The 104266-nt window shown below is 40.8% G+C and overlaps 2 protein-coding genes across 2 annotated transcripts; both read left to right on the top strand.

Annotated features, from left to right (window-relative positions):
* The first annotated feature begins 10857 nt into the window (after nucleotides 1-10857).
* On the top strand, nucleotides 10858-22521 carry LOC139309441 (probable peptidyl-tRNA hydrolase 2). Its single transcript, XM_070933507.1, has 6 exons — nucleotides 10858-10971; nucleotides 11076-11150; nucleotides 13603-13704; nucleotides 15571-15668; nucleotides 17924-18038; nucleotides 20800-22521. Exons 1-6 carry the CDS (start codon nucleotides 10876-10878, stop codon nucleotides 20887-20889), a joined length of 576 nt encoding a protein of 191 aa, XP_070789608.1. The 5' UTR covers nucleotides 10858-10875; the 3' UTR covers nucleotides 20890-22521.
* A 7784-nt stretch (nucleotides 22522-30305) lies between these two features.
* On the top strand, nucleotides 30306-93525 carry SETD5 (SET domain containing 5). The gene is made up of 24 exons (XM_070936757.1): nucleotides 30306-30436; nucleotides 54053-54227; nucleotides 56449-56554; nucleotides 57361-57572; nucleotides 58361-58419; nucleotides 58643-58830; nucleotides 65272-65310; nucleotides 65754-65996; nucleotides 66263-66411; nucleotides 66728-66845; nucleotides 67303-67412; nucleotides 67745-67985; nucleotides 68263-68337; nucleotides 70006-70272; nucleotides 70858-71184; nucleotides 72692-72934; nucleotides 74712-74841; nucleotides 77617-77870; nucleotides 82243-82299; nucleotides 84778-85218; nucleotides 85676-85950; nucleotides 89325-89458; nucleotides 91326-91411; nucleotides 92534-93525. The coding sequence occupies exons 2-24, from the start codon at nucleotides 54157-54159 to the stop codon at nucleotides 93113-93115; spliced, it is 4407 nt and encodes a 1468-aa protein (XP_070792858.1). The 5' UTR covers nucleotides 30306-30436; nucleotides 54053-54156; the 3' UTR covers nucleotides 93116-93525.
* Nucleotides 93526-104266: the final 10741 nt, after the last annotated feature.

Consider the following 104266-nt stretch of genomic DNA (forward strand, 5'->3'; position numbering starts at 1 on the left):
TCCACTTCACTCTCTTCACTTGAAGGAGCCTCTGGAGGTTCTGAAGGCCCTGGCTGAGTCTCTGCCTCTGGCACCACATCCTCTTCAGCCTCCTCATTGTCCGACTCGAGCGCCGGCTGCACAGGCTGCTGGCGCGACACCACACCAGCCTCCTCCTCATCGGGATCAGCCACAATCCGCGCAGGCCGCTGGCAGGCCACAACAGGCTCTAAGGTTGAGCCAAAGACTGGGTTTGCGCTTTGCAATAAATCACATCTTAACCAAGGTTTACTGGATAACTGCAAATTGTGAACTCATTCATTTGAGGCAACGCACCCTGGATTATGAAATTTGTCTTTGACATTAAGCCAAAAGCAAGCAAATTTCACATGGCTTAGCATGATGCCAAACCCTGCATCCACTGGTTGTGTTCCTAACGACATGTTGGTAGCCAAACAAAATAAATTATAATAGGACAAGATTCATTGAGGATTAGAGCGGGAGAAATTTCCTGACAGTGAGAACAATTAATCAATGGAACGACTTTTCTCCAGAAGTTGTGTGTGCTCCAATACTGGAAGTTTTTAACAAGAGTTTGGACAACCAGTTATTTTGAAATGGTATAGGGCTGTGATGGTGAACCTATGGCATGCGTGTCCAAAGTGGCATGCAAAGCCATTTCGCCCGGCACGCCCGGCCTTGCCTGTTTGTCTTTTGGGTTTCTGGTGTCCATACACGCGCGCTGATCAGCTGTCCTTCACGTGTGCAGCAGTGCCAAAAATGGGTGTGCCCATGTGCGCCCATCAGCTGATTGTCGGGTGCGCATGCGTGCCAGAACCCAGAAGTTCGGCTTTTCCGGAGTGCGATCCCTTTGCGCACTGCAGTGCCAAAAACTGGCCTCCACGCCGGCCAGCTGATTGTTGGGCAGGCATGCGCACTAGAACCCGGAAATTTGGGTTTTCTGGAGGGCGATCTCTTTGCGCGCAGCAGTGCTGGAAATCAGCCTGCACATGTGCGCCTGCCAGCTGATCATCGGGTGCACATGTGCACTAGAACTTGGAAGTTCGGCTTTTCTGGAGGATGGCCCCAATAAGCGTGCACGCACATGACGTTTCTGCATGACGTTTCTGTGTGACCTTTTGAAAAGGTTCGCCATCACTGGTATAGGGATTCCTGCCTGAGTAGGGAATTGGAGTAGAACAGGAGTCACCAACCTTTCGGACCTCAGGGACCACTAAATTCATAATTTTAAATCCCATGGACCACTAATATGATTTGCCTAATGACCGGCTGGGTGGGTGTGGCAAGGTGGTCATGTGACTGGGTGGGTGTGGCCAATTCAATGTCACTCACGTCGAGGGGCACCTTGCCAGTCTCTACTTGCTACTCTTTGCCTGCCCGCCCGGGCTCCTTAGGGCCCCAACAGGAAGCAGTTGCTGGAGCTAAGCAACCACTATGAGAAAGAGTTGGCAAAACAGCTCAGTTCAAATTGGATCTGACCGAGAAGGAGGCTCAGCAGAAGCACCTCACTGAGGACTACGAACATAGGCTTTCCAAGCAGAGGGAAGACCTGTGGGAGTGCAAGGCCAGGTACAGGCACCTGGAGGCTCAGCAGGCTGAGATGGTCAGCCAGTTCCAGGCCATGATACAGTCCCACTGGAACAAGGCCCTCCAGCTCTTCGCCACCAGTGACACTTCCCTCCAGCCTTCGCCCAAAGCCCCACATTAGGAGGCCGAAACAGACCCCAAGTTGGAATTTCTGCCCCCTTCCAACCCACACAAAAAGACCTCAAAGGGGGAGATTCTCTGCAGCAATATAAACATTCATTGTACATATCCAGCCCAGGGGCCATAGTTTGAGGACCCCCGATGTAGTGCAATATAAAAAATGCAAATAATTTTTCTGCGGACCACCAACATTTTCTCGTGGATCACCAGTGGTCCACGGACCACCAGTTGGTGACCGCTGGACTAGAAGACCTCCAAGGTCCGTTCCAACTCTGTTATTCTGTTATCTTTCATATAACGACAGATTGAATTATCTGGAGTTTCTTAATTTAGAAGAAAATTTGAAAAAGGCTGCAATCGCACAAGAGTTCCCACCACAGACTAAACCTGGGTTACAGAAATACAATTACTATGTTCCCCATCACATTATGAGTTATCTCAACCGTCTAATTCACATAAAGGTTTAATTCAACGACAAGATTCCCGTAAGAGGCTGAACTTCAAATTACCCAACCCCATTTTAGCTTAGGTTATTGTGTTACCCACCCATGTGCCTCTCCTGGAATTACTACAGAACAATCTTGGCCTGTTCATGCCTTTAAGTGAGGTTGTGTATACCGAAGAACATAGTTTCAACAATGAACCCATTGTAAATCTACTTTCAGCCCCCATTTTAGCCTAGCTTCACCCCAGGGAACCGAGGGCTGGTGCAACCAGTTTTTCCTATTTTCAGCAGCAGCCAGGTGTGCAAGTTAATTGTCTGGCCATGTGATAACCACACTCCCCTGTCTGTGCAGTGTTTCCCATTCAAAGGCAGACGAACAAAGCAAAAGGAAACCACACAAAATAAAAACAGCCAAAGTGCTAATAATGAACCAGAACATGTTTAATTATTGCTATTTTAGACTTTCTTGAACTTAAGAGGAAAAATTATTAGGATTAACCTAGAAAACCACAAAATACTTACATTGATGTCATTTTTCTTAATCAAACATAAATAAAAATCCTGGTTGATAATACAGGTAGTCCTCAACTGACGGCCATGACTGAACCCAAATTATGACTAAGTGACACATTTGTTAAGTACGTTTTGCCCCATTTTATGACCTTTCTTCCCACAGTTGTTAAGTGAATCACTGCAGGTGTTAAGTTAGTGACACGGTTGTTAAGTGAATCTGGCTTCCCCCTTGACTTTGCTTGCCAGAAGGACCCCCAGGACACTGCAACTGTCATAAATATGAGTCAGTTGCCAAGCATCTGAATTTTGATCACGTGGCCCTGGGGACACTGCAACGGTCGTAAGGGTGGAAAAACGGTCATAAGTCACTTTTTTCAGTGCTCTTGCAACTTTGAACAGTCGCTAAAAGAATGGTTGTAAGTCAAAGACTACCTGCACTCAGTAGTGGGATTTGTGCTCCACCCTACTGTCAACGGATGGCATACACATATATGGCTTAAATACAGGTAGTCCTCGACTTACAACAGTTCATTTAGTGACTGTTCAAAGTGACAATGGCACTGAAAAAAAATGACTTATGACCGTTTTTCACACTTACGACCGCTGCAGCATCCCCATGGGCACGTGATTTACATTCGGATGCTTGACAACTGGTTCATATTTATGACGGTTGCAGTGTCTTCGAGTGATGCGATCCCTTTTCCCGACACTAATTGACAAGCAAAGTCAATGGGGAAGCCAGGGAAGGGAAACAATAATAAGGATATAATAAATAATACTAGAATATGATATACTGGTATACTAGATTCTGTAACCATTAGGTTCCTGTAATATATATATGCCTTTATATTTGTATCTCCTGTAACAAACATTCTGTTATTAGGCCTCTGTAATGTATCTGGTATTTGTCAAACGTATGTCCCTGCCATTTGACCTGAACTCATATCAATCTCTTTCTGTGCCATCTAAAAGCATGGTACGTATCTCAGTTGAAACTAGCCATCAACAAAGGGATAATTTACACCTCAGTCCTAATTTATGTTTGATCTGGATAAGATCTTGTCTTCCAGAGCCAGGGGCCAAAGTGGCCAATTGAGTAAACAAAGAAATGCTCAAGATGACTAATTGGGAAGTTTTTATTTCCCCTTGCAGAGCAACAAGGAATACACAAACCTAAATTAGGAGGCCAGAATTGGGTACTAAGCTGACGTCTCTGAGGATATAAAAGGACGCCATACCTTCCCCAAGGTGTGGCTATCTCCTCGCATGCATTGTATCTGTATGTTCTGGATATAGTTCCACCCAGTATTTTGTTTTTGGCCATAAATAAAATCTGTTTTTTTTTTTGCAAGCCTCGTCTTGAGTCTCTCTCTTTGGCATTCTGGTGACTCAAGTGTATTTTGGGACCTTACACCAGGTTCACTTAACAACCATGATATACTAACTTACCAACTGCAGTGATTCACTTAACAAAGATGGCAAGCAAAGTCGTAAAATGGGGGCAAAGCTCCCTTAACAAATTTCTCACTTAGCAACATAAATTCTGGGCTCAATTGGGATCGTACATCGAGGACTACCCGTATATTCAATTAATGGTTTAAACCAGGGGTCTCCAACCTTGGCAACTTTCAGACTTGTGGACTTCTATTCTGGGAGTTGAAGTCCACAAGTCTTAAAGTTGCCAAGGTTGGAGACCCCTGGTTGAAACAATGCCATTAAATACAGTGTCGCAAACCCAATTCAAAGCACATTAGCAACACAGCCTTTCAAATGAAACACTTGGCTTCCTCAAAACATTTAAAGATAATCCTCACTTTACGACACCTTTGTTTAGCAATCATTTGAAGTTATAATTGCAATGAAAAAAATTATTTACAACCGGCTCTCGCACTTAAGACCCTGGCAACTTCACCAAAGACACCTGATGAAAATGCGGGCACTTAGCACCAGCTTTCATTTACAAGAGTTTCATTTACAACAGTTGCAGCCTCTTGAGATCATATGATCTCCATCTGCAACTGGGAAGCCAGCCTCAGACAAACAAAGTCGGGGGGCGGGGGAAGAGAGAGCTGAATTTGCTTAACCACATAATTCACCTAACAACTGCAACGCTTTGCTTAACCGCTATGGCAAAAAAAAGGTCATAAAATCGGGCACGACTTATTTCATAACCGCCTTGCTTAACAACAGAAATTCGGACCCTAGAATTCTGGTTCCGTGTTTGTAAATCAAGGACTATCAAGGTAGTCCTCGACTTACAGCAGTCCATTTAGCGACTGTTCAAAGTTACCACGGCCCTGAAAAAAGTGACTTATGACCATTTGTGGTGTAGGGTTTCTTGCCTAAGCAGGGGGTTGGACTAGAAGACCTCCAAGGTCCCTTCCAACTCTGTTATTCTATTCTATTCTATTTTTCACACTTATGACCGTTTGCAGCATCCCCTATGGTCACGTGATCAAAATCCAGACGCTCGGCAACTGGTTCCTATTTATGATGTTTGCAGTGTCCGGGGGGGGGGGGTGTCATGTGATCCCCCTTTTGCGACCTTCTGACAAGCAAAGTCAGTGAGGAAGCCAGATTCACTCAACAACCATGCAACTAACTTAAGAACGGCAGTGCTTCATTTAACAACTGGGGCAAGAAAGGTTTTAAATGGGGCAAAATTCACTGAACAAATGTTTCACTTAGCAACAGAAATTTTGGGCTCAGTTGTGGTCATAGGTCAAGGACTACCTGTAGAGCCAAAACCTGTTTGCGCATCCTAAGAGTGCTCAGATTAGCCAGTTATACAGTGGGAGCAGGGGTGAAATGTAAAATGTGTTACTACCGGTTCTGTGGGCGTGGCTTGGTGGGAGGGGGGGTAATGTGACTGGGTGGGCGTGGCCAACTTTTTAAATTTTTTTATTTTAACTTTTCAAAGCATTTTTTCTGCAAATGCAAAAAAATGCTTTGAAAAGTCTCTGCCAATCAGGAACACAGCTGGGATCGTCAGAGCCTTTTCAAAGCATTTTTTAAACCACCTCTTCCGCTGAAGAGGTTGCAGAAAAAAATGCTTTAAAAGTCTCTCTTATGATCCCAGCTGAGTTGCCTGATCGTTTTAAAAAATGCTTTGAAAAGTCTCTGACGATCCCAGCTGAGCCGCGCGATCATCAGAGGCTTTTTTTTTACTTTTAAAAGCATTTTTTCTACAACTTCCGCCGAAAAAAATGCTTTTAAAAGTAAAAAAAAAAGCCTCTGATGATCGTGCGGCTCTGCTGGGCATGGGGGGGTGGGGCGCAGGGATTTTTGCTACCGGTTCTCCGAACCACCCGCTACCAGATCGGGAGATCCGGTCCGAACCGGGAGCATTTCACCCGAGTAGGAGTTAGCATGGCCTTTGTAGACAGTTCTAAAGTTTGGGAATAGCAGATTCTATCTTACATCTATCCGCCTTTTAAGCTGAAAGAAGGATTTCTCTTCCAAATATTGATACCTGGACTACTGTATTTCAAATAGACTGGCTTTTAAGTCAATTTCCCCCAAACTCAGCCTTTCATGGATCAATACAGTATTTCTGTTTTCTATCCATTTACCTGGAAATTGTAGGTATGTGTCTGATTCAAAACAAGGCACACACCATCAATGTAATTCAACATCCAGAGACCAAATTGAGCAACTTAGAAGGTGATATTGACATACCAGCTTGAGATTTATTTTTAGAAACTACTCTTAAAGTGTAACCGAGATGTCAAATTAGATAGTCTTGGTTAATTACGGAAAGATATACTCTCCTCACCCTGGTCTCACCTTTGGCAACAGAAACTAACCTGCCTTGATTTTTAAACAATGCTAACATAGTTACTACCTGGCTGGCAATTGTCCAAGTATTTTCACAAGATACAAAACTAAGATACCATTTCCAGTTGTAATGAACCATAGATGGCGGGAGGGGAGCTTGGAGGAGACACCAGAGCCTACTGGACAAATGATTATCTATTCTAAATCTTTTATAGTACTCAACAAGGAAAGTAAAGAGGACTAGTGACCTTGCTTACCTGCTTGCTTTCTTCAGATGCACCTTGAGTACAGATAGTCCTCAACCTACAACACATTTCTTTTGCTAAGTGAAACATTTGTTAAGTGAATTTTGGTCCATTTTATGACTTTTCTTGCCATAGTTGTTAAGTGAATCACCGCAGTTGTTGTTGGTATCATGGTTGTTAAGTGAAGCTGGTTTCCCCATTGACTTTGCTTGTAAGAAGGTCGCAGAATAGAATAGAATAGAATAGAATAGAATAGAATAGAATAGAATAGAATAGAATAGAATAGAATAGAATAGAATTCTTTATTGGCCAAGTGTGATTGGACACACAAGGAATTTGTCTTGGTGCATACGCTCTCAGTGTACATAAAATAAAAGATACATTCATCAAGAATCATAAGGTACAACACTTAAGATGATCATAGGGTACAAATAAGCAATCAGGAAACAAGATCAATATAAATCATAAGGATCCAAGCAACAAAATTACAGTCATACAGTCCTAAGTGGAAGGAGATGGGTGGTGGGAATGATGAGAAGATTAATAGTTGTGCAGAATTAGTAACTAGTTTGACAGTGTTGAGGGAATTATTTGTTTAGCAGAGTGATGGGGGAATCACATCACCCCAGGACACTGCAATGGTCATAAATATGAATCAGTTACCAAGACGGCCGAATTTTGATCACATGACCATGGGGATGCAACGGTTGTAAGTGTAAAAAATGGTCATGTCACTTTTTTCAGTGCTGCTGTAACTCTGAATGGTCACTAAATGAACTGTTGTAAGTCACGGACCACCTGTACAATTCCACCATTTGTCCAAATTCCTATCCAGAAAAAGCAGGATGCAAAAGCGGGTACGCCATTCTAAGAGAAAGTGGGTGAGCAATGAGAAGAAGAAGAAAAAAAACCCTACCAATAATTGTCTAGTGTTTGAGGGAAGAAAATGTTGAGTGATTGTGAGAGGGCAGCAGCTCTATACATTCAGCCCAGTGGTGAAATCCAATTTTTTTTACTACCGGTTCTATGGGCATGGCTTGGTAGGCATGGAAGGGGAAGGATATCGCAAAATCTCCATTCCCACCCCACTCTGGGGCCAGCCAGAGGTGGCATTTGCCAGTTCTCTGAACTACTCAAAATTTCCGCTACCGGTTCTCCAGAACCTGTCAGAACCTGCTGGATTTCACCCCTGATTCAGCCACTTCTGCTCACTCAACCCCCATCTCCCTGGAATGTGGTAAGCATCCGATTTACTGTAGTCATTAAAGACACGGCCACTTCATCTTCTGCCCTGATCACTTGAATTCTCCCTCTGGGCCAAGTAACAATCTGGTTAGTACCTAAGTAATGGTTTGTTCCTTTCGTGCCATCCAGAAAGAACATATTTCTCAGCAAGAAGGACTGATAAGTGATAGTTACTTCTTAGCTGCTCTCTCCTTCTGTGGTACTTCATCGTATGCTCATCCTCTCCCTTTGGCAATGCAGCAGAATTGGGATTTAGCACGGATATCCAAAGGAAATGAAAAATCTCCTTGCCTTCTGCCTGCTCATTCAGCTTCTCAGTTTGAAATGGGAGAGGAAATGAACAACATGCAGAAGCTAACAGAATAACAGAGTTGGAAGGGAACTTGGAGGTCTCCTAGTCCAACCTCCTGCTCACGCAGGAAACCTTATACCATTTCAGACAAATGGCTGTCCAATCTCTTCTTCAGAACTTCCAGTGTTGGAGCACACACAGCTTCTGGAGGCAAGTTGTTCCACTGATTAATTGCTCTAAATGTCAGGAAATTTCTCCTTAGTTCTAGGTTGCTTCTCTTCTCAATTAGTTTCCATACATTGCTTCTTATCCTGCCTTCAGTTGCTTTGGAGAACAGGTTCACCCACTTTACTTTGTGGCAGTCCCTTATATATTGGAACACTGCTGTCATGTCTTCCCTAGTCCTTCTTTTCATTAAACTAGACATACCCAGTTCCTGCAACAGTTCTTCATACGTTTTAGCCTCCAGTCCCCTAATCATCTTTGTTGCTCTTCTCTGCATTCTTTCTAGAGTCTCAACATCTTTTTTATATCGTGGTGGCCAAAGCTAGATGCAGTATTCCAAGTGTGGCCTTACCAAGGCATTATAAAGTGGTATTAACACTTCATGTGATCTTGATTCTATCCCTGTTTATGCTGCCTAGAACTGTGTTGGCTTTTTTGGCAGCTGCTGCACACTGCTGGCTCATATTTAAATGATTGTCCACTAGGACTCCAAGATCTCTCTCACAGAGCGTCTCTCTCACCTCTTGCTATAAAGTACAGGCTGGGTGCAGTAGTGAAATCCAATTTTTTTACTACCGTTTAAGGCGTGGCTTGGTGGGTGTGGCAGAAGGATACTGTAAAATCTCCATTCCCACACTATTCCAGGGGAAGGATACTGCAAAATCCCCATTCTCTTCCCACTCTGGGGCCAGCCAGAGGTGGTATTTGCCGGTTCTCCAAACTACTCAAAATTTCCGCTACCGGTTCTCCAGGACCTGTCAGAACCTGCTGGATTTCACCCCTGGCTGAGTGGTTGCAATCGTCACTACCAATATTACCAAGAATGGCAGCTCTGGTGGGAGGGAGTGAAGAAACTGGCTGTCCATTCTTCATTTCAGAAAGTCCATAACAAATCACTCTGGCCATCCATTGTTCAAGGATCATCATTTGCTCAGTTGAAACATTTTTCAGGGTTTGCACAGCACATGAAACAATAGGCTGACCACAAGGGATATACTGGCAGAGCATGCTAAATAAAACGCGGAAGGTTAAGTTCATACCGCCTGTTGGAAGAAACATCCTTCTAGGTTCTGCTCCAAGTGGGGAAAACAGACACTGGAAACATGGAGACTGCTTGGAAAGATGGTTTAATGGTGGACAGGATCACATGGCTTGAGTTCCTGAACAGAAAAAAAGGGCAGATACAGTAAATCCTCGGGTTTTTATGCTCTCTCTGGCTTTACATTTCCTGGGCCCCCGAAAGAGTATCCTGATTGGTTGTCAGACTCCCAGGGGGTGGGGGCCTTGCTGGCTGATGGTCACATGTGCTTCCCAGGTCACATGTGGTGAGTTTCTGCTGCTATTGTGTAGAGGGCTAATCCTATTTTTGGCAATTCCTACTATGGCTCTGCCTGAAGGAGGCAGATCTTTGTTATGTAGAATAGACTGGCCCAGGCCTTAATGGCCCATTGACAAAGGGTGGGGGGCAGGAAGGTGGGAGCTGCTTTGTCTGTAAAATATGCTTCTCATATTTCTCATCCAGGGAAATATAATATTCTGCCTTTTTCATATTTCCTAAAATATTTCACTCTTCCAGGAAAGGGGTGGGTGCTAACTTCCTACACCGCCTATACAGTCTCTTGTGCAAATTCAGCTTCTCTATACAGCTATGTTATTACTATTACTATTATTGTTATTATTTAATCTTTAGTGAGATTCACAACCTTTGAGGCTGGTTAATAGCTCAGCAGCTCGAGTCCTAACCAAGGATGATGATGATGATGATGATTATTATTATTAATTCAATTTATATGCTGTCCCTCTCCGAAGACCCAGGGCGGCTCACAATACACTCAAAAAATCACTATAAAAAACACTTAAAAACATTAAAGACATTAAAACCCATTCACACCAATCATGGCTGGATCTCGTCAGATCGCAAAGCGGTCATTATTACTAATAGCCACCTTGATGTAATGGTTAAGGCTACCTTAACCTTTATAGCAGAGGCCTTCAAACTTGGCAGCTTTAAGACTTGTGGACTTCAATTCCCAGAATTCTCCAGCCAGCATAGCATAGCTAAAGAATTCTGGGAGTTGAAGTCCACAAGTCTTAAAGCTGCCAAGTTTGGGGACCCCTGGTTTATAGGATAGCAGCCGCACTTCAGAGAGCCCTTCTCTTTCAGATACGTTGGACTACAGCCCCCACAATTCCCAGCAGTAAGTATTTCTAGGAGCAGTAAGTCCTGCTCCTAGAAAACCACGTGGAATCCGAAACCATGAAAAGCCAGCCCGCGCTCCGCCACGGGCGCAGGCAATAGTTGTCATCCAAGGAACAGGCAGGGCTATTGGTCACAGAGCGATGACGAAAGGAGCAGTCGCCGTCTCATTGGCCGAGAAACGAGAGAAGTGGCCAATAGGTGGGCAGAGCGCCGGCAGCTGTAAGGAATGGAGTCGCAATCGCCCGATTCGGATGCGAGCGTCGATGAGTCTCTCTTTGCTCTCTTGCTGGACCTGGGGATTCCCGAGGCTGCAGCGCGGAGGGTGGGTCGCCTTTGTCAGTGGATCGGGATCCGGTGCGGTTTGGGATCCATTCCGTCTGGTTTATTTCTAACACCCCTCCCCACCTCCTCTTTTCTTGCCTCCAGGCTCTAGCGCTCACCGGAGGTCATTCTGCTGAAGCGGCGGCGCAGCTTTACTTCAGTAGCGGTCTCGATTCCCAGGTATTATCTGCTTTTGCGATCTTGATTTCCGTTTCTGATCCAGTTAAAGATCGGTTTCTGGCCTAGCTCCCTCCTTTTTATTATCATCATCATCATCATCATCATCATCATCATCATCATCATCATCATCATTATTATTATTATTATTATTATTATTATTATTATGTATGCACCATCAGGCTGGGGCTTGAGACGCGATCATCAGCAAGTCTGGACAGTGTTTTGGATAATGATCAAAATGCTTTTTTATTTACGCCCTGATTTGCTAACCCAGGGGCAGAAATATTTTTTTCCTTCAGGAGATGATAGATCTTAAAAGGATCCACGTATTTGTAGTGTATATTAAAAGCTCCGAATTGCAAACCTTTAATGGAATGGAGGAACGGGGTGGGGGGGGAGCCTATGTATTGGTGCGTGTCCAGAATTCTTATGGGTGTTAATTTGTAGTAGCAAAGCAGCAAAAGTCTAGTGGCACCTGAAAGATAAAATATATTTATTATAGTATCAGATTTTCTGGCAGATAAAGGTCACTTTAAAAAAAGCTATCACTGTCCCTGTGTTCTGAGTAGCTTTATTTGAAAAATAAATAAATAATAGAAAACCCTTTAATTTGCATCCAAGGTAGAGTTCATTTGCTTGGAGCAGCATGAAGCAAATAAAGTGTGCTGAAGCATGTGTCCACTAGTCTATCCTACACTTTAAATTCTTATAATTTAAAGAAATTATAATTTAATTAAATTCTTATAATTTAATTATCTAAATTTCTTCAAAGAATTATGAATCACCCAAGTGGTTATGATGTATATTGAAGAATATACGGATGATGCTGTTCGCTAGGGAAGAAAATGTGTTTCTTACATGCTAGAAGTGAATGATTTGAAATGTAGTTCAAGGCTTGAATTGTATACCTATTCTGATTAAAGGGCTATATCATTGTACATGCATATTTACATAACAACGCACTCACACAGACTTAAACTTAGCTTAAATGCCAAAATTCAGTCTTGCTTCTACCAGGAAACCTGTAGCTGAATTTTTCAGCATGTAACCTCCTAGTTTTTTACAGAAGCAAAGCTATCTATGTGCAATTATTCCAAAACCAAATCAGGATTCAGCAATACCAAGGCCTTTTTTAAAAAGGACTTATGAATTACACATTCCTTGAGAATCATCCTGAAGTGGCAGAAAATACTTCTCCCTGACCTCAGGAAATATTTATGATTTGGAATAATTATACTGATGAACTGTAATCATACAGGCTGCAAGAGTGCAGCAAATATGATATTCGCATTAACTGCTTGAAACTCATATATAGTACCATTTAATGTAATGTCTGTAATATATGTTTCAAGCAGTTAATGCACATATCATATTTGCTGCACTCTTGCAACCTGTATGATTACAGTCCATCAATATAATTGTATGATTTTATGTGTGAATGTATGTATTTTTGTTGATATGAACAAATCTGTCCACAACTGCAACCTAGAAGTTGGAAGAAAGCATACTAACTCTTTCCCACCATCCCTCAACTTCCGCTTGCATATTGTTCACTGTTTAGTTGTGTAGTGACTGTGTAGGGTATATACTGTAGTGACTGTGAATGTCTGGAGTTAAGCACAAGAGTGATCATAAACCATTAATGGATTAGAGGGGGAGACCATCTTGGAACATAACCTGTTCATAAGTAGAGGAATTTTTCTTCTGTGGTGTATGAGATTAATAACACTGTAGTAGTGCCATCTGTTTTGCTGATGGGTAGGGCGGAATACAGGTAGTCCTTGATTTACAACAGTTCATTTAGTAACCATTCAAAAGTACAACGGCACTGAAAAATCATTTTTCACACATACAACTGTTGCAGCAGCCTGATGATCACATGTTCAAAATTCAGATGCTAGGTAACTGACTCATCTTTATGATGGCTGCAGTTTCCCAGGGTCAGGTGATCACATTTTGCAACTTTCTGACAAACAAGGTCAATGGGGAAGCCAGATTCACTTAAGAACAGTGATGTTAACTTAAGAGCTGCAGTGATTCACTTAACAACCATGGCAAGAAAGAAAAAAAAAAAGAAAGGTTATAAAAAAAAGAAAAGTCATAAAATGGGGCAAAACTCACTTAACCACTGTCTTGCTTAGTAACAGAAATGTTGGGCTTAATTGTGGTCATAAGTCAAGGACTACCTGTACTTCCAATTGTTCTTTTAAGGAACTCAAAGTAGTGTCCGTAGTTATTTTTGTTCCTCTGCACATTATTCCACTGATCTATGAGTAAGATAGACATAGAGCTGTTGATTGGCCAAGGATTATCCTGTGAACTTCATGGATGACCAAAGATTTAAACTTGGTTGTCCTGTCGTAGTCTGACACTTTAATATCCATCCGGTGTGATTTCATATCTACTTTATTGCAAACAGAAAACTTTTTTACGGTCAAACTCTCTTTTCCAGGATGAAGATGAGGCACAGGGCAGTGATGTCAATCTTCTCCCAAGCAGACACCACAAGATGGTCTTTGTGGTAAACATGGAACTCTCCATGGGAACTGGAAAGGTAAACTCTCTTCAGGGTATTATTGTCTTCTAGCCATTTAAACTGACCTTAAGTTTTTTTTATCTAATTTCATATATGAGGGGCAGATCCAAGGCTGAAACTAATAGTCAGCTGGAGAATCGTTCAATAACTTGAAAAGCTTTTGAAAAGCTTAGTTCATTTTCTTCTAAGATGATAAATGTAAAAACTATGGCTCAGTAACAAGTGTGAATAATTGATTACTTAAGTCCTCCAAGTACAGGCAATCCCCAGTATTCAAAACTGCCTAAATTCCACATTAAGATTGTCCAACTTAAAAACAACCTTAGTTACAAACAGGCTGCTTATTACTAAAAATGGCAGCCCTCATTGTCTTTTTTCTAGCACTGAAGCCATGTAGCGCTTTCAGGAACTGCTGAAGTCACACATTTTTAATATACAGGTTGGGGTGAAATCCAGCAGGTTCTGACAGGTTCTGGAGAACCGGTGGCAGAAATTTTGAGTAGTTTGTAGAACCGGCAAATACCACCTCTGGCTGGCCCCAGAGTGGGGTGGGAATGGAGACTTTGCAATATCCTTCCCCCAGGAGTGGGGAGGGAATGGAGATTTTGCAGTATCCTTCCTCTGCCACGCCCACCAAGCCACACCAACCAGGCCACACCATACCTACCAAGCCACCCCCACAGAACCGGTAGTAAAAAAATTTGGATTTCACCACTGGTTTCAGCCGTTTCTGAAAACAATGCATAGCTTCAGTGGCTCATCAGCTAAAGAAAGGACAATAATGACGACCATTTTCGGTAATAACCCAGTCCATTTGTAAATTCAGGTTGTCCTCGACTTACAACCACAACTGACTCCAACGTTTCCATTGCTAAGCGAGACAGTTGTTAAGTGAATTTTGCCCCATTATATGGTCTTTCTTGCCACAGTTGTTAAGTGAATCACAATTATAGATAAACCTCCCAAGCGCTTCAACGACCCTCTAAAAGGATGCAAATGGCCAGTTGTCTGCAAGGAATATGGATGAGAAGTGAAACATCTTCAAAGAAAAAACAAGTAAGTCCAGTTGCCTCCTGAAAAAGCATCTTAGGGACAATCATGACCTAGATGACTGAAAATCTCTACAGACTTTTAGCTATACAATTTGGGATGAACATCCTTGGGATGATGTGGGAATAGGAATGGATTTCCAGAGGAAAAAAAATTACAGGAACCAGGAGCTTTACTCAGGTGACCTTAAGGACACAGATAAACCTCCAAAGCTTCAGTGACCCTCTAAAAGGATGCAAATGACCAGCTGTCTGCAAGGAATAGAAATCCTTCCATTCCCCACTATCCAGTCAGAGCTGAAGAAGCTTCTTGGATGAGAAGAGAAACATCTTCAAAGAAAAAAACAAAGTCCAGTTGCCTCCTGAAAAAAAGCACCTTTGGGACAAATTCAGGTTAATGACACACTTAGGGAATGGAACATCTTCTTAATCCAGAACTGCCTGCATTGTTGATCCATGTTTACAAGATGAATTTTGTCAGGATTTCTAACTAGACTCCTACATATAACTTGCAGGTAATGAATGAACCCTTCCCTAGAGATATCGCAATAACACTTAGACTTATATACTGCCCCATAGTGCTTTATAGCACACTCTGCGCGGTTTACAATGTAAGCATTATTTGCATATTGCCCCCAACAATCTGGATCCTCATTTTACCAACCTTGGAAGGATGGCAGGCTGAATCAACCTTGAGCCGTGTCAGGATCGAACTGCAGACCGTGGGCTGAGTTTGCCTGCAATATTGCAGTCTAACCACTGCGCCACTAGGGGCAGCAGAATTATTTCAGCAGAAGCAAGACCAACCCCTAATTTTGAATGTTTTCCTCCACAGATCGCTGCTCAGGTGGGGCATGCAGCAATTGGCTTGTTCCAGCTGGTGCATGAAAAGCCAAGTCAGAGGGGCTTGATCAACCAATGGGATGAGCATGGGTAAGGAAATAAGATTTGGCCATCTTTTTCAGGAGTCTGAAACTTAGTTACTTAAATATATATATATATATATACATACATACATACATACATACATACACACATACACACATACACATATATATATATATATATATATATAATATATAATTTAGGTATGTCTTATATACCGAATGTAGCCCCGCCCACCCACTGGCCCCCACCTTTCGCCTCTACCGCCCAGCAGTTTACCTCCTTGCAGCAAACAGCAAGAAGAAACAGCCCATTTCAGCTTCACCACAGCCTAATTAGCACAAATTGATTGGATTGAACTCCTGACTCTCAGCTGTTTTGCTCTCAGCTGTTTTGAGCAGGCCTCTGCTGCTTGCTGCAAGGAGGAAAATTGCTGGAGCAGATTTTTTTTTCTCTTGTGCTAATCAAGCTATTTTGAAAACGAAAATGAAAGTAAAGCAGGCTGTTTGCTATAAGGAGGCAAAATTGCTCAGAGGCAGAGGGAGATTTCTTTTTCTTCTTTTCCTCACCAAAAGAGGTAGGAAAGCTTTTGTTTTCCAAACTACAACAGCTGGCTTCCCGTAAGATGCAGCTAAACCAAAAGCAAATAAACCACTTAGTGGCTTAGTGTGTTGCGGTAAACCACTAAACTGAATGAGCACAGTTTAGGATTAAGCAGCTTAAATTTCCAAGTGGATAGGTACACGTGATGTGCTAAAGCTGATACCAAGGTAATAAAATAGAGTGTATTCAATTTAATATAATAGGCTACCTGGCTGGGGAATTCTGGGAATTGAAGTCCACACGTCTTAAAATTGCTAAGGTTGGGAAACACTGCTGTAGGCTATAAAGAATCTTGAAAGTCTGTCCAAAATTTTCTGTCTCATTTATGCTAAACAAAAATCAAGGAAGTGTTATTTTGAGTTTCTTTTGTTTGCTTCAATTCCTGGTCCATATATCATCTTTTCTACAATGAATGGTTCATACCTTCCCCAAGATCATTCTTTTATATTACACAAATTAGGGTGCAAACAAACCATAACTTTAGGCAATATGGTATTGTTTTAGCTTCAAGGTCTAGGCCAGAAACCCAAATGGGATTCTTCTGTGTTCAGTCTCAGTTCTGTTCATAAATGATGCTTGGTTCGGAGGAATCCTCTGTCACCTTTCTGATTTCATTCATAAGACATACAGTAATGCTGCTTGGTTGGCCATGGCTTAGTATGTTGTATAAGTCCAGCCACTTTAGTTTGTAAGCCATGATTTACAGCAGACAAGAGTTTGTGAACTAACGTCCGTTGTGTTCATTGATAAAATTTGGCTCAGTGGGTCACAAGAGTTTTCAGGGTGGCATTTTTAACTTCTGTGGTCTTTGTAGGGGCAAGGGCTGGTAAAGAGGGTAAGCCCCATTTGAGGGTCTCTCTTTTGGGGTCTAAGGACAAAAAAAACCTTTCAGTAGGTCCTTAAATCAGCTTGACTCTTGGGAAAGGTGGTTTAAGAGATAAAATGACTTCTAGATGGTTTATGCCCCATATATTAAAAAAGGGCCAGAGATTTGCCTCTCCTAAACCAGAGGTGATTTGACGAGAGACAGATGTGGTGTAGGGATGATCTTCTTGGTTTGTTTACTGTAGTGGCCAGGGTGGATTTGATTTAAATCACAATAAAAAGACTTGATTTAAATCAACTCGATTTAAATCATAATTTTTAAAGAGCAACTGTCATCTCTGCTACTCCTTTGACCCGCTGTTGACTCACCGATAGTCCCAGTGTTGCAGAATATACAGCCTTGTGCTACAGAATTAAGCTCCATTTCATGCTGAATAAACTAAATTATTTATGTATCTTAAATAGAAAACTATCTTATGATAGATTTTTACCCGAAAAGTTTTTTATTAAAATAAATTCAATAAAAATCAAAAAAAATCTGATTTAAATAAAAAAAATCCGATTTAAATCCAAAAAATTCCATTTTTTTTTATTTTTTTTAAAAAATCATTGATTTTTATCCACCCTCGTGGTGGCTGATTCACACATACATGATGCTCAGCCGTAAATTAACCTTTAAAACCCAGTTTACATAAAATACTCAAGTCCACTTTTCTGGAAAACTGGTTTGGCCAGTCAAAAGGTGTAGACTTCCACACATACAAGGTTTCGTCCAGCTGTTTTTATAATTTGTTTTAGTTAGACTCATAGCCAAGCGGACAACATGTAGGGTGGCATGATGGCCTTACAATGAAGTATGTGTTTTCCCTTCTTAGTGCAAAGAAAGTTGTACTTCAGGGAGCCAACACAGACCAGTTGCTGGAACTGCATGCACTCGCCCTGAGTCTAGAATTGCCAACGTACCTAGTGCAAGATGCTGGAAGGACACAGGTAAATCAGTTATTCGGGGGGGGAGGGGGGGAAATTGTATCTCCAAAAATGTCTCATCCTGAACCAAGCAAGCCAAGCTGGCTCTTGAGTTGTGAAGGGAGGGTTGGAATTCATGCCGTAGTTTATGAGTCATGTGGACTGAGAACATTTTCAGAACCTGAGAGAAAAAAGCTTGAAACTTTTTGCCTGTTTTATAAGAAAGTCTCTTTTGAGAAATAGAGCTAGTCCTCCACTTACGACCTGTCGCATAGCAACAGTTCCAAAATTATGACAGAACCCCCCCCTTCCTCCAAAAGCTTCTTACAACCCAGTTCTGAAGTTACAACATCACGTGACTGCATTTTGGTTGCCAAGCAACTAGCCTGCATTTATGGTATCCCGTAGTCATGGGACCATGGTTTACTTTTTCACAAAAACAGTGTTTACTTTTGATTTCCAGGAAAAAAAAATGCTCATTTCGAGCATTGAACTTGCTTAACAACCGTCGTAAAAAAAAAGTTGCAAAATTAGGCCGGGTCACATGACCCACTTTACAATCATCACATCTTACAACTGTAATTGCCAGATTCCATTGTGGTCATAAGTCGAGGACTACCTGTATGTACAGAATAATAGGTGTAGAGCAATTGAAGATTTCTTCTGATCAGAGATGTTTTGGCACTTACTTATCTAAAAGACGTATCTGGCCATCTATCTTTAAAAAAAACCACAACTCTGGCTTTAAACAAGTCTTGTGAACTGCCCAAATTTAGAAACAAAAACCTGGTGCTTGATTATTAGTTATATTTCAGTTAAAAATTATTTGTAGGTCTTTATATCGCTTTTTAATGTAATTGATGGGATGCCGTGGCTCAGTGGCTAAGATGTTGAGTTTATCGATCGAAAGGTTGGCAGTTCAGCAGTTTGAATCTCTAGTGCCACGTAACGGGGTGAGCTCCCATTACTTGTCCCAGTTTCTGCCAACCTAGCATTTCGAAAGCACATAAAAAATGCAAGTAGAAAAATAGAGACCACCTTTGGTGGGAAGGTAACAGCGTTCCGTGTGCCTTTGGTGTTTAGTCATGCCGGCCACATGACCACGGAGACTTCTTCGGACAGCGCTGGCACTTCGGCTTTGAAACGGAGATGAGCACTGCCCCCTAGAGTCGGGAACGACTAGCACATATGTGCGAGGGGAACCTTTGCCTTTACCTTTAATGTAATTACTTTAGACCACAGCATTTTATTGATTGTTGAACAAGAATGAAAACAATAGTTCAGCTCTTTATTTATGCATCTGAAAGCAACTTTCTACTACAGTTGATACTGAAAACCAAATGTGATGGAATACAGCAGACTGGATTCCCAGGAGAGAAGGAGAACATCCCAGAGGAATAAGAGACAGCTGCAGTCCAGATATTTTGCGTGAGAGAAAGAGGGTGAAGACAGTCCCTCCCTAATAGTTTTCAGAATAAATTATAGGTGCAGATAGTAGAATGCTTCAGTTTGGCGGGATTCTGTCTTGAGGCGTGGAACAATCATCTTGGAAGAATCATCACACGTCTTTCTTGGTTTTGGAGCCTGACATCTAACATCAGTTGTCTGTCTCCAGCCTTGACATCCTATGCCCCTGACAGAACAATAAACTGGTGAAACCATTTGCCTCCAGAAGTTGTGGGTGCTCCAACATTGGAGGTTTTTAAGAAGAGATTGGACAGTCACTTGTCTGAAATTGTTTGGTTTCCTGCCTGAGCAGGGGGTTGGATTAGAAGACCTCCAAGGTCCCTTCCAACTCTGTTATTCTGTTATTTTGCCTCCCTCAAAAGTAAAACAATACTTAAATGGAACTGGATTTTGAAACTTTTTTTAAAAAGTTTCTTTTCACCTTGAAATACTATTGACTTTTTTTTTTTTGCAAAAAGTTTTTTTATTTTTATTTTTCTCCACACACAAATTACATCTTTTTGGAACAGAGCCCTGATCCTACTGACTTGTTGAGGAGATATGAATAAGCAACCGTGCTGAAGAAACTGATTTGGGTGTTTTTCCATTCCTTTCCCTCCCCTAATTTATCCACATTCATCGGCGCTTGTAACGGAAGCACTGAATAACATTAAAATGGGTTTCCGCTATTGGCCTCCTCTATCCCCTTTTCCTGGGATATTTCAGTTAAGAATTGCATTACGTCCCCCAAATTCATTTACATACCTGTGTAAATCAGGCAAGTCGTATCCCAAAGATGTTTTTTTCCAAAAGGCAACTGGGCTTCCTTTGTTTGTTTGTTTTCTTTGAAAATATTTCGCTTCTCATCCAAGAAACTTGTTCAGTTCTTCAGAAAAAACTAAGAAAGTCCAGTTGCCTTTTGGAAAAAGCACCTTTAGGACAACCACGGCATGGATGACTGAGAAACTCCATAGATATTCAGCCAAGTCGTAGTTAAGGAGCACTGGAGAAACCAGAGTCCAAGTTCTCGCAGCATCTACAATGCTGAGCTAGAGCACAGTGTGCTAAGAAAAACCCATAAAGGAGAATGTAGGTTGAAATGAGGGATCCTTAGTGCTCTCCGAGCTTGGTTGTTTTCTTGCAGATGCTCCATTACCCAAACTAGATAACATTAATCAACATTCAGCACTGATGATGTTACCTAATTTGGGTAACGAAACGCCTGCAAGAAAACAACCAAGCTCAAGAGAAGCGCTAAAAGAGAAACTACAACTATTTTGAACTCTCATTCATATGGCATGTATCCCTAATGAAAAAATAAATACCCTTCTTTTCTTAGGTCCCAGCTGGGTCACAGACAGTCCTTGCCATCATAGGAGAAGAAGAGCTGGTGAATCAGGTGACTGGGCAGCTAAAACTGCTGAACTGAGATGTGAAAGTTTGGCTGTCTGTGGGATCCCAAGGGAGGAGAGCCTAAGCCATCTCCTCCGCCAACAACTCAAGAAACCACCCGAGCCGAACAGAAACCCCAAAAGGCAGCTGTCTTTTGCAAGAGGAGCGTTCTTCTAGACGACGGAAGTGATTAGTTCTCCTGATCCAGATTTCTAATGGACTCTCAAGTGGGGTCTGTGTGAAAGTCGGACCCCTTAATTCTTCACCATTTATAACCAAGCTGCTCTGTATTAAGTAATGCTTAGGCGTTTTCAGTTAAGGGGAAACTGCAAGGATCATCCAAGGTTGCCTTCCCTTCCTGATGCCCTTGAGATGTATTCACATAATCCATTAACCCCAGTCAAGTGTGGTCAAACCCCCCACCCCCATCTTCCCCAAATGAGAAAGTGCAGGTTACCCTAGTATATAAATTCTCACACCATTTGAATGTCTTGTGCCAAGAGTATATCACTCTTTGTTTTTTTTTTTCCTGTGATGTGAAAAGGAACAAGTGTTGCAATCTTTGGAGAGCTTTATCTGCTAGGACTTCTCTGGAGAGCCTCTGGAGAACCAAAGGATGGCTGCTCCTGTTTAGAAGGCTTGTAAACTTCTCTGTTTAGCTAGTGCATATTGTCATTGGTGCCGTCTTGTTTGTATCTTATTTTTAACTTCCACAAGTGGGCTGTGTCTTGCTTTATATGACGTCCTTTGTGTCAATTTCCAAATGGCTTTGAAAAAAAACTGGATTTTCAAAGCAACTGCTAGTCCTGTTCAGACAGTTCTCTTGTAACAAATAGCTGAATTAAATTGCAGTAGTCGTCATTGGGGGGAGGGATAAAAAAAAGTGCAGCAACATGAACGTCTAGATTTTCCCGTCTTAAAACAGCCCTTTTTAATGTTTGTGTCTTTGTTCTCAAAATATTAAGAACAAGAAAAAGCCAAGATTACGTAGCAGGTCTGTGACAGTATCTTTTGTTAAAGTGATAACGTTATTTTCTGGGCTTTTTCCAACGTTGGTCCAATAAGTCCTTTCTTTGCCAATATGTGCAGACCCCCCCCCAAAAGGGGAAATTCTAGATTTACTGTATGTGTTCTGATACTAGGAATGACTGGAGAATTTCAGGAAAACCTGAATTGCATAGTTTAGATTAGCTTTTTAAGGAACGGCTGATATTGATCAAGTAGCAGCTAACGTGGCATGTTCCGACATAGTTACAAAAATTTGCTCTCTGATAGAGTTCTTAAGCACCAGGCAATCTGAAATTTAATACTTGTCATTTCCCCCACCCCCACCCCCACCCCAGTTTGTAGAAAACCAAGGATTGGATTTTTGTGTCTGTTAACTCCTCCAGCTATTAACTGTCAATACATGCTATGCATTTTGTGATGCCTCGCACCTCTTAGTGCATGCTGATGAAATAGTTGTGCGCAGATGATGAAATCTGTGCAATTTGCTGTACAAGTGGTTCGGAAAATAAGAGGACAAAGCCTCTAAATCTAAGCTCCATTTGAATGACTTTTTAATGATAAAGCAGTATCAGTGGTTGGCGATGGATCGGCCAGAGAGAGCCCCAGGCATATTGGGGCATTGATGAGTTTGCCTCCGCTTGCAATCAGATCAATTGGAAGGCCAGACCATCTTATTTGCTTACAGGAATGGCATCATCTATAGATCAGTGTTTCTCAACCTTGGCAACTTGAAGATGAGTGGACTTCAACTCCCAGAATTCATAGCTGGTTGGGGAATTCTGGGAGTTGAAGTCCACTCATCTTCAAGTTGCCAAAGTTGAGAAACACTGATCTATAGAGCTGTACAGATATCCCATTTGTGCAGCTGATAAGGCTGATTTTCTTTTCTTTGGGGGGGGGGGGGGTTGCTGCCTTCAAAACACGCCATAGTACTGTGATTTGGCCCACTACCCTGACCTTTCTTGAGTCATGTGGGAGTCTGAAGCTCTTGGGTGGGGTGGGGGGGGCTCCCTTTTTCTTTCCTCCAATAGCAGTGTTAGTCTCTCTCTCTCCTCTCTCTCTCTCACACCGTGCCATTGAAATCAGGTATTTTGCCACACAATGACACATATTATTGGCAGGAGCCTACCTTGCAGACCAACAGGGAAAGACAAAAAAAAGCTGCAAGTACGTTAAGAGCCTCTTGAAATAAAGACAACGTGATGTTTATGGCTGAATCATAAACCCCCCAATGGTCTGGAATGACTTGTAAGAACAAGTCCTGGTAGTGAGGATGCAATTGACTTAAGTTTATGTAGCTACAAAGTAAAGAAACAAATTGCCTCGGCTATTTAGGGCCCGGTAAAGCCCGGAAAGGAGGTGGCATATTCTCTTTGCTTTGCCTTTTATGTTCCAAAGCTTTAAACTGGTTCAGGAGTGTACAAATAAACTGCCAATTAGAAGAATGTAAAGACTCTGCAAAGGAAGGTGAGGAAAAATTAATAACACTTACTCCAATCTAAAAAGATTTGGCCGGTGACCCATTCATCCTTTTCTTAGTAGCCAAGGTGACGAGAGTTTGTGGAATCTGATGTTTACGTGACAGGAAATCCCACTTAGATCAGTACAGCTTCCTTCCATACATACTCAAGTAGTAGAACTGTGACGATTGCCATTATAAACTATAAACTTCTCTCCCCATCGTTTCACCGCCTCTTCCTGTAAGACCGAGGCTGAACTTAATCCTTTCCGCTTAACACCAGGGTGGTGTGTAGGGACAGCACTACTACAGCCATCTCCCTTTATATTAGCAATATAAACATTAGCACTTTGGGAAATCAGTGTAGCTGTTACTATTTGAAGATTGCTAGCAGAGTTGACACTTCACCCAATGTATGGGGTTGCAGTAGTTATAGCTGAGCAGTAGGTACCATGTAGCCCAGTGGTGGGTTGCTACCGGTTCACACCGGATCGAGTAAACCGGTAGCGGCAGCAGGCTCCGCCCATCTGCCCAGACGCTTCTGTGCATGCGCAAAAGCACCACGCACGCGCAATCCGGTAGCAGTGGGATTTGGAACCCACCCCTGGTGTAGCCAAGGAAATTGGAAGGCTGCACTCCAGATTGATGGATAAATCGGGTCACAATGCGAATACATTTCTCAGTACACTTGCAGAATGCTTTTGCTGGGGCCTTCCATCTTTAGCCCTTAACCAAATTCAGCACAGCGCGGCATAAATAGTTTGAAATGGTGTGCGAGCTTCCAGAAGTTACTGTTACACAACTGCAAATATCAGAACTGTTTGGTTTTGACATGCCTGTCAAGACTCGATGGATGGCATAATGCATCTCTTTGGCATACCAAAGAGATGTGTGGTGCACTTAGCCAAAGTGATTAGTGGATTCTCAAGGCATAAACTTCATTCACTGCAGTAATAATTGCGTTTGCCATGTGTATTTAACCAGATCAATAGTGGTCTCAACTAATAATAATATAATCCTGCAAACCTAGGTCTTTCCTGGTTAAAAGGCCAAAATTCGACTCTGTACTCCAGGTTTAACATTCCTCGTCAGTTGGACCTGGAAGAGAGGATTCTTTGAAGTTACAGTATGGAAACGGGTGTCTTGAGGAGTCTGAAAAATAATGCTGATAGTGTTGTTTTGTCTTTTTCTATCTCCCCCCCCCCCCCCCCGCCATCGGCTTTGTTCATGCAGCACATTAGACTAAGATGGGGCTAAACTCAGCTTACCCCAGGGGTGTCAAACTGGTTGCCTACACGGGCCGGATGCGTCACACATAGGCCACGCCCACCGCAGCTCCACAAATTGGGAAAAACATTACATGACAGCAACGTGACGCTGCGAGCTTGACAGCCGTGGTTTAGCCGGATATATGAACCCGAACCACCATATTAAAACTACTATCTGCTCAGAGTTTACTGTTTGAACAAGGCATGTGAACACAGCAATTATATCTTGTTAACCAAGGTCTAGGATGTTATCTGAACCCAGCCTTGATTTCCTTGGATGTCTGCCACAAGATAAACAGGTTATTTACTGGTAGTGCTAGACAGGATAAGGTATGTGATGTGCACATACCCAAGAACCAGTTTTCCCTTTTAAGCTACTGAAAAGTTGCTTATTTTTGCTGTAGGAGGTTAAAATCTTTTTTTTTTTTTCTGCACCAAGGCCCAGATTGATTGATTTAGTAACGAAAAGATGCTCATATGGTCTTAAAACCATGCATCTAAGCCAATTAGCATTTAAAAAAATGGCATGCCACAGTGGAGATGTAGGCCTAACCACGGGCAATACTGCATGCATTTAAGTGGCATCTCCCCCCAGACCAAGGTAAGGGCATTCTGGGGAAAAACTGAGTGCCTTAAAAACTATTTTCAGTGCCCTGGGGTTGAATCCAATTAGCTTGGCATGCTGGTGCTAACCAGGAAAAGGATTCCATTTATTTTATTTACGGTAATCTTTGTATCGACTACTCGATATACACAAGACCGGTCAACATTAAAAAAAAAAACACCACCACACATCGTGCTTAATGTTAACAGTAGAAAGTGTTTGTCAAGTTTATTTCTCACACAAAGGGACTCCAGGCAATATAACATAATGCAAACCAATTGCAACAGTAAACATCACAAGTGGGAGAATATCATACATGATGCAGCCCCACGAGCTCTATCTCTAGATGTGTTTTTTTTTTTTAAAAAAAAATACATGTTTTTAAGGTGAGGATCCCCCAATCCCTGGGCTGCAGCTCACTGCTGGGCCATGGCATATTCAGAACTGGGACACACGAACGGCAGGCTGGCATATGTGTGCGTGTGTGTGTGCACAGCTCCACTCGCACAAGCTGTGGGCCGACAGTTGAGCTATGCATGCATGTGCATTGGTCTGCCACTCACGTGAGTGGAGCTGTGCGTGTTGGCCTGCCACTCATGTGGCCCAATTCCCCCCTTTCTTCCCCCCTCCAGCTGGGCCACCAAAGCTTCAAAGGTTCAGGACAGCCCGTTTAAAGGCCTTTACAGAAAGCCATAAGGCTAACGTCACCTCAAGAGGGATGATGTCGCAGAGGGTGGTGTGGAGAAAAGAAAAAGAAAAAAAATCCCCTCCTAGGTCCCATCCGTCGGAATTCTTTTGTAGACAGGATCCACAGCATGCCATCTCCTGATGGCCCCCTTTGGGATGGGCAGATATAATTGGGGAGAGGCAGTCTCTTAACCTGGCCCCATGCCAGGTCAAAATCAGTATCTTTATTTGGAAGCAAACTGGTCATGAAGTAGAGATGTAACACGTATTCCTCTTAGCAGCACACACTACTGCTGGTGCCGCCACATTTTGTACCAGTTTAATTAAAAATGGAGCTGCTGATAATCCACGGGTGGATTTCAAAAGGAAGATTTTTTTCCATCCCGTTCTGAATCGCAGAAGATCTACGTGCACAAGCAAGTCTTCGACTTACAGCCATTCATTTAGTAAACATTCATTTTGTGGCCATAAGTTACAGCAGCACTGAAAAAAAAGTGACACGTCCGATTTTCAAGCATCCCACATGATCAGAATTCGGGCGCTTGGCAACCGGCATGTATTTATGATGACTGCGTTGATTACCATCTGCAACTTTCTCAAGCTGGCGTTTGATAAGCAGTGACGACAGGGGAAGTCAGATTCACTTAATTGCCCTGATTTGCTTAAGAAATGTGGCCAAAAAAAGGTCATAAAATGAGATGCAACGCATTTAACTGCCTTGCTCAGCAACAGAAAGTTTGGGCTCAATTGTGGTTGTAAATAGAGGACTACCTGTACTCCAGAGCAGGGGTCTCCAACCCTGGCAACTTTAAGACTTCTGGACTTCATCCAGAATCCACAAGTCTTATAAGTTGCCAAGGTTGGAGACCCCTGCTCCAGAGGGCAGCACATTCCGTAAAATGGTAACATATATGCATAGGTAGTTAGACAAAATAAAGTTAAAGAACCTATTTAGTGTGACTTTTCTTGAAGGCAGACACTTTTTAAAAAGAGATTGGACAACCATTTGTCTGAAATGGTGTAGGGTTTCCTGCTTAAGCAAGGGGTTGGATTGGAAGACCTCCCAGGTCCCTTCCAACTCTTGTTATTCTTTCAAAATTATCTGGATCTGCTGCCCATAAAGACATTTCAGCCACCAGATGTCTCTCCTCTCTGCTGGGCCAGATACGGTCAACAGCTGTGCCAGTTTCCTGTTCACCACATCCTGGCGGCAGCAGAGGCTCTCTTGCATTGTGGGTCTGAAATGGGAGGGAGGAACACGGCTGATGTGGGATTTTTTTTAAAATATAAAAAAAGGGAGGGGGAGCACAGTATCTCAGCCCTGCAGAAGGCAGGCTTTTAAGCATTTCCTGTGCTGATCCTAAGGCCACTACAGCCACCCATTTGTATATTCAGACGCGTACCAAACAATACTGCTGCTTTAAGAGACATCAAGCTCCATAAGTCCTTAAATCAAGAATTGCCATACCTTCTTCTGATTTATAAGGGGGGGGGAATTAATGAAACATGATTGTGCAAGGCTTTTAGCAGATATCAGTTCCCCCTCCCAAGTATCTCATACCATATAAAAACAGAAAAAAATGTTCCGATTTTGTTTCTAGCTTTAAAAAGCAGTAGTCCTCAAAGACAAAAAAATGCCTTACACATATATTGCATCATATATATATATATATATATATCTCATCACCAGCAGACTACAAGGATTTGGTTTTCTAGCCACTATTTTTAAGACTGCCAACACAAAATAGATATAAGGAAAGGCATCTCTAGAGGAACCCCAATGCTTATAGAGTATTAAGATGTGTTGGTCTCTTTAAAGTTTTGATGCCTTAAGAATCAAGTACATTCAGTGTGCCTGTGGTAACACTGAGGACACAACTATAAAGGGGACAGCAAACACTAGAAAATGGCCGGCTGAGAAAATACAGCTTGCTATGCAGTAGCTTCCTTCCAGGCCTTGTTTTCCCATGCTTACATTCTGTATTTTGGGAGAAGCGACAACTTCGGCTTTTCTCCCGAAAAGCTTTAAAAATACAGAAAGCACATACAGTTTTCACTGTACAATGTTGGAATATTCTAGGGCTGGGATTTCAAAGTAACATCTGCCAAGTTTTTGCGATTGCCTGACGCACCCTAAAGATAATCCAATGAGTTTTAACCAGGAACCTCTTGAGTAAGCATTTAGGATGGCTACTCAGCCTTATGTGGATGCAAATTTTACTGGAATGCCACTCAGGCTAAATGATTGATCCAGAAGCACCTCATTCTCATCGGTAATCCAACAGGCTTCAGCTTTCAAGATTTCTTGGAAATAAAACAATCAAAAGAAGAGGAACACATTTCTACATACCGGTGTAACTATCCATTGTTAAAAGGCTTATTATTACTTCGAATGCTAAAAGCCTTTTTTTTTTTTTTGGCTCAGAGATACTCAACCAAAACAAGGCAAACTGCAACCAAAGACTAAAACGAAATAGTGTTTTCCGTGACTTTAAAACTAGTCTTGTGCACTGTACAGCAAACTGATCTAAATGGTATTTTTTTTTAAAAAAGAATTCAAGCATAACTGAGGGAGTTCCCACAATATGGCAATCCAAGCCATGTCTGTCTGCCTTATAAAGAAAAATTAGGCAAATGATGTCGCTTTTTCTTTGTAGCATATGCACCAAAGACAAATCCCTTGTGCGTCCAATCACACTTTGGCCAATAAAGAATTCTACGTGGAGTTAAGTCGCCGTAAATTTCAAGATCCATCCCAACGCACGACCCACTATAGCATTTCGTGTGGAATCTTCTTTTAACCACGACCTTATAAAAGCATTTCGTGTGAATCTAACCAACCACATTATCTTTACGAAGGTGCAGCCTCAGAAAGGGGCCCCCCGGGCCCTTGCAGGGCAAAATCCGTGGAGGGGAAAAAAAAAAAGGGGGGGGGGTGTTTTACAGTAGTTCAAATCCCGACACGCCCATGGAGGATTTTTCAGCTGCAGCGCACACAACACGCAACGCCAAGAACTGGATAGGAGGGGGGGGAATACTGCAAGTTAACCGGAAGGCTGCTCTCAAAGCTTCCCCCACTTTGTACCAAAGGACGGGAAGCCAAGCTGTGTTCGCACCCCCCCCACCCCCATATGAGGACAGGGATTTATTTTTTTAAAAAAAAATATGCGGCGTCCCCGACGCGCGTGGCACCTCGCCGAGGCCCGATCTCCGCCCAGCGGATCCAGAACGGGTGGATGTGGGGAGGGAGGGAGAGTAAGTGGGGGAGAAAGAGGGAGGGGAGCACCCGGGGAAAGCAGGCAATGCCACACGGGCTACCATCTTGGATGCAACAAGGCGAAGAAGCAAGAGCTGACCGGCGGGGGAAAAAAAAAAGCGTGTTTTGCTACCCAGCATTCGACTTGCAAAAGCTCCACGCACCCACGCGTGGGTGGGTGGGTGGGAAAAGGGCGCGTCGCCCGCAAAAAGCCACGGTGCGAATCGTCGGAAAGGACAAGCTCAGGGTCACTCGCGAGGCTTTGCAGAAGTCTTAACCTGCCTTCTTCCTAAGGCGCGTCCAGCATAACCTTATAATAGCCCACCCCCCCCCCTTCTTCCTTTTTTTTTTTTTCTTCCTTTCCTGGCGCGAATCTTCCCCGCAGTCCCCCTCCCCGTCCGCCCTCCAGCTCTTGCCACCCAGGCTCGCGCATGCGCCGTCCGCTCCTCTTATAACCTCCCAGGCGCAGCTTCTTCAGTGCGCATGCACGGAGGGCTTTCCAAAGCCAGGGCTGAAACCAAACCGCTCCCTCCCCTCCCCTCCCCGCCCGCTCTTTCCCCATGCCACGTGTCCCCAAGCAGCGCTCGGCCCCACGTGGGACTGGCCACGGCGAACCAATCAGAGGATCGCCTCGCCCTTGAGCACGTAGGACAGCAGCCCCACGTGCGCAAACGCGCGGAGACGAACCGGGCTCTCAGGCGTAGAGAGAGCGCGAGAGCCATTTCCATCCCTTTTTCCGCCTTTACTCCTATGTAACATATCAGGCGCTCACCTCGCTGGCTCGGTTGTGAAAGTGGGAAACGACCCGCACTTTATTTTTATAGTGCTGCTGAGGCGGACGCGGAAAGAGCGGCAGTTCTACGAACCAATGAAGTCATGGTTCTGTTAAGGCGGGGCGGAGGTTGCCCGAGACGCTCGGGTTACAGGGAGCCGAAGGGGAGGGGCCGTTTTTCTTCAGAGAAGGAGGACAAACGTGGCCAATAGGAGGCGGGGAAAAGTCAGGAGGTGTTGCTGAGAGAATGAAGTGGGTGGAGATCGTGCGGACAGGCCAGCCAATGAACCGACCCGGTGGGCGTGCCTGGGGCGCCCCTGGCGCCAGCGCTGGGAATCCCCGTGCGCTCAGTGCCGTTTCCGCCCGGCCTGCTGAGGAGGAGCTGTTGGCTGCTCACTGTTGCCGCGGAGGGGGAGGGGCCGTAGGCTGTTGCTCTGTGGAGCTGAGCTTTCGGTCCGGCCAGCTCTCTAGGAAACGCCGTGGCGCCGAGCAGGGCCTAACGCCGGGGGCCCGAGCAACGGGCCGGACAGGTCAGCCAAAGCAATTGAAGAAGAGGAAAGGTGCCTGTGGGCTGAAGGGGCCACTGTTTGGAGGAGGGGGATGTGGAGGGGGAGGGGCGGGAAACTTAGAGGGGGCTTTTTTTCCTTTTTTGCGGGTTCTTGCCTCTCTCTCTTCCAGCCCTCTTATATGCACCCTGCCTCTCGCCTTCCTTTTCCAGCTTGGCCCCAGGAATTCCCGCTTCAGGAAGCATAGGTTTTATACGTGTGGTAAAGGTGTGGGGGGGTGGGGGTGGCTAGGAAGGGGGTGGGGAGCCAAGTATTAAAAAGAGTGGCTTTTCCAGATGGAAATGGGGAGCCCCTTGCATTTTTGTGTGAGGAGGGAGGAGGAGGAGGAAAGCCGAGGGTCGTGCTCCTTTTCTCGTCTGCCTCCCGTATCCCTGCGTCTCCTTAGCCTGGGAGGCGTCTGAGTGCAAGGAGAGAGGGGTGTGAGGGGAGAAGGCGAAGGGGGTGTGAGGGGTGGGGGGGGGAGAAAGAGAGAGAGGAGAGGAAGGCTGGAGGGGGAATCCCCGCCGAGCCCCGCACGGAGGGAAGTCGGGGACGGGAGAGAGGGGGGAGGGGTGAGGGCGAAGGTAGGGTTGCTTTCCGTTTTGCTCCCACCCATCCCCCCACCTTCCTTGTGGGGCTGGGAATAAGAACACACACACACAGCCTTATGGCAGGCAGTCTTGCTCTCTTCCCCCCCCACCTCCACCTCCCACCTGTCTTGATTTTGGGGAGGGGGGAGGTCTGGTGGAGCCAGTGGTGGTGGTGGTGGAGGAAAGGGCGTGTGTGGATGTAGAGGGTGGTTGGTTGGAGGAAAGGAGATCGTGGGTGGTGGTAGGGGGGGCAGGGAGGGCGGGTGAAGGGACCCCAGTGCATGCACTTGTGTGTGCCTCTCGGTTCCCCCCCGACTTGGGTTGCAAGGAGGAGGAGGAGGTGGTGGTGCCGGTGGGAACTAGTCAGTCCGATCACACATTATGGGGAGATCTTGTGGAGGGAGGGGGAGGAAACGTGGGGAAATTCTTCGTTGGGACGATGGGAAGAGGGGGGGGGGCTCCAGCTTCCAAGCAGCTGGTGTGCCAGGAAAGTGTGTGTGTGTGTGTGCGGGTGCGCGTGTGTCGGTTACTCCTGGGCGACTTCACCACTGCCTCCCCTCGTTCCTTTCCTCCTCCTCCTCCTCCTCCATGTGCTGAAACAGCTTCCCCTGAGCTGCTCCTTCCTTCCCTCCCTCCCTCCCTCTCTCTCTCTCTCTCTCTCTCTCTCTCTCTCTCTCTCTCTCTCTCTCTCTCTCTCTCTCTCTCCCCTCGCTGTCTGCTTCTGACTTGCTGGCTCCTTCAGGCAATGGGGGAGGAGGTGTTTGACCTGCATTTTCTGCTTTCTCATGGTGCTCGTGTAAGCCATGGTGGAGCACTTTAATCGTCCCTTTCTCTCTCTTTTCTTTCTTTTTTTCCCTTCTGCTGTTCCAAGACGAATATGTGGCCTGATTTTCGTCGTTTGTCGTGTATGTGTGTGTGTGTGTGTGTGTGTCTTTTTTAAGGAAGCTGTGTTTTTTTGGTTGGCATGTCTGGATCCCAGCACTTTTAACTGGCAACTGTGGTTCCCTTGTAAACACGGCAATAGTGCTGAAGCAAGGTCGTAGGAGCCCCCCCCTAGTCTCCCAACAGTTGTCTTTCCTGCCAGCCAGCAGCTTAGGACTTGAAAGATAGCTGTCTTGTGCTTGTGAGGAGTCTTTTTGGAATTGGAGGAAGATGATTTGGTTTTGAGGGAAGGGGTTTGTGGAGGCAGAAGAAAGGCAAGAGATTTTCTTTAAGAAATGCATTGCTGTGAGACGTTTTGGTGCATACAATTAATTTGGGGGGGGGATTCCTGTACCAAAGAAGTAGCTCTCTCACACCCCCTGTTTAGTGAGATCTTTGCAATAAAGAACAAAATATACTACTGAGTTTCCTTCTGCTTTAGTTTCCTTCTTTAAGTAAATAATAGTCCTTGCAGGGAGGCCTCCTGCAAATTCTTTCCCTGGTAGTATTTCAGGTTCATAGGCAGAGGTGCAGAACAGTAAAATATATCGATTTTGTCATGGACGGGGGTGAGGCTGCAGCTCCCAATTTTTTCTTTTACAAATATCTATTTTGGTTTGCAGAAACGTTTTCTAATTGAGCCTTCTGTGGGGGACTGGATATGGGTCACGGCAAGACAAAGTTGTATTATTTCCTTAATGGTGTGTAGGATTATCCCTTTTCACCTATGAAGGTGACATCAGACACTGTCCCTCCCACACACGAACACAGCTCGCCTAGGAAGTAGGTTTTGCAGCTGTCTCTTACAGCACAGAGGTGACTGAGGGTGTTTTGCCTAGTGTCCTGTGGGTGTGTGTTCAAGGCAGTGACAAGCAGCTAATGTTGGCTCTGGAGCTTTGGTTGCTACGTGAGAAGCTTCAATAGTGTTGGCTGCTGTCTCTAGGGAAGGACAACAGCACAACCTCCATTAGTGCTGCACTTAGGAGATGGCTGGTTCACGTACTGAAAAGGGATTCTTCATTAGGATATGAAATTTGGAACCAGAAGATGCCTTTTCCTACTCCCTGCACAAATATTTTCCTGAATTTCATTTGGATGTCGTTTAGAAATCAAGACATGTCTTCTCTCTCATTTGCAAGATCCAAGATCGTGAGAATTGATCAGTTACTATATTTCTAAAGTGAGAGAGATGCAGTTCCTGTAGCTGCAGTCTCTGTCTCACTTTACCCTCCCTCCAGTAAACAGAGAGCCAGATGCTTTCCTTATTGTTTGTAGGTCTCTTTCCTCCCCTTGCTTTGCCTGGGCCTCACTTGCCTTATTGAGAGGAATTTCTGCTTTGTGTAATGGGTGTGTACAGCAGACACAAGTCTTGCACTGAGAAGATTTTCCATTCATGGCGTGTGCAGCCAAAATATGGCACATCTTGCCCTTCCAAATGTCATAAGAACATAGTCTCATGAATGTGAAGCGGAATTACACCTATCTACCTAGCTAGACAACAGTATATGCTGAATTGCTTAAGCCAGATTTTATGTCTGATATCCTCCTTACCTCATAAGTACAAAACAATGGTTATAGTATCTCTCTGGTGCTTAATGTTACTGTCCAGTGTCAAAATCTTGTAGACTTTTACTATACAAAAGTCTCAAAATCTTAATAGTTATTCTAATTTCATTCCAGAGACAAATCAGGTAGAGTGGACTTTCCTAAGAAAACTGATAATTGCTAAAGGAATTTTGATCCTTCTTTGATACTTGGTGGCCTGCTTGGTCTATCAGGAGGTATAGTGCAATTAAATGGTAAAACACAGGCCTGATTTTCATCATAGGAATGGTGAATAAGAACTACCGTACTTATACCATAACTTCACTGTAATCAGCATCTTGATTTTAGCATACTTAAAAAGATAAGGTACAATAAATGACAGCCAATAGAAATGAAGCCTTAACTTTTAGAGGTCTTCAGTTTAAAACTATTAACCATTCCAAAGAATCCATTCAGCTAATTTCAGGGCTACAATATTATATCATACTCTTCTTGCCTTATCTTCATGTCAACCTCCTCAACTAGCAGGTATCACTATATTCAGTAGAGAGTTTTGTCTCCTATGTTTATCGTTTTAGGGCTTTGCTTCGAGTTTATTTTTGTAATGGAAGATAGCTTAGTATATCTTCCAAGTAGATATTATACTTGGTCTTTAAAAATGTAAAAAACAAAAAGACATGCATGGAAGGAGCAATGACTCTGTGATTCAGGTGGATAAATACCTGGATGATACAGTTGTGGAATGGTTCCCTGGGATCTGTTGGGTGAGGAATTTAGTCCTTGAGTTTGATGTTATAAGTTATTGTTATTTTTAATCATAATGAACATTCTTGTTTTTTGTCAGCATGGCCACTAATTAGCAGTTTACTAAGAAAACTATACTGATTGAATTGCATATCTCTTGTCATTTATCTTTTAAATTGAATTACCTTTCTCTCCTGAAATCACAGGTACCACAATGAAAATATTAAATGAAACATGAGATTATAAATTTAGTTGATGAGGCTCCTAACGGAGGGAGGCAGCCTGATGCCCATTGATACCAAAGTGGCCACTGACTCATCCCTAGTTCTTGCCTGTTCCTCTGCTACAGCTTCTTTCTGCAAAGCAAAACATAAAATCTTTAACTTGGTATGTACTTCAAAGAATGGCTAAGGCTTTCTTAGAAATTTGAAATGGAGGATGGCTTAAAAAAACAATTTGCATCCTTGGGGATTAGGAAAAGTAGTTGACAGCAGTTTCACCAGTTTTCCTTCCCCCAAAATGTGAGCATTTGAGAGCCAGATACCTTCCTTGATTGTCACTTGTGAACTGGGAAACTCACATAGCAGCCATTTTGTAAGAACACTCTGCACTTCAAGTGTACCAACTTGTCCAAAAGGCTATGTATGTCCTTAATAAATCCTTAAACTCACCTTTTGAGGATACTGCGATTCTTGAAACTATAACAATACATTGTTTTGGCACTTCTAATCATGTTTACAAAAACTAAAATGTAGAAACCAGTAGAAATGATTTGATCATTACTTTCCTAATGTGAAGGAATGAGGAACTGAATGAAATGCACAGGATTTGGAAAATTGGAAAGATATTTATTTATCTAGCTAGCTTGTATAGCCAATTATCTCTCAAGAAAAGCTTCACCATGCTAACATATCTTATTTATACTAAAGACAATTCTAGAACACTACTCTGTTATACAGGGAGCACATTGCTGTAATGGAACTAGAAAATAGTAACAAGTATTATTTTGGGATATTTCTTAGAGCTGGAGAGTTGATTGCAACTCATCTGTATATCTAATGGGGAAAAAAACAAATCTAAAATATAAACTTGAACAAACTCAATGAAAATCTTAAGTAACTATTAAATACTTTAACTAAAAATGGGTGTTCAGAATTTATGATAGATTAGCTCTGAAGGTTAGCAATTTAAATTTGTTTGCCTTAAAAAACAGAAACATACTTTAACTACTATAGTTATCACATTTTTAGTTTCTTTACCAGGGCTGTCTACATTAAATAAATCATGTGGCCTAAACTTTTTTTAAACTTTTAACTTAAGAATGTAATTTTGAGTACTTGCAAGCGGAGCTACTGAAATTTTGGATTGCATTTTTGAGACTGTAATTTGCATCTTGATGTAAGTATACAAAGAACCTATATCTTGGTATATTGCTTGATACAGGATTCTTAATGGAGAACATTCCTGTCTGCTGCTGTGATATTTCTCTCTGCCAAAGGAATGGACATATTTTATATTTTCTAGCTGTTAGTTCCACTGCATAGATGAAAAGTTATTACTATAGCTTCCAAGATCTCATAGCAAAATTTGAAAATAATTAAATCTGATCTGACTACAGAGCTGGAATACATACTTCTATATGTACAGGTGGCTGAAAATAGAAGGCTTTCCCAAATTTAGAAATATATATAATTTGCCCTTTTCAACATTTTAAGCCTATTGGTAGTTAGATGACTGGCCTTCAGGTCACATAAATGAAGTTTGACATTTTTCTACTGTAGAGGATTCCCATTAACAGTATTCAGAAGTTATGTTTGTTCCACTGGACTCTGCCTAAGGGTAGGATTTGAATAAATTGCTAAGAATATTAGTCTACTTTTAAAACATGCCCAAATAATACAGAATATTCAAGTTAACTTTTTCATGATTTAAAATTTTCATAGATGCCCTTTTTTTTACAAATGCATTGTGCTGAAGGCTTGTACATTCATATTATTTCTCCAGAGATTAAATTTGTTCCAGTTTTCTGTTCCAATGATTCCTACTGAAAAAGTATTTTTTTAAAATGAAACTTGTAGCTTAAAAGTAAACCCCTGACTGATTGCTCTCACTGAAAACTCGCACTGTGAATAGAAAGACAGCTGAACTAAATAATTGAATATTTAAAGGGAAATATTTAGAAGTAATTAAAAAGTTTATCTCATGTTTAAATTCTAACTTATTTTATTTTATGCAAAAATAGCCAGTTTGGTCTAATGGTTAAGGCACCAGGCTAAAAACCAGGAGAATATTGAGTTTTAGTTCTGCCTTAGGCATGAAAGTCAACTGGGTGACCTTGGACCAGCCATTCTCTCTAAAGTCCAGTCCAATACAAAGTTTGTATATCAATATTATAACCTATATTATATAACTTGGTGTCTTACATACAAATCGAGCGTGATAACTTGAGACAAAAGTTCAAGAAACTTACCTTATTCTATCATTGTTTTTGAGAAGCAAGCTGTTAAGTGAATACCAGTCAGTTCCTTTGTTCTTTGTCAAAAATGGTCACAGGTTTGTTATTTCCTTCCGATCTCAAAATTCTAGCTATGTTTCCTGAATGACTTATGAAAATTTATGTTGCCTTTTCATCATTGTACTGTAGTGTAGCTTGTAATTCTCACTTTGAATTTGAGATAAAAACTAGGTATTTGTGAATGTTATCATGAGATTTGTAACTGAAATCAGATTTAGACAAAATGGATTAATTTTATACCTGTCATCACTGCAGTAGATTGCACTGTGTACTACACTGTCTGCATGTTTTTATGAAGTCAACTAAAGTGAAGAATTAGAGGAACCATCTGGAACCATCTAGAATCAAATGTTTGTTCCTTCATCGTTCTGCCATTTATATTTGCAAACAAGGATAGAATGGTATAGGTTGGAATCTGATATGTACATGGGCTTGCACATTTCTTTAAATACCTGTTGAAAAATCAGGAAAAAAATGAACAGTTTTATCAAGTTGGCAAGGAAGTCGTGTTAAAACAACTGTAAATTTTTTAGAAGATTGTTTTCAGAGCCAGAGCCACTAGTTTTGGAACTTGGTTCCTGACACAGAAGTTGCAGTAGTTTCTTAGTATCATGCTTTATTCTCATTTAGTGAATTATATTTAACTACAGGTAGTATTGCTGATGTTTTGGATAGCTTATTTTTTTATAAAAAATAATTTATTTCAAATTAGCTTAAACCTATTCCTAACTTATTTGTTATCATTTAAATAGGGTAGCTAAAACAGAAATGCCTTTTCAAACAAAGGTTCTACCAGTTGATTTGTTTAGTTGTTAGTCAACATTTCCTGTTTGCTGGAATGCTACAGGCTCTGGTCAAGCTATTCCAGTTTCTAGCTTGGTCAGCTTTAATATGCTGAGCAAACCCCCCTGTTTCTAAAAATGGTTGTTTTGTCTTAATTGCATTGTACGAGTTTTCTTTTGTGTTCAGTGCCAGTAAATGAAATTAAGATTTTGAACTCTGTTTGTTGTAAGTGAAACAAACCATTCGTTCTATTAACATGATGTGAAAACATTGTTTATGTGTCTTATTTTTTCAGTACGTATGAGAAAATTATTTATCATACATACAAGTGAAAGAATTTTAAGTATAACCTCATTTGTTCTGTAATAAAGATATTGAAATATGTCTATAGTTTATTAATCAACAACTTTCTGCTGTCCAGATGTTTTCGACTACAGTTTTTTTGTATTTTATCTCCATGAATGCTTCTGGTTAGTGGAGAATGATGCATAAGATATTAAATATTAGCCTCTGGTATAAATAGGTCAATTTCAACAAGATTAAGTGAAAATGATGGTTATAGAAGATCTGTAGTAGCTTGTTTTTCCCTCTGCATTTTTGGCTAATGTACACTACAAATCCAAGCATGTTGAACTCCACCTTAAAACTCATTGCATGCTGGGACATGTAGGCTCATATTTTCTCAAGTAAAACCCACCATTTGCTTTACAGTGGTGTTTCATATTCAAATCTTGTCTAGGTTTTAGTTGTAACTTGTAAGATATTAAATTAGTTCTTTATTTAAAATTAGTGTCAGATGTAACTTGCTTTTAAGAAAATTAGTCAGTAGAGTCATTATAAAAGATATAACAAATATTACCTAAAGTTTTTTGCACTAAGATCTATTTCACTACTTGCTTTATTCATTATTGAAGATACTTGACTGCACAAACATCCCAAAAAACAAATCCTTATTTTACACACAAATGGATACTTTATATCAATCATATTACAGTTATATATGGTTGGGAATTAAACAGAATTGTTATTGTAGAAGGAAATTCACGTTAGTTCCCAGAAATAAAAATCAGAATGAATACAGTACCATCTTTTCTGATTAACAGATTTTATTAGACTGCATAAGTTTCATCAGATGCACAGAATGGATAAAGAAATGGAGGATTTAAACTGGGATGAGAGAGAGTGAGGAAGACAGGTTGTTTGTACAGGTTTCTTTTCACCCTTTAATAGTTCTTATTGTTCAATAATGTACTGTTCACATTAAGAGCTGATGAAGATCTGGCCTAGTAAATTTTTCTCATAACTATACATTTCTCTCAAAAGTTACATTTTTAGCCTGCTATATATATTTAATTTGTTTATGGCCTATATGTTGGTTTAATTTTAATTTACAGCTTAGAAAGGCTGCAATTCTACTCGGTCAAAAAGCATTTTTCTATGAGGACTTGTAACTGAATATGAATTGATAATCTTAAGAAAAATGAACCAGATGGCTTTTACTGCTTGCTTATTGCATTGATAATTCAAACCATTAGAACAAAGAGCTACAAGTGGTATTGCAAGGAGTACTAACAAAATATCACAATTATCTAGAAGGTACAGATCAAGACCCATATAACTCTCCTAACAAATCTTTGATAAAAGTAAACATTAGATGTTCTGTATTTTTTTGGATATGCAATAATTAAGCTTGGTGAAGATAGTTATCTTCTGTGGAGGTTTTAAAAATGCATATTGGAGATTTATACCCCCTTGGGCATTTTGAGTAGATGTGGGCCCAATTAATGAGACCGTCTGAATAGGTAAGGAAGTAGACTAGGAAGTGCTGGGGAAAGGTTCATTGGCTGCCTTACAATCAGTACTTGTGCAGCAACTAAAGTACAAATGTGGCAGCTCTTCCTTCCCAGGGAAAAAAAGCATTCATTTCAGGGAACAGAATACTTCCATTTAGAAAACATGAAAGACATTTGTGTGATCAATCTTAGCTATGAATGCAGAAATTAGCTTTGTTTCTTAAAGTAAAATTCACCCTTTTGCTGTTACTATTGTATGTATTTGTATGGTATTACAAGTCTCAATTCTGTTGGCTATTATGTAAATGGACTGGTATATGAATAACAGTAGAAGAGACTGAATTATGATCATACTATTTACTAAAGTTTTAAAAAGGGAAAGAATCTGAGTAACAAATGCCCAAAAAGCCCTCAAGCTGGGTTCACTCATTTCATTAAGATTAAACATTATTTGCTTTAATGCAGTTTATAGCCTAGTGTATTTTTGTGAACTCAGCTACTTGTGACATACTCATCAAACCATTGTTAAACTAGAATGCCTTAATATGAAACTTGAACCCAGTTATTATTTAGAGATATGATTTGTTATATGATAGATATAAATATATGTACATGAAGGCAGTATATATTGTACTCTAGGGATGGTAGAAAGAAAGCAGTTTTAATATGACAGATGTAGTTTCCTAATACCAAATATAGTTAAGAAAGAACATCAGTCAGCTAAACTGTCTTTAGTAGAGGCAGATGCAGCCTCTTTCCTCTGGTTTAAGTTTCTACACTGTAAAATGAACAATTTATTTTGAAAGTGAGTGAAACAACGATTCAGTTATGAAATTGCCTTCCTTAAATTATATATTTTAAAATGTTGGTATAAGCAAGAAACTAGTTTTTAAAAATGTACAGTATTGCATTGCATTCAACATTTCAGAGTGATGTTAGGTTAATTTGAATAAGCATGATTGGAGACACAGCTTCGGGGTCAAAATATTAAATAATCAAATGATAGGTAACACTACATATTTATATATTTCAAAATGTGAACTTTGAGCTCTTTATTATTACATTGGAATCCAGAGTAAAGTGAAAGATTGAATGGCAACAGACAAATGAAAATACATCCATGAAATGTAGAAGACCTTTAGATGATTTTAAACTGGGATTAGACACAATTTTATGGAAAATAAAGTTGAATGAATAAAGTTAAACGTGTTTGAATATTATAGTAGTAGATATTTTGTAGAATATTAGAGAAAATAAAGTTGTTGAGGCTACTTATCATAAGGATACATACCAGTACTTCCTCTGGTGTTAGCATAGCCCTGAATGGTCTTTGTTGGAAAAGAAGCAACCTCAAAGGGCCTTTGCTGTCTTGTTTTTCCAGAATGATTTGATTTATCATAGTGGACGGAAAATGCTTGATGTGTTCAGTTTAATTCAGCAGAGCTTTTCTTTTTAAAGTTAAATATTTTGCTTAGACTACTGTTAATGGTGAGAAATTCTAGTAGTGCTATCAGTAGTTACTCCTTCAGCAGTTATCTATGTACTTGTCTGTATAAATTTGACAAATAAATAATCACATAGATTAGCCTAGGTCTGTCCATATTCCAAGAAAGCAACTGAGACACAGTTATGGTAAATGGATATATGACCTCCTTGAATTCTTTTGCTTCTGTCTCCTTTTGTGCCTTTGCTTGCATTTGGATTGGTGCCACCATATTGTTTAGTGGAATTTGACCCTTTGAAAATAAGGATGGTAGCTTAAACATTCCGAGCCTAAACTTGGCTCCTTTTCTATCTAGCAGCTGAAGATCTTGAGACTGCAATACTAAATTCTCAATAGGTTTAGGAAAGCATTTTGTCCAGCCATAGTTTCCTTAGAACCAGTTATCTCTCATGTTCCCTTTTATGGTGCTTTGATTATACTGTGTCAGTTCCTCCAGAGCTATAGCCATTCTTCACTCTTTAGCTCCAAATTCTGAGAATTAACTTTTCTTACATACATAAGATCTGCTAGCTGTTTAGCCACATACCACCTATTCTCTTTTTCATATAAACTTCAGCTATCAGTATCTTACAGTCCTTTTGTTTATTGTTTCATTAATTATCCCATTTTCTGTTTTCATTAATCATAAATTTTTCAAAGCAGATTGCATTTAGAAATTCTGTAAAGTACATGTCTTGAAACTAGGCCCATTCCACTTCATTTTTTATTGTAGATAAATTACTGCTGACTTTTGAGAGGACAAAGAAGCCACATCAAAACATGGCAGTTTTGCAGATGATCCAATTGCTGTTGCATATGATTAATCACTAAATATTTTAATGTTCTGTAGTGAAATATTTTCAAAGCATTACTCTAATAACTAATACAAACATAATTCAGTTATTCTTTTCAATTTAAGTTCAGAAGTCTGAATCACAATAATCTAGAACCTGGACTATCTAAAATTGCATTGGTGATACTATTCCAAATCACTTTTTATGAGGATAATGTCTATTAATGATATAATTCCCAGATATTAACATATTTATAAAAATCTGATTGAAAGGAAGAAGTGATATACAATTCTAATATTTAAGGGATAAAAGTGATGTATAGTATTTTATGTTTTAGCAGCACAGAAGATTTGTCTCTTGTTTATAATTCTAGCCCTAATGTAGCTTTGGCTCCATCCAGACTTCTGGAAGTTGTACCGTATAGATTAGGGGTCCCCAACCCCTGGTCCATCATCAACCAACACTGGGCTGCAACATGCCAGAAACCGGGCCATGCAAACAACCGAAAGCCCATCTGTGGGATGCAGGCAGCCTGCGAAACCATGTCCCTTCTGGTCCGCAGAAAAACCTCCACGGAACCAGACCCTGGTGCCTAAAAGGTGTTGAGGACCACTGCAGTAGATGTTACTTTATGCTCTTCAACATACATAGACATTGTTGAAGGAAGCGGATAATGATTAACAGCTATTAACCTTGATGGTAGTGCAACCATCTCGGAAGGTCATTTTCCAGGAGACTTGTGGGCTTGCTTGTGCAGTTGGTTGGCCACTGTGAGAACAAGACTAGATGATGCAGGGCTCTGATAGTTTAGTAATGGCAACATCTGGAGAATCAGATTCCCCATCATCTCAGCTTGGGTTCACTACAGGGAAGTTTTCTTGTATAACCCCTTGTATTTTTAAAGAAATGGTTTTTATTTGGATAGGTATATTTGTTCCATGCCTTCCAAACCTTTGTTTAAAAGGCCTTTGAAAATTTGTTTCAAAATGTTTTCAATTGCTTATATAGTAAGTAATTGCATTGTTGTATTAATCACATACAAACATCATCACTGCTTAAAACTTACCTAAAAGAAGAAGTTCTTATTATTTCAAAGCAAAATTCAATGAAATAGAAGAGAGCAAAATCTTTCAAATGGATGATTTGCAATTATCTAAGCTCATACAAAGCACCTCTTTTTGAATTGTTGAAATAGCCCTCTCATGTCATTTGCAAAGCTTATGTGATTATTTTAGAAGTAGCTGACTTTGCATGCATGTGTGTGCACATCCCTTCTATTAAACTTTCAAATAGTTTTGACCAGAATGTAATGCTTAGACGTTGATTCATCAACAACATAATCTCCATTCAACTCCACGAAGAATGGAAACCAAGCTATCTGGTGAGAGAAAGTGTTCGTATCATTAAAACAAATGCTAGGCACACAATAAGAGTGACGCTGAAGAAAATTTCCCCAGAGCTAAGCATTTAATTTTGTTTTACATCACCTCCTCCTTGCTGTCACTTCCTCTCTGACTAGAGACTTAAGTCTAGTCTTTCTAGGTGTACTGGACAGTCTCAGCAAGTGACATCTGGCTGTGGCTGGCTTCTGAAGCTAAGCATGGTCTCCTTGGTTAGTACAGGCATTGAGAGATCCTGGTTCTTAGTACGCCGTCAGCCACACAAGGTCACCTAGTACCTATGGCCAGACGTGTTCTCTCTCTCTCTCTCTCTCTCTCCAAATTACCTCCTAGAGCTTTTGTGAGAAAAAAACAGGAGGGAGGGGATGCAGTAAGCTGACTTTGAGAACCAGGCACCACTATATGTATACGCAATATCAACATAAAGTCTTTGAAAGGCACGTGAGACCAGGACAAGTAATGTGGGAGACTAAGGTTAATAAGTACGTGTGTTTGGTCATGCTTTTTCTTGCCTCTGCAATCTGCAGAATATAAACCCATCAGTCTGGCCAAGCTAAAGGAATGCTCGTAGCTAACTTTTTATGAAGAACGAGGGTTAAAACCAGCCTTATAATGGAAGCAGGGGCTGAACTTTACATATGGAGTAGTTGCTACTGCTCCATAATTGCAGCACTGTGTCGTGTTGCTATGGTTCCCAATGCCTGTGTCTCTGCATGATTTCCGAGAATGGGGGCAAGGCAGCCAGTCACAGCAGCGCCGCTGTGTACGTGTTTAGGGAGATTTGTGCTGGCAGGGAAGTGATTAAAGAGAACCAGCGATTGGGTATTTCCCACCCCGAATTGCCCCGAATCGACAGTATTCCTTTCCTTCGGGAGGTGGAAAACAATTTTAAGACGGGATAAATTTTCTACTTCCCCTCCCTCTGTGGTCTTCCCTCAGTCACGGCTTGATGACATGAAATGTGGGATTCCGTCCTCTACCAAATGTTGGGGTGGGGTAATGTGGGGAAGGGAGGGTGCTGCTTTTCGATTGGCTCAGGCATGTTGTCATCAGAGATTCTTTGGCTGACTTGCCATCTGCATCGGCTGTGAATTCTTCTCTCTGGCGCAGACCTTGTTCCTCGGGATTGCATCATCCCTGGGAGAGCAGCCAGGGTCCGGAGCACTGTACAAAGGCTCCACGAAGCAGATGCGGCCTGTTCTGCCACTGAAGCAGGCCCTCCTCCTTCCTGCTCCTCCTTCCCACAGGACTTCGGAAAGAGACCTCACTCTTGAGAGACTCTCAAGTGGGTCAGATGCTCTTTGGACTTCAAATCCCAGCTGCTTCCTGTACACCTGGCTGATGCAATGTCTGCCTTTGAAATCCCTGTTGGAATTTATTCCGGAGCTGTTTTGTTTGCCTTTTCTGGGAGTGGCCAAGCAACCAGTATGCCTGTCACATGATGTCTTTAAATGTGAAAAATCCAAAGCCAGACTAATAGATGCAGAGCCTTTTCCTTTCCCATCCAGCAACCAGTCAGTCCTGTAGAGGACATAGAATATGTGTTTACATTATGGTTGGTGGCATTGTATCTAATGATTTGCTATGTCCAGCATAAGGAACCCTTGTGGTGCTAATAAGAATTTAGCTTTCAGTCTAGGCTTACTGCAGCATTTCCGTATAGCCCAGGCTATTGCATGGTTTTTATCTCAAAATTCATTTTATGTTGCTGATTTTTAAGGAATTCATATTTGCAAAAGCAATAGTAAAGCATTTAGTACATTTCTTGCTTTTAGCCTCATGCATTTTTCTCTGTAGTAGAATGTATTATACAAAAAGCAACATATTTCAGTGTTTTCCTTAATCATATTTGGATTAATTTTTTTTAAAAAATAATGTTAAAATAATTGTGATGATACTCAATAATAATTTGTGACTTTTATTCCTTGGGAAAATTAGTAGTAATCTTGCCAGACAAAATGGACAAATTGTTGACTCCTGATGCCAGCCAAGCTACTTGGTCCATTACTCAGAATCCAGTGGTTTATGAAAGCCTTTTATTCATGTTTCAGATGGAATGTTTACAATTTAACTATTAGTTTTCATTTTATAAATGCCACAAAACATGCAGAATCTCTAAATATTTTAACATTAGACATGAAAAAGCAAAGTAAAACACCCAATAGATTAACCAATACCATTCTTAGTTTGGATGTGATTTTTTTTAAGGAAAATCATATTTTTCATTTCTGATACAGTTGTAGATGATACTGTAGAATAAATACAGTACTGTGAATTAGTTACGGTCCTCAAGCATCCAAAATATTTTCAGCTCAGTCTTTAATATTTAAGTCGCTCAGTCCTTTTTCTAGGTTCATCTAAACATGGTCTATTTTTTTTGTCTCCTGGTTTATAGTCAACCCTAGTTTGTTTAATTCCTTTATTGGCAAAAAAATCTTGAATAGCTATACAATCATGAATGAATTGTAAAGTTGTGATTGCCAGATATCTACCTCAGACCCATAGTGTCATTGCCCTATGTATTCCAAATTTAAAACATTTTTGAAAGTTAATATTAATTTTGTGCATATGGTTTAGTACATATGAGGACAGATGTTGCATAATGTGGGAACAGCTAGTTTTGCAGCTAATACCTATATGTTAAAAACAGATTCTAACTTAGGTTTCAGTTATAAAAAATAAGGACATGTGGCATTTATTTCTGCATTGCAAAAGACCCATGTTCATGTCCCTGAGAGGTGTGTAAGAAGTTTGTTAGTTAGAGCTAAAAAATATGAATAGCATCAGAATTCATAAAAGTTCAAGTCATTACAGGATTAGATACAGATAGTCCTCGATTTACGACCACAATGGAGTCCAAAATGTCTTGCTAAGCAAGACAGTTGTTAAGTGAGTTTTGCCCCATTTTATGATCTTTCGTGCCACAGTTATTAAGAAAATCACTGCAGTTGTTAAGTTAGTAACACAATTAAGTGAATCTGGCTTCCCCATTGAGTTGGCTTGTCAGAAAGTTGCAAAATTTAGTCACATGACTGGGACACTGTAACAATCATAAATATAAATATGTATGAGCGAGTTCCCAAGCATCTGAATTTTGATCATGTGACCATAGGGATGCTGCAATGTTGTAATGTGAAAAAATGGTCACAAGTTGGTGCCATTCTAACTTCGGTCACTAAACTGTTGTAAAGACTACCTGTATATGGACTGTTCTTTGCTCCGTATTGTTAAAAGTTGGTTGAACATGTCTTCGATTTAGTCTGAGCCAGGGTGGATTTGATTTAAATCGAGTTGATTTAAATCACAATTTAAATCATGATTTAAATCACTAGTAAAAAGGCTTGATTTAAATCAACTCGATTTAAATCATAATTTTTAAAGAGCAACTGTCATCTCTGCTACTCCTTTGACCCACTGTTGACTCACCGATAGTCCCAGTGTTGCAGAATATACAGCCTCATGCTACATAACTAAGCTCCATTTCATGCTGAATAAACTAAATTATTTATGTATCTTAAATAGGAAACTATCTTACGATAGATTTTTACCCCCAAAGTTTTTTATTAAAATAAATTCGATAAAAATCAAAAAAATCCGATTTAAATAAAAAAAATCCGATTTAAATAAAAAAAATCTGATCTTTTTTTTGATTTTTTAAAAAAAATCATTGATTTTTATCCACCCTGGTCTGAGCTGTGTCTAAAATTGCTAGTTGCTCTAATTTTCATTCTCATTAAATTTAGTGTGTGGGCTGGTGACTTTGGGCCAGTCACTTTCACAATCCAACTCACCTAAGGTGGTTGTTGTGAGGACAATAGAAGGAGGAACATTAGGTATGTTTGCACCTTGACTTATTTCTTGTTCTATTCCTGAATAATGAAGGTGGGATACAAATAAACAAATACAGTATGGTTTCTCTTTTGTTCACTGACGCAGAATTCATTATTTTGATTTTTTTTCTTGCTTTTTTCTCAGTCTTGCTGTCTTGTGTGCTTCCATACAATTTTCAGTATCACATTTCAGAAATGATTTGACAAACAATCTAAAGCTTATGTCCAAATAACTGTTTCTTCTATTGATTTTGCAGAACTATCAGAACTGCAAAACCTTGAAGAAAATCACTGCTTACAGAACCAGTTATGTTTCTGTCTTTTTTCATTATTATTATTATTATGCAGAATATGTTTACACAATTATCACTAGACTTGAAAGTTGGACAACTTCTTCAAATTTCTCTTCAATTATTGCACAAATTTTTTCAAATTGATGAGGCTTTCCTCATATATGCAAATAGAGAGCAGTGATTTCTCTGCAGAGTTCTACATCTCCTCAAACCTGCTCTGGAAGATACCCCAACTCTCGGGAGCAAATTCTTGAGACCCTGCAAGGGACTGAAAGAAACAAAGAGTAGAGAAGTAGAGCCCTGTTGAAGGAGTAAGTTTCCCTTTGTAGTATATTAGTTTCCTAACATATTGGAGACAGTTATTAAAGCTGTTTACTATAAATCCTTACTCTCAAATAAACGTCAGTGAAAGATCAACCCACCTCACTGGGTACATTTTTTCTGGGATCCCCCCCCCCCCCACACACACACATTCAACCAGACTGTCATCCCATAACTTTAAGCCATTATCCCCTGTCTTCTCTCTAGATGATATAGAACAAATCATGACCTAACTCTTTTCATAAGACTTTATCTCTTTTCCCGAATCATCTTCATTGCTCTGTTCTGAGCTTGTGTCAAGGTGACTGAAGTCCGTGGTATCCAGAAGTGAGCATAACACTAGAAATGGAATCTGACTAACACAGGGTCCCAGAACTATTAGCACAGTGCAGATGCTTGGAAGGAGGTGTTGTAGAGTGAATGGGAACTCGCATGAAGCATCACTTTTGGGGTTAAGACAGCCCCATCTTTTTCCCAGGATCAGGGAAATCTGCTCTCAGCTGACTCTCCATGTACATGCATAACACAGCTGCCTTGCTTTGTTAACTCCACCCCCCCCATCCTTATGTTAATAAACCTAAAATGAATGTTGCCGCTTTTTATGCAAATTTATCATAGATGGTGGTTTTCAGTCTACTCGTAAATAATGCCTATTTCAAGAAGAACCATATTTTAAAAGAACCATTGACAACCAGGTATCCAACATCATGTACCTGTTGATTGAACCCATGTTTTCTCAGAGAAGAATTTTACATTTGAATTGAAATTCGCATTGATACATATTTGTCTGCAGATTACTTCTCTCTGAAAGTCTTTCTATATAGTTATAGAGATCTTTGTATCTAATCAGATGCTTTGTTAGACCTGGAGAACTAAAGATATATATGGAAGCATTGGGTGGAGCAATTTAGGAAACATAGCAATGAAACATGACATGGAAAAATATTCACTTGTGATTCTAAATTCTGAAGCAGATCAATCCTTGAACATTTCTCCATCTTAAATTAACTTCCAACAAGCTGAGAATATTATGCATTAGTGATTTGTCTATAGTAAATATTTTGCAGAACATGGGTAGAGCCGCGGTGGCGCAGTGGTTAGAATGCAGTACTGCAGGCTACTTCTGCTGACTGCCGGCTGCCTGCAATTTGGCAGTTCAAATCTAACCAGGCTCAAGGTTGACTCAGCCTTCCATCCTTCCGAGGTTGGTAAAATGAGGATCCAGATTATTGGAGGCAATATGCTGACTCTGTAAACCGCTTAGAGAGGGCTGTAAGCATTGTGAAGCGGTATATAAGTCTATGTGCTATTGCTAGTTTACTTGAGTAGACTGCCATGTTCAGTACTGGTATTTTTAATATATACCTGCATAGTAACTATGCTGTGTGTACCTGTCCTTATAAGCACAATATTCTGAGATTCTAAATAATTGAACATACATTCTTTAAAAATATCTACAAGTTTCAACAAATCATTTATCTTTGCTGAAACATTCAAGATTAATATAATTTTAAAATATATAACATCCTTGTATTCTTGGTGAGCAGACCATAATATTGAGCTAAATAATGCAGTGAAAATATAGTAATATCAAATTTCTCCCATCTAAAAAGAATTGTTTCTATTGGATCATACATTTAAAATCATAAGGCTCCCAAGTGCTAGGTTTTTTTTTAAAAAAAATCAAACTAAGAGAGAATTGAAAAAGTAAGCAGATAATTTGCATTGATTATGCTAAGTAGGTGTAAAAAAATATCCATAGTTCTTCACAATGTGTTTTAGGGGTTGGTTACAAATGAACCTGCAGATGTTTTGGATTCCAATCCCTATGAAGTCCAGTTTATTAATCCAAGATGATGGCAGCTGTCGCTCTGCAATATATTAAAAGATTTGACATCCGTAATATAAATTAGGATCAAATTGTATGAGGAAAAGAAATTAAATTCCAGTCTTTAATTTTAAAGTGAGAAACACCACAGATTTAAATTCTCTTCCAATGCTACATCATTTTTCTGATTAGTTTTACTGCTTTAGTATTTAAATACTCTATAATATTTTAGACTTTTTAGTTATTTGTTGATATTGAACTAGGCCTCCAATTTCTGCACAAATTATGAATGTATAAACCACTTCTGGTTGTATGACATTTATATCAAGGCTTTCTCCCGTTTAGTTTTTACTTTATGCCACATCAACAAAATTCCCATGGACCAAATGTTCAGTTTGGGGGTGAAAATATATCATGGTATTCTTATAAAGATGTATGAAGAAGAGAAATGCTGTGTAATTAGCAAAGGGAATATCTAGACGAGGAGAAAATAGAGAAAAAAAATATTCATTTGCACAGTGCATACAAGAAATTCTGAGTGAAAGTAGGGACACGAAAACAGGAAGCATGCTGAGGCATGGATAGGGAAAAATCCTTGCATAAGATTTAGAGACAAAAACTAGAAATTGTTTACTTGAAGGATTTTGAAGAGTGACATCATAATTTTAAGGGGGAAAAAAAGAAAAGGGTAGATAATAAAGTCTGGTTCAAGCTGTGAAAGAGGCAGTGTATGACTTGTGGCTACCATTCTCTCACTGTCATAATCTTCCCCAAATTTCTTTGAATATATGATAATTTAGAATAGCATGAAAAAATTATATCATCTTTATCAATTCTTTCAGTTGATTATAAAAATGGATTTGAACCATTAGTTGATTCTGCCACAACTACTATTAGCTAACCAAATGCCCAAAATAGGAATAATACCTGCTTAAAAAACACTAAAGTTGAATTAACTACAATGAAACTTGGTTTTATGATAGTATTTCATCAACTGAATAAGCACAAAGTAATAATAGTCTGAGAGGCCCAGTTCATCCCTAAAATGTACTAGTGGGAGTTTTTGTGGGTTATAGAATAAAAAATTGCATCTTCAGCTTAATATTTTCCAGATGTGTCTACCAGCCTCAAATATTGTTAGTGGAAGTGGCCTAGATCTAGTAAGTATGCCAATATGAGGCATCTGAATGTTATATTTTTTTTAAAAAAATGTTCTCCAGATGTTGAACATGATGTGGAAATTAGGATGATGGCTTTTTGACTTCTAAATATTTCCAAATAATTCTGTGATTTTGTAAACTGCCTTGGTTTAATTTTACTGCAGAAAGATGCATAACACTTGAAAAATAAAATAAGTAATCAGTTATTTTACACGATAGCATTGAATACTTGGATATTAGCTCAAAAAATGTCAAGGAAGAGTTTCTTTTGAATGTATTACACATTTGCGTTTCATTAATTCATGTTCGATAACTTAATGGGCTTAATCTACCAACTAATATTAATTAGCCTTAAAAACCTAAGAAGGGAATGGGAACATCCAAGAAATCCCAAGCCTGCCTGCGGAATTGGGAAGTTGAAAAAACTCTCAGAAGTAGATAAATCACTTCCATATTATTGCCAAGAAAGCTTATACACATCTTTGAAATCACAAACTCAGCACAAAAATATTCAAAAAATACATGACATATCACCCAGTGGCTTTTCATGACAACATCTTTTGGATGGACTCAGTTCTTCCTTTCATGAGAAAGTAAATTGCCATGTGGTAAGACCTGTGTCTTTATGATGATTCATGCTTCACGTAGACTTTAAGATTTCTCTCTACATCAAATTATGTTAGTTGCCAAGCCCTCTGCATTACAGGACTTTCGCAGATAATGGCAAGTGATGAAATGAGATCGGTGTTGGAAATTGTATATAGATCAACATTTTTTTTCTTTTCCCAAAGTCATTTTGTTGTTGATCAGGAGAAATTACATCAGGATCCATTTCCAATTCTGGGCCTTGTGATTGGCAGCCTAGAGTTTTTAAAGGAAAGATGCCCTTTTCGGTCTTTTTTTTTTTTTTTTTAAGATGGATGTTATCACCCTTTGTTGGACATTAAACATTTCTAAGGAACGTAGTGCTTTGTGCTTAATGTATTATGTAGGCACGAGAGAATACTAATGACTGGGCATCCTTCTGTTGTCCTGTCTGGGGCTCAATCTGTGCTAAAAGCCCAGCCCCCTTCTTTTTGAGAATTCAGAGATACAGCTTGTGGGATTCTGCAAAAGGGATTAATCCCCCACAGAGCAGCTCTTTTGGTTTGAACTCAGACTATTCTAGGCAAAGGGGCACCCAGCTTCATTGTCTTATTGTTTTTATACACAAAACACTTCAGCCAGCTCTTCGCCTTGCCCCCCAATGGAGAATAAAGGTTGAAACAAAGATCATGCTATTCTGTTGGTTTTACATCTTGAACACTGTGGCAGCTTTAGGTTTGATATTTGTTTACCTGGTTAATGGAAAGTCCGTTTATATAGGCCATTTCTGTTCAGAACATATTAATGCTACCTTTTCCTATACAAATCAATTGCCTATACATCCCCAGCCTGGCTTAAACTGCTATCCATGCTATTGTATAACTTGATTTTGCAGTGTAGGTAAAGCTTTCTGCTAATTTCCAGTTGGGCTATGCCAGTCAGTCTAATACTGAATATTTCAAAGATATCTTCTGCAGCATTCTATCTACAAGAGCCAGAAAATGCTGTTGATATTTACTTACCAAGACCTCTTTTGTTTTTCTCTCCTTTATCCTTTGTGTCATTTGTATTGTCTGAGCCTTCCTTCATGCAGAGTTCATGTTATTTTTGATGTTGGGTTTAATAGTAGATTATTCGAATTCCAGATTGACCAGGGATGTAGATTGATTCAACTCTCATTTCTTTCAAAAGTCCCTATGATACAATAGTATACATTTCATTTGTTTCCGAAGTGTGAACTTGATGTCCTTCCTTCCTTTCATGAATTTAGTTGATAATTTCTGGATGATAACAGCAGGCCTTTGTATCGGATAGTAGCCAATTCTCTATAGGACTGCAAAGATACCTTTTGAGAACACCATATTTGGGCTGTTTGCCAAATCTTGAAGGAAATGTTTAATTAGGGTTTTCACACACATGAGGTAGCATTATTCTCTGAGTACTAGTATAGTTCATGTTTACAATTTTAGTGATGTACAGAGAGCTTTCAGAAAGAATCTTCACCCTTACCTGCTTTTCTCATGTAAACATGTACATATTTACAAATACACCTCTAATGCCCCACTTAAATGCTTCCTTTTCAGAAATATGAACAGTATCTAATGTAGCCCCTGAGCATGGGTGTTCCTTTTATGGCTGCAGATAGCTCTCAACTGTGCAGAAATGTCCTGAAGGGAATTCCCAGCCCTCTTAGCAGGCTGATGTGATCTTATGTCTCCACCCTCACTGAGAAGAGAACAAATAACAGCCTTTTCTAGGCTGACCTATCAGATAAGAGATACTGTGTCTGACGTGTCTTGCTTGCTGAGAAATGGGATGTGTTTGAAGTTCCAGCTTTCAACATTTATCTCAGGAATCATTAAAGAATTCAGAGCCCAACTTCTTGTGCAAATGGCTGAACAGAGCTGGAAGGAAATGCTGTCATCTATTCTAGGACAGAAGAGAAATACAATTTCTGTTGCTCATATCACACGTTAGCCTTGCGTATTGGCAGATAGTAGAGATAGGGAAATACTTGAAAGGCTATTTGGAAGGGTAGAAATTGTGCCTTATGAACAAATTACTAAGTATTTGCACGATTATCTTAGAAAAAAAATATTAGCTTGACAAAACAAGTTGGGGCAATGCAGCCATTGTAATTTTCGAATCGGCAATATTAACAAATGACTTCAGTGCAACTGCTTTAATCCATGCATTCCTGTTGCCATTCTGGAATGAATCGTTCCCACAAGCGTTCAGAGATCTGCTATAGCCATGCTAGTCCTTCCTAACAGGGTTCATGCTGTAGTTGCACTTGAAAGGTAGAAAAAGATACCTCTCCTTTGCTTGTCCAGCCCTACCCCAGCTCTTTAGAGGCAGGTGCAGAGAGATTGAATTCATTTACTACCACTTGCAACATACTGTTTTCCTCTTTCGTACATATGCTTCTTTCTTCTCGATTGGCCTGTTGCAGGGCTTCTGCCCACATGGCTTTTTAAATACTTAGGTGTAAAATGTGCCTCTTAAATTTCATGCCATATTTGAATGCTTTGTATTTGTCGCTGCTTTTCTCAGCAGCATACATGAAAAATGGAAGGTACCGTAATTCCTTTCCTGATATCTGTTTCTGTGCATTTTTCCAATTGAAATAATTACATTTTTTTCTAACAATTATGCTGTGGAAATATATGCCGTTGTCATTTTCACCTCGGGAGTGTTTCCTTCTCTTCCAACCCCGTGTTTGTAATTTTGTTCATACGGCTGACATTTGCAAGATAGGCCTTCAAGCTTTTTATTCTGCTCAGCATTCTCTTCTGAGGCATTTTGAAAATCTGGGTATGAACTTGGTGGCCATATTAGAGTGAAAATTATGTAAGCGTGATTGTCAGGCAAGAGACGACATGCCTCATTTGAAATTACTACTTCCTGTTTCACTCTCACTCTTCACTCAACTTCAGCATGATTTGCAGGATAAATCCTATGGCTGTGGCTGTGAAGAACACAAGTGCAGTGCATTGTTTCTTTTTTCCTTTGGCAGGTTTACCCATGTCCGTGACGTGTTGGCCGAGGCTTTGCGGCTGCTCCCCGCCCTTGGAGCTGCCAGTCACTACCCTTTGGACTCCGTGATCCCTGACAAACGTCATGAGCATTGCAATCCCTCTGGGAGTCACTACACCAGATACATCTTATTCAGATATGGCTGCTGGATCTGAGTAAGTGCTTCCTTGTCTGAAAATGTGGAGGGTATGGAATCAGAACTTGGTGTTCAGATCTTGGCTATTCTGGTGAGCCTGGGATAATAGAAAGCATTTAGCTTTGCAACAGATACTGCCTCGGTTTACGGGTTTATCCTATACAAGTTAGATCAAGATGAAACACCAAGGAGAAGCTGTTCTCCATCCTCCAAACTGCATTCAAGGAAAAGCACTTTGCTAGAATACTGCTTTCCCAAAGGTCTTTAATTCTCATTAATTCTCATCATTCTCTGAGCCCTGGCAGTACCCTGTTGCATGGGTGCTGCTGATACAAACGGCTGTATGATGTGGGTAAGGAGGATCTTTTAGGTATCTAAAGTTTGCCTATCTCAAACTGTTACGTGGATTTTCATCTTTTTAGTGTAGCGTTCTTTTCCTCTGGGAGGATTATCTAAGTGGCTTGCCAAGAACATCCTCTGGTAGCCACTGGTGGAGGAACCCAAATGAAGTGTCCATAGGAAAGAGGAGGGCCAAAAATGAGATGGATGTTCTCTCCCTCTCTTTCTCTCTCTCTCTCCCCCCACCTCTCTCTCCCTCTCCCTCTCCCCTTCTCCCCCCCCTCTCCGACTGAGGCAATTACTGATTGATGCTAGATTTAGCTCAGTCAGAGGTTGATTTAATACTGGTGGTTGTTGTTGTTGTCATAGGGGGCTTTTGCACACCAATTCATTTTATTTGCTGTGTTTTTCCTGGGCTGCTCAAGAGCATACGAGGTCACATTTCATGATAACTGCCAGTTGCAGTGGTTTTGCATCTTGTCATCTGGTATAACGAGGCCTGAGAAAGCCGTTCTCTATTTATACCTCCTATCCTTTTCCTTGGGAATATGGAGGTAAAAACAATGACAGCTACAAATAGTGGTCACCATTGTTTTTACTCTCTGGCACTAAACTTCATATCCTTGTTGGTATAGGGTCCATCGGCCTATGGTTCTTCATTCTGCCATGATCCACTAATTATTTTCACTCAAATAAAAACAGAGTTTGGAAAACGGGACAAGTTACTTTAATTATTCTAGCCTAATGCCCGTGCCATTAGAAATATGAATATAGATAAAACAGTAAAATAAAAGCCTGTAATTGGGTAGGTTCCTTCTGTCAAGTACGTCAGAGAGCCTCAGAACAAAGCATTGTATAGGATTTATCAATTGCTTTAAAGGCATATCTGCCTTGATTTACTAAAGCAATGATTACAGGTAAAAATGATGCTGAGATTTTGCAGAGGGACAGGATTGCAAGTAAACAACTGTGGTATAATTATAGCTCTCTTCTTCATAGAAATAGCTTTTGAAAACGTACTGTGGTTGCAGAAAGGACGTTTTCTGGACTTCACTCCCAATGTGTGCTTGCAGCATTGGCTCTTCTCCCTCTTCTTAGTCCTCTCTCTCTCTCTTCCTTTCCCATCCTCCATAGAGAGCAGCTTCTCCTTCTAGCTTCCAGCTTTGGCTTCCTCATCTAAAGCTTTTCCTGCTTCCTTTTCTGCAACAAGGACTCCCATAGCTTTTCACTAACCGCTAGTTTTGTACATTTTAAGTTGCTTCTTTCTGCCCTCTTGTGGTAGAAACCTGCTGTTTCTCTCCAGTGGTAGAGATTATAGGTATGCTGTTCCTCACATGATTGTGTGAGAAAGCTGGATACTCCATACATTGCAGATTTTATTAGATGAAATATTCAGGGGTCTATCCTTGCCAACTTCACTCAAATTTCTGTCACTGTATCTAGACGCATGTGCATTAAGGAGAAGCAATAAGAAGACTTTGCAGCCTGGAAGGAATATTCAGCTAAGTCAGAGGTTTATAAACTTTGTAACCTGACTGGATGCAGAGCTGTGATTACAAAATAAGTCGAGTAGATGAGAAAGGTTATAAATAATTCAAAATCCACCTTCCAATGCAATGTATAAGTAACTAACAAATAATTCAAAGATTGGTATGAGTACCTTTTTTGCTCCCATTGTCTCTTACTGAATACCAACTTTGAAACTATATGCCAGTCCTGAGCCTTTTCTCCCTTCCTTATGCCATAGCTTTCATGGGTTCTATCCCTCCTGTTCTCCCAAGGTGTGTCCATTCTTGGCTAGATGATGGTTTAGCATCATGAGAGCTCTGAGATCTGGCTAATTATGGGGAAAAAGACCCACTTCCTCTACTGATGGGTTCTGCTGTTGGCCCTTTTTGCAGCCCAGAGTCTGTCGAAGCTAGCCCAGCTGTTAGTGAGAAGAATGTGTATGCAAATCACGGCTACGGGGCCTCCCAGAGGCACAGCTACCGAGGGCTGCCTTATGCAGTGAGTACCTTCTCTGTTATCTGCAGTAGATTCGTACTTTATCAAGCCCATTTCTTCCCCTCCCAGCTTCAACATGACTGAGCTAGAGATCTTTTTGGAGGGCATTTGCAGTGTAGTTTTGGATTTTTTCCCCCAAAAATATATTTGTGGAAAGCTTATTGCAAACTGGCTTAGACGAAGAGGCATTTTTGTGGTTTTACTGAGAGAAAACTATAGGGGAATTTCTAGGAGCTGTTTTATTTATTTTTTTAAATGAAAATATTTATGTTTATGTGTATCATAAACCGTAATATTTTCAGAATCAGGAGGTTTGTATGACTTTGCAGGCTTCTTATGTTCAATTGTGCAAAATTCTTGCATCTTAATATGTACTCCTACTTGTATACCATCCTGATTCAGTTGATTTGTGGGCTTTTTCCTTTCCTAATGTGCTAGCTTTGTGTGTGTGCGTGTGTATGTGTGTGTTTGTGTGTATTTTTAACCAATCTTGAAGTTTCCCAAAGTCCAATTTTCTTTTTTTTTCTCCCCCTTTTGCTTAAGTGCTTAGAAAATGTGTTCATTTTTCAGGAAATTCCTTGGGTTGAATAGAGGAAACAATTATTCACTTAGTTTTAGATTGAATCCCAGATTAAGTATATGATCCTTGTTATCATATATTTTGATCACCTTCCAAATCTCTCTTGAGCTTCTTTAGGCTTTGCAATGCATTAGTAAAGCTTGTGGAATTTTGTAAACAGTTCCTTTTCTTTTTACTATTATCCTTCCCTGAAATTTAAAACAGCACTGATGCAAACATTTGTTTTTAGGATCATAATTATGGAGCTCCTCCTCCTCCGACCCCTCCTGCTTCTCCCCCTGTCCAGACCATCATCCCACGTGCAGAACTGAATGGCCTGCACTCTCATGATGAGGAGAATTCTGGTGACACAGAGAGCTCTTCAGAGGCAGAATCTATTCCTAGCTGGTGTCACTGCAGTCTCTCCCAAGATGGCTTCCTCATCAAGTGTGAAAAATGCAGGTAAGTTCTAGGTGTGTGGTAACCAACTCAATGAGAAATGTGAAGGAGGTTTCATGATTATATCTTGTGGACCATTCTCTTAATTTCCCATTGACTCAGCCTGTGATTCATTATTGTGGTATGGAGCAAAGGAACTAATTGGCAGCAAGTTAAAAAAAGAAAAAGAAAAGAAAAACAGAATTCCACAACACAGAGACAAAACAGCGCAAGTTAATTAGGTGAAATTTGCAAAAGATACTTCCTTGTTTCAGCCAGCCAGATATAATTGGTAAAGCAACCTCTCTTGGATTTCTGTGGTGTTGAAGACATTCTATTTTACTATGGTGTTAGATATATTTTTCTAATCACATTTAGAGTTATAGTTGAAGAAGAGATTAGCATCACCAGAGATTCTCATATAGAAGTGAAATTGGAGTCTCAGTTTCAGAGGGACACTTTGGAGTCTTTCTTACCCCTTCAGATTATCCATAGCCCAGAATATTTAAGTGTCATGTTTTCATACTCTTTAAGCTCTTTAAGAATGTCTTCTTTCTAGAACCAGAAGACAACATTCTTTGGGAGTATGGCAAGTGCGTTGGTTCCATAACGCATTAATGGTTGAAGAAATGGCCTAGCATGTTGATATATAAAGTTCTAATAGCCATTCAAGGCATGTAAGATTTATGTAATTCTTCAAGATGAAGTCAGCTGGCATTCCACTGAAGATCCAAGTCACTGGAATCCACTTTCATTTTAGGCAGTGCTGCCATTGACAGTGCCAGTATCAGATGTCTGTCTTTCTTTTGTAGGGGAATTGGCAGGGGGAAAGTAATCAGATTTCGTCGCCGGAAACAAGACAACGTGTCAGGTAAGTACAGTCTGTTTACTGCAAACAGATCACTGAGATTTATGAATCAGCATTTGTCCTGGTAGAAAGTAATTACTATGTCTCCTTCCCTGTAGTAATACAGTGCAAGTTGTTATCATGAAAGGCGGGCAGCGTGGCATCTCTTCTTTAAAGTCAAGCTGAAGAGCAGTGTGACGATTTCTCCAAATTATGAAAGTTGTCAGTGTGATATTTTCCTTTGTAGGTGGAGATAGCAGTGCAACAGAGAGCTGGGATGAGGAGCTCTCTCCCTCCACAGTGTTGTATACTGCTACACAACACACTCCTACGAGCATCACTCTGACAGTCAATCGAGTCTGTAGAACCAAACCTAAAAAGAGAAAAAGGAATACAGAGAGAGCTCGTACAGCACCAAAAGCTAAAAAAATCAAGGTATGTGAACAGAAATGGCTGTTGGAGTCTCAAGGCTTTTGCTAAGCAAGAGACTGGGAGTTTGGCTTAGATTTTTTTCCCCCATTCATCTTCCTCAAGTAATGCATAACCTTCCACTAAGGAGAAAGAAAAAATTCACAGGCGTTAGCTTTTAGGTTGGGCAGACTTTCTCCTCATGTGGACTAGTAGTAAACATTACAGAACAAATGTACAAGAAAGTCACTCTGTGTTTCATTTTGGCTGGGGGCGGGGACCTCTTGCAGAGCTGTAAATGAGGGCAGGGGGTATAGCTTGCCCAGAAGGAAAATTTCTTCATAAAAAAGAAACATAATTTAATATATTTTTTAAAAAAATAATAACTTGGCAAATGACTAATACGATTTTAGTCAATCAGTCAAAGGCATTGAGATTAATGCTGAGCACTTTGCATATTTTTTTAATGTGTTACCAGTATCACGATGGAATATGGTTAAATAAAATGTTGATTTGTCTCATTTCAATTTGTTCCCTATTACACCCTCTGTTTACACCCTATTAAATTCTTTAGTTCAAAATTTCAGACTTTTGATCTGAATTTCCAAGGCTGAATACTATGGCTGATGTAGCAGGTACAAATTTTGAAAGTTTATTCTTTTGGGCCACAAGTTGCCTTATGGCATGATGGGCAGCACACAGATTTAATAAATAATAATGATTTGGAATTCAAATACAACGTTGTGGACATGCTGAGGAAATTGTGGCTATGTGGGCGAGTGGATGGTTGGAATTACCCATTCATAAAATTACTGTCAGGATCACAGCATTATTTCATGATGGGTGCGGCCAGTCACATGCTCATTTCCCAGAATGGTAAACTTGGAAGTAAAAGTAGTTTGCCCAGCAATGACATAAAATGAGGCCTGTGTTACAAAACACAAAACCACACTCTTAAACTGGCCTAACACATGATTTAAATGTCTCTAAACATCTCTCAGAAATAATTATGGGCAGTAATAGAGGTGCCACAAAGCAGCAATTTGAAAGAAAAAGTAGTTTTGCAGAGATTAGATGGAGGCTGAACAACCAATTTTAGGATATGCATTAATTTGGATTCTTGCACCAATCAGGGAGTTAAACTTAATGACCTCAGGGGTCTCTTAATATTGCCTTTATCACTTGCAAAAGTGATGTTTGATGGAAATTGAAAAGTTTACTGGAAGATTGGAAAAAAGACCCTTCATTGTTGGTTGTGTTGCGTTGCGTTGATATGTCCTTTCCATTCACAGTAGGTGCTAGAAAGCAAATATGTATATTTAATATGGCATTTTCACAGCAGGAGCACAGAAGAATGTAAAGTCATGAGTGTCTCAGCCTTGCGATTTTAAACTTGCTTATAAGCTAATTATTGATAAATTCTTAGAGCACAAGTTATAGAAATGCTGCTGAGACTTTGCACAAATGAGTTGTAATAACAACTGCTATCGTTGAAAGCATTTAAATTTTGAAGTTAATCTCTGTAAGCTTAATTATTCAAGTCTGGAAATAAACAAAATAAGAAGTATCTTGGGATGCCTGGTGAGCGACTTACATTTGCACCAGCTCTGTAGTTATATGACAAATGTTTTTAACGTGTCCATGCAGACCTATCTAATTTGTGGCAAGAAATAAACACTCTTCCAGAGGGAATGTTTTTTTTTTTTAATATCCTTATCCATTGTATTATTTCAGGGTGATTATCATGCTTTGTCATTAGAATAAAATGCCATTTTTTTTTTATTTTAAGCACTCGTGCTTAAAAGCACTGAGCCATTTGGAGAGTTAACCTTATAAACTGGTTAATAATTGATTCTGTCCAGGTATTATGTACTATGTCCTCTGATGACTGTCTAGACCCAAAACCCATATTCTGGGTGGAGAACAGGAAAAAAAACCAAGGATGTGATACATGGAAAACCAGGCTGGCTTGCCGGCCAATCAGAAAAGAGTGCCCTGCTAGGTTGCTGCTAAGTGAACAGAGGGACGATAAACACCAGCCTTACCTTTCCCTCTTTCTCCTCAGCGGCTTGAGAGGCCCTTGGTTTGTTTCCTGTTCTTCCCCTCCATCACTGCAGTTCAACCACGGACCACCTGAAAACAGCCATTTTCTGAAAATAACTCTAGATTCAACACGGGTATACTTAGACATGAGGATGTTCTGAAAGCTGCTGCTTTACAATACATTTTAACTACTTTTTTTTTTCAGTTTAGAAAATGGGGGAGTCACTGCCACAGGCAGGTGACTTTGGAGATGCCTTTTGTATGTTGGTACCTATTAGAATTGTAGCTACAAAGTAAATAAATTGTTACTAGTTCTCTGTATTAACTACTACAATTTACTTTTAGTACATCAAGCAGCAGTTCATAGGCAATAGCTTTCGTTTAATTTGGGAGAAGCTATAGATCCTATGAAATATTTTGGTTTGGCTATTGCATTTTGCAAATGAGTTATCTGATTTAATTCAAATTTGTGTGTCAAGTCGGGATTGATTCTTAGCAACCACATGGATGGACCTCTTTCTGGATCATCTGTTCCCAATCTGGCCCTTCGGGTCTCCCAGAGATGCTTCAATCACCGTTGTCCTCAAGTTTCTCCACCTTGCTGCTGATTTTTTTCTTTTTGAATTCCAAAGCATTGATATTTTTCTATCATTTCTATCTAACCTTTGCTTCCATAGAGCGCCAGAGGAAAAACCATTGTCTGCAGCACAATCCTGATCTTTGTAGGTATAGATATATCACAGCATCTGAATAGCTTTTTCAAAGGCTTCATTGTTAATATACCAATTGCTAGTCTGCAGCATACTTCTTGTCTGTTGGTTCCTTTATTGCTGATAGTGAATCCTAAAAAAAGAGAGTTATTCACCGTTTCACTTTCCTATTGCTATGCCTGTTATCAGTAGTAGTTTTCTTTATAGTTATTCTTAGTTTCATTTTTCATTGTGCTCCTTGACTTTCATTACTGGAGCTTGCAGTTCATTTGTATTTTCAGCTATCAGAACAGTGCTGTCAGCATGGTGCGTGGTGTTGTATTTCTTTTTCCAGTTTTAAAACCATGCTCATCTTCCAATTTCAGCTACTTTCAATATATATTCAGCATATAAGTTGCACAAATAGAGCTTACACTGTGATTTCACTCCTTCACTAACTTGGAGCCAGTCTGTTTTGCCGTGTTATGAGCTGTGACTTCCTGTCTTATGTATGGTTTTTTCATGAGGACAATGAAATCAGAATGCCTATAGGATGCCTGTCAACTTGACGTGCTCATGAAGACCTATCTATAATAGTCACAATCAGTTTGAATATCTAGGATCTCTTTTTTTCTGTAGGATTCTAAATTACATTAGCTAATCCTAAGCATTATTTTGCTAGCGTATAAAATTAAATATATGATACTTTGGACACTAAATTAAGTTTCCTTTCTTTGGTATTGGTTGACTAACCTCATCCAATTTCCTAGCCAATGTGTGATTCTCCAGACGTGCTGGCATCATTTGGTTAAAACCTTTACGAGTTCTTCTGTTGCTTGCCAAATTTTTGTAAACATTCCATCAATTTCTATAGCCTTCTGACTGGTTATGATTCGAGTACTTCTCTCAACTAATAGTACTAGATCTTCTTGTAAACAGGGAATATTTTCTAAATCATTGAGGACATCTCTATATAATTTCAATATATTCCATCCATCGTTGTTTTATTTTCTTAGAATCAGTTCCTATTGGTATCCTTTAACATACCAATTTTACATTAAAACGTCTTTCTGAGTTTGGAGAACTTTTAGAAAGCTTTTCTTATTTTTCCATACCTATTGCCATGTTCAATACATTTCCGGACGCCATTATAATACTGCTTTTTATTTCTTCTAACAGCTCCCTTGAAATTCTTTGTTAAATTTCTTCCTGAGATCTTTGTCTTTCTTCGTTCGTTCTGGCTTCTCTTCTCTTGGCAGTTTCCACCGTCTGTTCTGACACCCAGTTTGCTTTCTTCTGTTTCTTGGTCTTTGGCAGTCTCTTTTCACATTCATCCTTAACAGCTTCTTTGATTTCATTCCACAGTTCCTCTGGTTCCCTATCAATGAGATTCAGCACTTCAGAGTGATTCCTGATGTTCTTCTTGAAAATGGTGGGTATGTGCTCAAAATCCTATTGTGGAAAACTGGTTGGCTTTGTTCTTTTTCCCTAGCTTGGCTTGGAATCCTACAGTCTGTTCCACAGTCATCTCCTGGCCACATCTTTGCTATTAGAAGTGAGAATTCTTCTTCCACCTCTTTTTGTACCAATAACATGGTCAACATCATTTCTGTGTATTCCATCTGGTGATCTCAGTTTACACAGTTGTGGGTTTGATTGTTTTAAAACAGATCATTGGATTGACAGAAACAGTCATTGGGTAGTCATTTTCCTGCTTAACTTCTGTTTCCTAAGCCAGCATTTTTCTAACTGTTTTCCTGCTGTTTCCTAACAGCATTTTTTCCTCCTTACTGCTTCCAATTTTGGCATTTGTGTCTCCAACCTTAAGAAACGTATCTTGTTTGCACGATTTTTACCAGATTGAACTCGGCCATAAAATCAACCTTCCTCCTCCTCTTTTTCTTCCAACAGTGGATGGAGCATAAACGTGGTCCTTCATTATGTTGCAGGGTTGTCTGCAAATTTTGATTTATATTATATGGTCACTGACTCTGTTGTACCCAAATACTGCCTTTGCTGTATCCTTTCTATGAAAGCAGTGCCATTTTGTTTTCTTTGTTTCCATGTCCTGTATAGTAAGCAGTGTGATCTTCTGACTGAAAAATGTCTTAATTCCCGTCCATTGCGATTGCGATTCAGTGGTTCCTGAGATGTGGATGTGCAATTGATTCATTTAATCTATCATTGGGTTGAGCTTTCTCATGTTCTTTATGCTTCGTTTTCCCACTGTAATTCTGTCTTTGTGTCTTCAGATCTTTGTTTTTTGTTTTTTTGCTTTGCAACATTGACAGCAAGACGTCTCAAAAACTTGAATGTTTCCAGGACATAAAAACGGTTAGCATTCCAAAAGGTTTTCAGCCCTTCCTCAGTAGCATGTTGAATGCCAACAACCAAAGTCATCCAGCCCAATATTGTCAATCACTTTATCTTGTCTCTTCATGTGGCTTTCCTGTAAAACGTAGGAGTGGTATACCATTGCCTTCTTTTGAACAGTTAGAAATTATGTATTTGCCATTGTCACTTTAAATAATCATCTGCCTCCAGCATCTTTCTGTAGCTTTTTGCCCAATACAGATACTACCTCGACTTACAAAGTTCATTTAGTGACCATTCAAAGTTACAACGGTATTGAAAAAAGTGACTTATGACTGTTTTTGACATGACCGTTGTAGCATCCCCATGGTCATGTGATCAAAATTTGGACACTTGGTAAATGAACTGCATTTATAACAGTTGCAGTGCCCCCCGATCACCTTTTGCAATCTTATTACAAGGAAAGTCGACGGGGAAGCCAAATTCATTCAACAACCATGTTACTAACTTAACAACTGCAGTGATTCACTTAACAACTGTGACAAGAAAGGTTGTAAAATGGGACAAAATTCACCTCACACATTGGTTGACCTTGGTGGGAATATATACCACTGGCATCTGCTTCTAGTGTTCTTCACTCATTTCTCCTAAGAATATCCCACGGCCACAGTGATGTAGCATAGCAGGACTTGAAGGAGGCTTCATAGGAATAATAGAGTGAAATGTGGGTAGTCCGGGATTTACAACAGTTCGTTTAGTGACCGTTCGAAGTTACAGTGGTACTGAAAAAAGTTATGACAATTTTTCATACTTGGGACCATTGCAGCATCCCTATGGCCATGTGATTTACATTTGGATGTTTGACAGTGGGTTCGTATTTATGACGGTTGCAGTGTCCTGGAATTATGTGATCCCCTTTTGGAACCCTCTGACAAGAAAAGTCAATGGGGGAAGCCAGATTCACTTAACAACCGAGTTATTAACTTAACAATAGTAGTGATTCACTTAAATGTAGCAAGAAAAGTTGTAAAATGGGGCAAAGCTCTCTTAACACATTTCTCACTTAGCAACATAAATTTTGGGTTTAATTGTGGTCATAAGTCAAGGACTAATGTACACTATTCTTTCTGCATACAATTGTTGTCCAATTGATTTTTTAATAGGATAGATATTTGAAGATCAGCATAAATGAAAAGAGAGCCATCAATATTTCTAGGTTGGTGAAGTCCTGGAAGAGATGATTTTTTTTGTGGGAGGAGTATAATGAAAATAAACTGAGGTCGATGGCTTTTCCAGTTTTATGCATTGTAGTTTCTCAGCCCCTATCTCTTTATATTAAAGAAAATGTAACCTTTTATTGAACAGAAGCTCAGATGTCCAAGATATGAATACTGATAGTGATTTCTCTTGTTGTGCTTGACAGGCTTTTAGAGAAGGTTCACGGAAATCTTTGCGGATGAAGGTGAGTATCCATGTATAACCCTGATAACACCTTTGCAGCCAGATTCCAAATATACTACAGATGTTGGCCATTGATTTATGAATAGCATAATCACTTTAAAAGCTCCTCTGCAACATGGAATTGGGTAGTATTAATTTAGTAAGTCATTGTCAAGGGCTATAGTATCCTGCTTGCTGAATATGAAAGAATGAGGCACTGGGGATATTTCGTCATATTTGGGAATGAGTTTGCAAGCATTTTATTCCGGTTCTTGATTTCCTAGCAGTTTTTCAGGAGAGCCTTTAAATTGTGCTTGATCAAGGCTAATTAAGAATGAGGAGATTGTTTCTATAGTAGTTTTTTTTTTTTTTTTTTAAGCAGAGGGCCATTTCAAAAAGTCCTAGGTGACTTTTATAGGGCCCCAAACCATTCAGCCATTGAACTGACTCTGTGGTTTGATACAGAATTCTCCTTCAGAAGCCCACGCCCTGGATGAGAATACCACAGAGGGGTGGGAAAACCGCATTAGACTTTGGACCGATCAGTATGAAGAAGCCTTCACAAACCAATACAGCGCTGATGTGCAAAATCTCCTAGAGCGTCATCTAAATGCTAATAAAGAATTTGCGGGCAAGGCGGCTGTGCTGGACACAATCAATAAGACTGAACTGGCCTGTAACAACACGGTTATCGGCTCCCAAATGCAGGTAAGAAGTCTATCCAAAAGTAGTGAGAGAGAAGTCAGTGGTATTCTTAGGGCGGGGGCAATTGCCAAGATGCTCTTTCTGCACTTAGATGTGCACTTTCCTTGCCTGAAAGAACTGGGGGAGGTATAATTAATTATAGCAATAATTTTATCCCTATCCTACTTCTCCACATTCAGTAAGATTGTTTTCAAATACAGAAGTAGGATTGTTTTTGTTTTTGTTTTTTAACGGATTTGGGTCTTTTATTCTTATTTTCAACCTTACAGCTTCAGCTGGGGAGAGTCACGAGGGTTCAGAAGCACCGAAAGCTTTTGAGGGCCGCAAGAGATTTGGCTGCAGATACCCTTATAATTGAATATCGTGGGAAGGTGATGCTAAGACAGCAGTTTGAGGTCAATGGGCATTTCTTCAAAAAGTAAGAGCCCCAAATAGTTGAGGAATAGAGGCCTGTTGCGGAGTTGGGGAGGGGGGAGGGGAGAACAGTTTTTTCTGTAATTGCTGTTTCTTGAAAAACAAACACGATGCCCTCCCACTGAGATTTTGAATTGGTTGAAGATAATGTGAGCCAATTTTTTTCCCTATAGGGAATTTATGCTTAAATAAAAGATCAGATGCACATGCACAAATGCATGCAGGGGTGCATCAGGTCATCTGTGAAGATTGCATCGGGTTCTGTGATGTTTGCCAGGAGGTTAAAAGGCTGTTCTTTTTTTCTTCTTCTACTTCCTCAGGCCGTATCCCTTTGTGCTATTTTACTCCAAATTTAATAGTGTTGAGATGTGTGTGGATGCCCGCACTTTCGGAAATGATGCCAGATTCATCAGGCGTTCCTGTACACCAAACGCAGAGGTAAACGGCGGTGCTTATGTGGCCTTTAGTATTTGGCAAATGTGATTTTGAGTTTATGCTCTACAAATCAAGCAGAGATAATCCCATGCCAATTAAGTGCAGAGGACTCAGACTATGCCCTGTGAATTTTATAATGCCAGAGCTATAGGGAAAAAAATTGTTTCATGGGAGTGCTGCAGCAGGGGGGGAAAAAAGGACTAATACTTTATGGTATCATTAGTAGGTGAAATTTTGATGTCTGTGTGTGTGCTTGTGCATTTCTCATTAATAAAATTCCATATTGAATGGCAAAACACTCCTTTTCAGTTTCAGGTGCATTTTCTTGTGGATGATAATCTTGCTTTTCAGGAGCAACCAGCCCTGCAGGAGCTGGTTTTTACAATTGTGAGAATTGTACCTTTGCAGTAAGACCAATGCCTGGCTGTAGTGTGTTAGCAGTGCTGCTTTTATATTGCAGGTTCGTCATGTGATTGCAGATGGGATGATTCACCTGTGCATATATGCGGTCGCTTCCATTGCCAAAGATGCAGAGGTCACCATTGCCTTCGATTATGAATACAATATCTGGTAAGTTGACTTGGTGGTGTTTCCTTGTTATTACCCTTCCCTCCATATTATTCCTTTTTACTTCCTATTATGTATTTCTTTTAGAAAAAAATTCTGAAGCATCTCATGTGATGGGGACCCCTTCTTTCCTAGACATTTGGCCCAAATAATTTTAATCTTCATATTTATTGTTTTAATGCTTCATAGTGTCGCTTTTATCTTGTCGTAAGCTGCCCAGAGTTGTGTGATAGTGAGATGGCCGGCATATAGATTTTAATAAATAAATAACATAATTTCTTGAGGTTTTGAAGAATGATACTAAAAACGCTTTTCTATCTTTTGTGGTGGAACAGCAATTATAAAGTGGATTGTGCCTGCCACAAAGGAAACAGGAATTGTCCTGTGCAAAAGCGGAGCCTGAACCCCGTAGAACAGCTACCTCCACCGATTCTGGACACTCTGATCGGAGCAGAAACTAGGCGCCGGAAAGCCCGGCGTAAGGAATTGGAGCAGCAGGGTGCAGCCTCAGATGAGAACAGCAATCCCCAAACCGAGGAAGTCTCTGAGGGTCCCGCTGCAGTGAGCGATAATGAGGTAATGTCCCCATCGTTATGGATAAGTGAGAATTGGTCATTAATTCTAGGTAAACTTAATCAGAGAATTAATCATCTTTTTTTCTGGACAAAGCTGAAAGGTCTCAGTGATGATCCTCATATAGCAATAGCACTTGAGACTTTATATACCGCTTCACATTGCTTTACAGCCCTCTCTAAATGGTTTACAGAGTCAGCATATTGCCCCCAACAATCTGGCTCCTCATATCTACTCGCAGTTGTGACTGCTTTTGAGGTTTTCTTCTCTTTCTCTTTAGGCTGCAGATAAGGAAGAGAAGCCAGAAGAGGAGAAGGAAACTGCTGTTGATGAGCTGGGAGGTCAGGGCAGACGGGCAAGTGTTTCTTAAATATTTAATTCATTCTAGTGTTTTGTAATGGCTATTGTCTTTTCCATTGGGCAGAGGTATTTTCTAGAATTTTCTGATAGGTTGTTGCTGAGTTACATTTCTCCATATATTCCTTTTTTTCCTCCTATGCCTGTGCTATTATAAATAACCGTGTAACAAATCCACCACATGAAATTGCATATATGTTGCACAAGTTCTGAGGTAGTGATCCCAGTCTATTCAAAATGATATAAAGAGGTTAAGGTTATGGGAATATGAATATTCACTAATGAAGCTATGCAGTCAAGACCAGATAGCTTCTCATATCAATTATATGCCTCTACTTAGACAATATATAGGACAACATGTAGGAAAAATCAATTCCAGAAGATAGTTTTTAAAAGTCTCTTCAGTATTTACTGCAGGCATGGCTGTTAATCAAGATGTGGATTAGTAGAATTTAAACAAGCAAGCATCTGCCACACAATACCCCAGGGTATTTGATTAGTTGTTGATAAGAAAGACAAAAATAAAGTCTGGCTAGTAACCATTACAATACCAGGAAGGCAGTAGAAGAGAAGAAAAAGAATTGGAAAAAAAATCATAAAATACAGATAGCTACAAATAGAAATAGAATTACTGTGAAAAAGGAAGGGAGGGAGGAGAGAAAAAGGAAAAAAAAAAGAGTACCAATAGTAATAAGTGCTTTAGGTGTAATTCCAAAACATCTAGAATACCATCGGTATTACAAAATCACCAGTCAGTGGCAAAAGGCAGTTTCCCTTGGAATAGTTTACTATCCTGCAACATACTTTTAATACCATTAAACAACAACTACCTATCCCAGGTCCTCGGGAAGGACTGGATAGGTGGATAAAAATGCCCAATCCAATCTAAACATCTGGCTGACTGTGACCAACCATAACTACTGCCTTTTATATATTTCAGTCAATTTAAGGCAAATATGCCTACTGCTTCTGTTTTCCCTATAACAACATTGTGCAGTGGGTTGGACTGAGAGAGAATGACTGATCTAAAGTCACCCAGCTGACTTGCGTGGATAAGAGAGGCCTAGAACCCCCATTCTAGCCTAACTTTTAACCACTTACACCAAAGTGTGTGTCTGTTTTAATGCATTGTTTCAAATCAGCAATATCAGTTCTGTATTCCCTGCCCTCAGAACAACTGTGAACTAAGCTAAATCCATTACTTGGTAATAGTGCACACTAAAATGCACAGAAGTGCATATCTTCTGTGCATCCTCTTCATAAGAGCTGCGGTGGAGCAATGGTTAGAGTGCAGTACTGCAGGCTACTTCTGCTGATCACCAGCTGCCAGCAGTTTGGCAGTTCACCAGGCTCAAGGTTGACTCAGCCTTCCATTCTTCCGAGGTGGGTAAAATGAGGACCCAGATTGTTGGGGGCAATAGGCTGACTCTGTAAACCACTTAGAGAGGGCTGTAAAGCACTGTGAAGCGGTATATAAGTCTAAGTGCTATTGCTATTGCTATCTTTGTTGTCATCATCACTGTTCTAACAGGAAGTCTGGGTATTAGGGTGTTGTTTCTGCAGTTTATCTCTGTGCCCTCCATAATCTGTGGTTTGAGTTATGCCCCATCCTCACTTTCTTCCCCTCAGAGCTGTATTAATTTTGATTTCTGGTTTTGTATGCTAGACCCGAGAAGATAGAAAGGTGGAAGCTATCATGCATGTTTTTGAGAATCTGGAAAAGAGAAAGAGGAGGAGAGATCTGCCATCGTCGGACAGGAGCAGCACAGATGCAGAGATAGTGGTTACTGCAGAGACCCCAGAACCAGAAGAAGCAAAACCTGTGCCAAATGAAAATGAAGATAACAGTTTGGCTTTAAATGTACCGGTGGCAAGTGCTCCGACCTGTGTCAGCAGCGTTGGGGTGAACACCCGGAGATCTTCACAGGCTGGGGTAAGAAGAACAATAGAATTGTTGAAGGTCAGATTGGAAAACTGCTGAATTTGGAGGGTTGATTTCATTGACAGAGTAAAAATCCAGCCACTTGTTTGCAAAATATAATCCAGTTGCTGGTCTGTCTCCTGTCTTCCCATCAAATATTGCCTGTGAGTTTTCTTGTTCAAGTAAACCTGTTAGAATTAGCAAGGCAGTTTGCTACAAGTCCTTAGCTGGCACAGACAGAGACAGACAGACAGACAGAGCTGGCACAGACAGTTCACCGTTGCCAAATGAATGCTAGGTTTGGAGATGTTAGGTTTGTGAAATGGAATTGCTGTCTACAAAGATTAGAAATCAGGGCATTTTGGTTGAGAAAGTGTCAACAAAAGTTGTGCATACTTTCTTGGGACATATAATACATTCATCTTTCCGTGTTTTAGTCCCTCAAAGGGGGAACTAGAATGTCTTTTCCAAGCTAGATCCTAAAGTTCAAGACACTGCCTTCATACTGTAAACCTGTAGCTCTTGCAGAGTACAGAGTACCAAAAAGTACAGAGTAAACTATGAATTCCTTGCCTTCAAAAGTTGTTTACATTGCAGGAGACAAATACAGATAAACCAGTCCCTAAACCGGCACCACCAAAAACACCACGGCCCAGGCCCAAAAGCCGTTTCTCGCGTTATCGGAGCAGTTCAGCACAGAGACTAAGAAGGCAAAAACAAGCTGCCAGTGCTCAGCAGTCTGAACTCTCTCAAACTGTTCCCGAGGAAGGAAGTGGCACCAGCACAGCAGTGGCAGCGGAAGTGAGCAGGGTAGAGGGCCCAGGAGAGGGGAGGCCACAGGTGGTGAACTCTGATCCAGTTGTGACAGCTGCTGCAGGATCCCAGACCAACCGGGCAGCACCCAAATACCCTAAAACAAAAAAGGTAAATGGGGAGTGGGAAAGGATGGGTAAAGGCATCCTTCCTAGCAATGACAAGAAGATAATTTTGCTTCATATAGCTCCTATAATGTGGCATGTAGCTTTAGTTTGTTTGCTTGTTTTTATGGCTAATGTTTATTAAATCTTAACTGGAGCAGGGGGATGGGTGGGAAGCACAGTCATCAAAATGTAAATTTGAATATTTCTTGATTTGATGTAGTCTTTCTCCACTGATTTTCATAACTAGTTGGCAGTCTAAAATAGAAAGCAAAAGGTTAGTAGCATTCAGCTAAACCCAAATGCCTGAATTAACGCATGGATTGTACCTGAGAGTATTGGTGATCCAAAGCATTTGCAACAAATCTACGTGCAAAAAAAATAATAATAAGGTTATTAAAGTTGGACTTTGCAAAATGTAAAAAAAGATGCCATTAGTGTACTTTTTTCCCCACAAGATTGTTTTTTTGGCACGGCAGCACAGAAATCAAAAGTTTCCCACAGAATTATGAAAGGGAATGTTGATTGAAATAAAGCATGAATTGTAAAAGCTGACCCAAGACTCTGAATAGTCTTAAGTGATGCCAACTCAGAATTATTGAATTGGGAAGCAAGCGCTCTAGTGAAATCTTATACTTGATTTATTGAAGCCAAGGAAAAATGACATGTTTTTTTATTCAAACATCAAAAATGATACTTTTATAATCAGATTTGAAGTCATCACTTTATATCTATTTTAGTTAATGTACTATCTTTTTTAAATATGATGCATGTGATGTCCAAGATTATAGAATCCACCATAAACACAGTGATATTAAAAATACTGTAAGACACATAAAATTCAATATGAAGAAAAACGTATCAGGTTATCTTTATTGTGTGAAATCTGGAATGCTTCTGGAAGACCTAGGAACTGGCATGTTTATTTGAATGTGCAGTCTTTTTTGCATAAATGTTATACTTTGAATTAAATCCACTAGAATTCTTTTACCATAATTAATCAGCTGCATTAGTAAATATTACATTTGAATACAAAATTAAATTACATTGAAATTCATTAATCAATCAATCTGGCATTTAATTACATCGGTATCATTTTTTAAAGATATTGAGTTGATTTTGTTTTAAAATGGGGATTTGACTGAAAGAAGTAAAACATTGTGGTTCTGAGAGTTCCCTGTACTTCAGAATTTTTAGTAAAAGATCGACTTTTGAGGGGGCTGTAGAGGAAGTAGTAATAAAACCAATTTAGACGAAGTTCCAAACTGAATATCTGCAGCTTATTTTTATATATTCATGATTATAACTGTAAGCCTCTCAGAGTCATTTTCAGAATAAGATGAGCAGTGTATAAATTTAATTAATGAATAAAATAAATAAATAATTTTTTTAAAAAGCCAGATGCCAGTCCTCTGCCTGAAACTATGATATTTCTGCCTATCTTCGTTATCTCACTAATGTTTGCACATTCTTGTTAACTTTATATAGTAAAATATGTCTATTTCTGTTTCTAGTATCTGGTTACAGAGTGGCTGAATGACAAAGCAGAGAAGCAGGAGTGCCCCATTGAGTGCCCTTTACGTATCACCACTGACCCAACTGTGCTGGCTACCACCCTGAACATGTTGCCAGGCCTTGTTCACTCCCCACTCATTTGTACCACCCCTAAACATTATATCCGTTTTGGCTCTCCCTTCAACCCAGAAAGGCGAAGGCAGCCGCTTCAGCTGGACGGGAATTACAGCTCTTGTAAAAAGGTATATTTTCCACTGTGTCGACACTTTTAATCCCTTGGCACATTCCACACACAGAACAAAGTAGGAGGAAAGCTTTATGACAGGGACCCCCAACCCCCGGTCCACGGCCCAGTGCCAGGCCACAGCCCGCTCGGAACCAGGCTACAGAAGTGGGTGAGTGAGTGTGCGTGCATATGCGCGTGCAAAACTGCATTTGTGAAAGTGATACGCACACAAGAAACTATACCTTCTCCCCTCCCTGCCACTGCCGCTGGTCCACTGAGCCAGAAAGGCTGGAGACGGCTGCTTTATAAGATCCCTCATAAGATGCTAAAATACTCTGTAATGTAGCAGCGATGATCTCTCACAGAATAGATAACTGAGTTTTAAATCAAACATTCAAAACATAGTCAGGTTATGTTTTGGATTACTTTCTAGGCCAATATTTCTCAACCCTTGGCGGTTTTAAAAAGTGTGGACTTCAATTCCTAACATTCCCCAGCTAGCATTTCCCGTGCTGACTGAGGAATTCTGGGAGTTGAAAGAGTCAGTATTACTTCTTATACCCCCTAAAGCAGTTTTTGTATATGTTGTGGAACTTACAATAATAGAGAAACCATGTGCTTTGGCAGCCTTGGTGTCCAGGAACTGTAGAATGTTATTTATAAGTTCCAGAACCCTCTATATGCTATTTTAAAGCCTTCAGTTTCCTGGTCATAAAACTAATCAGATGTTTTTAAACTTTAAACCCTAACTGTAGATACCATGAAATTTGAGACCAATTTTTAAACATAATTATTATTTAACATTTTTTTTTTATGTGCAGAGTAGTTGCATATTCCCTTCCACGGATTTTCAAACTTTCTGAAGATAAATGTTAAGCAATTACTTACTTTAAAAAAGAAAACAATCTCTCTCATATCACACTTAAGAATACACATAAATCACATGAACCAACATGATTTACATACTTTCACTCTGCTCACCTTTTGTGCCTCAGTTGTGGATTTAAGCAGCTCTCTTAGCTTGTATTGAAATCTGACATAAAAAGATGAGTTGCATCTGTTGAATTAAATTCACATTTCCATACAAAATTGGTCCCTAAATAAGCAGCTCATTGATTTAGGGCATAAACCAGTAATTTTCTTGTCATTTACTGTTTTAGCTTAAAGTAGCCTTTTCCAGTCTCCCCTCCAAATTCCAATGTATTTATGGGTCCCTTAGTTGAGAAAGACTGGTTTAAAATATTAATAAACAGAGTTTTACATGCTTCATTAAAACAAGAAAGTTTTGGTTCTGGTTTTACAACCTTGAGAGTTTCAGTATAGGAGTGATCTATTAATTTGGCAATATTGGCAACACACTAGCACAAATTTTGATATTGGCATTGATATAAATCTCTTATAAAAATGTGTTTAGTTCTTAAGACTTTAGAAAAAGCATTAATAAATATGAAATGTCACTTGCTTCATATTCGAAGCAGTAGATCTAGGTCTGCACTGATTATTTTTCCATATTCCACTCCATGTAGTTGGATTCCCCTACACTAAAGCTATTGCTACTTTCCTCGTTATTTTTAATTTCTTGTCCAGAATTTGCCAAGTCAAATGCGAATTCTTAAGTACATAAATGTGGAGAGAGAAAGAGAGGCTGTGCAAAATGAGATGTTGCTTAAAAGTTTAACTTATCTTTGGGATAAGATAGCAGTGGATGCTACCAGTGGAATTAAAACCATGTGTTGAAAATTTCTGAAGAACCCAGAAAGAATATGCATTCAGTAGTTTCTTTTTTTTAACAGCGTTGGATGAAGCAGGCTCTGGAAGAAGGAATGACTCAGACCTCACCTGCTTCCCAGGAGAGTAAAACCCAGTGTCTATACCAAAGCAACGAGAGTAGTAGCGTTTCTGGCATTTGCACAGAAAATACAGGTTGGTTGAGATATCTTCTCACTACTGAAACATTAACGGGGAGGGAAACTCTTGGGAGTTAAGTCCTGAACAGTGATTTTTTATCATTATTATTATTATTTTAAAGCAATCTTTTGTAAAGAGAGTTCTGCAGCTATTCAGGCATGACCACCATATACTTAAAAAGAAAAAAGAATTTACCACAATTGTAGGTTAATAATAATATAGATAAGAAATATGAATTTTGCACACTGTGCACCTAACTGATGCAGATTTTGTAACAAGCGAGAGGTTAGGAGTGTTAAAAGCCAATTGCTTAAATCCTGCCCTACATGATCCTGGGCAGCTCTGCATTTCTTAGTTCATCTGTTAAGCTGCTGCCGTAAAGACACACAGGAAACCTGTGAAAGACGCATGGGTGGCATTTTCTTCCTTTTGCTGGGTGGTTGCCTTGGGTGAGATGAACAAATTTAATGCGCACACCTGAGTAAAGGGCCCCCTTCTCCATCAAGACCAAGAAATGGGTACTCATACAGAAAGTGTACTGCATGAAAAGTCAAGAGTTTTATGCTTAATACTTTTCTCCTAACGCTTTCTAGGGAGATAATTGGTTAACCAGTGGGCACCTGGTTACAGAGCAGCCACTCTGCAGCAGAGCAGCTACCTTGCTACATCTGTGAGCGAAGCAAAAAGCTGAGTTTTAAAAATAGTAACTTTACATCTGTCTTTGCAGAGGAAGAGGGTGGCGAACCCCCCAAGTCAGGGATCAGTTTTCCAAGGACGTCAGACGAGGCCCTAGGCAGTGTACAGATAACTGTGTGTTGCACAAAGGTTAGAGCCATCTAAAGTGGACAAAGCACTAGTTCTGGGCAAATTTGCAATGTTGAGTGAGTGAGAGCAAAAGGAAAACTGGAAGGTTTTCTCGTGATCTAAAAGATTTGTGTGAATTTGGAGTGGTTTCTAAGAGACCCACTGCAGTTGTCTGGTGGCATTAAAAAAAAAAAAACCCTCAACAAATATTTGTCTTTTGTCCCAGCTCAAGATGTATATTATATATTCCAGTGTGTGGTGCATAGTTGGGAAGAGCAGCCATGTGTAACCATGAGGAGATTTCGTGACCCAAGAATGAAAGGAAGCTGGGTGAACGATTGTTTAGAGGAGATTGTTTGTAGACTGAAAGGCAGCATCTCAAGAGAGGAACAGCTCAAAGTACTTGAAGCAGTTAGTGGAATAGGAACTAATGAGACTTGGCTGGGGAGCTATTCCACAGAAGACGTCTTAGCAGTTAACGTCTTTCCTTCCATTCATAGGTATCTAGGGGCCTCTGTTCAGCTAGAGTTTGAATTGTGGAGGGTGAGAACCATTTTTTTTTTCCAGTAGAAAGACAAACCCGAGAGCGGTGTAATGGCCAATGGAACAATCCAGTTTCGTTGTATGTTTCAGCCAGTGGGGAGTTAACGAGTCTTGTTGCAACATGGAGAAATTGGAATTCCCACATTGGCAGCCCGGGAGCCTGTAGACAGCTTGCTGCACAGCTGGCAAAGTGTTCTAAATGATCCAACGATGGAAATCAGGGCTGATTGCATGGATTTTATCAATTTTCTTTAGAGATCATATAAGGACAGAATGCTGTGCGCGTAGAAAAACAAGCCCAAAAGTGTTTCTGGATGTATATGGAGTTATTTGAAGGGTTTGGTCTGTTGTGAAAGTTTAGATATGTGGGTGCAAAGGAAAACAGCCTCCATTGAAAAAGGATGTGGGGATCTTTAAGTCTTTTTGTCGTCAAGAAGTGGTTCCCCTTATCCCAAAGATACTACTGCAGTAGTGCTTGAATAGGAGATAATGAAATTAATAAGACCTCATAAAGAAAGAGTGGCGTTTGGGGTTGGGAATGACAGGGCAAAAAAAGCTGAGGAGAGTTCAAATTAATTGGAAGGTGAAAAGAGTGCAAAAATAAGGCCCGGTTGTCGGTACCAGGAACTTAACTGCAGAAGAGTAATGGAGGACGTACAGGAAAGCCATTGCGATATGGTGGATAAGATTTTAGTTTAGGACCAGGGAATTCCAAGGTCCAGTATTCCCTCAGCCGTGGAAGAAACTCACACTTTATTGATTAGCTATTAAGCCATATTAGAATCCTCAGAAGCTCACTGGCTGACTTTGGCTCAGTCCGTCACTTTCAGTCCATTGTCTTTATGTGATGTTGATTGTGAGGAAAACTGGAGATGGAAAAGTAGGATATAAACCAAATGAATAAATGAATAGGCTGCTAAAAGCATGGTATTGGTTGGTGGTTAGTTCCTGTTCAGCCTTGGTGTACACATCCATGACAGGTTTTCCATCAACTGAGCTTCATTACAGAAGGTGAAGAAAATGAATGTGAATTTGTATGGAATAGGGCAAGCCTGGTTTTTATAAAGACTTGTGGTATTTCTGTCTTGACTACAGCTCTGTATTGTGACAAGTTTCCTGTTGCTGTATTAGTCTAACAAAACAAATAATTTGGAGTTGTTTGCTTTTTTCTTTTTTTTTTTTAAACTACTGAAGGGCCTGAATTTGACTGCTTTCAGTTGAGCACTTTTTTCATTCCTGAAAACATCCATTGAGTCCTGAAATTGTCCTTCTTTTTGAATATTTTCCCTCATTTCAACTTTTGCATTAGTTTTGAGTGATTGTTAACGTGGCAGGAGCCAAATTTAAAATGCCAGGGGTACATGTATAGAGGGATTAAATTTTGAGCACGATTGAGGGCTTTATAATAGTAGAACGTCATCTAGATTGTATGTTAAATTACAGACGTATTGAGCCCTCTGAAGAAGTGGAAGTCTCGCTATCTGATGGAGCAGAGTGTTACTAAATTATTGCGGCCACTGTCTCCTGTCACTCCTCCGCTTCCTGACTCCCTGGTTCCAGATTCGCTGAGCCCACACCTCACCACGTCCTCCTCATCTGTGCCAGGAGAGGAGGAAAGTCGGAGTGGCTGCGGTGTGATCTTCTCCCCGATTCCCTCCTTGGCTGCTAGTCGCTGCAATACTCCACTACAGTTTGAGGTAAGCTGAGCTAAAAGGTGGGGGAAGCAATTCTGCTTGCAAAAACTTAGGAGACGTGCATCAAAATTACTTGGAAGAAGAACAGTTAACACAAGAGGCGTATGGATGACAGTTTCAGAGAACCTTCTGAGTTTATTAGATACAGGTAGCCCTCGATTTACGACCACAACTAAGCCCAAAATTTCAATTGCTAAGCAAGACAGTTGTTAAGTGAGGTTTGCCCCACTTTATAAACGTTCTTGCTGCAGTTGATAAGTGAATCACTGCAATTGTTAAGTTAATAACGCAGTTGTTAAATGAATCTGGCTTTCCCCATTGACTTTGCTTGTCAGTAGGTCGCAAAAGGCGATCACGTGACTTCGGGGCACTGCAACCGTCATAAATATATGCCAGTTGACAAGCATCTGAATTTTGGTCACGTGACTGGGGATATTGCAGTAGTCCTATGTGTGAAAACAGTCATAAGTCACTTTTTCAGCGTGTTACACAACTTTGACTGGTTACTAAACAAATGGTTATAAGTCGAGGACTGCTTGTACCGATAGGGTGAATTATCTGTTCCCTTATTGCTATGTAAATCAGAGTCACTGGTATTAGTGCTCCTTCTCATAAGCGCTGCTCGAACTCTTTTTCTCCCTCCTTCTCTTGGTACTTTTCAAACATATGGCCAAGTTCACAGAATCCTTATTCCCCCACATGCATTGCCTGGTAAACCAGCAACTGAGCCCATGTTTTGCCATCTGCATTAGACTGTTTCATCAGATTACCATTCCTTTCATATTTGCTTCTGTTTTTCAAACCTTTTGGAAACCTTTAGATTTTAAGACAGATGTGAACGTGGAAGACTTTGTAGTTTTGTAGCTTTCTTACAGAACAACCCAGAGTCAGTGTGTTCATTCTCAAGTGTCCCATGATGACATCCCATCTGTTGTGTGAGGGGGATTTGAAATTTCAGCGTTGGAAGATGTGGCTATCCTTGCATCTGCCACTCCTCTTAATAGAACTTGATGGGAATAACATTCTCTTGATTGCTGACTCAGTTCATCACTGAGGATTCAGAAGTTTTGACTTGACTTGTTTCTTACATATGCTGGCATCGCTTATGATCCAGCTTCAGCTGCTCACTGTTAGGGATGGGTTTGAGTTCTCTGCAATTACCAAAAAAAACAAACAAACACCAAATTAAAAACAACTACAATAATCTAATTTCTGTTGCCTTTAAATTACCACAAAAACCTTATTTTTTTCTAAATTGAAGGGTCCTTGGTGCTCTCTGAGCTTGCTTGTTTTCTTGAGGACATTTCATTACCCAAACCAGCTAGTGATGTTGCTGCACTGATGTTATACCTAGTTTGGGTAATGTAATGTCGGCAAGAAAACAAGCAAGCCCAGAGAGCACCACGGACCCCTCTTTTCAACCCTGAGCTACAAATATTCTCCTTTATTGTCCTCCCCCCCCCCCAGAATTGGCAGTTTTTAACTCTTCGTGGTTTATTCTCTTACTGTTACCCAGCAGACAGCAGGGTCCCATTTCTTGTTCAACCCCTGCCTTCTCACATTTTATTATATATTTTTCAGATACTCTCAAATCTATTTTCACATGTGAGAAAACCACAAAACTGGTCCCAAGAAATCCTCAAGAACTGTTTCTTTTAAAAATAATAGTTTTAAGAGTTACGCTATAAGCATATTTGTTTCATTTTTAAAAAATAAATATGCTGTTATTGTAGCTCCATAGGCAGTATCACATTTCACTGAGGTCTCTTGACCCAGCCAGTCTTCTAGATGCTGACATGAGAAGATGCTAGGGAATTGTAGGTTGAGGCCGTTTGTGCTCCCAATTTGAAATGCTGCTAATTCGAAATTGGCACCGGAGGAGAATTTGTCAGAATCAGTCTTAGTCAATTTCTGCCAAAGCTTTTCAATTTCTGCTTTGGCAGAAGCAAAACTACTGCAATTGACTGTGTATGAGTGAGTCTTTTGTCCTCCCATCCCATATTTTTGTAAGAAAGACCTGGGGTGCATTAAATTCCTCCCATCTACATTTTCTGTACTGAGGCTTTGTTATTTATTCTGCTCATTATTGCATTTTATTTTATTTAAGCTTGTCTCTGCTGCCTTTTCAAGACTGTTCAAGGAACAATGGTTAAACTGCAGAGCTTCAAAATTCTACCTAGAAATACAGGCAGCACACAAGTTTATAAATTCATATGTCCAGTGTAAATCAAAACATATACGTAGGAATGTAAATCAAAATAAACCTTGAGCAAAACATTATTAGCGTGTCCCTAAACATTGAAGAAATTCAAATAGCTATTAAACCAAGCCAAAGAAATCAACTATACACAACGAGCACAAAACACAGTGACTGCACAAAAATCAGCTAGGATAGTTTGAGGAAACAGACTAGTTTTATAGCTAGTGTCACATTTAATTGTATATATACTACTATTGAAGAAAATACCATATTGCACATTAAGACATTACAATAGTTAAGATTTTGCAATCTGAACCTGTGCAATTAGTTACATTTTTGCCTGATATCCCTTTTTTTAACCAGTTGTGAAATAAACTTCCAAATTAGCCTGGAGCAATGCGAGGTCATTTTAAGCAAATCTTCCTGTATGTCATATTGTGTATATCATTTGCTCAGGGAGAAATCAGTTGTTACACTCCTACAGTGTGAAATCTCTTTTCTAACATAATGAATTCCTGGGCCCATTATTTGAATTAAATTACTATAGGAACATAACATTTGGGATATACTTGAAGTAAAAGAAAGTGAAAACTTACCTCTTGTAATGTAATTAAGAGGTTATACAGCTTAACGTTTTGCTGTTTTACTCCTATCCTCTGATTATGTATATATATTATTATTTCACTACTTTTTTTCTGCCTTTCCTATAGAAGTTCAAGTCAACATATATAATACAGGTAGTCCTCAATCTATGACCACAATTGAGCCCAAAATTTATGTGGCTAAGGGGGAAATTTGTTAAGAGGGTTTTATCCTATTTGACGACTTTTCTTGCCACGTTTGTTAAGTGAATCACTGCAGTTGTTGAATTAGTAATATGTTTTAAGTGAATCTGGCTTTGACTTTGCTAATCAGAAGGTTGCAGAAGGGGATCACATGACCCCTTCTGATCACGGTAACCATCATAAATGTGAGTAAGGTGTCAAGCATCCAAATGTAAATCATGTGACTGGGAGTGCTGCAATGGTCATAAGTGTGAAAAATTGTCATAAGTCACTTTATTCAGTGCCGTTGAAACTTCAAACAGTGACTAAGCGAACTGTTGTAAGTTGAGGACTACCTGTATTCCAGCCTTCAATTTTAACATCCCCCAAGGCCTATGAGATAGGTTAGGTCATAAGATGAGAACTCACACAAAGTCATAAAGAGAAGATTATGAGTATGGATATAACCTTGCATTTTTCCCACTCCTGGTCCAGCAATCAATCCACAGCACCCTCCTAATTTTCATGACTGGCAGCAGATTTTGAAGGTAGCCTAACTCCCCCGCAGCAAACAATTCGTAATAGAAAGAATATCCCCAGCCCTGTATACATCTAAATTATTTAATGCTTTTACGAATGAAGTTTTAATGCAACAGCATTGCCCCCAGAAACCTTTCTTACACATCATGTCCATCTTCTCACTGTGAAGTAAGTATGCTAACTTCATGTCTACTGTGGTTGCCCATTGGAGGAGTAACAGACTTTCCTGCATAATACTTCACTAGTCAACGAATGTTCTCCCTTGCCTTCAGTGTCAGGAGGTTTGTCTCTGAATACCAGTTTCTGGGCTCCATGAACATTTTTCCATGTTCTGCTTCTAAGCTTCCTCTTTGCCTCTTTGGCTCAATCCAGTATAAACTCCTACACTCAGTCCCTCCCCTCAGTGCTCCCTGACAGCAAGGCTTATATGGAGTCAGTTCTGACTCGGCTGTGTATTAGTAGGGGCTTTGTCACTCAAGAATGCCCTATGCTAGTTCAGGCTGACTTTCTGGTCTAGACATAAGATTAATTTAAAAAAAAAAAAAAGACAATATCCTGATTTCTATGTGGTCCTTTGACTTGGGCCTGTCATGAGATATGATAACTCTTGTCCTAAAGTCTGTGTAATGTTTTGTAGTCTTCCCCTACAACTGCTGAGGACTTGCCCAGGAGAGTTTATTTTTCTTTTCTTTTCTTTTTTCTTTCTTTTCTTTTCTTTTCTTTTTTTTTTTTGCTCCAGAATAGTTGTGGCTAACCTCTATGCTTGGAGGTTGTTGTTTTATTATTTTTTTTGTTTTTTGTTTTTACTTTATTTTATTTTGCCTCTTGACTTGTAAAATTAGATGAATAACAAGATGCTTTTCCCTCCTAGAACGTATCCTCCCCTGAGAGTACCCCTGCGCATAGGCCCGAGTCCCTGTCGCCCGAGGTAGTTATCACACCATCTCAATTGGAGGCGGAGAGTGTGTGCGCTTGGTTTGTGTGTTGAGCAAATGTGTGTGTCTCGGAGGGAGGAGGGGTGTGGGGGGGAGGAAGTTGCAGGAGAAGGAAATCGATGGGGAGGAAGAGAGTAGTCAGCTTCCTTTGTAGTTCTGGTTGGGTAGAAAACAGGGGAACATGATATACATTCTAGTCCATCCATCTGAAGCAGAGACAGAAAAAATGAACTGAAACAGCATAAGCTCAAATAAACCCCTTATTCTCCTTGTTTCATTACAACATAAGATTATTCTGCCTCTGCTCTACCCCCAGGTCCAAATTCTTTTGAGATACAAATTCTGAATTCAGGCTAATAATGCCAGTTAGTGAACACAAAGGAAGTCTTCATTAGATTTTGAGGGATCTGAGATAAAAACATAATAGAATTTAGAGGGATAATTGGTTTGATTTGCTATTGCAGATGCCAAGGGTGTGTTTTACTGTAGGTTCCTATCAACCTGCATGATTAAGCTCCACTTCACTGTCTAGTATTAAAATATGTCAGTTTCAGTCATAAAATAAATGCTTAAGTAATGCAATATAAAGATCAAAAGGATCTTTCTATTGTCAGGTGGCTTAAGACAGTGTTTATTAAGCTTTCAAGGCTGCCTTCTGCAACCTGGTGGCCACCAGCTAAGTTCCTACCACTAAGATGCCTGAGCAGACTAGGAAAGCCTCTTAAGAGGGGTTAGCCTTAATATTTCTGCTTAAAGAATAAGCTGTTTAAGATTGCATTTCGCTGTGCCTGTATTCTAAACATTGCCAATTTTTTGTTGTTGTTGTTGTTTTTGTATGGTGTTCTCGTTTTTGTAATCTACCCAGATACCTTATGTGGTCTTTGTGTTTGTCTACCTTTATTTCAAACCAAGATGGCTACCCATAACTAACAGAAGCCTGTTAACAGAAACCAAGATGGCTACCCATAGCTAACAGAAGCCTGTTGAGCCATGCTTAGAAAAATGCCACTTCTGAGCAATTTTCATTTTCCCACTTCTTCAACTGTGATGTATCCCAGTATAAATGCAAGCAGGCCAAGTTGCATAAAGAACCTTAGCCTCCCACAAGGGAGGCACTTTTAGCTGAGGGAAGGCCAGCATTTGAAGTTTGGCAGCCTGCAAACAAAGCGTTGGGATGAAAGTGCTCTATGAAAACTTAGCAAAACGGCAGGGGGGAAAAAGGCTTATCGGCAGATTCTGATAAATGGCATACACCTCTAGAAGAGATGTAGTAGTATGCAGATGATAGGCAGCACACTGGCCAGCAGGCCACGGCAGCTTTCCGCTGCCTGCTGTTCTTGAGACTAAATGGGTTAAAGATAATGATAATGTACTCCATTATCTCTGCATGGCTTTAGATTGGAGAGATTAATTCAAAGATTTTTTTTTAAAAAAAAATAAATAGTAAAACGAACAGTCTCTCTAGAACAGTGTTTCTCAATCTTGGCCACTTTAAGCTGTGTGGACTTCCAACTTCCCAAGTTCCCTAGCTGGCCATGTTGGCTGAGGAATTCTGGGAGTTGAAGTCCACAAATCTTCTAAATTGCCAAGGTTGAGAAATTCTGCTCTAGAAAAACTAGAGCCCCACATATCTTCATTCTTCTGAGGTAACTTTTTATAATAGCTTGGATCAAGATGGGGTTTGGAAGCAAGGGAAAAGGGGAAAGAAGTACAGGATGCAAAAGAATCATCTCTTTTGATTAGAACACATCACATCTTGCTTGATTTTAAAACAGTTGTACAGATATTAGGGGAAGATTCCTGTAAAGGAATCTTGTCATTGTGACAAGATAACATACTTTATGTAGGGAACCACCCAGGATTCCATCGTCTAGTGGTTCCATCATCTTGTACTCTACCATCTACTCTTGTCAGTCTCTGTGTTGAGGAGATTTCTGAATGATGTGGTGTGAGAAAAATGTGGTGTGCTTATGCTGCATGGTTGTAATAGTCGTACTGTAAAGTAGCTGGTTGATCAGAACATCCGGTGCGTGGCACAGTTGCTTGCCTTGAAATTTGTGTTTGATTCTTCCCCTTTTATTGAAATGGTTGTGATGTTATATGTGAAATGGGTGACCTTGCAAAAACACCAAGGCATTTGGGGGGGGGGGAATTGACATTTCCATCCCAGATGGGGGAGGGACCCTGAGATTGTGCAGAATCTGCTGCCTGGAAGAACAAAAAAAAAAAAAAAAAAAAAGGACTGTTCAGGTAGAAGAACAGGTAAAAAGCAAAACAGAGCAGAAAGATTGCAGCGGGTTAGGGAGCAAGCAGTGGGAAAGTGGTATATGCTGTTTTTGCCAATAGGGGAAATATTTCATAACAACCTCTTTCTTTTTCTCTCTCTTTGTGCCCCTTTCTCCCTGGTTCTCCACCCTATTCGATCTCCTTTTCTTCCCTGCCCTCCCATGCCCTCTTGCTGGCTATTGTAGCTCTGCCTCAGGACAGACCTGGACATGCCAAAGGCAGGATTCCTGGACGCTGGTGCTAACAACTGCCTAGAGAGACCTTCGTTACTCGCCACGGGGCATTCTGATCTAGCATCCCAGCCCTCAGATACCAGCTTCCTGGGAAAGAGCATGGAAACCCAGACTCTGCTCAGAAACTCTGACCAAGCTTTTCGGACAGAGTTTAATTTAATGTATGCCTTTTCCCCTTTGAACGCGATGCCCCGGGCCGATGGATTATTAAGAGAGTCTCCCCAGATGGCCGATGGGAAGCTTCTGAATCCAGATATGGGCAGCTGCAGTTCTCCTGCAGAGGGATACTTTGGCAGACATGAGCAGGTGATGCTTAAAGAAGCAGTACATGGCTCAGTGGTCCATTGTGAAGGAGTCAAACCTGCCCCCCAGAACCCTCCACAGAGAAAAAAGGTGAGTGTGTGGGGGGGGGGAAGCAGAAATGTTCATTCCTGAAGGAAGAGAGCAAGGGAAGGAGCATTAAAGGGTGAATTGGGGGTTGTAAAAATACACCATGGAAATCCTGAAAGAAGAATGAGCACATAACATTCTGATAAAAATGGTAGCTGAGAAATTTATGAATAATAATATATATAAAACATTAACTTCAGGAGAGATGTTTGTAGAATGCATGTTGTTCATTTTCTGCTGTGCTTTTGCTCGTGGGCTTCCTGTCATCTTAGGAAATGGGTTTTTTTTTAAGCGAGCCTAATCTGAAATTTGAGCAAAAATCAGTTGCTAAGCTAATTCCAAATCTAATTCTATGGCATTTGTAGTGATTTGCAGTGGAAAACAGTCACCATATCCTGATTTATCCTTAACTTACCGAAACCCGGCACCAGCTAGACTGATAATTGTGTTTCCCTCATAGGTATCTCTGCTGGAATACCGCAAACGAAAGCAAGAGGCCAAGGAGGGAGGGGATCCTGCCAGATGCACAATAACATCTAATCGACTAAGTAGCAGCAGCTCTGGGCCAGAAGTGGACGTTGGTGCTGTGCCAAGCTCCGGGAGTCACACCCTATCGTCTCCACAACATGGCTTCTCCCCCTCACACTCCTCCCTGTCTCATCTAGAGGAAGTGAGCCCCCCAGAGCCAAGAGCAACTAGTCACTGCAAATCGCATGAGAGCATCAGCAGTAGGTGGTAAGTGACTGCTTGTTATTACCTAGTCTTTAGAAGAAAACCTATGCAATTCACATCCTCCATCTAGAAATCCCTCAGTGCAATGCAGCAGGATAATCTTGCCCATTGTAGCTGACATTATTGACCAAGTAATTATCTCTTGGACTGCTAATATTATATTATTGTAGTCTGAGGAAGAAACCCTCAATGCTAAGCGTTTCTTACAGGCAGCACAAGGCCAGATTGGCTTTCCAGTAACTAATGCGTCACTCTGTGGAAATTCTACAGCAGGGATGCGACTAATGGGGTTCCTGGCAAGAACCAGCCTTCCTGTTCCTCTTCCCCTCACAAGAGGAGTTACCTTATGGAACCAGAGTGACCTATTGAGCACAAATTGAGCGGGTGGGGAGATGTAGAATTCTGTGGCTGGGAACCAGCCTTTACAACCTATCTAAACCAGAAAACCTCAAGTAGCAGTGAAAGGGCTAGGCAGAATATCTTCCCCCTTGTGAACTGCATCACTGAGGGCAAACGTTGCTCAGCTTGGTTCTGATAAGTAGTTACGAGGTACCCACATACCCATCGGGTTAAGGAACATTGTGCAAAATGTTGAAAGGGAGCAATTAAATAAGTAATTGAAGACCCTGGTCCATGAGATAAAAGAAAGGAAGAAAAATACAGCTATACAGAATAGTCCTTACTTACTGATTGCAATTGGGATTAGTAATTCCACAGCCAAGTGACACAGTCATATTGTCAGGGTTCCAGCTAGCACACCCCTGAACGAAAGAACTCCGAGGCCTGAGGTTTCCTCAAAGAACATTTTATTAGGGTATGTCATATTGGCACAATGCTGGTGAAAACCGGCTCTAAAGTCCCCACTGGTTTTCCCCTTAATTAAAAGTAAAAGTTTGTCACTTCCCCCGAGGCATCAGTCACATGGTCCAATCAGCATACAGTCCAGACGTTGGATGGCCCCAGTCTCCATCTCCCAACCACCTGCACGCATGACCTTGGTTTCCAGGGGAAAGAATGTTGTTTTGGTTACAGCACCCCAGCTATCTCTGTACCCCCTTCCCTATCCCTCATCTCCAGTCTGTGTCAGCACGTCAGCTTTGAAGAAAAGAAAACCCTCACTAGAATAGAAAGATGGCCACTGTCTAGCCAGCTTCAGGGTTGACACATATAGTGAAAAGTCATGTGACCGATTTATGTCAGTTCCAGCCGCAGCCATTAAGTGAATCATCACAGGTCATAAAGCAGTGTCACATGACCAGGACTTGCAACTTTATGCCAGGTTCTGCATTGACTTTCCCTGTTGAAAATCCAGCTGTGGAGGTCACAAATGGCAATCACGTAGTCCCAGGATGCTGTGATTGTTGTAAATGTGTACAGGTTGCCAAGTCACAGTTACGTGAACACAGAGATGCTGCAATTGTTGCAACTTTAACAACTGGTCATAAGTCTCCTTTTTCTGCACTGTTGTAACTGAACAGTTGCTAAATGACCGTATTGGTAAGTGAAGACTTCCTATGTTTAGCTTTTGAGAAGAAGATGAGTGTGAGTTTAAAATTGGAGGAAGAAACTGTACTAGGCTGATTGCACTACCCTGATAGCCAAAAATATAGAAAATCTGTGAGCCCTAATACTCATAGTCAAAGAGCACAGTGGGGAAGAAAAAACAGGAATAAAATGAAATATAAAAAGACTAAATGACTAATGACAGGAGGTAGAATAATCAGCCTTAAAACTAACAATGAAGAATCCAAGTTATGAGTGCCTTCTGCCTTTTAGGCTCAATCATCAACAGTAAAGGAACAAGCAGTAACGGAAGTATGCCACAGAGTAACATTTGCAATGAAGACCTTGGAAAAGATATTCAAAGGCCACATTGCTTCTCTTTTTGCAAAGATCAGAATTGCACAAGAACACTGCTCAGTGACTAAGAGGCTGAGCTTGTCGATCGAAAGGTCGGCAGTTTAGCGGTTCGAATCCCTAGTGCCATGTAACAGGGTGAGCTCCCATTACTTGTCCCAGCTTCTGCCAATCTAGCAGTTTGAAAGCACATAAAAAATGCAAGTAGAAAAAATAGGGACCACGTTTGATGGGAAGGTAACAGCGTTCCGTGCACCTTTGGCATTTAGTCATGCCGGCCACATGACCACAGAGACGTCTTCGGACAGCGCTGACTGTTCAGCTTTGAAATGGAGATGAGTGCCGCCCCCTAGAGTCGGGAACGACTAGCACATACGTGCGAGGGGAACCTTTACCTTTACCTTTATTGTATTCCACTATAACACTCTATGGAAGCAAAAGTTGGACTTTAAAGAAGCAGGATAGGAGGAAGGGTATTGACACCTTTGAACTTCGGTGTCAGAGAAGACTCCCTGAGGATCCCATGGACAGCCAAGAAAACAAATTTATTATCAAACAAATCAACACAAGAGTTCTCATTGGAAGCACAAATGGCCAGGCTCAATTATCCTACTTTGGATGCATTATATAAAAGACCCAGCTCTCTGGGAAAGGTCATGATTTATTTATTTATTTGTTTATTTGTTTATTTATTTATTTATTTGTTGTTACCCTGCCTTTATTTTTTTTTTAAGACCTCAAGGTGGCAAATACGCACAATATTCCTCCTTCCTATTATGAGGATTGTTTGGCCGAGAGTATCTCAAAATCACCCCAGCCAATTTTCATGCCTAAAGAGGGACCAGAGCTCACAATCTCCCAGAAAGGTTGGGAAAGATAGAAGGAAAGAAAAGAAGGAAGGTGGATGGATTCAGTTACAGTAGCTATTTATGCACTTTTGCGATACTTGAAATTACAAGCTAGGGATGGATTGTCCTGGAGAAATATCTACATAGTTGCTAGGAATCAAAAACGACTTGATTGCACATAATCCGTTTTGCTTTTTACCATACCATTCATTGTACCTCTGCATACCATTCTCTTCTTGCACCAAACCCATATGGTGCTTCACATGTTGCCTTTTGTTGTCTAAAAGTTTTGCCTCTATTTTTTGAGAATCTCATCCATTTCATCCAGTATCACTTTCTCAAGCTCCCCTTCTCTCAATCCATTCTTTTTGAATTGCATTGGTTTTGAGATCCATTGCGTTTGGCAGTAGGTCTAATATTAATTGCAAATCATTTGAGTCTTCAGCCAACCACCTGGCATCATCTGCATGTGAAAGTATGTATAGGTATCTGATCCCACCTTAGAAACGAATGTTTTCAGTAAACAACATGAAATTTACTGTTTTTACAAGCGTTAAAAAATTACTGTTTTTTACATTTTATCTAAACTAAGTAAGAGTTTATTTGCACAAACACTTGAAATTCCCATATTCACTCATTTTTTTCATGTTCTCTCTCTGTCTCGTGTTAAAGGATGGTGCCCACTTCTGTTGAGCGACTTCGAGAAGGACGTGGCATTTTGGAGAAGGTTTTACGTAGCAGTGCAAAAATATGTCAGCGAGGAGAACCCTCGCCTTCTCGAGATAGCGTAGGAGAGAGAGAAGTAGGTAAGTGAGGATATATTAGAAAGGAACCCTGAGAATGAATCTTCTTGGAAAGCCGAAAATACATTGAGACTCTACTTGTGGAGTCACTGTTCTCTGTGGAGCCACTTCCACATCAAAAGTCACTGGAAGCAGGCTAGTTTCTAAGGATACTCACAGCTTTCTGTCTCAGTGGTCTCTAGGGTATGAATTTCCTACACAATCTTTCTTTCTTGAAAGATACAGTCTGCAAACTCATCCTTTGTTTTGATGAAAAACCATTTCCCATTGTTATCATAAATATAAAGTAATCGTAAGGATACCACATGGCTGGCAGGAAGCAGGGTTGAAATGCTCCTGGTTTGGACCGGAACGTCCAATCCGATAGCGAATGGCGGTGGGTGGTTTGGAGAACCGGTAGCAAAAATCCCTCCCCCATGCCCAGCGAAGCCACGCGATCATCAGCGGCTTTTTTTTTTACTTTTAAAAGCATTTTCTTTCTACAACCTCTTTGGCCAAAATGCTTTTAAAAGTTAAAAAAAAGCCTCTGATGATCGCGCGGCTCAGCTGGGATCATCAGAGGCTTTTAAAGGCATTTTTTCTACAATCACATTACCCCCCCCCCAGCCACGCCCACAGAACCAGTAGTAACAAATTTTACATTTCACCACTGGCAGGAAGTAGCTACTTGATACCACTAGATGAATCGCTAGGGCTCGCTGCCTTAGAAGAGAGAGAAAAATCCTCAGGATGAATCACACCCTGGTCAGCACTTTACCCTCCTACCATTGGGAAAGAGACATAGAAGTATAGCCAGCCACAAACAGGCTGAAGAACAGTTTTTATCCGTGGGCTGTCAGACTCCTGAATGCAAAATAACATCATAACTACGTAGTACGATGGACTTGCAGGTCTGGCGCAACGTGTAACATGTTCACACTGGTGCAATAGGACTGGGTGTTTTGTTAATATGTTTTATTGGGTTAGGGATTTTCTGTCTTCACTGTGAGTTGTTTTGTGTTGGGGTGCACTGAGGGAGTTTAACCAATCTCATTGCACATATGTTGCGCACTGACAATAAAGGTTTGAATTTGAGTTTGTTCCCATACAGTAGCAGGTCGTAGTCACAGATGCCCTACTTAAATAAGGAGCAGCCATCTTACACATCTTAGTTATAAAAGATGGTTTAAAAAGCCCTAATCCTAACCCAATCAACATTGGCACCATTCTGAATGAAGGGTGTATCTTTTTTTTCCCCCATGTTCCACCCCATAGTGTGGTCATGGGAAGAGAAACACAAAATGAGTTGCCGGGTTGAATTTATAAAGCAGGTTGTTTTCATTGTTGTGAACTGCTCTAGAGCTCTTCCTGTTCCAGTAGTTATTCCCTTTCTTTCTGTTGACATGACAGAGCAGGCCAAAGGGAGGGCAAGCATGTTTTCGTGTATCTTCCCATTCCTCTATAAGAATCTCACTGTTCTCATGACATCCGAGTATTCTCTAGTACACCTCTGCCTCCAATATATTGCTCAAGCTTTAAGTTTCTTGAGGTTACATTTCCTCACAGGAACGTTTTCTCACCTTATTTTTATTTTTTTAAAAAACACCATTTGATATTTTATCAATTTGGTTTAATTTAGGCAATTTTTCTTACTACAAATGTTTTTACTGCATTATTATATATTTCCTTGTTGTGAATTGCCAAGAGTCTGAATGATTGCAGTGCCATGCAAGATGAATGAATAAATGAATGAGTGATGAACGATCATTCTTTCATTCATTCATTTTCTACAGATGCCTATCTCAGGGAAGTTACTTTTTTGCAACTTAATTGCCTGATCCAGGAAAGAATATGCCTTCCATACACTTTATCTCTCTGGTTGGTTTTCTAGATGCTGTAGAAGGAGACTTATCAGAATCGGCCAGTTCTTCCTTTAAGGGCCCAGCTGTTTACAGTCCTTCTCGATACAGCTACCAGGTATGAGAAGCAATAACAAGTTTGGGTAGTTAAGTCTCTACCCATAGCAATTCATCAATCTCCTAGGTTTTCCACAAGATACCCAGCCTTTCCTAATCTTTTAAATGCATTTTAAATTCCCTTGTTTTAGAAAGTACAAATACAGGTAGTCCTTGACTTACAACAGTTCATTTAGTGACCATTCAAAGATACAATGCCATTGAAAAAACTGACTTATGACTGTTCTTTCACAGTTACAATCTTTGAAATATGTCCATGATCATGTGATCAAAATTCAGAGGCTTGGCAACAGGTTCATACTTATGACCGCTGCTGTATCCTAAGGTCATGGGATCACCTTTTGCAACCTTTTGACAAAGCAAAGACAATGGGGAAGCCACATTCATTAATAACCGGGTTACTAACTAATCAACTGCAGTGATTCACTTAACAGCTGTGGCAAGAAAAGTTGTAAAATGGGGGAAACCTCATTTAACAAATGAAATGTGGTCATAAGTCGAGGACTACCTTAACAAATGGCTGTTTGGAACATATTGAGAACTAAAATGTAAATCAGAGTTTGGCGGACACATCAACAGCTTTACCCGTTTCCTTTCTGGTCAAAGATTGTTTTGTGTTTAAGTATGTTTCTGAGAAATAAAAATAAAAAACTTTTATTAAAAAAAAAATAGAAGGCGAGGAGGAAAGAAGAAAGTAGAAAGGGCTAAAAGAAGGAAGGGAAAGGAAGAAGGAGAGGAAAGTTGTAAAATAAGGGAGAGGGAATGGTAGAAAAGCAACCCTTAATATACTCTAATATACCCTAATTTTTTAGGATGAAGAATGAATATAAAAGTCAAAAGATAATATGTACGATTAAATGACTGTACATTTAAGTATGTTTATGAGAAGTAAAAATAAAAAACTTTTATTAAAAAAAGATCATTTTGTGATTGGACATCTCCACCTATCGCAGCCATTTTGTATGAGTATCCAGGTCATGATGCTGGATTCCAGACCTACGTTCTGGTTCAAAAAGTTTGGAGTTCCTTGATCCAAACGACTTTCTTAAGAGGAGCGTGGAGGTAGTCAAGCTACAGACGAATATAATATTATTCTGTTTTGGTTTTTTTTCCCCCCTCCCAGCTCTTGCAGTCTGACAGTCCACGTACAGAATCTCAGACTCTTCTTCAGAGCTCCTCTCCATACCGAGGACATCCCGTCCCATCCCCTGGATACAGCTACCGATCTCAGTCCCAGAGACCCGGGCACCTTCCCTCCCTCAGCTCTTCGGAACCCTCCGTGTCCTCCACCCCATCGGGCTCCACGGACTCAACGGCTCCGTTTGCAGGGACCTCCGGCTATTATAGCAACCAGCATCATTCTGGCAACGGAGTCTTGAAGAAGAACTGTCCCACAACGGCCGCTCCTAGTCCTGCCCATTCGACAGTTGCAGACTGCTTGCCGTCCTCTGAATCAGGGTCTCATCCCTGCATGGGAACTGCCAGCTGCACTTCTTCCTCTAGGCCCTCTCAGTCGGACTTACGGACTATCAACCCCGCCGCTTCCGGGCAACCTGCTCTCTACCAGAGCTCCAGAGCCGCCGCCACAGCAGCACTTTCCAACCCGCAGCACTACCCTCACCGAGGGGGAGGAAGCAGCATTCACCCGTACAGACTGCAGCAGCTTCCGGGGTCAGGCGTAAAGACTCAGACAGGCCTTTCATAGGGCAGGACAGAATTGCCTACTGTTGCTTCCAGCAGTAGCTTGAAAGGAAGGATGCTGGAACGGCAAAGGGCCAGAGGCCGAGGCTTCAGGATGTACAAGCGAGCGAAAGCACTGCCAGCCACCCCCTGGCTCCGAAACGAGGAGGAAGTGGCAGCGGTGGCAGCAATGGCAGCGGTGGGGGCAGAGCCTGTAGCAAAGCATGGCCACAATGCCTGGGTACGTTGTAGAGAAAGCCAATGGTGCTGAGTGGCATGGCCTCTGTCTCCTGCCTGTGCCCTTAGCTTGTAGTCACCTGGGCAGGTAGGTAAGCTTGAATAAGAAACCGTGCAAATCAGAACATTAGGGAAGGGCGATTTGGGGGCGGGCGGGGCTATTCCTTTTTTTAAAAAAAAAAAAAATCCCAAAGTGTTCTCTGCAGAGTTGGGTTCCCAGAATATTCTGGGTTGGGGAGGGTGGGTGGTGTAGTCCATTCTGATCATTCCAGTCGTAAGCAAGAGCATTTATTGTCTCCAGGCTCTGGGCAGAGACTCATGGGATAGGGCTGGTGGTAGTGTGTGTGCGTGCGTGTATGTATGTATGTATGTATGTATTGTGTGTGTGTCTGCACGCTCAAGTGTGAGTCCATATGCGCGAGCGAAGACCAGATGCGCAAGCAAATGTTGCTGCAATGCTAAAGATCATACTCTCAGAACCGGAGTCTCGGGCAAGCCGTACTCCGCGATGGAGCATCGCCGCATTCTGCTAGGTGAAGATGGTGGCTCGTCAGAGGGAACAGCTTTGATAAGTTGTTCTGTAGTTTGATTGTTTTAGTCTGTGGATGATGGTGGGAGAAAACGCCCCGTCTGGGTCGTGCGACATGGCTGCTCTTGTCGGGCGTGTCCTTTGTGTGTGTGTGAGAGGCTCCTGCTACCACCTCTTTGAGGTCCAACAGCACTTCCAGCCCCGCTGGTTGCGCTGTCCCGATTCCATACAGTTGCCAGCTTTTCTCACTTGTTTACTCTCTCAAGCGTGTGTTTTTATTTATCTAATTTTATATTCAGTTATAACCATAGTAGGTTAGCAAATAAATCAGGCAGGTCTAACCCCAGTGCTGCCACGGACCTTTTCCAACCCCTCTTCGACAAGATGATGCTGTGAGCATGTCTTCCCTCCTTTCTCAGAAGCAAAAATATATAATTTTTTTTTCGTTTTTTCATTTGCATTTTTTAATTAGGGCTGTTACAGGTTTCTCTTAACTCATTGAAATCAGGTGTTCTTCATTCAATTTAGGGGAGACTTTAAAAAAAAAATCAAAAGTGGAGAAGAAGAAACAAGAAACCTTTCCTCTAAAAAAAAAAAAAAAGTATCTGGCTTGTGAGCGTGTTGGGGGAATGGAACTTGTCACCCAGAAACCGGGTGTCCTATATACTGTATAAAAAAAAAAAGGGGTGTCAGCTTCACTGGGCTTTGCAGCCTCCTTTTTTTTCCATCATGTTGTTGAGCATCCTCTCAGCATTGCAAGGATCCGTCTGGAGATCGGCAGGCAGAGATATGAAGCACCACACAATTCGGGGTGCTGGGAAAGGGTAGGAGTCCACCGGGAAGTCGGGAGTGCGGGGGGGCTGCAGTGCTACCCTCAAGTGGAGTTGTACACTGTGCTGTAATATTTGAACTTTCACAAGAGATGTAATAATTTTGATAATAAAATACTTAACTTGAAAAAAAATCACTCGGTATGCTCTTTTGTTGGCTGTAACAAAATAACAGAGTTGGAAGGGAACCTTGGAGGACTTCTAGTCCAACCCCTCTGCTTAGGCAAGGAAATCCTATATCATTTCAGACAAATGGTTGTCCGGTCTCTTTTTTAAAAATCTCCAGTGACTGTCCAAATGATTCATTCTTCTGTCAGGAAATTTCTCTTTAGTTCTAGGTTACTTCTCTCCTTGATAAGTTTCCATCCATTGCTTCTTTGTCCTGCCTTCAGGTGCTTTGGAGAATAGGTGGGAAAAGGACCTCTATGGAGATTCTCAGTCATCCAGGTCATGGTTGTCCCAAAGGTGCTTTTTGAAAAGGCAACTGGACTTTTGTTTTGCTTGAAGATGTTTTGCTCCTCATCCAAGAAGCTTCCTCAGGTTTGACAATCAGAATTGAAGAAGCTTCTTGGGTGAGAAGCGAAACATCTTCAAGCAAAACAAAGAGAGTCCAGTTGCCTTTTCAAAAAAGCACCTTTGGGACATCTGTCACTTTGCCTTTTTTTTTTTTTTTTTTTGCTCATTCTCCTTTGCTGCATCTTTGACTTCCAGGAGGACTGAAATATGTTCGGGAGAAAGAAATGAATATTTTTAGCAACAGCAACACTGCAACATGGGTGTCTATGGAAGTTCTCAGTCATCTAGATCAGGGGTCTCCAACCTTGGCAACCTTACGACTTGCGGGCTTCAACTTCAGCTTTGCTGGCTGAGGAATTCTGGAAGTTGAAGTCCACAAGTCATAAAGTTGCCAAGGTTGGAGACCCCTGATCTAGATCATGGCTGTCCCAAAGGTGCTTTTTCAAGAGGCAACTGGACTTTCTGGTTTTTCTCTGGAGACATTTCGCTTCTCATCCATGACGCTTCTTCAAAGCTGAAGAAGCTTCTTGGATGAGAAGCGAAATGTCTCCAGAGAAAAACCAGAAAGTCCAGTTGCCTCTTGAAAAAGTACCTTTGGGATACAACACAGTGTGAGATCCAGGATTTCAAACCTTGTGGGAAGAGGAGGAGGATGTTATGTCAGGGTTCCAAAAAACACCCCCAAGGGTTCCATAAAACTCCCAAGACAATAGATTCCTCAAAGTTCCACTTTATTAAGAGATATCATGTTGGCGCATCTTGGAAAACCCGAATCTGAAAGCTTCCAGGTTTTCTCCACCCAGTTGAAAGTTCACAGCCCTGCTTCACACCCACAAGTTCATCACATGGTCCAATCCATCCTTCAGGCTCAACTGGAAACAATCCCCAGTCACTCCCATCCAGGCTCAGGCAAATGTCCTTGACTCCCAGACCAAGGAATGTTGTTATGGCTATTCTTCCACCACTCCAACAACAAAAAAAAAAAACCCTCCCAATTTCCCAGGCTAAATAATATGTGGCAGTCAGGAAGCTAAAAGAAAAAAAAAAAGGCTTCCAAAATTGACATGTTAAATCATTTGGTCATGTCCAATTACAGGAGATTCTGTGGGCCAGGTCATCTTCCGATCTTTCACTGATGTGAGTTTTTATATGCTCTGGCTGGAGTCAGCCTTGATGCCCTTATGGGAGGCTGGCTTCCTCAAATGAGGAGTGTTTATTCAAGACTCTGAAACTCAGTGGAAGTCTTGCAAAAGATTCTGCTAGAACTGGGCAGCATTTCCTTACAATTCCTTGTTCTTGCCTGCCTGCGCATACACACACACATATACACCTTTGGAGTCTTAATACAGGTAGTCCTCCACTTACGACCACAATTGAGCCCAACATTTATGTTGCTAAGCGTCAAATTTGTTAAATGAAATTTAACAGATTTTACAAATGCCACGATTGTTAAATGAATCTGGCTTCCCCATTGACTTTGCTTGTCAGAAGATCTCAAAAGGCAATCACATTGGCAGCGGGATACGGTCACTAAATAATAATAACGTTATTGTTGTTGTTTGTGTATACACAGTATACCCATACAACGAAATTCACTTAACACCCAAAGACCAGGTCCAACACACATAGCGATCCCCAAACACACTCCCACCCACCACAATTCCCCACCCCTAAACCACCCAAACATCCACACAACAGACCAAGTAATGCTGTCCAACAGCTCACTGATGGTGGCCCTTGAGTTCATTGTTGAGTGCAATTATAGCTCTGGGATAAAAACTATTCAGAAAACGTGTGGTCCGAGTTTTAATCGTTCTGTATCTTCTGCCAGAAGGCAACAGTCCAAAAAGATTGTAAGCAGGATGGGAAGAGTCTCTGAGAATGTTATGCAAATGAACTTGTCAGTTGAGGACTACCTTTATTTCAATATTTTTGATTTTGTTCTATTTTATTCTTGTTAGCACAAGAATATATCCCTTTTTGTTACATACCAGCACTTTGTTAATGCCTCACTGTATTACCAACTTTTATCATTTTATTTCAGTGAAACGGGACAGGGAGGCAAATTATACTAATTTTCAAGATTAGCTAGTAAGATGATTCCAACTCCCTCCTCACGTCACAGAACATTTGTGGCAGGAGAAGTGGGCTGCTTTTGAAGTGATTGCAGGGTATAATGGAGCAGCTAGAAGCACTTAAATTCTGTTTTCCTTATTTTTAAAAGTACCATTTTCATGCTTCTGACTTCATTTTAAAACACTGGTTTACACCTGTGTGTATATCTACAGGTAGTCCTAGACTTACAACAGTTTGCTTAGTAACTGTTCAAAGTTACAACAGTACTGAAAAAAGAGACTTATGACCATTTTTCACACTTACGACCGTTGCAGTATCCCCATGGTCACGTAATCAAAATTCAGATGCTTGGGAATGGACACATATTTATGATGGTTGCAGTGTCCCAGGGTCATGTGATCCCCTTTTGTGACCTTTAACAAGCAAAGTCAATGGGGAAAGCCGGATTCACTTAACAACGGTGTTACTAACTTAACAACTGCAATGATTCACTTAACAACTGGGGCAAGAAAAAATTGTAAAATGGATCAAAATTTATTTAACGGTCTCGCTTAACCGCAGAAATTTTGGGCTCAATTGTGGTCTAAATCGAGGACCATGTGTATATCAGTGGTGGGTTGCTCCTGGTTCGGTCCGGTTCTATAGAACCGGTAGTAAAACCAGCAGGAGGCTCCACCCACCCGCCACGATGTCATTATGGGTGATCTGCGCATGTGCAGAAGCAAGCTCCTGTAAACCAGTAGTAAAGGTAAGTAGAACCCACCCCTGGTGTATATGCAGTCCCACCTTGGAAATTAGTCCAATATAAAAATAACAGTCACTGTCTACATATGGTTAATGGATGCTGAAATTATCAAAGGAAGAGAAGCATCATTGTATACAACTCAAATAATACATCGCTGCATAGTCCCAGGTGCGTCTTGAGTTTGAGTGAAACAAACTGATATCCTGCAAAGGCTCTTTGGGATGTGAAGGCCTCCCACCACTGCCTTCTGAGACTTTTGGGCCTGACAGTGCAGGCAGAAAGCAATGAAATTCATATTAGGTTAACAGTATTTTGGTTAGAGTAGAAATAATACAAACCATCTTAAAATTTTGATTGACCAGTTTAAGTTAACTTCTAAATTCTTCACACATACTGTGCTGGCACCAGTTTTTGTTCTGACCTAGGCTTCCCAAGAGCACGAAGCAGACTCCTTGTCCCGACAAAAATCCCTTTTTATTAAGTTACTGTGAATTCTCATTTACATCCAGCAAAGTCTTTCAAGGGAGAATTTACAGTCACAGACCTTATCTGGCTTGGAGAGCTGCCAGGCCGATATCTTCAAAACTTGGCAAGGAGTCTCGGAGAGTCACAAACCAATTAAGCAAACTAATTGTCTCCTGCAAACTCCACTCCCCTTTTGCTCCTCTTTTATTCCCTCTGGGAGGGGCCATTCATCGTCCACCTGTGGCCTTACTCCTCTAAGTCGACCCTTTACAACCATTACATTCATTTAATGACAGCCACATTCATTTAACGGCCACCACAAAAGTGAAAACCGGTCTGATTAATGGGTCACCTGCTTTGTGATCATCACGACTTAACAAGTGCAATTTTTCCTGCTAAATTACCTGCACTGGTATTCCTAGTCTCTTCCTTGTCTAGTTTGCTGAAGCTGAGAAACGGCCTAATGTGTCCTGGATGAAGCAATATATATAATCAAGGTTTCCTTCACCTCTGTTAGTTTCCCACTAACCCTGGTGGAATGGGACAATTCACCATGGCCAACGTGCTGTGACCCACTCACTGCTGCCAATTTGCCGTGGCCAACTCGCCACGGGACAATTCTCTGTGACCAATTTGCCACGGGAAAACTCGTTGCAGAACAATTCAACAATTTTAATTATTTAAAATGATTACAATTTTATTTTAATGTTTGTCCTTCATATTTCATTTTGTCTCTTCTTTTGCATGCATTCTTTAATGATTCTATTTCACCAGTTCTTCTATATTATGTAATTTTTGTCCTGCGGCGAGTTGGCTGTGGCAAATCCTCCTATAGACCCAACCCTGATGGTGCAGTGGTTAGAATGCAGTATTGCAGGTATTTATTTATTTAATTATTGGTTCGATTTATATGCCGCCCTTTTCCGGAGACTTAGGGCGGCTTACAAGGCGTTAAGCAATAGCCTTCATACTTTTGTATATACCTACTTAGTAGGGCTTTCGGCCCCTCACAAGCGGTGTTCTTTTTTATACAAAGTCAGTTTATTGCCCCAACCATCCGGGTCCTCATTTTACCTACCTCGGAAGGCTGGAAGGCTGAGTCAACCTTGAGCCTGGTGAGATTTGAACTTGCAGTAATTGCAGGCAGCTGGTGTTACTTAACAGCTTAACTTTAGTCTGCTGCACCACCAAGGCTCACCAAGGTAAACTGCTCACAGTCTGCAGTTCAATCCTGATGGGGCTCTAGGTTGACTCAGCCTTCCATCCTTCCGAGGTCGGTAAAATGAGGACCCAGATGGTTGGGGGACAATATTTTGACTTTGTAAACCGCCCAGAGAGTACTATAAAGTAGCGGTCACCAATTGGTGGTCCACGGACCACTGGTGGTCCATGAGAAAATTTTGGTGGTCCACAGAAAAATTATTTGCATTTTTTTATATTGCACTAAGTACTATTTCTCTTTTTTTTAAAAAAAATATCATATTGGTGGTCCACAGGATTTAAAATTATGAATTTAGTGGTCCAAGGTCCGAAAGGTTGGTGACCCCTGCTGTAAAGCACTATGAAGCGGCATATATGTCTAAGTGCTATTGCTATCGTTAAATTCCCGGGATTGATATATACTCTTCAAACGTGACATACACTGCATATTATCAGGATAGAGAACCAGCGCTGGGTATGGTCCCGTTTTGTCAGCAGGTGATGATGCATTGCATCAAACATGGCAGCATAACCAACCAAAGCAGATTTTCAGCTACTTTTTGGAAGCACCAGAAATCCTACAAGATGCTGGGCTCCATGGGGGAGATTGCAACATAACTTTATATCTTCTTAAATCTAAAAGTATCATGGCTGGTATGTGTGTCCTGATATATCGACTCAACTTATAACCTGAGCTAAATCTAGTTACTCCACATGTAATACGGCGTCGGGGGGTGGGGAGTGGGGGAATCTGTTCTCCTTTCTCCATTTGAGGTTTTCAAATCTCCAGGATCAAATCCCCTATTAAGTAAATACAGCGCTGACAACCTCCAGTCAAAAATACATCTGGAAAGAATTTTACATGTTTGTAAAAACCCCGAAGCTGGAAAGAATACAAAAAAGGGTTTTTAAAAGAAGGAGCCTAAAGAAGCAGCCTCTCTTTAATATATATATATAAACCAACCCAAGGATCACTAAAGCTTCTTTAGAAGTTATCAAATGCTGGGAGTGGGGTGGGGTGGAGAGAACTGGAGCGAGGCAAGGAATACTCCGGAGGATGGCATAGTAAACAGAAGCTACCGCAGTGGGAAGGAGGGATTTTCTCGTCATTCCCCCTTACTCATCTTCGATGAAGTTTTGGGTTGGTTCACCTGCCAGGCTTCCCCTTGCCTGCGGTGATCCCGTTCTCCTCACTAACATGCTCGTAAGTGGATCTTCTTCCTTGATCCCAGCACTCAACTGCTTTGTTTTCCTCCTCTGTGCCTCTGCAGGAGAGCGAAGGGTTGAGAATATTCAATACACCTGCTGCCCTGCGCTTGCCACTAAGTATGTGCCCTTGGCACCAGCCGCATCGTGATCAACTATCTCCATAGTTACGCTGGCAGGGTTGCTATAGAGACAGCGGGAGAAAGCCACTGGCAGGCATCCGCTCAAGGTGTATCACCGAGTCACCATGGTGAACAGTGGCAGGAGAGGGGAAGAATGGGAGGTAATGAGTAACCCAAGGGGGTTGATTTTTTTTTTTAAATTTTTTTTTTGGATGGAAGCTGGGTAATGTATAAAATAGTCCAGAGAGAAATCCATGCTGGGACGTTTAGGGAAGTGGCTTACGGTTCCCCTGCATTTTAGGAAGAAGAGACAGGACGTAACCCGCAGCAGCACTGTTTTGAATACATCCCTTCAGATTGCAGACAGGAAATCCTTGTCTCTGAGGGAGTGCGATTTGATTCTTTTACAAAGCTTTTTTTCCTGATGAAGCTAGTCTGTTGTACCTAGGTTTATGCATATTTTATTTATTTATTTATTTATTTATTTATTTATTTATTTATTTATTTATTTATTTATTTATTTATTTATTGGTTCGATTTATATGCCACCCTTCTCCGGAGACTCAGGGTGGCTTACAATGCGTTAAGCAATAGTCTTCATACTTTTGTATATATCTTCTTAATAGGGCTTTCGGGGGGCCCCCTAAGCGGTGTTCTTTTTTTATACAAAGTCAGCTTATTGCCCCCACAATCCGGGTCCTCATTTTACCTACCTCGAAAGGATGGAAGGCTGAGTCAACCTTGAGCCTGGTGAGATTTGAACTTGCAGTAATTGCAGGCAGCTGGTGTTACTTAACAGCACTTTAGTCTGCTGCGCCACCAATGCACCATATGCATGCGTATACAGTGTTTAGCATGGAGAACATTCAGAACTGCTGGTCTGAATGTTGAATTGATGGTCTAGAGTTCGGTGCCCCTCAGTCTACCACTTCCTTCTGCAAAGGCTTAACAGATGAACAGAGTTGGAAGGGACCTTGTAGGTCATCTAGTCCAACCCCCCGCCCAAGCAGGAGATCCTATACCATTTCTGACAGATGGCTGCCCACCAGTCTCTTCTTGAAAGCTTCCAGTGATGAAACTCCCACAACTGTTCCATTGATTGATTGCTCTCACTGTCAGAAAATTTCTCCTTATTTCCAGGTTGACTTTTTCTTTGTTCATTATTTCCTTGTCTGGCCTTCAGGTGCTTTGGAAAATAGCTTGACCCCTTCCTCTCTGCGGCAGCCCCTCAAATATTGGAAGACTGCTATCATGTCTCCCCTGGTCCTTCTGTTCACTAGACTAGCCATGCCCAGTTCCTGCAACCGTTCATCATATGTTTTAGCCTCCAGTCCCCTCATCATCTTTCTTGCTCTTCTCTGAACTCTTTCTAGAGTCTCAACATGTTTTTTATAGTGTGGTGACCAAAACTGGATGCAGTATTCTAGGTGTGGTCTTACTAAGGCTTTATAGAGTGGTAGTAGTACCTCACATGATCTTGATTGTATCCCTCTGTTAATGCAGTTTAGGATTGCATTGGCTTTTTTGGCTGTTGCTGCACACTATCTAATGCTCATAAATAGTAAGCTCATATTTAATTGGTTGTCCACTAAGACTCCAAGATCCCTCTCACAGTTACTGCTATTAACCCTGGTTTCACTCATTCTATCTTGGACTAGTCGCCATGTCACCTTGTGCAGCACAGAGAATTATGCCGGCTGTGGCCTTTGCACACCAAAATTCTCAAACATACTGAGAAGATTTGCTGGTTTGCATCAAATTGCATCATGTCTGATGGGAGTGCAACTTCCATTCTTCAGGCCAATTGTGATCCAACTAACCTGCTTTCAGGAAGTTGCAGTAATCATCATTTCCATGCCTACCTGGGTATAATAACAAGGGAAAACCTCTTATAAGGGTACTGTGGCTTACTGAATGCAATGAATTGCACCTCCTGTTTATTCTGCTCCCACCCCTCTTTTCCGTGGCACCATTAATGGACCCATCTTTGTTAAAGGTCACCTTGTTCCTTGGGGTATGGATTTGTGGGCTTTGCATTTCCAAATCTCAAATTTAATCTTAGCAGTCCAGGCATGGGAGGCCTGTAGACAGGCTTTAAATACAATCAACTACCTGATAGGTAATACTGAGTTGTAAACACTGGTTGTATGGGCAGCCATACATTTTTGAGGTGGATCAGTCAGAATCATAAACAACTTACAAGAGCATTAAAAGTGACAATTCTGATTCTATAGGTTGGGTGGCAAGGAATTTGTTGTATCTGTTGTATCTCATCATGTATGAGCTGAACATGCTGAGCTCTTGTGATCCACCAGCAGCCTGCAGAGCTGGCAGCAGAGTCTGACAGTGAGGAGGCTGGGGAGAAACATGGGCCAATCCTGGAGTCTGGAGAAGGTCCGGACGAGGGCTCTGCGTCGGAGGCAGAGATGGGATCAGGGCCATCTGGGAGTAATGTGTGGACTCTGGAGCCCCCAGAGTCGGACAGCAGAGAGGCAGAGGAACAGGAGGAGCCTGTTCCTAGTGCACACATGCGCAGAGCTGCCAGAAGGCAAGAGCAGCTAAAGCAAAAGGGACAACTCAGGAGTAAGGCCAGGAGATGATTGGCCCCTCCCTTAAGGCTTAAAAGAGAAACAAAGGCACTTGGGCCTTTTTGCAGGAAAGCAATGTTGCTAACTCTGTTTCCAGTCAGCATCTCTTGTTTGTTTCTGAACTTCATGGGGCTTTGCCAAGTAAGGCCTTTGGCAGGGTGTTAAAGAAGATAAAGGTTGGTGATTATCCCGAAGGACTTCTTCCAAAGGACTTGTTTTGCAACTAATTGGGACTGAGCTGGGAATGAATGTAATTCTCAGCTGTTGCAATAAAATATGTTTGTTTGGGACTAATTGTGTATTGTAATGACTCAGTAAGCCTAGGTCACAACAGCTCTTAATATTTTCATTGGACTGTCCACCTTGAACTTTCTTGTTAAACAGTGATTTTCTTCAGTTTGAACTTGGCTGCTATTGATGTCATGCAGGCATCCATTAATATTTCTTGGCAGCTGTGGAGGATTTATTTTCTCTTGCCTTTTGGGGTGTTTTTTTCAACCTTGGTATTCTATGAATTTTTTTGCAGCTCTCCATCAAAGTGCTGTCCAAGCCCAACCGTGCCCAGACAAGGGCGATCTGATTCTGCCATCCATTGATATACCTTCCTGATTCAATACTGCTAATTCAACCTCATCAATATGCATAGGAAGTTACTGTAGATT

The sequence above is a fragment of the Pituophis catenifer genome, unplaced genomic scaffold (assembly GCF_029215685.1).
Source record: "Pituophis catenifer annectens isolate HBS135680 unplaced genomic scaffold, rPitCat1.0.hap2 SCAF_2, whole genome shotgun sequence".
NCBI classification, from domain to species: Eukaryota; Metazoa; Chordata; class Lepidosauria; order Squamata; family Colubridae; genus Pituophis; species Pituophis catenifer.

What these genes read in the sequence shown, in the direction of transcription:
- LOC139309441 (XM_070933507.1), top strand. Translation starts at nt 10,876, where the DNA reads ATGGAGTCGCAATCGCCCGATTCGGATGCGAGCGTCGATGAGTCTCTC. An exon ending in TCTCCATGGGAACTGGAAAG is followed by an intron (nt 13,705 to 15,570) that starts GTAAACTCTCTT and finishes TTTCCTCCACAG; the next exon opens with ATCGCTGCTCAGGTGGGGCA. An exon ending in AACCAATGGGATGAGCATGG is followed by an intron (nt 15,669 to 17,923) that starts GTAAGGAAATAA and finishes TTCCCTTCTTAG; the next exon opens with TGCAAAGAAAGTTGTACTTC.
- SETD5 (XM_070936757.1), top strand. Translation starts at nt 54,157, where the DNA reads ATGAGCATTGCAATCCCTCTGGGAGTCACTACACCAGATACATCTTAT. An exon ending in TTATCGGCTCCCAAATGCAG is followed by an intron (nt 65,997 to 66,262) that starts GTAAGAAGTCTA and finishes TCAACCTTACAG; the next exon opens with CTTCAGCTGGGGAGAGTCAC. An exon ending in CCTGTACACCAAACGCAGAG is followed by an intron (nt 66,846 to 67,302) that starts GTAAACGGCGGT and finishes TTTATATTGCAG; the next exon opens with GTTCGTCATGTGATTGCAGA.